Raw genomic sequence first — 120,585 nt, 5'->3', positions numbered from 1 at the left:
CTTTTGTATATTAAGGACAGTTAGCTTTCTATCTAAACAGAAACTGATAAAAAGGTGTTGTTTATGAATCAAAATTATTAGATATCACTTGCCGGAAAGATGAATATACACCGGAGAAGAGACCCCACAAAACCTAATGGGATAAAACGAAAGTTAATAGAAGAAGAATCATTAAACAAGAACTAATATCTATGAAAGGATATTAAAATGAAGATCAAATTATTCAGAGAAGAGACGCTAAAAGGTGTAGAGCAAGAAGTACATTGGAGGGTACCAATGTAACTAATATGATAACAGTTGGTGACAATACATGAGTGTCTGGAAATGGACGAGGAAACACAAAAAAGGCAACCTTGTGGCTTAATATGCATTTGTCCACAAAGGATTTATGTTACTGGTAAAACATTTGTTGAACAATACAACAGTTACTGCAATTTCTTTCCAAAGAATCTGTCAAAACAAAACAAAAAAGAAAACAATTAAAAAAAAACAAACCAAAAATAGCAGACACGTAGCATCGTTTTTGAAAGTTGGGGAGGGGGGTGGCAGACTCATCCAAAAATTTCTGACAAGCAAAAAAAAAAACAACAACAAAAAATGGTAACAATTTACTTGTCACACTTTGTATTTAAATGATTGTATTTAATAGTCTTCAATAAAACTTGCAGTATGCGTGTATATAACAAAAACATATCTTCAGATTATCAATTAGCACATTCATAGGATATTAAACCACAAGAAAAAAATTATAGTCTTACATAATTGACTGGGTCACATGCAGTTTACATACCAGTATTTGTTAAATAATTAATGTGACATTCTGTCTTGAATTACATATTTTACCTGAACAAAAACACAATCTGACCAGGAAGAGAAAACAGCTTGTTTCTATTCAATACAGCAACTCATAATTCAATGCAACACAATATGGTAGATAACATCTTTTGCAGTTGTATTACCGATTGTGGGTTTCGTTTGCTTTTCCGGGTTTAGGTTTTATGCTCTTTGAGTGACCAACGGTCTAAGGAGGTAAACGAGGAGGACTGAATTATCAAGGTATATAATTATTTATAATAATTTCAAGGAAAAACATCAATACATTTTCGTTTATATACGACCAAAAATGAAATGCATATCATTCTCTTTATTTTGTTGTATCATTGTGCAGTATATACCCTGTTTGTGTTGGCTAAATAACAATGGCTTGAGTTGATTGGGGAATAAGTATACTTAAATTACTTTTGTAATATGCCTGGTTGTTTAATATTATTACATTAAAATTTTATTTATCTTTTTTTTTGTTTAAAAACAAAATCCTAAGATGGCCTTAAAAAGTGTTTTTAAAGTATTTGATACCTTTGACCGGGTGATATTAGTGTGTCATATTAACCTCAACAATGAGGAAGTAGGGGCTTTGGTTAATATGAACACGGTCAAATAACCATCTCACCCGTGAACTAATGCACGTTTTTTATTACGTTATTTGTATCCCTTTTCATAAAAAAACGTGCAGATGACATTCATTGTCATTGCAATCTGATGCCTTGAACGTGTTTTTAACTGAATGCATGTAAAACGAGTAAAGTAGAGCAGTAAACCAAGAGGCATTACCTTTGGGGTTTATTTTCTTCCTTTATCTGCTTGAGTGATGTTTTAGGCGTGCACCTTCTTTTGTTACACGGATTGTTCTGTGTAACTTTTTACAAAGTAATGTTAAGTTCATTTATCAACATTGACCATACTCCTTTTTATAATTATATGTTGATTTGAACGTACATGTATATGTATTTGATTATATGTACAAAAAGATAAACGTATCAATTGGATTAGGCAGCTGGCATTGCTTCTCCATAAGAAACTTGTCATCCATGGTCAGTACATTAATGTAATGTTAATACACTGTATAAGTACAATTTTATGTGCTTTTTTTTTTAGACAATGACTACTAGTTTGCAATTTATTTCATTTTCATGTGTTATAATTTCTTACTTTTATGATATATCATAAGTAGAGATAATTGAGATGTATCAACTCGCATTTAGATTTTATGTACCGGTAATATGAAAAAAGTTATAAATTTAGAGTCAACATGTCCGTCTCATTTTAATGGGTTTTTTTCACTATTCCAAAAAAATGTTTTTAATTCATTTGTTTTTCAAATCTATATAATAATCATTGTGCAATATACTATAATTATTCTATTTCAGACCGAATCCAACAGTTGTGATGTACATTTGTGATTATCCACCATCAAAATCAAAAACGATATGCAGGTAAAGTTTATAGTTGTTTTAATTTTAGAACAATAAAATATACCTGTATTCCATGTCAGATGTGAATGAAGTTCGTTGATAATGCACTTGCACGCTTTTTGTTTCAGGTGACATTTACGAATCAAATCGCACTTTTGGTCTTTTTTCATTCCGTAGCAGCTTCGCCGACTATTTGTGAGTAGCTATAAACTACATGTACCAGTAATTATCCGTTAAACTTAACATATAAGAAACGCTCATTAATAAAAAAGAGGAAATCAATGTATTTATTAACTTATATATCTTCAGACTCCTTCGGTAGAACGTGCTCATTGCAACCTCATCAGGTGAATGAAGATTCTGTGTTCTATGTTTCGTTTTATAACGCCAGTAATCCCAGTCAGATCTGGTGTTCGCACATAGCCTTTAGTGGACATGGTTCGAATTCCAAAGACAAATATCAGATCTGTACGACTCCAAAAATGTTTCTGGATCCATCGTGTAATTTGAAACTAACCCTAAGGAACGGTTTAAATGGCACGATTTTCAAGGTAAGTATTTCTGATGAGTTTCATGTAATGATGATGATGATGATGATGATGAAGATGTTGATAAAAATTGCTAGCAAACACCAAAACAATTAAAAGCAGCTCTTAAACAAAACTAAAAAGTAAATAATGGTAATGGATTTAGAAAGTCGCACAACTGTACATCTTCATAGCAGCTACACTTGTCATGTATAATTATACATGAACAATGCAACTACCTGTTAACTGTAGCAGTTATTATTATTATACCTGATATCCCACCAATAAGTCAAGAATTGGCATGTTTTAAAATGACAAAATACTTAGTAATACTTTGATTTACGGTCATGATTTCATTACAACTCATTAACAAGCACTACAGAAACTACAGTTACTATATCTAAAAATATCGTATTTCGAATACATATGATATACTCCAAGTCTTGATTTATTGTTTTCAACTGAACATTTGTCTTCAAGGACTGGATTTTGAATTTTCACTGCTAGTGACCACATATTTCTAAAACAAAGTTTGATTTTTTTTAAAATACTAAACAGTGCATTTATATTAGTTTTATTTTCATGAGGTGCCCACGAGGAGTGTATATTTTTATATTTATTTATTTTTTATTGGGGGGGGGGGGGGGGTTCTAGTAGATCTTCTCGCATATGGTTTTAATTCAAGTTTGTGTTTTTCCATGAATTATTTCAGTTTGGGCTGACAGTGCTTGTAAATCAAATTGATTGTTCTTGCCTTATATAATGTTGTTCTTGTCTGTAGACATTTTCCTGTCACGAGAAACCAATGTCTAAATTCTGTGCTAAGCAAGGAGAGCATCTCTACTTTGTTGCAGAAATCCAAACAACAGAAAAATGGACGCCACCATATTTTTTGTTCCATGTGGAAGCTACAAAGACCTATGACCGTACGTTACAATGCACAAGGATACTAAATACATATTATATAAAATCATACATAAATTGTGGCTCGATTGTCATCAATACCTGTATGAATAAACGTAATTATGATCAATCTTGATGCATGTATATGCATACCAATACCAGATTTTTGTTGGATTATAATCACCAAAACCGGTAAATGATTGGAACAATCGACGCATTCAGATTAATCATTTTTTTCCTAATACATACATGTAGTTTTCTGGACTTAAAGTAGATTTAACTAGTACTTAATATGTCTACTTAATATATAACCTTATACATGTATATCAGATGCAGTTTTGTGCATATTATTAATCTATTAGAATTGCTTTAACTTTCAGTGACGTGCCTACTTTTTGATTGTAATTTAATACCAAGGTTATATTTATCGTTCAAGATGTCATTACTGTTTCTGGAATATGTGGTGGTGTTTTTGGAGTATCCATTATCATCATAATTGCTGTCGCCTTGAAGTGCCGTAAAACGAAAGCGTCCAATCCATTTATGAGGCGCAGATTTGGAAATACTCCAAGTAACATTCATTTGGCATGTTGAAATAATTGTAGTTGCCTTAGTGCACAACATGATTTTAATTGCTGATGTTTATCAACAATACTGACAAAACGCAGCGAGTTATTATTCATATTACAGATCAGACATACTTATCTTATTTAACATAACTAGATGTTGGAAATTTTATTTTCTTTATCATGAATCTGATCGTTAACGTAAAGATTTCTCGTTTTTTACGAAATTTCCATTTTGGTATTAAAAGCCCCTGATCGATAAATTAATTAAAGCACACTAGTTTTCGTTGACTATCGTCATTGTGTTTTTGATCCTTTATAAATACTGAAAATTTATGAATTTGAACTTCCTTGTAGAACTGTGTATTGTTAGCAATGTAGCAATTTTCTGTATTCCAGCAACAACGTACCATGTGATCAAGAAAGTAGGACTTCCTCAATGAACTCAGGGTCAGCGTCTCCAACCGATGACATCCACTCGTCACCCATACATTCCGGACCTGACGTTATTTTGGGTTCACCATTCAACGATTCCATAAACTCTTCTGGACGATCTGTGTTTTCGAGGTCTCCGCCACCATATGTGGAACAAGATCCACCACCGGAATACTCCACGATTTGCACATAATTATCACATTAATGAATGGGAGAGGAGGAAAGTGCTGAACTGTTTATTTTATCTCTGTACATTTATAATTAAAAGAATGAATGGTTTATCACGTACCGAGTCTTCCTTGGTTTTATGAAGTTCCATTGTTTCGCTTAATTTTTATAACTTCTGTTTTACCTCTGACATTTTGTCAACAATTGTAAACCCATTAATGTATGCATGTATACAGCCATGTAAACATGTATATACCTTATGTACTGTCATATTGATGGTGTATCTAATTGAAATAAATTTAATTTGATTTGTAAATCAGACACGAAATAAGAAATAAAATCAATATTATAATTGTAGTGTTTTGCACTAAAATCGCATCAACTCGGTAGATTATATTAACTTTTAATTTGAAGCAGCCATTTTATATTAAGAGTCTGAATTTAAATGGTTTATGGTTTGATTGGTATCTATGACATACATTGTATTATCGTGTTGTTTAAACACAAAAAGCATAAGCCATATGATAATTGATTTTTTTTTCCTTTATCCACTTGCCAAGTATATAATAAATCAATTTGAAAGATAATTTCGTGTTATACTCAACATGATTATTATTAAACTTGTATTTTCAGTTTTAATATGTATAAAGGCCGGTAGAGGTATAATTTATATGTCAATTGGTATGAAATAAATATGCATAAATAGAGGAAAACCTATGTAAAATATCAAAGTAAGATTACATCGGTATGATATTAATCTTGATCTTTGTAAGTATCTTTTGAAAAAAATAATTATAGATGAGAGAAATATCAACTGAATCTGATGAAGAGAAATGTCATCGGCCGATATTAACAATGCCTACTAGTCAAGACCTTAAACGGTCTGGGTTTTTTTCCCGTAATTATTTGATTACATTAACTGTCCTTAATTTTATATTAAGTAAAAGGAGGTATATAATTCATACATTACTAAGCCTTACGTGTATCTGCAAGATTGAAAATGTCATTTTGAAGAGAAAGGACGGGGGGATTCCTAGAAAACTAGATAGATTGTTTTGATTCTGAAATGCGGTGTTTCAAATACTTAATTAACAAACAAAATTTAAGAAAAGATAATAAATCAAAATCTCGTATCATTTCTCATTTATGAGATACATGTGTATGTTTAATGATAATGTTTAGTACATTTTTTTAATTATGTTTGAATAAAACCGAAAAGTTCTTACACTATATTCTGTATTTTGTAAAATAAAAAGAAAATAAATCTATCCAATCATATTAAAACCAAATTACTAAATGTACCAATGATAATGATGGTGAATATCAATTTACATGTACTTTGCTGGTACTAGGTACTACAAAAGTTCGGGATCGGCATACAAATAATTTGTATCGTAAACAAAACACTCCTGACAGTTGTTTATTCTCACGTGTCTTTGACTGTAGTTAGAGCTTCACTTTGAATAATTAGTTTTCTAATGAAGAGCTTTAAATTTGATGGTTAAAAAGAATCGCTGTCGTCCATTGACAAGATGATACGCAAAGATGATCGGCCTTCATCAAGTTTATGTGTATTTTGCGTTGCATTTATCTGTTCTCTACAATGGATAACTGTTGATTCACAGACAATATGTAAGTTTGCAAGGAAGTGGCATGATTTGTGATCGCATAATCATACAAGTTTCTGTGTAGTTTATTTGCACACGTACAGATGTAAAAAAAATTCCACCATAGAAAAAGATGGTGTATACAAAAAGGTCAATGCAGTTTGATATGTACAGTCAAAGCTTATTTAGATGATATAAAGCTTTATTGATTTATAAATTCCTGAAGTTCGTAACCTTACAAGTGATCTAAATATCTTGAAATAAAACGATTATGTTTTTGTAAGAGGTATGCTATATTATGTATCTTGCATATAGTATATCCTTAATATATGTATATTATAATTGATATCCATAAACTAAATTTAATATAATAATGGAATAAACCAAAACATGATTATCATTATTTTCTGATGTCATATTTAAAAAAATATTTTGTATGATAACTGATAGTGCAAGTGTATTAAATTCTAGCTAGTATTATGATTCTGTAGACAGGTTAGGTACCGACTGCGGTACCACTAGTACTATCACAGAAAAGAGCAACACACAGTTAGAATTCGATGGACGCTATGACGGAGATAAAGTAACATCCGGCGATCTAAAGTATCAGCAGTGCGATAGAATCATCTTCCAGACCAAGAACTATGACGAGCCCGATGCCAGATACAACATCTGTATATCTCCCATCTATTTTAACGACAGGGAGTGTGCGGTGACTCTGGACTTTAAAAACAGTTTGTTTACTTCGCCTTTGAAGGTAATTAACATAACTGATTTATATGTTTAAGAATACTAGTACAAGAACCAAAAAAATCAATATATAATGCTTTTGATTTATACCAAATTTCAATCCTTTGCCGTGAGTTTGCGATACAAAAATAGCAACATCTAGCACAAAGACACTTGTTTCCTAAAAACAATCCTTACTGGGGTCAAGTGCATGCTTATGTAGATTACTTATAATCAAGAGCAATGAAGAGGATGACGCCATGATTGCCCACTTATCACCACTCCAGCTGACCATCCCTAACCACATTGTATTTAACGTTATTTTGTGTGTCCATACAAGTACAAACATGTAAAACCTGTATAAGCACTAAGTTTTTTGAAATAAATATAATAATAAAGATATTAATATCATTAAACAGAGAAGGATAATTCTATGTCTGCAGTAACTGTTAAAATGAAATAACTACAGAGAAGAACATTTATTTAATTAACTGAGAAAAACACAGCACAGTTACTGAAAAAATGAAATTATAGTATCATTAAAAGATATCAATTTGAATTGCAATGTGAGTGGCTATTCCTCAGTACTGTGTACATAACATTAGAAGTAGAAGGTGTCCAAGTAGCGTAGTGGACAATGCACTCGCTTGTCACCGCTGCGACCCGAGTTCGATCCTCGTGATCGACAGTGGCTGTATGTGATAGGGTATGGCGGTTGCCCTCTTGGACACATGGGTTCTCTCCAGGTACTCTGGCTTCTTCCCACCCCAATGACCCCCTCGTGCTAACATCCGTGCCAACGAGAGATATATAAGTTGTAGAACTTGCTCATCAATCGTTGTAAAATAAATAAAGTTCAGTTCAGTTCAGTTCAGAAGTTGCTTACAATTTTACTCAAAATTTGACTGCATTTCTGAGGTCTTTAAAGGATAGTTGTGACTTAGTTTTGCTTACATGACCATTCAAACCTCCTTTTACCTATTACTTGTAGATGTTAATTTGTAGCATGATTAGGCTGACCATTATTTATAATAACACATGGTGCAATAGATAATATGAGGTTTTTCATGTTATGTAATGCTGAAATTTATTACCTGTATGTTATCTCACTTGTTTGGAGAGAGTGGGGTGGGTGGGGATGGTGGTAAGATGTTATACATATATATATATTTGATACATGCTCATGTCAAATTTGAAGTGGGTTTTGTTTAATGACTTTAATTAATTTATGTTTTGAGATTTTTTTGTACTTTTTTCTTTGTAGTCCTTTGATTGTCAGAACCGGATGGATTTTAAATTCTGTGTTCCAAACGGCGAGAAGTTATATGTGTTCTTGAACCTAAGTGAGGGAAAATCATTCGCACTGACCACCTTTTTATTCCGCGTTGTGGCAGAGAGAACTGATAGTAAGTCTCATTACAATATATTATATAAATATAAACATGACACTCTGAACTATATCCTTTTCCATCATGGAAAAACTTTAAATTATGTAGTAGCATAAACTACCTGTACATGACTGTCTGAAACTGAGGCTTTATTTAAGGAATAAGAAACCATTCTTTAAGTATTAGAGGTGATAATAATGGTTGGGGTGTGGTCAGGTGCAATAAAGCCTAAAGGGCTTTATAACAGATTTGACCAAACCTCGTCTGAAATTGTCACCTCATAACATTCAGAAAATGATTCCTTATATTTATATTATTTCCAATTTGTACACTTTAAAACAACATTTTATAACCATTATTTTTTCATGTAGCACATGCTATGTATTACTATGTGGCGCAGACAATATCATTTTTTCGTAACCTGAACCAAAAGTTCAAGTGAGCTTTTCTCATCGCCTGTTGTCCGTCATCGTCTGTCTATCCGTCTGTCTAAACTTTGTACAAAGCATCATTATGGTAAGGGGTTCTAAATTGTTACTGTGAAATAAAAGGCCGAACCCTTTTTAAAAGGGAGATAATTATGAAACAGTGAAAATATAGTGGGTGTCTTAAAAAATCTTTAAGAACCACCGCACAAGAAATGCCATTATTTACACCATAGCTTGTATATATAGTGAAGATTATAAGTTGTTAAAATTGTGACCCTCAGATTAATACTGGGGCCCCAAGAGGGGTTCAAAGTTTTAAATAAAAATATACAGGGAAAATGTTTTAAAATCTTCTCCTCAAGAACTACAATGCTTCAATTAGTGAGATTACTATACAATCATTCTTTAAGTTACATAGTGAAGATTCTAAAGTGTTAAAACCATGACCTCCAGATCAATACTTGGGTTCAAAATCTAACATAGAAATATATAGGGAAAATGTAAAAAAAAAAAAAAAGCCAAAAAAACTTCTTCTCAAGAACTACAATGTACACTCAATGCTACAATTTGTAAAATTAATATGCAAACAGCCTCAAATGATGTTCACTCTAAATTGTTAAAACCGTGACCCCTAGACCAACACTTGGGCCCCAAGAGGGGTTCAAAGTTTATCATAGAAATATATAGGGAAAATTATGTTTAAAAAACTTCTTCACAATAATTGTGATCCCTAGTACAATACTGTGTCCGTAGAAGGGGTTTCAAGTTTACATAGAAATATATATGGATAATGTTTGAAAATCTTCTTTTCAAGAACTAGAGCTACAATTTGTGAACTTACTATGCAAGCATCCTCAAAAAGTGAGGATTCTTAATTGCTAAAACCGTTATCCCCAGATCTAAACTGGAACCCAAATAGGTGTTCAAGTTTCAAAATTCAATATATATAGAAATTGTTTGAATTTAATTTATGAGGTTATTATGCATGCATTCTAAGATAATGTACTAGTGGATTCTAAATTGCTAAAACCGTGACCCCCAGACCAGTAGATGGGTTCAAAGTTTATTTATAGAAGTATATTAGAAAATTGTTTGAAAATCTTCATCTAAAAAAAACCCAATACTACATTTAGTGACGGTATTTAAGTATGTATTAGCATTATCATATCTTTATTTTGATGTCACAGTGATCTTCTTTCACCTTTTAATGATTATTGATAGTTCTTTCACATTTTTGCTATCTTTAATACTTCGAGGCATAGTGTAATAGGGTGCATTTTATGATAATTACATTCATGCATATTATTCATATTTCATCATCATCATCTTACATTCCATATTTTACATGTACATATTTAGAAACAGACTAATATCCCTATAACTCCCTGTCTTTTATGCATCTATCAAGTAATCATTACTTAATTACCTTTTCTAGTGGTTTCTAATATTTTATAGCCTTAAGTCATTTCACCTGTATGGTCACTTACATACATGTGGACAGGATCAGGTGGTTTACTTAGCCAATAGTATGTTTTTATGATTTTTTCCCGCTTTAACTGAGTAGCCTTTGTGACAGACCAAGGCTAGTATTCCTAGGAGTAAGACCTAATTTCTTCAAGAGACGATTTCACTTATTCATTTATTTCATCAACACATTTGAAGCAGTCAGTTATAGTAAGTGTTCTATTTTTTTGGTATTCTTGAACTTTAATAAATAATTTAATAGATAATAATGATATTTTCTGTTAATTGGTACATTTGGCTAATTCTACTTTTTGAGGTGATAATACCTTATTTATGAAAGAATGTATTTTATAAATTATCCCAGTAATTCATAGTTTTGATATCTAAGCTATAGTATCTCATTTCTAATATATGTGAAAGGTTAGTTATTGTTACCATTATGATATTTAATACTTGTAGTTAGAGACTACCATTGTCAGAGTAATCTGCAGGATTGTGCATGAAACCTTGTTCCATAAACAGGTGATCGTTGCAAAGTTATATTTTTATATTTATTTTATGTATCTTGATAAAATGTAATCTACAAAGGAGTTACATTGAAAGTATATGTTTTTATTTAATTAAATATATATATAGATATTGATAAAGATGTAGAGCATATTTCTATATTTTTGTAAATTGTGTTCAAGGGCAGTAACTCTTCTTGACACTGATTAAAATGCATCATAAATTCAGAGTTATCCTTCTTTACAAATAGTTTGATTAGTGAACTCTGAGCATTAATGTATTTCATGAATATGTATTTGAATATGATTGTATATTTTTATGCTGATATCTATGAATTATATTACAGGGTTTAAATCCTTTAATCCTAACCATTTATCCGAATAAATGAAGAACCCTTAAAGTGGACTTGTTTATTTCTTGGGACAACCCACTATCACATTTGGCGCCCACGTTGCATTCGGATACCAAGGAGATGGGGACCACACATGAAGCTGACTGATGTCTACAGATTCTTATGGTGGAAAGCCGAGGTCTATACAGATTGAACACTGGACTCATGTTTTGTGACTCTTGAATCCTGACCTGTTCCAGATTCCAGACTCCGGAGCCATTCAACACCTTGAGATAACAGACAACAGACAGTGCAGCCGTTTGATCATGTGAGTGACTAGAACATTAAGAAAGTGATTCATACTTTGATGACTGTTTAACTGTCTGTCTGGGTGTCTGTAGTAACTTTTCATTTAATCATTGACATTGCATTGAGCATTGATTGATCTCTAGATCTATTTGATTATTATCAAATATAGACTTTTGGTATTTCATGTTTCTATGTAGATAGTATTTATTTTCAATATTTGAATTCTGCCAATCATCATCAGTTTTAAAATCATCATTCATTTTTCATTGCCATAAATACTTGCAATTTATTTTGTTATGTAGAGTTATTGCCCTTTATACAGAGCAATTCATTATTGATTTTTGAAATATTTTTTTGAAATAAATTTGTGATTTAATTTTTTGAATTAGCCTTAATGTAGCAATCTAAAAGTAAGACATTTTTCAATAATTTGATAAATTTTTATATTTTTTTCCATTGACAATTTATTTTTGACATTTAATTTTTTTTTTCTCCCTCTGACTGCATTCATTTTTGACAATTGCATTTTGAATTGCATATCCATTTTGCATTTGAGTCCTACATAAATTTTTTTCTTTGGTTTAAATCTGATTAATTATTTTTTCAAACATTTTGATCATTAGGTCAACATTTTTCATTTACACACTCACCCATTCATTCTCCCTTTCATCCACTCATTTTATGCATGTAAAGCACATGCATCAAGGGCAGATAATCTTCAAATGAATACTATATGACTATTAACATTTACTTGAATCATTCATTTGAGTGAACTGTGAACACTATGCTGTGATTTTCAAGGAGACGCTGAAATTCAAGTGATATAACTGTGAAATTTAGTGAAAAACCAGAAAATTTGTGATTTGCATATAAATATTGTGAATTGTGTACCAACTGAAAATTCAGCATGGGAGACAAAATTTCTGAGGAGGAAGGAAAGAAAATTATTGAAGCATTTGAAGCTTTGAAATTAAAACCAAAATGCGATACACCAGAAGATCTCAAGAAATGGCTGGAGGAGAAGTCGCAACTTGGAGCAACAGCGAAAATAAAAACTGAGAAAACTGAACAAACAGATGAGACAACTAAACAATATATGAACTTTCCAAGGATTTCAACATTTTCTGGATCGCCGAGAGGAGAAACAAGTTACGAACTATGGCGCTACGAAATCCAATGTTTACTCAACGAGAAAGTATATAGACATGATCAGATTCTACAAGCCATCCGCAGATCAGTGAAAGGAGAAGCAGCCAACATCCTCATGAGACTCGGACCAGGAGCAACAATAGATAGCATCATTCAGAAAATGAACTCCATCTACGATACTATTGACAGTTGTCAAAGAATACTTGGACAATTCTATAGTGCTCAACAAGAGGAAAATGAAAGTGTTTCTGACTGGGGATGTAGACTTGAACAGATCATAAATAAAGCTGTGATGCATGGTGAAGTTCGACATTCTCAAGTAGACAATATGTTACGTCATGCATTCTGGGATGGACTTAGATCTGACTTGAAGGATATATCTGGATACATCCATGATAAAATTCTGTCATTTGATGAACTTAGATCAGAACTAAGAGCAATTGAACAGGACCATGAGAGAAGAAAAGTAAACAAAGGAAAGAAAACTGGACCAACCGTTATGAGTGTAACTCACGAAGAAAATGAAGCTTCCGGTATGGATGACATCAAAGGGATGCTACTCAAATTAACAGCTGATGTGCAACAACTGAAAGATGATCGTTTACAGCAACCTCAGCCTCCATATCATAGAAACTTCTTCCCTAGAAACAATGGAGCACGCTTTCAGCATCCAGTTGTAGCTCGTCCACAAGTACCCATACATCAACAACAGTTTGGACAACAACAACAAAGTTCATTCAGAGGTCAACAAGGAAATTACTTCCAAGCAAGACAACAAAGACCTGGACAAAGTTCAATGGGACCTAATGGACTACCTATATGTTACAGATGTGGACAGGAAGGTCACGTGCAGTATGGATGTCGAGTGAGAACAGACCATGTCAGCAGACCGTTAAACTACAGAGGACTAGCATCGAGAGGCAGACGCTAGGCCACGGTCAACCAATACAGAGCCTCACTGAATTACAACAACAAATACCAGGACTGATGGGAGAACAGAATATTATATACGTTAACATCAATGGTGTAGATACCGCAGCTTTACTTGACACTGGAGCTACAGTGTGTACCATCAACACTGACTTTTACAATTCTTACCTACAAGATGTTCCACTTCATTCGTTGGACGATATTATTAAAATCAAATGTGCAGACGGAGAGAACATGCCATACTTAGGATATATCAAAGTAACTGTCAGCACTGAAGATATTAGCTCACCAAATACGAATGACTGTCTTATGTTAGTTGTACCGACAACTGATTACAGTAAGAAAGTTCCAGCTATAATTGGTACAAACTTTATTAAGAATATCATGAACTGTGTAAAACAACAAAATGGCGAAAGATTTCTGCAAAATACCCAAATGAAAACACCATGGTACTTAGCATTTAGATGTGTCGCTCTACGAGAGAAAGAACTTAAGCGCAACAGAAACATTCTAGGCATTGTTAAATCAGCAGAGACTTGTAGTATAATCATACCACCAAACAAGGAAGTGACAATATCTGGATTCATAGATAGACAGATACCATACCAACCTGTTTGTGCAGTACTTCAGAAAACTAGTGGATCTGTTATACCAGATGACCTTGACATTTCTCCATCCTTAGTGTCATACAGATACAAAGACAACTATGAAGTAGAAGTCAACATCAGTAACATCACTACAAGAACTGTCAAGATACCGCCTAAAGCGTTGTTGTGTGAGCTACATCCTGTACTTATTGAAGATGTTCAACCACAAACTACCTCAATAGATTCGGAAAATCAAGATGTAATGAATTTAGTGAAAATTTCATCAACCAATCTGACACAAAATCAACAGCAATATGGATACAGAATATTGGAACAAAACAAAGACATTTTCTCGACTAGTGATACAGACATTGGTCACAGTAACAGAGTACAACACAAGATAAACATGAATGATGAAGTTCCTTTCAAGCAAAGACACAGGAGAATCCCGCCATCAATGTTCCAAGAAGTTCGAGACCATCTACAGCAATTATTAACAGCAGGAATCATAAGAAGATCAGAATCACCATTGACTAGTAACATCGTACTGTGTAGAAAGAAAAACGGTGATCTGCGCATGTGTGTCGATTATAGACAGTTAAACGCAAGAACAATTAAAGATGCATATGCACTTCCTAGAATAGAAGAAATATTAGACTCTCTTGGTGGAAACTCATACTTTTCTGTCCTCGATATGAAGAGCGGATATCATCAAGTTGAATTGTTTGAAGATCATAAACAGAGAACAGCATTCACAGTAGGACCTTTGGGATTTTTCGAGTATAATCGCATGCCATTTGGTTTAGCTAACGCCCCCGCAACCTATCAACGACTCATGGAAAACTGTCTAGGAGATCTAAATCTGAACATTTGTTTCATCTACCTTGATGATCTTATAGTATTTTCAAAAACTTTTGAAGAACACGTTAAAAGACTGCAAAGCATATTCCAATGTATCAGAGAGAACAATTTAAAACTTTCACCTAAAAAATGTCAATTTTTCATGGATAAAGTGAAATACGTTGGTCACGTAGTTTCTAAAAATGGAATTGAACCAGATCCAGACAAGATTGAAAAAGTTGTGAACTGGCCTAGACCAACCAAACCAGATGAAGTAAGACAGTTTGTTGGATTCGTTGGTTATTATCGACGTTTCATCAAAGACTTCACAAAGATTGCGAAACCATTAAATCAGTTGATGCCACCCACTTCACAGAAGAGCTGAAAGAATTCCAAAGCACCGCCATCTTGGGAATGGGGAGAAGATCAAGAGAAATCATTTCAACAACTCAAGAAACATTTATCATCACCACCAATATTAGGATTTCCAAATTACAATGAACCATTTGAACTTCATACAGACGCCTCTTTGTTAGGACTTGGCGCAGTTCTCTATCAGCTACAAGACAACACAAAGAGAGTAATAGCTTATGCAAGTCGAGGTTTAAGCAAATCTGAAAAACGCTACCCTGTACATAAACTGGAATTTCTAGCCTTAAAATGGAGCATTTGTGAAAAATTCAAAGACTATCTCTATGGACAAACTTTTAAAGTTTATACAGACAATAATCCTCTAACTTATGTCCTCTCAACAGCCCATCTTGATGCAACAAGTCAACGATGGATAGCAAATTTAGCATCATTTAACTTTGATATTATTTATCGACCAGGAAAATCTAACAATGATGCAGATAGCTTAAGCCGTTTACCTGGACTGACAAACCAAAACCATGAAAAAACTTGCAACATCTCAAGAGAAGCAATCCAATCCATTTGCAAAGCCATTAATGTGTCACCTTACGCAGAATGTCTTGCCATAGATTGTGAATCTATAAAAGAAGATTTGATTCAGCCAGAAATTGATGAAGAAATAGACATCACTACCGCCCAATACAACGATCCAGTTTTGAAATTTTGGTTTCCATACATTAGGAGCAAAGTCAAACCATTCAGAAAAGAGATGCCAACATCTCCAGAACATATGACAATATACAGAAATTTTGAGAAGCTGAAAATCATCAATGAAATCATATACAGAGAAACTCTTGTCCAGAAAAAGAAGAAGTATCAACTACTGTTACCATCATCGTACATACCAACAATTCTGAAATCACTACATGATGATATGGGTCACCCTGGGAGAGATAAAACAACATCATTGATACAAGACCGATTCTTCTGGCATAGAATGACAGTTGACATAGAGGAATACATTAAAAAATGTCAAAGATGTATATTGAGAAAATCACCTGAAAACCACAGAGCACCTCTTGTAAACATCGAAACTTGTCAACCTTTGGAACTTTTGTGCTTAGATTTTCTTACCATAGAAACATCTAAAGGAGGTTACGAAAATGTACTTGTCATCACCGACCATTTTACCAGATATGCACAAGCCATTCCAACAAGAAATCAAACCGCAAAAACAACAGCTGATGTTTTATTTAATAACTTCATCATCCATTATGGAATACCAAAGAAAATCCACACCGACCAAGGAGCAAATTTTGAAAGTAACCTTATCAAAGAACTATGTGAAATTACTGGTGTGATGAAATCAAGAACTACACCTTACCACCCAATGGGAAATGGACTCTGTGAAAGATTCAATCGAACTTTAATCAAGATGTTAGGAACTCTACACCCAGAACAGAAGAAAGACTGGAAGAAACATATTGGTCCGATAGTTCACTGTTACAACTGTATGAAACAATCTTCAACAGGACAGACCCCATTCTATCTTATGTTCGGCAGAGAACCCCGACTACCTATTGACTTAGCTTTTAAAACAAATCCATATGAAGATAAACAGACAATGACTCATTACATAGAGAAACTTAAAGAAAGACTTGAAACATCCTACAATTTGGCACAACAGAATGTAAAACAATCTCAGATAAAACAGAAAGATTTTTATGATAGAAAAGTAAGAGGGGCAACACTCAAAGCAGGAGATAGAATTCTCGTCAAGATAGTGTCTTTCACTGGAAAACACAAAATTGCCGACAAATGGGAGAGTGAACCGTACCTAGTACTTTCACAACCAAATCCTGATATTCCTGTTTATAGAGTTCAGCGAGAAGACAAATCAGGAAAAGTACGAACTTTGCATAGGAATTTATTACTTCCTTTGAATTTTATACCACCAGAAAGAATCGACATATTACCAAAGCCAGTACCAAGAAAGAGGAAATTGAAAAACAAATCAGAAGAGCCAACTCCAACTGAGCCTGTTAAATCAGACACAGACAGTGATGAAGACATGGACTTCCCACATGACGTCATACATGTTCCTCACACTGCTGCTGAGAAGATCTTGGGAGAAGATGTTGGTGATTTGGATGCAGGTGATATTGTGGAACCTGTCCATGAACCACATATTGCAGAAGAGGACTTCTTACATGATGCAGATGCAGACGCAGATGCTGAAAAAGATGAAGAACAACAGCCGGCTGATCGAAACGCTATCCAGCATTTGGATACTAATGATGAGGAGGAAGATGCAGAATCCCAGGAACTGGAAGATTCACCAGAACCTCAAGTTCGTAGATCTTCAAGAGTTAGAAGAAAACCAACATGGATGAACACAGGCCAATTTCTCGTAAATCAACACGTAGCAGAAACAAGTTGGAGAGACAAAGCTGAATTCCTTCTGAAAGTAACTAAAGAACCGGCTTTGAAAGACTATCGTGATAAACTATTGGATGGACTTTTAAAAGTTATTGTGAAATAGACTTTCATATTCTTTTAAACCAGCAAAATGATGGGACATCATTTTCAAGCAGGGGGGAGAGTGTAATAGGGTGCATTTTATGATAATTACATTCATGCATATTATTCATATTTCATCATCATCATCTTACATTCCATATTTTACATGTACATATTTAGAAACAGACTAATATCCCTATAACTCCCTGTCTTTTATGCATCTATCAAGTAATCATTACTTAATTACCTTTTCTAGTGGTTTCTAATATTTTATAGCCTTAAGTCATTTCACCTGTATGGTCACTTACATACATGTGGACAGGATCAGGTGGTTTACTTAGCCAATAGTATGTTTTTATGATTTTTTCCCGCTTTAACTGAGTAGCCTTTGTGACAGACCAAGGCTAGTATTCCTAGGAGTAAGACCTAATTTCTTCAAGAGACGATTTCACTTATTCATTTATTTCATCAACACATTTGAAGCAGTCAGTTATAGTAAGTGTTCTATTTTTTTGGTATTCTTGAACTTTAATAAATAATTTAATAGATAATAATGATATTTTCTGTTAATTGGTACATTTGGCTAATTCTACTTTTTGAGGTGATAATACCTTATTTATGAAAGAATGTATTTTATAAATTATCCCAGTAATTCATAGTTTTGATATCTAAGCTATAGTATCTCATTTCTAATATATGTGAAAGGTTAGTTATTGTTACCATTATGATATTTAATACTTGTAGTTAGAGACTACCATTGTCAGAGTAATCTGCAGGATTGTGCATGAAACCTTGTTCCATAAACAGGTGATCGTTGCAAAGTTATATTTTTATATTTATTTTATGTATCTTGATAAAATGTAATCTACAAAGGAGTTACATTGAAAGTATATGTTTTTATTTAATTAAATATATATATAGATATTGATAAAGATGTAGAGCATATTTCTATATTTTTGTAAATTGTGTTCAAGGGCAGTAACTCTTCTTGACACTGATTAAAATGCATCATAAATTCAGAGTTATCCTTCTTTACAAATAGTTTGATTAGTGAACTCTGAGCATTAATGTATTTCATGAATATGTATTTGAATATGATTGTATATTTTTATGCTGATATCTATGAATTATATTACAGGGTTTAAATCCTTTAATCCTAACCATTTATCCGAATAAATGAAGAACCCTTAAAGTGGACTTGTTTATTTCTTGGGACAACCCACTATCACAATAGGATAATGAGATTGGCAAGTTGATGCATCATAGATATATTAGATATGATGTCCAAAAAAGTAGACTTCTTTTTAGAAGTTCTTTAATATATTGTCAAATCTTGGAATATCGCAAAGAAATATTCTGAATATTATAGGTATAAGATTTTAGAAAAATAAATGCTGTGTATGTTTGGACAGATCGCTTCATCTTAAGGAAATTATTAAAGTATATAATACACCGGTAAATGTAATGAGTATCTGAAATTTTTATTTTGTTTTGAAACACAAATGACAATAAGAAATTGAGACACAAATAACTAGATTATTACAAATGAATATCTATTGACAATTTATTTCTTGGCGTTTACTTAACCATTTGATTTCATTAATTACTTTTTCAGAACCAACACCTGTTTTGGCGATTGTTTTGGGAGTTCTTGGAGGTGTTTTACTTGTCGTGATCGCAGCCATCATTTTCATCGTTTACCGGAGAAGGAACAAACAACGACACTTAGTCACATAAAAGTCATTAAATCATTTTGACATGTACTATATAAGTACTACATCAGCACAGTTCTCAAATTTTGTGCTTTGATTGGTTTTTGATTGTATCATGTTTGAAACTCAGGTCTTTAATTATATTTTAAGGGGTTTTTTTGTATTGTATGTTATATGCATCATTATGCAATGCATGTACATACACTGTTTTATAGATATGCATGTATTGGTCATGTTTTTAAACACTATAAATATTTTCGTAATTTTACATACATGTTTTAAATTTGTTTTTGATTTTTACTTTTAGCATATTTTTTGTATTTGTCTTTAAAATACTGGATCATCAATATCTGAATTTCACGTTCGCAGGTAAAATTACAAAACATAATTATTTTTTTTACATACTTTAATATCTTACAGTAAACAAATGTCTTTTTTGTAGTTTTCAATGCAAAGTTCACGTATAACTTATATTTCTATAAGTATTCAGCCTTCAAAACGAGAGGGAGTTTTTTTTTTATTTTTTGTCTTCAGAACATAACAAACCTTCCATGATTAAGGCGTAAATCCGGTTTGAAATGCATAATACAATATTTGTTTTAAAAAAGTATCAAATTATTTACAGTTGTATTTGGCACACTCGAAAGTTAGTGAGAGTTATCATAGATAAATTTGATAGAGAATAGAGACATGATTGCAAATTGTTGTACAAACAAATATTTTTATTACCGTTTCGGATTCATCAAGTGCATGTTTATCGTTTGTTTAGTTTATCGGTATAGAAAAATGTAAATCACTATTACACAAAAACAGTCGTGTATTTCATCGCATTTATACATTAATGTGTTTTAATTACAATGTCTGCTTGTTTTATTACATGTTCCATTGCTTAAATTGAAAAAAAATGTTTACAATGCAATCTTTGTTAATGAACAATAATATCTGTATCTATAAAACACCGATTTGTCTCTGTAATAGTTTTAGAAGAAAATATGTCTGTTGTAACTGTTTTTCACTTTTGTCTTTTCTAAAGTATACGTTGTGTCCTTAATATTACATGATGTGATGAACCTAGTCAAATAAAGAGTTCAAGCTTTATATAGTTACAGGCTTCGTGTTATGTGTAAACAATGTGCCGATTGAGGCCATCTTAATTATTGATGTATGAAAGCATTGGACCATGCAGTTAAACACTGTGCTTGGTATATGAAGATTGACCAATATCATGAAGGAATTCATGGAGACGATGAATGTGAGATGGACCCAAACAGAACTTACAGTAGACGAGAAATAAAATCCTCAGTAGGTTATTAAGAAATAATCAAAATAATTAAGAACGTTGAGACGCTGCATATACTTAAAGTAGGTCATAGTGAAGTAACGAGGGTCAATAAAGGTGGAGTATATATATAAACTGTGCGTGTTTAATTTTGACGTCATGTTTTGAACGTTACCGTGCGCCGTGGTGACAAAACATGTTGTTTTTAAAAAGGGGTAACAAAAATACCCTTTTATCAAATGGACTAAACCTTCGCATATCAATAACATAAGTGTTGGTGCACAGATTAATCTGTTAAGTATGATTTTCATGAAAAATATACGATAGACAGCCGCATTGTCTTCGTATTTTTTGATTGACCCTCGTAAATGCTGGGATTACATGTATTTCATCGATATTTTGGAGCTAGAGCACTTTAATAGAGGTATTTTAGAAAATTAACACCTAATGATAAATGATTCAAATACAGCATTTGTGTTAACTTTTATGTACTGTTTTCGTAACAAGATTTAACAATTTTGGCCTTAATTTGTATGTACACACTGTCAGGTTTAGGGGTAATGCAGTTTACTTGTCATTTTTTGCAGAAGGCACCATACCGTAACTCGTTTATTTAGCATAAGGACATATTTTTTCTCAAACGAAACTTCTTTTTTTTTATTACGACGTGAATATTCAATACAGATTGTAAATATTAAAGTGAACAACTGTTGCGAATTAACTCTTCATACTTTAACCGTACTTTATTCTTCATATATTAATTTACGTGCAGACAATTTTTATTCCATTTTATTATGCATTATGCATAACTACAAAAAAAGCGTACCTTCTATACTGTATATGTGTGTCAATCTTATAGCTTTCTGTCTTTTGAAAAATTACAAAAACAGGAAGAAAAAATAAGTACTCCAAAATAACGCAACTTAATATGTGATCTAATGTTATATAGCTGAGATAGATTTCAAATGTTTTCCCGGGAAATGATTTGTGGTTTTGCAAAGGACTGAGAAGAAGATTGGTTTTAGTATTATACAGAAAGATCCTGATTTTTTTAAAGGTAGGTATATATTATTTAAAATTTTACTAATGAATTTATCTTAATCAAAATTAAAATGTGTTTTCGATGATATTTTGTAATACGTATGGGTAAAATCTAATTAAAAAATAAAATATTCCTCACTGGCTTAAACAATTTTCAAATAATCAGTTTTTAAAAAGAAATTTAAAAACATCGCGAAATTTTAGCATTTATTTTTCAAATATGAATTTACATTGCATTAACCTATTGTTATTTAAGTTAATCCGAACTAAATTTTGCCAGACCGGTGGTTGTAGTATATTGTTGATTTTAGAATGATTTTCGTCGTAATATGCTTTATATCAGTTGGAATCAGTTCAAACGTCAAAAAAGCGTGTGTGTGTTTTCGATTTTGATTTGTATGCGAGATTTCTATACGTGGTACTTGGAGGAAGCGATAAGGTACCTGTATAAGAAACTCTATGTTTCTCAAACTATTGTGTCCAGGTAGCGTAGTGGACAATGCACTCGCTTTTCACCGCTGCGACCCGAGTTCGATCCCCGTGATCGACAGAGGTAGTATGTGATAGGGTATGGCGGTCGCCCGCTTGGACACGTGGGTTCTCTCCGGGTACTCCGGCTTCTTCCCACACCAATGACCCCCTCGCGCTAACATCCGTGCCAACGAGAGATATTAATATAAGTTGTAGAACTTGTTTATCAATCGTTGTAAAATAAATAAAGTTCAGTTCAACAAACTATTTAAAATGAAATTGTACATTTTTTGCAGTTTCATTCTCCAATAATCATTTCCGCTTTGTTAGTCTATTATTGGATATTACATCATTAGCAAGAACTTAAATATGGAAGGACGCTATATAAACTGATAATCAGATAAGTACACATCTATGGCCATGTTCATGAAACTATCTCCAGATCCACCAAAAACATGTTCTAGGATACCAAAGCAATCTTAAACGTATCGCAAATTAAGATTTCTTATTTTGACAATATTTTCTTTGAAAAATGGAAATCAACAATTTAAAGTTGATTGTGGAAAAGTATTGTAAATGTACAATTAGGTTATATAGGTATCCTACTGAGATTATAAGAAATTTCTTCTTTAAAGATTTCTAATGTGGTATTTCATTTAGCATAGACGATTATTCGTTTTATTTGCTCGATTTTGTATCATCTATTACGTATAATTTATGTGTTTCGTAATATGTGTCACTTAATCATTTAAAAAAGAAAAAAAGAAACATCTACAATTTAAATATCAGCGAGCCCTGGCCACTTTACTTAAAATCGAAATTCTCCCAGACAGATAATCAAACACCCTTACATGTAGTGACAGCTGTTGGGGTGTCTTAAAGTTCAGATTATTTTCAAGAGGTGCCATAAGTTAGGACGGCTTTTAAACACCTTTTGTCCTAAGATAAATCTTAGACATATCTTAGTCTTATGATAGCATCCTGAACACGCCCCGTGGTGCATCTAACTTACATTACTATCTATGCTGAAGGATTTTTGATACAAAAGATTTGTGCTTCTGAAGTTTTATTGTCTTTTCGTTGAATTGTTATATGAACCTAAAGGTGTCATTTCATTGACTGCATGAATAAAATAACTACATGGAAACCAGAACCTCGATTTTTTTAAAGGTGGAATTTTCTTCCGTAATTTTAGTTGACTGTCAGCACGACAAGTGCATAACGTATTAAATGACAATAGGGCGGTCGAGTGGCTAACTGTTGCAGTATGGAGCCATCTCTCTGAGGACATGATTTCATTGTTTGTAAAACATGCAATATACCTTTAATTTATCAAGATTGTCCACTGATTGAACATTATTTTCTCTCGTATTTCAGTTTAAAGAAAAAAGACAAATACATTCCTAACTTTTATATTTCAAAACTTTGTTCAGGCAGAAAAAATATGAATTACAGTTCATACATTTTTACTTATTATCCTTAACACGTTTGATTTGATGTTTACATATATAAACAGAGCACTTTGATCGATTTTTAACATACGACATCAAGTCAATGTGATGTTGGGCTAGCTTTATGTATTTGTCATACACCTCCATTGTTGAAGTAACGGAGTCAAAATTGACCTATTGTGTAAAAGGATAAAATTTAAATTTGAAAACTCATAGGAAAATGCATTGTTTACATCTGCTCAATTTCGGTTTCAGATGAAAACAACAAGTCTACCTTTTGTGGATATTTTTCTCTTTTTTCATTTTGTGGCATCGTCACCAACAATTTGTGAGTAGCGCTGCTGTAGTTATTTATGACCCAATTAACTTCTATCACCCAAAATGAAAGTTGACTGCTAATGACAATCATTATTTTCAGATTCCTTTGGTAAAACATGCTCGATGCAACCTCACCAGATAAACGAGGTCTCTGTGTTTTATGTTTCTTTTTTCAACACCGGTAAGCCCAGGGATATGTGGTGCTCACACATAGCCTTTAGTGGATATGGTTCGAATTCCAAAGACAAATACCAGATCTGTACGACTCTAGAACGATTTTCGGATCCAACATGCAATTTGAGACTAACGCTACGGAACAGTTTAAATGGCACTGTATTCAAGGTTATCATCTAAATATAAGTACTGGTTTGTTTCATATACAGTAAGACCCGTTGGAGGATCTGTTTGTTTGCTCTTAGTGATTTATTCAGTTAGTAGTTTGATTCTTGTGTTACCCAAGTTCTGAAATCGATTTGTTTGCCTTGTAGACATATAACTGTAGGCAGAAATCAACGTCTAAATTTTGTGCAACACAAAGTGACTCACTCTATTTTGTTGCTGAATTCTATACAAAAGAAAGATGGACACAATCAGAATTCCTATTCCAGGTGGAAACTACAAAGACCTACGACCGTAAGTGATTTCACAATTTTAATACACTAATCAGTTTTCTAGCGTACGATCTACAATTGGTAAAGGTACCTGACTTACATGGATGAATTATGACTAACTTGCTTACATATTCTTTAATTTATTTACCTTTTTAGGCAAAGTTAAAAAAAAGTATTATACACAAAATTGTCAGATATGTATTAACTTTAGTCAGATTATGAACGTACATGTATGACATGATGCTCCGTTCGTGTTTTTCCACGAGAGCGCATAAATTATAATGCCAACCAGCAGGCATGTTCACGAAACTTTTCGAAGATATGACCTAAGTGTGTTCCTAGGATATGACTTAAATAGGAACATCCTAAATTTAACATAAAACTTGAATTAAGATGTTATTACAGTAGCTCGAAGGTAACTTAGGAACATCTTAAGTTAGGATATCATAATCATCTAAAATCATTCTACATATTTTTGACATCGATTCATACTGATAAACTTTGAGATACTTTTGCAGGAAAAAATCATCAAACATTTTTCTAGAGAAAATAGTACGTGGTTACAATGCTTCAGAAAGGTATTTTTAAAAGGCAACTAAAATTTGAGTGTCAGTCGTTGAGTGATAAGCAAGTTACAGAGCTTGCAATTCTTTGCTATATAAAAAAAGCTCTTGTTTACATTTTGAATGTTGAAGTGAAAATTCAAATTTTAGACCTAAAGTGAATGTGTTAAATGTTAGGAAACGTTTATTTATGTTTAAAATGAATAAGAAGATAGACAAATCAGCTTGAAAAGGTTTTTTTTACTGGTATATTGAACCTATGTAAACAAAACAGGGCACGAGCCTTGTTTATATGACAAAGAATTGTGGGCCCTGTGTCTTGCTTATAACTTTACGACTGACTCTCAAATTTCATTTGATCATTAGAAATGCTTTCCTAAAGCATTGTAAATAATGAAAACAGAAACATAGAATTTGACCAAATTTGTGACCATGCCCCTTTAAAAATATATCAGCAACCACTTACAATTTAGTTCAAACAAAATACAAAAAAACAAAAATCCAAATAACTGAATTGTGTGTAAAGATAATATCTGGAGAGGTTTTGGCTTAACACCTGCGCATTTTTTGGAATGTAAATTTGCTTTTCCTGCTATTGTCATTCAAGTAATACAAAAGCACACACTTTTTATATAATTTAACGTTAACTGTACGTGTACACACACAACGGTTACCAAGTCTTTTTATAAACAGTGCTTCATTTGTCAATTTTATGATTTTTCTTAAAATTTATTGAGTTAAAATTTACATCATATATCTTAATGAAAATGCATTTGATTTTTTGTTAGATAAATTTAATCAAAAGTTATGCAAAGAGTAAATGATATCAGTTTTTCTGGGACACCTTCTATTAAGAATAGAACAGTTTTTGCTGAAAAATGAATTGTTTAAATAATTGTTGTAAGCTCCGAGGCAGGTATTTAGCAACGGGGAAGTAGGGAAGAGGGAGAGTACGGTGTCCCTCTTGTCCTAATTAGGTTAAAATAAGCGTATATATTAAAATAAATGACTATGCTCCTCACCCGGAGTAGGATTTGAAGTTTGTCAGAAATGCTGGAACTGTAAAAAAGATTGCTTTATTCTACTGGTCTTAAGAAAAAGTTTCTTATCAGTCCCCAACCAAAAAAAAAAAAAAAACAACCCCAAAAAACCAAATAAAATCCCCTGATTTTACAACATTGGAATGGCCTTAAGAGAAGATAAGTGATGTTATAAAGTTAGGACAAAGTTATGGCGGTTCCCAAACACACATAAGACTGAGACTTACTTAAAATGCACCGTATTCCTAAGATTTTTTCGTGTTCGTGTACCTGCACTCTACCAAGTTATTGACTGTGATAAACCAATCATTATCTTCAAAACTAGTTTACCTCAAAAATTCAGAATAACAATAATTGAATTTTTAGTTTCACTTATCTGTAGGAAAAAATATATTTGTAAAGATACAGTGATATTATTAGCACTGAATAAGAACAAAAGTGTACGGCGTTATATATCGTTGACCTTTAGATACTTTAAACAATCAATTCTTTAAAAAAAAAAGATTTTTTTACATATATAATATACATGTAACTTGTTTAGAATAAAGATAAAAACATCGCAAACAAATTGTCTAAATAAGTTAAGAGTATAATTTTCAATGATATATATTTGTTTCATTAAATATTCAGTTTATTTTTGTATCCACAGAACTCAGCATTTATTTAGACTTTATCTTTTAGATGTTATAACTGTATCTGGAATATCTGGTGGTGTGTTTGGAGTTATTTTCATCATCATTGTCGCTGTCTACTTAAAGTGTCGTAAACTGAAATCAAATACATATTTGAGACGCAGATTTAGAGATATTCGAGGTAAAATTTGCTTTAAATTGGTTTATTATCAATTTCATTCTTAATATTGCACTAAAATTGTGCATAATGCCATTGAAAATGGTTATTTTTAATCAATGATTGTTTTATCACTATAACTGTTACAGATATTCCTCAAAATATATAAATAACCTGCACCATTGCCTGTATCAAAATTTACATTAGGTTTTGATGAAAATTATCAGGAATGGAAAATAAGATAGAGTACAGTGAAAACAAACCGTGTTCTTAATTTCATTTACTTGATCCTACATTTGTATTTGAGTTTTGTTTTTTGTTTTCATCTTATTACTTACTTTAACCTCATCTCCAGTCCTTTTACGGAAGCTAAGGTTTATGTTAGATTTTGTTTACATAAGAGAAAAGCGATAAATACTGTTTTTCTATTTTAGTTCACTTTTTCTGTCGCAACGCACCATGTGACCAAGAAAGCAGCATACCCTCGACAACTGGATACATGACCCCAAGGGCAGCACATTTAACCGGCGATCATCATCCGCCATCTAATGACCCTGGTCCATATTTAATTATAGTTGATCCATCCTTATATAATTCCATAATAGCTGGAGATATACCAATGCCTCCTCCCCCATACAATGAACAAGAGCAGGTTACATCAGACCCACCACCGGAATACTTCTCTATTACGGATTGATAATCAACTGTTCACTTAAATGTACTTGGAGTGTTGTACTAGGGTATTAAAAGTTATAATTTAGTACACCAACTCTTTTTGCATGTACATCGGATTCATTAAAACCAGAACCTTGCATTAATTCTGTTAAAAGCATTTTATGTATATGTGTTGTGTGCGTTTGATTGATGGAAAGATGGATTGAGATGAATGGTAGTATTTTTATGATTGAAAGAAATTTTAACTGCTTGTATTATTTTTATAATTCCAATCTGAAATCATGAACTTTGACCCTTTGTAATTATGAAACGGCTCCGGCAAAATCATCTGAATTTTATAAGAAAAAAAGGCTTTTATAGCAAACAATATGATCTGTAACATTGGTACATTCCTAAAATGCAAGCCGCAAACCTTACCTTAAAATATATATGCAGGGAAGTACAATCTTTTTAATTTTCGTTAGGCTGGTCTTTTTCTTCAGTTTTTTAGTTTTAGGCGGTAACTCTAAAATTGCACAACTGTAATTTTATTTTACAATCATTCATTATATAGTTTCAGTTATATAGGAACACCCTAGGTATTTTTTGAAGTCAATGCTGCCATGTAATATGTTTTTGGTTACCACGGCACTCATTGAACACGTTTAACAATAAAATGAATTAAACCAACAATTTAAAAAAAAATATAATAATATACCAACGATGGTTGAAATCTAGTGACCCCAGGTACATGCACAAACTATTGCCCGATTCTTACATAAAGTCATACATACTAATTGGCACTTAAAATATCTTTGCTTTTTTCGCGCATTTAGGGACACATTTAATTTCTCAAATTGTTTAATGTTGAAGGCGTTTTTGTCAGATACGATAATGTACAAAGCAACCAATTTTGGAAATGAATAATTTATTTTATTGGACTCATCTAAAGAAATGTACATTGTATTTATGTTCTCCAGTTAGGGACACAGACAATTTGCTTTCGTACCATTCATTGTACCTGCGTAATATACAGGATTCTTTTCCGTAGCGATGATTCCCACAGAAAAAATAGATCGGACAAGACGCTGTTACGGAACTCATCCTATTAAAAATAACACCGGAATCTGAAGGATATACGTGGCCTTCCCAGAGCCGCTTGAGCTTAGGTACCCGTTTTACACAGAACGATTTAAGTAGGCATTGTGTTGACAACCTTGGTTTAAGTGCACTTATACGTGTGACTTCTCTGATATCAAAATGAAGCTTGTCATGTTCTATTCTATTAATGACGTGATTTTCTTTTAATTCTGGACACTGATTTGAATTGTTGAAGCATCACATACTCGTGAGTGAGCGTCATGATGTCCTTTAGTGAGACTCGAAACCACAACTAACTGATCTCCACAATAATATTTTGTAGAAAGTTCTACATAAAGGTTCCTACTAAAATCGTGGTTATTCAGTATTGAGATGTTTTGAATTTATTAAAATCTGTCAATATCCTTTAAGTAATTTACGAAAAAAAAAAACCAAATTGTTATCAATATAAGTGGCTGTATTTTGGCACGTTTGGGTTAATGATGCTTCCAGACTTTTAACCTTTCTTATATGAAAAGATGGTTCACTATGCTCGATGCTGTCAACTACGATATCTTTTGTTCGATACACAGATCTGATGACGCCATTGCAGACCCGTGAGTGTGCGTCATTTTGCCCTTCCGTATGAGTGGATGCTACAACTAACCAATCCCTCCAGAAATATTTTGAAGAAAGTTCCTGATAGAGATTAAAACTGTAGTTTTGATTACTAAGCCTTAAATTTTTTGAATCCATTGCAAACCGGTTGATATCCTTAAGGGATTGGGGTAGAAAAACGTTCTTTAATTCCAAATCTATCGCCTTCATTTTCTCTTGGACTTGCTCAATGCGAACTTGCCATTGGTGAATGTAGAATGGAATAAGAGAATCATAACCCTTTACTCCAAAATATGCTAACTCTACTTTAGCAGCCCTTATGAGCAATTTTAAAATTCCCAACATAAATGTTCTCATTTTGTCTCTATCGTTTCTCGTGTACTTCATGGCAGGACGGAGAAGTCCCTGGCTTATAACGCCATGATCTTGCATAAATGCTGTAAACAGCCTGGAACCGCTATCGATGTAACTGTTTTTATAGCTGATGACAAACAGTGTCTTCTGGTGATTAATTCCTGATTCTGGAACTTGAAATATTCGGCTGAATTGATCAGAAACTACATATATATTGCTCTCTAACATTCCATAAGAAACTTGAATTGCTGACCAATCAATCAAATTCTTTACGTCATTAAATTGCACGTTTACTTGATCAAATCTTCGGTTGATGCTCTCTGACAGGTTTCGCAGATATTTAAGTTCTGTAGACTCTGTAGAAGAAGCTTGTATTCCAAATATAAGTTTTATTGCCGAGGTGAAGGCATTTAAAAATGGCGCCACTGTTTTAACGACATCTTTGACAACAGCGGTAAACGCCCCGTTGTTAATATTTTCAGCAACCACCTCTCCGGCAAGAAGAGCTGGATCTTGTGCATTTACAAGCTTGGCAAAGAAACATAAAACAAACACTGTGCGTAATCCTTGGCCAATCTTCATTGTACCGTGGACTAAAAATTTAAAATACCGATCAAAATCAGTTCTTTTTAATGATTAAAAAAGATACACATGCATGTACCTCTACATATTATGAGCAATTCTATAGTTTGTTATCAAATAGTTAATAAGTAGTTAATAATTTTCAAAATATTGAATCAAAATGTTGAAACCCGCAAGGAATTCTCGCATAAGTTAATATATCGTGTTTAAAAAATACTTAACAGTAATTAGTGGCATATTAATAATCTGTCTTTCGGAGCATATATAATAATAAATCATCAAAAAAGACGTTTTAATTTTTAAAAAATAATAATCATGTTTATAGCTTATCAAAATGCTAGTGTTTGTTTTGATTATGTCTAGGTTTAGAATTGCTATTCAGACTACCATTAAGAGTTAAACGATGGTCTTTTATACTTAATATTCTCTAGTAAGATTAGTTTGTATTTGAATGCTTACGTAATTTAGTTTTATTTTATTGCTACAAAAAACTCTTTAAAAATCTTGTTCATGGAACCCTTTAATTAGACTGGAATTCTGCTTTTTAAAATTATTTTTTAATAATTATATCTAATATAGATAAAATAAAATAACTGTTCCTGTGTCTATCAAACCAATTAGACATATTTATTTAGACAAAGAATTGATAATATGTATAGTCAGTTTTCTATATCGTTTTTAAACAATGATACATACTGGTGAAATGAGGTGTATCTAGTTTTGGCATCTCTTAAGTAAACAGAAAGTCGTTAATTGTAAATTACTCCTTACCATAGATGATGCGTATTATGTTTCTAGTTTTTCAGAAGGCTTGTAACGTATTTGTTGCAATCATTTTAATATATACAAAAGTTATCTAGGGTAGGTCAAATGGCAATGCTTAGCTGACTGAGATAAGCGCGCAGCATATTGTACATTCACAAGGAAATAACTTAAAGGTTATTGCGTAGTAAGGTACATTTGATTTCATTGAGATAAATATCAACGATATTTAATGAGATCTTTTAAAATTATTAAAATATTTCCCTTTTTTTTATCAGTAATTAATTGAAGACGGCCGATAATGTCATGGAGATACAAAATGAAGAACACAGTACTACATGTAGTCCAGTGATAAACTCGAAACGTTTTTTAACGTTGAACTTATACTTTGGAGCGTAAATAATAAAGTAATTCATTAGTATTGCAAACAACTTACACATAGTAAATAAACTAAAAGGTTGTTTATCGACAAAGCTCTGCCATTTCGCCACCTTTTCCAGAAATTTTATTTTATATTCAATTGACTGAAATGGACATCTTTAAATTGTGATGTAAACAATGATACTTCTATCTCCTTTTTATTGAAATCTGTAGAATCATTAAATTTTGTGGTTGCTAAATTTTCGTCAAATTCGTGGATACCTCTCATCCACGAATGTGCATCCTCCATGCTTTAATAAATAAGGATTATAAAGTCATATTTCCTTTTTAGGTACAATAAAGGAAATTACGTCCCCACGAACCTGTAAAATTTTAGCAATCCACAAAAAATGTACCCCAACTAATTAAAACGATTCCAAAACATTTTAAGCAGGATAATAGCTTGATGCCGTCAGTTTTAACTCGTGTTATATCACGATGGATCAGATATATATTATCCTTTCCCTACTAGGTTTCATTAAAGTAATTTAAAGTTTGATAAAATATCAAATACGCTGTTTTCTTGAAATAAAGAGGAAACACTGAGATGTACTTTAGCAGAAAAAATGTATTTCAGCTTATTAATGCAGTCTTGTGATGTTATATATTATAATTAGGGTCTTCCGTTTTCAACGGAAGACCCTCTTGTTATTCTTCGGTTTCTTTCTATTATTAGGGTCTTCCGTTTCCAACGGAAGACCCTCTTGTTATTCTATTGTTTCTTTTTATTATTATTATTATTCTTTTTCTTTTCTTCTGACTCCTTTTTTGCCTCATAACTCAAAAGGTTTTAAACCGATTTTGATGAAATTTTCAGAGATTTTTGCAAGTTGGCGTCCCTCAAAAATGTAAAAGTTTTAAAGAGAACGTCACCTCCGTTTTGACGTGACGTCATTTTTAAAAATTTCAAAAAGTCATTTTGTCCCGGACTTTTCTCAAAAACGCTTTAAGATAGAGGCTTGAAATTTTGAATGGTTATAATTTGATCGATTTACCTCTGTAATAAGGCTGGAAATGAAAATCTATCACTTCCGGTCGAAACCGGAAGTAAAACAAATTTTTCGAAAAAATGAATTTTCTGATTTAATCAAAAATGTATATGTGTTTTGTAGAGCTTATTAAGCTGAATCTAACACTGAAAGCCGTTTTAAAATCGGACGATGCATTACAGAGATATCGGGGTTCAAAAATTGATTTTTTCGGAAATTTTTATTCCGCGTCCTTGGTTTAAAAAATAGCGTAATGTTCAAAGTAATATTAACTCGTACCAAAAATAATTGTTAAGTCGTACTTGGACACATTCGGATTTTTTTTGTTAAGTCGTTCTTGAAATCAGAAAGGTTTTTGTTAAGTCGTACTTAAAATCATTCGGATTTTGTTAAGTCGTACCAGGAATAATTCGATTTTTTTCATCTTTTTATTTTAGTTACTCTTGTTATTGGTTTAAGAGATGTGCATCTTCCAGGAACTTCCAGCTTTACTTCCGACATTAACGGAAGACCCACTCGTTGCTTTGCAACGAGCTTTGCTCTAGTTATTATTATTCTTTTTATTTTTTTTTCTGACTCCTTTTCATCTTTATAACTCAAAAAGTTTACAACCGATTTTAATGAAACTTTCAGAGATTATGTGCAATTATAATACCTCAAAGTTTATGAAGTTTCTTTGAAAATGTCACTTCCGTTTTAACGTTACGTCATTTTTAAAATTTTAAAAAAGTCATTTTGTCCGCGGCGTTTCTCAAAAACGCTTTAAGATAGAGGCTTGAAATTTTCAATGCTTATGATTTGGTCGATTTACTTCTGTAATAAGGCTCGAAATGAAAATCGGTTACTTCCGGTCGAAACCGGAAGTGAAACAAATTTTTCGAAAAAATGAATTTTCTGATCAAATCAAAAATGAATATGTGTTTTATAGAGCTTATTTAGCTGAATCTAACACTGAAAGCCGTTTTAAAATCAGACGATGCATTACAGAGATATACGAGTTCAAAAAATGATTTTTCCGGAAATTTTGATTCCGCGTTTTTGGTTAAGAAATTAGTATCAAGTTCTTGGTTAAATTAGCTTGTACCTAAAAATTAATTGTTAAGTCGTACTGTAACACATTCGGATTTTTTTTTGTTAAGTCGTTCTTGAAATCGGAAAGGTTTTTGTTAAGTCGTACGTAAATTCATTCGGATTTTGTTAAGTCGTACCAGGAATAATTCGATTTTTTCATCTTTTTATTTAAGGTACTCTTGTTATTGGTTTAAGAGCTTTGCTTCTTACAGGAACTTCCAGCTTTACTTCCGACATTAACGGAAGACCCACTCGTTGCTTTGCAACGAGCTTTGCTCTAGTATTTATATGTATGTTAGATTAAGTTTTAATATTATACAAGCATATTTCACATTGAATATTTATCTGTACCAGGTGACATATGTACTGGTTATATTTGTTGTCTAGCGGCAAATGGTGAGTGAATAATAAGGCTTTGAATAAAGAAGTATTGCACTGATTATTTCAAGCATGATAAGGAAAATGCTACTCATTTATGTGTGTAGGAGTCCATAACGTTTTTTGACATCAAATACAATGCTAAAATTAAAAATAGATATAATAATTACAATCTAGAAGTAAAAAATGAAACAAAAAATAAAGATCTTGAACTTAATCAATTGATATCGTTCAAGTTAATCTACAAAATGTACAAAATATCAAAAAAGTACTAAAACAAATTTCAATAAGTTTAAGAAATTTATTTTCAATTTTTCTTTTAAATAAAATGGTCCGATAGTCCTTCACCACTATCAAATCCAGTCTCATCAATGACGAAACCGCCAGGGGTCGCTGGCGTCTAAGTAAAGTAATTCTCGTCTGTTCCAACATCGGCGGGAGAGACACATTTTTAATGACTTACCTGGTGATCGTAAATTTTCATAATGACTTGAGACGGGTCTGGGTTCACATTGTTCGGTCCACAGAACTGTGGGCCATTTATAAGTGTGTTTAGGGAATGATAAGTTTTTTTTTCTCAATAAAATGTCTCTTGATGGTTTCCGTTTCAGAAACCCCCGACTCTTCCGAAGACTTTGGGACGGAAATTTCTAGTTCAAACTCAGGGATCTGTACACATTCATGTTAAAAAAATATATTTCCCTGTGGTATCCGCATAGGGTCTTCAGGTGGATCCATAAAATTTAAGAAAAAAAAATGTATGTAATTTATATGATGAATTATGTGAAAAATAAAACATATTCAATATATATTTTTTCTTGTTTTTAATTATGTTATTAAATTATATACTTTTGTGAATTTCGGTAATTTGATTGGTCTTTTTATACATTTTTGCAATCTATTCGACCAGACGTTGACATTATCAAGGGTCCGTTATTCCGAGAGTCAAACAAATTTTTCAAAGGTAGGACTTCCGATTTCATAAAATTGATACTATCAGCTTATATTAATTTCACGAATTATCTATTCATTGAGCATATTCGTTTTAATATTTGTTTATGAGATATATTGAGATGATTAAATAAATTATTCATTTGTTAACAACAAATATTGGGATGACATTGGAGTTGAAGATACAGGGAGAGGCTAACAGACCATCACCCTCCAATATCTGATGCTGGCTTGATAAAAATGTACGACTACCTTTCAAGCTCTGACTCAGCCCAGGTGTTGCAACACAAGGTAAGTTTTAAAACTGATAACAGCAAATGGTCATATTACTATTACATGCATTTATTAAATAAATACTTTTTTATATATGATAGGTCTTTGTGGACATCATGATGCACTTTGGCTGAAGGGGCCGTGAAAATATAAGAACTCTCCGAAGAAGAGACCTTTCTTTTAGTACTGATGGAGAGGGATGTATGTATGTGGCTTTATTAAAATTGAAAAAATTGAAAATAAAAAATCTGGTAATAATTAATTCTTTTAGATAGTGACCGCTGTCCCTTGGGGAGCTTTGTGAAACTAATCTGAAGGTTGAACCCAAAGTGCCCTTTTTTATTTCAGCAGCCTAGTGCGGTACTAAATGATAACATACACTGCGATAATGTAGTGTTGGGGCATAACAAGATGGGTAACATGATGAGTTTCATCAGTGAGGCAGCCTCCTTATTGATGCCTTATACCAATCATTTTCTCTGTGCAACCACTGTCCACATTCTAGACGAAGCAACTTTGACGACTTGTAATGATGAAGCAACCTTGAATGATGGTTAAGACAATCTTTATGCAAACACTCTCATGCCAAATTTACCTGTTGTACCAACCATGTACAATTGTTCATATGTAACAATCACCTACAATATGAGTTTTAAGAGTAATCAGTAGACCAAGTATATTGGTGAAATCAGTCAAAGAAATAATTCAGAAATATTTATTTTAGTGTTGTTACTGTTATTAAATTTATTACTGTTATTGTTACACATTGTTATAAGTTGTTTTATGTTGTAAATATTGACACTTTTCATTGCCTAGATAAGATACTCAGTAATACATATATGTGATACCTATTTTTTTAAAATTTGTTATTCATGTTGCGATAGATTTACAATAATTGTTATTGTTGATTGTTATGATTTCTGTTGTACATTGTGAGGACTGTTGCTAAATGAAAAGAAACTAACTCTGGTTGTTAGTTTTGGAAGTAATATTCAATAAATTCTCAAACATTTTCATTAAATTATTTGTGCTTTACAACAACAGCATATCACAATCTCTGTAAACATTAGGAAGATAAATATTGTACTAATAAATTTGGGAAATTATATCATAAAATCAATATGAACTCAATGCACGGCCAGTATGCATTAAAAATGACCAAGGATGACAGATATTGACCTCAGAAACATGGAGGATATCGACCTCGGGCTAGCGTCCTCGGTCGATATCCTCCATGTATCTGAGGTCAATACTGTCATCCTGGGTCATTATAAAATTAATGCATATTGAGCTACCTTGAGTCCATATTTGTATAATAGCCATCTCTCTCTCTCTCTCTCTCTCTCTCTCTCTCTCTCTCTCTCTCTCTCTCTCTCTCTCTCTCTCTCTCTCTCTCTCTCTCTCTCTCTCTCTCTCCTTACATCAGTTTTGTCTACATGGGGATATTGATTATAGCCTTTCTCTGCAGGCTATTTTTTTTCGACAAATTATAAAGCACACACAGACGATAAAAAGGAAAAGTGAAGCAGCTATGACTATCGGAAGTACAATTAATATACAGGTACTGTGGTAATCCGATGGATCCTTCGTCGAACTTATAATGCAACATATAACGACGTTCATTTAGGTGTGTATATTTCTTGAAATCATCTAATTTGCGTACAAATTGCTTGAAAATAAATCATGATGATAACTTTTACTAAACAAAAATAAAAAGAAAATAAATATTTTAAAAAACTGTCATGTACACAAACTAAAATGAACAAGTTAAGGAATTATTTTTTTAATTTATTTTGGTAACGCCTTATTCCCTGTCTAAGCATGCAATTACAAGCAAATCTTAAAATAAGTACTATAGAAACTAGACACAATCAAGTTGCGAGTGTTGGGGTGGTGTATCTTCTTATTATATTTCTAAGAAAACGTGTTAAATTGACAAATAGCTTTTGGAGAATGACAGGATGTAAATTATCTAAAATTAGAAAAAAAGTCTTTATTAACTCGCTATTGTCTCACTTATCTTAATAATCTAGAAAAAAAAACTTACTCGAAAAGGAAGAGTTGGTGTTCAGATATGTTGTATATATTGATAATTTGAAGAAGAAAGATATATTTATAGAGACAAAATTGTTTAAATGTAAACTTGTTTTAAAAATCCCATTTTTTGAATTTTCAATATTACTTTCCATTCTATCAACACAATTTAATGACATTTTAAGAGTGAAGTTACAGATGAAGAGTTTAAATCATTTAAAATTAGGTGTGCATTCAATTAATTATTTTTTTGCTGTAAAGAATGTGTTAAAAACATAAAATGCCTTTATGATAATTAAAGTATAAAAACATAAATTGTTTTGAGAATGGTTCAACTCCAAAATGACCTTCTCTTGTCTGAGTTAATGATATACATATAATATAGATAGTGAGCAAAAACCTGTAGGTACATGTATGTTAACGTGTGTTTCATATCTCAAACATTTGCAATACACTTTACCTGTATTTAGCTTTACTTTTTAAAACGTAGTATTGACTTTTCACAAAAGATATGTAATGGTAATGGAAATGAATTACTTTATTCATGTAATTGTAATGAAATGCATTACTTTATTTTGAAAAAAACGACATCAATCAAACAAACTTGTTGTAATTTTATTTAGACCCGACACTCTAGACCATATTATGAGTACACGTTATACACTGATATTGTTATTATGAGTACACGTTACACACTGATATTGTTAATTATGAGTACACGTTACACACTGATATTGTAAATTATGAGTACACGTTGTACACCGATATTGTTGTTATGAGTACACGTTATACACTGATATTGTTATTATGAGTACACGTTATACAATGATATTGTTGTTATGGATGCATAGAGTGTTTCGACCGCTTTTAATAGAGTCATGGTTTTAACCTTAAGGGCTCACCTCATCAGGAGTCTACCTATTATGATTTTTACGTTACTGGATGCGTGATTGAATTATCATTTCGCCGATATCAGAGTAACCTCTCTTTGATAGTTGTGTCTTAAAATCCGTTATTTTAATCCGGCATTCCTATGTCTCATGCATTTGCCTTTTATAAACCCTTTAAAAACAGGAGACTGTGAGTGCTTTTTCTGTGTGGATATTAAAAAAGTTTTTAAAAAGTTTGTGGGTTATAAATATGAGTTGATATCAAGTATATTTCGTAAACCTCATGCCTTTGTACATATATAGTAGTCTTGAAAAAAAGTCCAAAGTGTCCTCTTAATGACATATATTTCACAAATGGGAATCGTCAAAAAGCAAGTCACATTCTATCAAACCGTTAAAACGATAAATTGACGAATTGAGTTTCAAAACTGTCGTAAAATTTGCCAATGACGACGTGATATTTTTGTACCCAGTTTCGACGCGTGTCTCGAAAAACTCAAATATGTCATATAATATTGCGATTGCTTTAAAGGGGCATGGTCACGATTTTGGTCAAATTCTATTTTTATTATTTACAATGCTGTTGGAATGTATTTTTAATGATCAAATAATATTTGAGAGTCAGTCGTTGAGTTATAAGCAAGATACAGGGCTCACAATTCTTTGTCATGTAAACAAGGCTCGTGCCCTGTTTTTGATTCAATATACCAGTAAATAATCTTTTTCAAGCTGATTGTCTATCTTTTTATTCACTTTAAGCATAAATAAACAGTTCCTAATATTTAACCATTCATTTTAGGTCTAAAACTGGAATTTTCACTCCAACATTCAAAATGTAAACAAAAGCGTTGTTTACATAGCGAAGAATGGTAATATCTATAACTCGCATATAACTGAACAAATGACACTCAAATTTTAGCTGCCTATTAAAAATGCTATAGTGAAATCGAAAAAATAAGTTTTGACAACAATCGTGACCGTGCCCCTTTAAAAGAATATACCGGTATTCGCACATTGTACTTTTTTTTTCAATACATTTTATCTGTTATGTAACATTTTTACTTTTGTAATAATGAATTCTTATGGGAAACACTTGGTAGAGGAAACAATGTTTCCATAAGATATAAAGAATTTTTTATTGGATTTAAATTTTTCATTCATGTAATTACTTCGTTACGTTTGAGAGACACTTCAGCTCGTTTTACGCAAATACAAACAATTGACAATTTTGCCGTAACTTGAAATCATTTCCTTGCAGCGTTAAAAGTACAAGCTTTGCAAACATTACAGTTTTTGAAGTTCATCAGTAAAATTAACAATTTTAGACGGCCCATAACAGTTTAAATTAATAGAGCAGCCTTTGTTCAACAGTGCATTTTCATCGATTGTAACATTTCACTGTGGCTTCCATCAAGAGGGTGAAACAACAAAAAATTGGCTAAAAATCGTGCATATCAAATGTTGTCTAACATTCAACTTTTTTGTAGGAGTTACTGCTGTGAATGAACCGTTTTTTAACGATTGCAAATGTCCGGTTACTTTTGATGGTGATTAACTGTAGATGAAATCGATTAGATAATGATTTTGGAATGTAACATTTTCACGAAGGTCAGAGTGGGGCTCTAGTTTGGCAGTGTGGTAAACTATTAGATAAATCAACACAACTATGATGAATGATGATGTATAGCTGACATAACCAATAGTTTCCGTTTTATGTGTAATCACTTTAATTTTTCAAATCAAAACATGAGAATACAATCAGGTAAAATGGAACAAAAAAGCATACAAAATACATTTTTAAAAACTAATAAAAGAAGTCTTTTAAAAACCATTAAGGTCAAGATCTAGTAAATGAAAGGTGCCTACAGGTTAATGAAATTCAAGATATGCTTTATATCAATATCTTTGTTTCATAGGGTGTACCGGGGCTTAAATTTTTGGTAAACGCAATGAAAAATCATCTTTTAAACAACCATTTTCTATGAAATATGAAGGAATAAAGTAATAAATCTCGGAGTTTTGTCCGTTTTTGACAAATGAAATATATCTAGAATGCTTACACTCTCTCCAAAAACGGCATTAAACAAGCTCTTGATCTCCTCTTTAAAATGATTTCAAATTGAATATAGGTACTGGGATTACTTTTCCCGTGATTAAATATAGAATGTCAAAATATTGTTTTATTTTCTACGAATTCCTTTAAAGCTGTAAAACACGGGAAAAGATTCATCAAATCACATTATGACGTCATGATGGTTCTAGCACCAAAAAGACAGTCTGACAAGGTCCCTGCAATCATTTACTAGATCTTGACCTTAAGTCTACATTTAAAACATTTTGTAGTTGTTAACTAAAACAAAATGTAAGATATAATTACTAAGGCGTTTATGAAGTTAGGTGTCAATTTTCTCTAAAGTAAAATAGTCCGAACGTCCTTCACCGCTATCCAATCCGGGCTCATTGATGACGAAACCGCCAGGGGTCGCTGGCGTCAAAGTAAAGTAATTCTCGTCTGCTCCAACATTCGCGGGAGAGACCGACATATTTGGCGACTGGGTTGGTGATTGTGGATTTTCATGATGATTTAGAGAGGGATTTGGACTTACATCTTTCGGACCAGAGAACTGTGGGCCATTTATAAGTGTGTTTGGGGAAGGAAAAATTTGTTTCTCCATTAAGTAACTACTGCAAGTTTCTGTTTCAGAAAACCCCGACTCTTTCGAAGACTTTGGGACGGAGATTTCGAGTTCATACACAGGAATCTCTACAAATTCATATTCAATTTCTGCCTGTGGTATACGTACAGGATCTGCAGGTGGATCCACAAACTTGAAGTATAAAAATATATGTGTGTATATATAATGAGAGCATACCAAAAAAACCAAAACATTTTCAATACTTTTTTCTGTGTTTGATAATTTATTAAAGATCTCTCTCTCTTTCTCTCTCTCTCTCTCTCTCTCTCTCTCTCTCTCTCTCTCTCTCTCTCTCTCTCTCTCTCTCTCTCTCTCACTTTCCTCTTACGTCTGTTTGGTCCACATGTGAGTATTGGTTATACGTTTCTTTCTGGAGGCTCTTGTTCTTTTTCCGGCAGATTATAAAGCACACAAAGACGATAAGAAGGAAAAGAGAAACAGCTATGACTATCGGAAGTACAATTAACATAGAGGAACTGTTGAAATCCGATGGGTCCTCCGTCGAACCTGCAAAATATAATGCAATATATGACGATTTTTATTTACGTCTCTTGAAAACATTGAATTTTCTTCTTATAAAAGGCTTTAAAATAAATCATAAGTATTATTACCAATCAAAAGTGAAAAAAAAAATAACTATTTAACAAAACTTGGAAGTTGACAAACTAAAACAAAAAAAAAAGGTTGATTTTTTTTTGTAATTCACTCTGGTAACTGTCCTCTCCCCTGTCTAAAAATGCAATTACATGCAACAGTAACTATAAACTAGACACGATCAAGTTGAGAGTATTAAGGTGGTGTTTCTTCGTATTCTATTTCTTAGAAAGTGTGTTAAAGTGACAAACTGCTTTTGGAGAATGACAGGATATATCCAAGTGTCTCGTAATATCGCGGTACTTATTTTTTTCCCTAAAAAATGATATATACGAAGTTGTCATTTTCACATGTCATTAAGTGCTGTTTTAAAAAGCTTGTATTAGACTAGCTTTTCTGAGGAACATCAATTCTTAAACCTACTTCGTTTATTTTGTGTTCTATTTTTTAATCACAAGACTTAGTCTTATTCACCTTCAAAATTAGAGAGTTCCATTGTATCGCGGCATTGAAAATATGGAAGTCTGGTTCAGTTATAACGGACAATTTTATTTTAAAAAAAATAAAATATAAATGTTAATATAAGCTAACTTAAAGTCATTTTAACTGGTTAGGGAATAAAAAGCATTTTATAATCCTTTTTATTTAGTTTTTTTTTTCATCAAATACACTCTGACTTTTGAACTCGCTTTCCCTCCAGAAAAACTTATACTTGTGAGGAAATTTTTATTTTCCGATATATTTGAGACATTCTGAAGTTGGTGTATGAACTGTTTGTGTAAAATCGCGAAAAAAAACGGGAATCCTATTTTTTGGAACATACCGCGATACAACTGAACCCGCGATATAATGAGAAGAGAGTGTAAATTATCTTATATCAAAAAAGGTCTATATTAACTTGCTATTGTCTTAGTGATTTTAATCTAGAAAAAAAAACTTACTTTGCAATGAAGAGGTGGTGTTCAGATATGTTGTATTAACGGAATCGGAAGAGTCTGGGGAAAAAAAATTGGTTAAACTTAAGACACATAAAAAAACATATTTGGTCTGAAGAGTAAACGACTAAAGTTATATTGACGGGTAATTAACGGGTAAATCAAGTTATTTCACTCACACTCATTATAGTGGTACATGAGGTGTATTGATTAAGTCTTAAATTGTTGAAAAAAAAACATTTTAGTGGTAGAGCAATTGAAATAAAAATGCTTAAACATACACTCAATATATTGTTTAAAAAAAAGGGTTATCTAATGTTTTATTGAAATTTCATAAATTGATACTAAAATGCACTTTTGTAAGCAAACATACCTCGTGAAACCAAAATTGACAAGAAATGTTAATTTCTTTTTCAATTATACAAAAAGAACATTAACCGAATCACTTTTAAAATTTAGAAATTTAAAGTTAATGAAAATTCTAAAATTATACAGTTGAAAAGTTTGGTTGTGTTTAAAAATGAATTTGACTTGCATAACAAAAAATACATAAGGAAATATATACTGGTAAACAAAAGCAACACACGAGTCTGGTTACATAAGTTGTCAGCTTCGAATCTCTTTTGTAACTTAAGTGAAGGGTATAACAAAAACAGGTAACATTTTCACCTTCAGGTCCAGCGGTTTATATGTTTGCTTTCATACCCAGTCATTAACTGTACTCATCTTGAAAAGGGTACATAACTCGCGTGTTTTTACTAAATGTACATTAAAACTAGTGTGTATGTTAATTCGATAGATTTCTTCCAAAACATTCGATCCAAAATATAATATATGTAGTTGTTACAAAACAAAATGTCAAAAAATTCATTTGACCCTGTCCACATCGGATCGATATCTCTGCCGTTGCGTGAATGGTAAATCAGGACTTCGCGCCATAATATGTCTCACTCATTCATTCATTGCGCGCCGATTAGTGGACGGGTCCAAATTGGGATCATGAGAATACTCAACAGCACACCGTGTGTAAACATAACTTTTTGCAGCAGACATTTTTCTTAACTTTACATATAAAACATGAAAATATCATGGATTTCCCATATCATGGAATCCCCCCCCCCCCCTCAACTTTTATTGGAGCCTGTAATAAATGAAACTAGAAATTAGGATTTTTAATTGAATTGAAATGAAGTTACAATTAGGTTTTTTCGAACATGATTTTGAGAATTCACCTTTTTTTTTATTAAGTGTCAAAATGTTTTGGATGAAGCTGACCCCCCCCCCCCCCACACACACACACTTTCAAAATAATGCTACGTGCTTGAATATCCTTTCCTATTTTCTATTATTGTAAATTTTAAAAAATGCTTTCAGTTGATTTTGCATATTGATATAACAAACAGATGTTAAAAATTTGACTGTTTTATCTTCCGCTTTACATGCATGCTTCCATTCAATAATTTTGTTTAGTCAGGCAAGCTTTTTGGAAAGCTATTACTTGTATGGCTACATAGCTATCAAAAATCGTAATGGATGTCAACACATGGATGTTAACTGCAAAATTACATTTACAACGGTTACCCTTTCTTATATAATTTGTTTTACAATTTGAGATAGCTTTACCATTGTAGCTGACAGAGAAAAACCTCAATTTTCCCCAAACTGTTTTTCGCCCGTTATAACATGTACATATATGCATGTTGTATGCTGTGTCATTTCAAACCATCCATACAGATTTGTATGACATTTTGTTGGGTCAAATAAGCATGCATACTCTTTATCAAAGCAGTAGCATTATTTATTTCGTTCTTCTTTCTTTCTTTCTTTCTTTCTTTTTTTGTTCTTCTTTCTGTCTTTCTTTTTTCTTTCTTTTTCTATCTCTTTTTTTTTCTTTTTTTCCCTCTCTTATATTTAGCATTGATGTTAATTGAAAAAATACCTGATAAAGTAGATAATATTTCATTCTCTTTAATTGTTGTACTTGGTTGAGTTGAGATCGTGCAATCTGTAATTTATCAAAAGAAAAAAAATAATGGTCATTTTTCTCTTAAATATTTGAGTTGATAAAGATAGATTGTTCTATGTAATACATGTACTACATTGTTTAATTGATTCTGATCTTGAAGTTTGAATATGTGCATATTAATGAGACATATAGCATGTCAAAGTAGACCCAAGTATTGAATGATTTATTTACCTGTTTGGTTCGATTTGGGATGACCTCGACCAGGAGAACCTGCCACGAATATAATAAACGAATTCAATGATAAAGAAATCGTTCTTTCCAAGGATTGTCATTTCTGATAGACAAATCGATCCTTTTTAGATAAGGAACGTAAGGATTAATCCTCGTTGACAGTACTCTATTTTGATACAATCAATGGATAAATCAAGAAATATATAAAATTTAAACATTTTTTTGGAATATAATCTATTGATAGACTATTGCACATTCGTTGTATGGTTACTAATATTGAGTGCATTTCAAATACAAATGTATCTTCTGTTCAATAATTATACACATGTTTACGTGTCTTCGATTCTTAGCTGCATCCTTGACATACATTTCAGCGACAATATCGATCCAACAGGTACACTAAGAAATTGATCATCACATGAACTAAAATATACGTATACAACGAAAACAATTAAACAAATAAATACTTACATCCATTGTCTTCCTTACCAGTAGCCATTGCAAGCGCCTTTCTCCACGCGCTGGTATGTCGTCGCTGTGTCACCTTGTTTACTTCCCATATACAATTGCTTCTTTATGCTCACGGAAGGCCTGCGTATCTTTATCCGAACATCACTTCCTGTTCCGAAATGACTGTTCGACATTTTAAAAGATGACTTGTATAGAAACAAAAGCACTGTGACTTCCGTATAAACTACATGCAGAATGACACATTTTATGTTTATTAGGGAAAACTTAGGGAAGCAAAAATGTATTATGTATTAATTAAGCTATCTGATTATAGTTACAGTACTGTAACAAAATGGCAATCGTTCTAAAGGTCATATGAAAAGATATCCTGACCATATTGAGTTATATACGGGAATGAGTTCATAAGTGCCTATTTAATAAGACTGACATTGTTTTTTGAGTATTCTTTGCAAAATGTGAGAGCCACAGTCGATCAAAATCACTTATTCGCGAAAAGGAACATTGACTTACGCGGCTTACCTCCCTTGCTTAAGACGTCAGTAAGACCCAATAGCCTTATAAAGCTATGTTGTGAATACAAATATCCATGTCATTTTGCAGCATTTTAAACGAAAAAAAAATACTATTTTATATAAAAACTTGTATAATTATACAATAATCAACCACGTCAGTATTTTTTCTCTCAAGAAATGAAATCGTGTGCGTTTATATTTAATAGCGTGTACATATTCAGTTTCGATACTGCATGGAGAATGAATGGTTTTCTTCATAGATCCACATGCAAATATAATATAATTTAATATATGCATGTATATATGTTTTATTTCGACCTTTTTTATGAAATTGACAAATTCAAAAATAACTGATCGTTTTTTCCCATTTGCACGTTCATGCGATTCATTAAGATTTTTTTCTAAACTTATGGGCCTCGTGGTGCCTCATTCGCTTCACGATTATATTGTTCGTTTCGCTTTCAAATTCACAAATATGTTACCATTTAACTATTTTTAGTCTAAGAGAAATTTCTTCAAATGTTTTGTTTTTGAAACGTGTACTTATATTGATATGCGCGGTGTTTTGATTTTTCAACGTGTATCTGCGCAATCTGATTAAAATCAGCCGTTCTGATACGCTACCGCTCTCGAGAGCGGTAGCGTATCAGAACGGCTGATTTTAAAGCAATATGAGCTGCATTTTTCATGTTGAATTTTTTTTTACTAAAATGTTCTGATGTGCTAAAATGACAAAAATATCATGGTTTTTAAATTTCTGTTAGCCATATTTTTGTGGAAAAGGCTCTTAAGAAGCTTTATTTGGAGCAAAACTGAATTATTGTCGTCCTGTACAAAAATTGTTTAGTTATATATTCATTAGAAGAGAAATATTTCCTTTGACAAAAATGATTTTTTCAATTCTTATTTATCATAAAAGTTTAAGTTATACGCAGTCTTGTTGTACTAGCAGGTTTTTGCAGCAAAATAAAATTCTAAGAAATACAGCTCATATTGCTTTAATTAGATTGTGTATGTGCGGTGTTTACTCACAGATCCCTTCTATCTCGCTTCCTTCCGCAATTTTTTCTTTCGTTTTTTATCATTATTGATGCTTGCTCTTAATAAGATCTGTTGATTATCTTCACACTCGTTCACAACTATTTTATCAAACAACCGATTTATTTTACCGATACTTTTCTAAATCTTTAAATGCCATATTTCCGCGATCTGATTTAATAAAACGTTAATACACATGTACACAAAGTATTTTCTAAAGATATTCCTACATGTATATATCAAAAAGTCAGAAATTTATATTATTTCAACATAAAATTCAAAAATAATTTTGCGGCATTTAACAGCAGCTCTTAACTACAAACTATGTACAAAATGCCTCAAACATTTTCATTGACCTGCCTTATACTTTTTTTATGTGACAAAATTAATCAAATCGATTAAAATGCTTTAATTCCATTTAAATGTAGCTCAATCATTATACGTACCGAAGAAGAAAATGATGTTTCTATTTCAAAAGGATAAGGATAATTCATTAATCAGCTGTTAATGTTGGAGCATTTCTTTCGTTAAATTTTCACTGCAGTACGGGATCTTCATCATGAGAAGCTACTACGAAATCAAATTATCTCATTTGAAAAGAAAGACACGTTCATATTTGCAAAAATTACTAAAATGTAATCGATAAGCTACTTTAAAATTACACGAGTTTTGATGCATTGTTTACATCGGCGTGACGTCATAAATCCACAAAATCAAGAACGATAAGCCGGGAAGAGTTTTTTCAGGTGCTCAGTTTTCACGGTTATTTCTCAGTAATGCAAAGGCAAAAAAATCTTACATCACGTATTTTAACATTTGTTTATACCAAGCTTTATATTTATGAAAGAAAATCATGGTGTTACATGTAAAAATCGTTTCATATGACCTTTAAACGTGAATTGACTATTTTAGAGTTTTGGGGCCTGATTTAATTCTACATCATTATTAATATTATAGTCTGTCATCATTATTAATATTATAGTCTGTCCCAAGATATTTATGCAGAACATTTGGACGATTTTTAATAAAAATACACATACCGGTGAAAGAAGTGCAATTGAAATAGTTGAAAGGGATATTTTCCAAGATATTTTCATTAACATATCATCATCTTTCACTCGTAAAGTTCACAGGAACGAAAACAGATTCCTTACGGAGATTTATAATGGGGAATGTTTACATCTTTTCTCCATTCGGAATACACTCGGAATGCATCGCGCAATTTTTCAACGTTATCATCCGAGCTTGCTGCAATACAAACTCTCCGTAGACATCACATTTTTTAGCATTGTATTGAAACCTGATGAGCTAACAGGGGCGTTTTGACTGAGAAATCTTGGAAATTTTTCATACTTTTGAATGAACATCGTTTGAACCCTGAGGTATTTATAAATATCAAGCATTTAAGCAAAATATGAATCCAGGATATCTTTGGACAGAGTATATCAATATTAGCTTATATATTTTTTGAATATATTGATTTTAGATTAGATTAATCAGCAAAGAATGAAGTTTTGAATATACAAGCAAGGGGGTCTTATTCTACAGTTCATTCGAAAAAGTGAGTTATTTACACAGAAGTAAACTGTAAAGAATTTATAATATAAAACTTTGATTTTAACTGTACTATTCCCACAATCACTTAGATAAAACGACAAAGATAAGGAAAAATCTATGTTATACAAATTAGAAAATTACTGTTTGTGATATCATCTCCAGAACCAAGCCCTCGTCATACAAAATCTATACTACTATATTAAAATAATAGACTTGAATTTTTTGGGCTTTAACACCGAGAAATCGGAAGAGTACTGTCTTTTGGTTTATATATTTTAAACATCATTGGTACTTGAAGATTACCAAGTTGTTTCTATTTTTTCTCATCAAGCTTCGCTAATTAATAATCAACGAAAATTCCTTTTTTAAAAAAAATCCGGAAATTATCTGGATTGTTTTGGATTTTACAATCCAAATCACGGAGGCTCTTGAGTTTATGTTTTCACAATATCACATCTGCATGCATTAACTCAGAGACGATAATACAACAATACAGGGCTTTTCGAGTTTACAATATCACATCTGCATGCATTAACTCAGAGACGATAATACAACAATACAGGGCTTTTCGAGTTATAGATATACCCCCCCCCCCCCACACACACACATAGAAAGTCTTAATTAATGCTTTTCGATACATTTTGGACAAATACTTTGATAATCTATTTTTACTTTTACTTTTACTTGTTTTACACAAAGGATCAAGTATAGTTCTCTCAAAAATATTTCTTACCAAAACACAAGCAATAGCGTTTGTAGTCATGGTACTAGAACGGAACATATCCCCTCCACCCAACACAACTCAATTTAAGTGTTATGTATAAGACTTCTCCTGTGTTAATTTGTTTAAAATGTGCATAACATTAGATATCAAACAGACAATGCGGCGCATCTTATTAAATAACTTACTTGAAAAAAAATTCCGATGGGGTTCGGTATTTTTGTACCACTCAAATTACAAATTTTTCTATTAAATCAATTTAATAATTATTTATGGTCCATTAATATACACATTGCAACATGTTGCGGGGTTCAAAATTCTATACTATTACGGATGCGTATTTACTATAAACAAAACACATACAGGTTTGTTAATAGAAATATGTCTTTTCTACTTCTTCCAGGTAATAATTGTTCAAAGGTTTTAAAATAACTAAAATTATTGTTTTGCAAGTATATATTTTACGTTTTCTTTCTTTGATTTTATTCCAGGAAATGCTACAGTGTAAATTTATTTTGTAAGTGAGGCCCCGTGAAGGGTTTTTTTGACATATATATGCATGTTCATGTTAAAATAAACTGAAATTGGTACTCCAATTAGTGTTTATCGAGAAAGGGATGAGGTGTTCCGTTTAAAAAGTCCATTTTACCTCGTACTCCATTATGACTGTAGTCGGGCGAAATTTTTTTAGTTTTCAGCACCTGCCACTGACAATCAAAAAACGTGTGATACAAGTAAACGATATAAGATTAATCAGGTTTAAACGACCCGTCAATTTCTAGAAGCTCATAAATGTGTAAATACATTAATTAGGTATTTGAAAGGGATTTTTAAGTACTTCAACTCTCATAATCAACGTTATTTTCTAACGATACAACGGGTAAATCTGAAGTAAAACATCAAATGAATGTTTTTTTCCAGTTTGGCTGTCTATTTAATTTGATTGATTTGAACATATTTTTATTGTACAAGAATACAGTTGGAATTGGGCACAAGTTTCATAACTTAGACTGCTCTCTTTTTAATGAAATAAATAATGAAAATCTGTATAAAATTGTATTTAATACAGTGTACTAAAAGTTATTGAAGAGCGTATATATTTTCACATGGAATGCACTTTGTGTAATGATTTATAATGGCACCTAGGGAAAAGAATAATAAGTATGATTAAACTGTCCTAGATTCACATTAATCAATCAAATTATTCACCGGTCAAAAATCGCAATTTGTTGAGGCACTCTTACACCAAACACAGCAGCCATCAATGAATAAACCAAGCGTAATAAGCATGTTGATAGATAAAATACTTTTGAATCTTGACCAAACCTCCCACAGAAAGCACTTAATAAGTCACCAATGTTCACCTTTCATTTACATATTTAGGTTCGTTTCCGAGTTCTAACACAAAATATGGCGTACTGTCTAATTTCTCCACAGAAAAATAGTCGTTTGTATAAACATTTGTTGAAAGAGTCATTTCTCTCTGACTCCTTCTTTCACTGTCAGCTTTGGGTTCCTCGTGTCCTTCTAATTGCGGTTTGTGGCTTCTGTTTTGAATGTCCGTTTCATATCTGCCACTCTCCTCTTGGCCGTGTTCGTCATGAAGAGCAAGAACCCCATTCACAGGGCTATTGTCTTGATCCTGGGCATCCAAGACGTCATTAATTTCCTGATACTCCGTTCCGTTCGCCATGACAACACCATGTCCAATGATGGAAGACTGGTTGGCTTGCTTTAAAACATATATATATCAAGACTTAAATTTCATGTTTTGACACTTCATAATTCGATTTTCAGTTCTCTTTAACTTAGTCACACCCAATGCCATTCCAATTAGCATAAGCTATAATTTTCACAGTATTAAAAAAACCATGTGCATTATTATTTTCAATGTTGATAAATAAATAGTTCTTACTATTGACTGATCCACCAGGGAAAATTCATATGTTTCCCCGTAGTAAGCTTCCCGTTTCTTTCTGCACCGGTAACAGACCAGGAGCAAAATGAAGCCTAGCACTACCCCCGAGATCACCAGCGGTATAGCCACTGACAAAAAGCCAACGCTTTGTGGACTGTCCCCGTGTTTGGTCGGATCTAACCTCACTGTACCTGTAAATATATCAAAATCGTAATAAGATATGGGTGGGTTTTTTTTAAATTGATCTTTAAATTTTGGAATATGGGGTTTCAGCTATGCATGTAAATTGCCAGGCTAAAACAAACTTTAGCCCCCCCCCCCCCCCAAAAAAAAATAAGAATAAAAATAAAAATGAAAAAAACCTTATCAAAAACAATAAAAACTTATTTATTATATTCTTTTTATTTAGGACTTCCTGCGTTATCAGCATAATCTTAGTTTATAGGAAAGGAATGCTCGTGACTATGCTGTATATGTATATACATGTATCGCAAGAGTCAGAACTTAGGTCGTGTAACCTATAGCCCAGCATATAAATGTAACAATATGTCGAGCTATGCTTTCTTTATAATTTTGGGTTAAAGTTAAAAAAATTTAGACATAAAAATTTACTTTTATGTTTAATGTACATATTATCAATACATGGATGGCTATTCACATGAATTTTTAAATTTAATCTATAATAGTTCAATATTTTCCCTCAGATCTAGAACAAGAGGCCCATGGGCCACATCGCTCACCTGAACAGCAGTTCCTTGTAACATTACATTTCGTAGCATATGCTTTTTCTATTTTAAACATTGAACCCCTTTCTGGGGACCCAGTTATGGTCCGAGGTTTATGGTTGGCTTGAACAACATAAATAGTAACATAGGAATGAAAATGTGAAGCACTGCGGTGGGACCGCACGTACACAACCTGAAAAACTGAACATAGCAGAGTTCCACTTCAAGAGGAAAAACTCTCAGACTGTACAGAACACAAGAAAGATAACTCTTGGTTCCACTACATAAGAGTTTACACAATTTGAGGATCCTTGCATAGTAATCTCACAAACTGTAGCATTATAGTTCTTGAGAAAAACTTTTTAAAAACATTTTCAATATATCTTTCTATGTTAAACTTTGAACCCCTCTTGGGGCCACAGTATTAGTCCAGTACTAAAGTTTTAATTATTTGGAATCTACATTATTTAAGGATGCTTGCCTAGTTATCTCACAAGCTGAAGCATTATAGTTCCCTAGAAAAAGATTTTTCAACATTTTCCCTCTATATTTCTATGCTAAACTTTGAACACCTCTTGGGGCCCCAGTATTAGATTGAGATCACGGCTTTTATAATTTCGAATCTACACTATTTGAGGGTGCTGACGTAGTTATCTGACAAATTGATGCATTGTAGTTCTCGAAAAGAAGATTTTTAAACATTTTCCATATATACCGGTACTTCTACATTTAACTTTAAACCCATCTTGGGTCTCTAGTATTAGTCCAGGGGTCACTATTTTAAAACTGTCGAACCTTCATTATCCAAGGTTGTATGCATGATAGTAATCTCACAAATTGAAGCATTGTAGTTCTCGAGAAGAAGATTTTTTAACATGTTACCTTTATATTTCTTTAATAAATTTTGACCCCATCTTGGGGCCCCAGTATTGGTCCGGGGGTCACGATTTTACCAATTAGGAATCTACATAAGCGAAGGATGCATGCATAGAAATTCCACAAACTAAAACATTGTAGTTCTTGAGAAGAAAATTTTTAAACTTTTCCTTTATGTTTTTTAAAATGTTTAAATTTTGAACCCCTCTTGGTGCCCATCAATTGTCCGGGAGTTACAATTTTTTCAATCTACATTATTTAAGGATGTACATGTATGCATAGTAATATCCCAAACAGTTGCACTATAGTTCTTGAGAAGAAGATTTTAAAACATTTTCCTACATATGTTAAAATCTAAACCCCTACTGGGGCCCCACTTTTTGTTCGGGGGTCACGATTTTTACAATCTTCACTATGTATACAACCTTTTGTGTATGTATTGGCATTTTTGGTGAAGTGGTTCTTGAGAAGAAAATTTTTAAACATTTTTCATATGTAGTTCTATGTTAAACTTTGAACCCCGCCTGGGGCCCCAGTCTTGGTCCGAGGGTCACGATTTCTACAATTTAGAATCTTCATTATACATACAAGCTTTTGTGTAAATATTGGCATTTCTGGTGCAGTGGTTCTTGAGAAGAAGATTTTTAAACATTTTCCTATGTATTTCTATGTTAAACTTTGAACCCCGCCTGGGGCCCCATTTTGGTCCGAGGGTCACCATTTTTACAATTTAGAATCTTCAATATATATACAAGTTTTTGTGTAAATATTGGCATTTCTGGTGCAGTGGTTCTTGAGAAGAACATTTTTAAAACATTTTCCATATGTTGTTCAATGTTAAACTTTGAACCCCGCCTGGGGCCCCAGTTTTGGTCCAAGGGTCACCATTTTTACAATTTAGAATCTTCACTATATATAAAAGCTTTTGTGTAAATATTGGCATTTCTGGTGCAGTGGTTCTTGAGAAGAAGATTTTTTAAACATTTTCCTATGTATTTCTATGTTAAACTTTGAACCCCGCCTGGGGCCCCAGTTTTGGTCCGAGGGTCACGATTTTTACAATTTAGAATCTTCACTATATATACAAGCTTTTATGTAAATATTGGCATTTCTGGTGCCGTGGTTCTTGAGAAGAAGATTTTTAAAGACATGCACCCTAAACTTACTGTTTCGCAATTATCTCCCTTTTGAAAATGGCTGTGCCCTTTATTTTAACAATTTATAACCCCCTTTCCATAAGGATGCTTTGTACCAAATTTGGTTAAATTTGGCCCAGTGGTTTTTGAGAAGAAGTTGAAAATGTGAAAAGTTTACAGACGGACGGACAGACAGACGGACGGACGGACGGACGACGGACAACGGGTGATCAGAAAAGCTCACTTGAACCTTCGGTTCAGGTGAGCTAAAAATTAAGAAGCAGAAATTATAAAATGCTGAGTAAAATATGAAACAAAAAGAGAAAGAGTTTGCTTCAAATACAAAGGATTGTTTGAGAAAAGATAACCTGGGAAGAAAACATTTTACTCTTTTTTAAATGGAAAATAAAGTAAGGTAGAAATTCGCAAGTAATATGATGAAATGAAGTTCACAGATTACAAACAAAATATATTGTAATCTTTGTCCCTTAATTTTTTCCTGTTTATTATGTTTATGTATATTAATCTAATAGCTAAACTCAACGTAGTGCACATATCAAGTTACCTAACTCTTTTTTGAAATATTTTTAAACAGCAGAATTGATAATAAAAATCAATGTTAAGAGCAATATAAAAAAAACCAACATTAATTTTTGAACAGTACATTATGAAAAAAGCAATTATCTGAAATGTCATACAAACCACTAACTTGTTCTGTAATGTAATAGTTGACCTGTTCATACATGTGCGTTTGTTATGCTGAATCTTTAACAGGAAGTTAAGTTTACAATGAGGGTTTGATGATAATGTCCCGACATGATGCCATATTGGGAGGACTTCAATCATGTTTACCAAAAAATCGCATCATTGTAAGTACTATATTGATTTGGTAATTTTGATAATAAACTAAATCTGTAAACAAAGAAAACAAAGCTTGAAGGGATGAATAGTATAACATTTTGTTCTTAAGAATATCCTTTAAAAATAGGGTAGGGTTAACGAAACTTATAAGTACTTGATTAAAAATGGAAGAAATGTTTAACACATGTAATGTTAAGAAGTGTATCATCGAATTTTAATCAACAGTCATCACAATCTGTCTTTTGAGGATGGGGAAGGGATGGGGGTTTAGGTACTACATGCACTACATGTATGTAGATGTGGGCAATTTATCAATCAATTGAATAATTAATCAGTTATTTGAATATGCCACACTTACAATATTGCATGAGTAAAAGCCTACATTGAATCACTAATCGCAAAGTATGGAATCAAATTTTATGCTTTACAGCTTTAGATTTCTTTGTAACATTTATTTTTTTCAAAATTCACATGCATAATTTCGTTACATGTACAAGTAGATGTGCATAAATCAGTTAAGTAGAACTTTTTGAGAACAGCGCACAATGAAGAGGTATTGAATCGATATGCCCTGCTTGGTTGGTTATAAAAAAAAAACCTCACGTAATTAGGGTCATAAAAGTAACTTACTTGTGTAGTTGACAGATATGTCATTTGAAGTACCATTGCCAGACATTTCCGAGCTTAATACCACTTCCCTGTTTTGTAGATTTGGCACTAGAACAAAATCAGAGAAGAAATCACTCGAATTAAATTCAATACTGAACAAGGACATTAATTTTTTTATTTGTATATCAATCACAGTATACTTCAGAATAATATACTACTTTTTCCTCATATTTCTATTTTCCACACCGAGGATACTGTTCACAGTATACATACACTCTTACATTACACAATGCTTTAAACTACTACAAAACGCATATTGCAACACGAGCACACAATAAACCCAAAATATTACGTAACATGCCTGCCTTTCTTTTCTACTAACACTAAGAGTACTATATTTTTTTATGTTCCTTGTATGAAAAGGTGAAAAGATGGATGAGAAATAATGTAGTCATTTAGTTAAATCAACATCGTAAAAAATGATCAGTTTTCCACCTACCGTTCAAAGGCTGCGAGAGCCCTGAAGCTTTGTAGTCAACACCGGATTTTTCAATCTCAGGGCTACCAAGTCTTTGGAAAGAATAATCTCGTATGTCCATCTTTTGAATTACGTTTAAGTGTGAGGTTTTTAAAGAAACAAAAACAAAACATGTTTTTTTTGTACAGTCCTTGGGTATTATTTCTGTAGCTGATTCATAATACACTAGTCGGCCCTTTCCGGTTTGACTGTGCTTTCGTTGTTCACTTCCTGCTCAGACATATCTACCGAGAATATACTTAAGAGGGTTCATTGTCATGAATAGTGCAGACAGTGTTAAAGTGGCGTTCTTAGGCTCTTCATGAATATAATTTACTTGAAGTTTAGACAAACTTTAGTCTTTGTTTGTGATAGTATACTAGAATGTTTTTATGTATTTGGAAATCGATAAGAAAGATCAAACAAATACCTAGAAAAACGTCAACAATAACAAAAAACACGACTTTAAAAAAGTTTATTGTTACTTAAATAGGACATCAAACATAAATTGTTTGATTATAAGTCTTGTTTAACATTCCGATGACTTCTGTATAAGGCAGGTAAACAAAATTGAACTCTATAAGATCATTTTCATACAGATGGTTACTTAAATTGAAATTTAAGTCGTAGGATCACAAGTATTAGATAGACCATGGTTGGAAAAAACACACGAACACAATTAAAGTAATTTGGAAAAAAAAACAAAGATACAAAATAACAAGCAAAGACAAAACAAACAAGAAAAAAACTAATATGTTGAGGTCTATTTCTGAATTTGATATCAGAAAACTTCCGGGAACTCACTGATGACGTATACGGTTGACAAAGGCGTACATTGTGGTGTGTGATCGTCAGATGATTTTGATGACACAGATAATCTATTTACAGTTTGGGTGTGTAGTACCAACTTGTCATAAGGGTTCTCACTTCCGTTTTCTTCACTATTTATTCTGTTTCCATAGTTTCGTTTTAGACGACTATACTCGGATTGGCTTTTACAATCACTCGATGTGTTGTCTACTACGAAGTTATCTTTTGCAACACCTAGGTTTGCATCGTCAAGAAAAATTGTAGAGTACAGAGTTGCGTCATCTTCATCCCAAAGACCAGGCTGGTCTTCAGGCTCGTCTGGCTGTTTTCTGGCAGACCCAAGCTATGAAATATCATAAGATTGGTCAATTGATTTCCGTTGGTAATATATAAAGATTCAAAAGCAATAAATAACCTGCAAAACACATTTCGTGCATTTGTCAAATATAAAAACTGTTTAAGTATGATATCAAGTATAATGTGTATTGCTTGTTTTGTAAAAATAGAAAATACATTTTAAGTGTAAATGAGAATATATCTTTAAATTTTGTCAAATTAAATTTTTCAAGTATAATTAGAGACGTAAGAAGGCTGGTAAACAAATTCCTATAGATTTAAAATTTAGTTCACTAGCAAATAGCTTTTAAGTAGTGAAGAAGAATTCCATAAATTATAGCTTTTAAATTTGAATACTTTCAGATATCTTTATACCGAGATCTTCTACTTAAACAGATCAATGAAGTCCTAAGCTCTATTAAGATAGCAAGTACAAATAAGAAAATGTCTGAAAGTCTTGTACAATCACAATCCAACTGTATTATGATGAAAGTGCTAAATACCTTAAAAACGTTGCTTGTAAGTGACGATATGTCTTTCTTAAATAAAATGACAGTCATCACAATCGATGCTACTATAAGTCCAGCTAGAATAAGAGATAAAACCAGAATCAAAAGGGAGGAATCCTCTTCTGATGCCTCTGCCAGTGTTAAATCTACAAGAAACAAGATTTATTCTAAACTCCACGAAATCAAAGTACTATTACTTAAATAACACAGGATGAAAATCCGTCACCCATTTATCAGTGGTGTTTAAAAAATAGCTTAGAACTGACTGAATGACATACTAGTACCTTTGCAAATCAGCCACCTTTCTAGACCTTTTAAGTAACAGTTATTTGACTGAATGGGACATGTTCATCTTGCGTAACAAGTACAAACGGCTTGGTAATAGTCCATTATTTTCAGTCTTAAAAAGTGGGAAAAGATAGTATTCACATATATTTGTTATATGTCTCATTTGGTTTCTATGATTTATCCTACTTCGATATCAATATCAAATTAATTTACCAGTCATATTGGACAGAGATATATTGCCAGTATCTATAGATATATTTCCAACATTCCATTGATTCATCATGTAGTTTCTCAATAAACTTTGTACCATAAAATCTACAAAAAGATGATTGAAATATTTAATTCGTAACATCCCATAATATACTTTAGTTTAAAAGATTTTAGGAAAAATTGGGAATGTTTTTCATACAGAATAATATCAATAACAGCTTTTTAATGAAACCAAAAGTTGAAGATTTAAATTGATTTTGTTAACACTTAACAATAAAAAAGTGTTGTTATGTTTCAACAAACATATTGAGAATAAAACGATTTTGAAAAAAAAATATGTTTTTTATTTGACCAAAAAAAAAAAAAACCAAAAATATTCTGTTGAGCCATTTTTATTCTTCCCTAAACAAAGAGCACAAAGTCTTAAACATGTATAGAATAAATATATATTTAAAAAAACAAAAAAACAAATACTCACTATGTAGAGGGGAGGATAGCCCTTGACTGACATGATCAATACCGCTTTGATTTAGGCGATGCCCTTGAGACATGACCCCTAGTGACTGACCCACTATGTCCCTCATGTTTGTAGCTGTCCGGACCGTCCAAACTCTAGGCCGAGTATATATGAATTGTTTAAATTCATTTCAGAAGAGGGACACTTTTGTGGTACTATATATTAAATTCTTGCCGTGAGTAAAGGATCAGGAATGCCAACCTCGCCCGGTTAATAACTATGAGCTTGGTTTGATATATCTACACACGTGAACACGTTTCTATATTTTCTTTATTCTTTTTTTTTTATTTCGTTGCATGTTAAATTTGGTTTTCTTTTATTTTTTTGCAGTTATACATACACCATAAGATTATAATGATTTATTAAATACTTCGTAATAAATACCAGTTTTTTGCATATGTGATACATAAAATACTTAATAAATACTTCGTAATAAATACAAGTTTTTTGTATATGTGATACATACATATGATACATATGTCATACAGATGACATTACAAAACTCGTATTTGCCTCCGGGGCTGATACAGGTTATCAGCCCTAGGGCTGATACGGATCCGTATCCCACCCCTTGCGGAACTCCTTTGCCTTTTTTCGTTTCGGTTTTTATGAAAAAATAAAACATTTGTTAAAGTCAACATTTTTAATGCTGTTGAAAACTTCAAATGCTAGTAAATGTTTTGAGCAGTTGATTTTAAAAGCTGAGGAAATCCCAGTTCTGTAGCTACATGTTTGGTAAAACAATAAGAACCCATATTTTTATTTAATACATGTACTTTTTTTCAAGTTGATGGGTTTTTTAAAATTTTATTACTAAATATTAGGATGAGCCCTCGACCAATATCATCCCTCGGGTCTTCGGCCCTCGGGCTGACACTGGCTGTGATATGGAAAATGGAATTTATTATTCTCTATATAATTTAGTTAGATTTGTAATCATTATACAGTTTTCAATAAAAACCCATAAGAGAAAGATTTTCTTTATTTTCTTATTTCTTTGTTGTTTACCATCAATTTGTTACAACATGCATTATGTTTTTCAAACCCTTTTTTTAAACGTTTATTCATTTAAAAATATCTATCCACGACATACATTTGTAACCCCAATCATTCGTGGGACGAAACCAAACGGTTTCCTTTTCTAAAAATTACCGTGATGCACTTTGGTTTGTTTTTTCGTTTGCCTAAAAAGAAATTATTTTTATTTACTTTGAATATTTCTAACTTTGGAAGGAGACCGATTCTGCTCGTGTAAATAGGAGAAAGTCCAAAAATTTCAAAGATAAATGGAAAACTTTTTGATACTGTAATAACAAAAAAATCGGACCAAGCAGCTTTAAAGTTTATATCTACGTCTGTAAGAAAAGCACGTTTTGTACGAAATACTCCTTACTTTATTAAGATTAAATGTAATTTTCTGGTACAAGTTTCGAGATTTTTTTACCGTATGATGCAACAAAATATTTTTTTATAATATTGTTTTCAGCTTAGATTTTAAGAGAGAAGAAATTGAGGGGTATTTTTGCAAAAATGAAAAGATCTTTCTTTTAAAATTTTAAGGTAAAAAACATTTAAATTATGTAAGTGGTGAATTTGGTCAAATTCAATGTTATTAGTTTACAAGTCATAAGTAAAATGTTTAATGTCGATTACTATTTTTTCTATTTATTCTTAATTATACATTTAATACCTAAAGTATCGTTGAATATACCAAAGATACATCTATGATGAAGAATAAAGAGGGAAAATACAGGTCTGTTACCAATAACAGTTACTGTAACAGAAAATGATGAGTACATGTATAATAATGAACGAATTACTTTTGAAACACCGACAAGTAAATGTATATGTGTATGCCTCTTTCGAATTGAAGAAGTAATTTCAATTGTATTCTTTGCAGTTTGTAGGTATCTTTTTTTATTGAACCATTTTTTTTTAATTGTTTGACATAGCTAAAGTAATAAAATCAAAACTGCCTCACAATGCATCGGTACATTGTAGAGGTAAATGTATATGAATTTTATTAATGTTCGGTAAAAATGTTTGGGTTTCTTCTTTTTTTTCTCTCACAATTTATAAAATATTTCATAACATTCCAAGTACTTCCACGTTATTAGGAAATATCACTTAAGAATTTTTCTATCAAATTCATCCCCTGAGTATTACGTAAAATTTCTCGGTCTTTAGGTTAAACCACGCGCAGAATACTTACAACACCCGCAGTCACTTAAATTTGTTCGATCATATTACGTAAATTGTTACATGCATAAACAAACTTATTACGGAAAACATTTATTTAGTACAGTTCTTCTTTGTCTTTATTTTCGTATTTTTTCATTGTTTCATTATGCGCACACTTTTACTTTTTACAAACAAACAATATGAGGACCGTTTTTCTTGCTTCCTCATTTTAGTTGTAAAAATAGACAATGTTTATCTAAACTATTATTAATTTTTTTCAGAGTTTTCTATTATTTTTTGAAAACATAACTTGATTTCAAAACTAGTAATTATCCACTAATGACATCCATTACAATATTCTCCCTTATGATTTCATTTATATTTTCTTTTATATCTATATTGAGACAACGTTCAATTATTTAACAATCAATCTCTACCTATTATTTTAACCGGGTTTTCCAAAGGAAAGATCCGGTTATTGAAATGGTGAAAATGGGGCGGGTGAGCGGGCAGATGCCCAAAGGGTACCCCTATTTTACGGACAATTCCTCCTACAGTTTTCAAAATAAGTTGTTTTTGTTTTGCATATCAATTGTACATATATCAGAGCTGTGCATATTACTTGGACTTTGATTATTGATTATTTATGAAAAAAACAGCGGTTGAACTTAGTCATTTTTACGCAGAACATTGCATATGGGTTATCCCAATTATACAGATATCTCCTCCTAGTTTTCAGAATTGGAAGATGTTGTTTTGCAGATTAATTGCAGATTAATATATCAGAGATAATCATATGCACAGAACATTGCATATAGGGTACTCTATTTCTCAGGATGGGTTGTGGTTATCAATTCAGGGTTGACAAATGGATTATGGATACTGTTCACACAAAAGATATCCCGGTTTGCTGTCACATTGAAAGCTTTTCTCTTGTTTCTTATCTGTATCTTTCTTGTTTTCAAGAATGAACATTCATTATAATAATTATTTCTGTCGAGTACACCAGCAGTCTTTGAACTTATTTCATAGTGTTGTAATATGTTTTTTTTACTTAACTGTGAAGACAAACTACATGTGAATGTTTATCGCGGAAAGAAACATAACCAGTATATGTACGCTCAAATGAAAGTCCATTTCTTATATACATATTTTATACCAATTGACCAAGAAGCATACTCTTTATACATGTATTTTTTTAAAAAGTTAAAAGTTAATTTTGAATTTCTAATTGCCTTTTTGGCTTTTTAAAGGACTTATCTTTTTGACTACTGGTATATGATTAAATTTTACGTTTTCTTAACACTGTACCTGTTTCTCCCTTAACATTGATGCATCTTTAAAAAAAAAGACACCCCACTCTAGTATAAGCAGTTAAGCAGACCGGCCGTGTGTTTGTTTCCAGACATATTATCTCAAGGTTGGTGAAATCCATGTAAAATGTTTGATCATATATCAAACACATATTATATATATTAAATTATCATACATTATGAATATTTGAAACACGTGTCTTAAATTGTGTTGCCACATTAAAGCGTATTGACCAAAATTTTAATCGATAAATATTATGAACAAAAAAAAACATAGAACATATTATAGCTATGCTAAAACAATTTTAAAACAATGAACTCAATTTTTTATTTTTTATGAATTGTTCGATTATTTGTTCGATTCGCGCCGATTTAAGTAATACTTTAGTATTTAGCGTTATCCTCTCTCTTCACGATTGTCTCCTGGGTAGCCACACTGTAATCATTCTGTCTTTGACCGAAGCTGCTGTAAACATTTCTTTGATTTGCGGTGCTGTAAATAGTACTGTGGTTGGCACTGCTGTAATAACTTGTTTGGTCTTCATTGCTTTTGTCGATTCCTTGTGTTGTCATGCTGTAATCATCATTTTCTTGATTCATTCTGCTGTAAATATCTTGGTTTGCAGCACTGTTAAATTTTGATTGACCTACTCGTGTGTACATGTACATCTTATCCACTTCATTTGCCTTGTCATAAGCACATTCTTGGTCACCTGTATTAAGAACTGGATCGGCAGTGTTATAAAAATTACCACTATAATTCTCTACCGATGACGCTCTCTTTGATTGATTCAAAAGATCATATTCAGAAGTGATGCTATGATTCTTCGCTCGATAATTTTTTGTGTCATTTTCTCTGTTCAAAACACTATAGTTGTTGTCTGAGATGACTGGTGTTTGCTTCGTGGGCACCTCTAGCGGAAGTGAGGACAACACAACTTCTTTGTCGTACCCGGAGTTGTGAACACAAACCCGAATATTTTCTTTGGTGATGTCATCTGTGTTTGATTTAAATTTCCTTCCATTCTTCAACAGACAAAAGAATACATTATATGTAAAACAGTTTCAATCTATTGCCCTATCCCTTTCAAATGAACAAACCAAAGCAAATTAAACGATATCAAAATATATCTTGAGAGAGATTTATCTTTACCTTTAATATAATTTGTTTTAGGCACATACTGAAACCTAAATGATTTCAGTTACATGAATAAACAGAGACAGACTTACTTCTTTATATATATATATATATATATATATATATATATATATATATATATATATATATATATATATATATAAAACGTTTATACTTTGCAAATGATGCTATTATGTTGAGAAAATCAGGTATCATTAATGAAGCTGATACATTCAAATATCAATTGTTACTTGTAAGATCGTTTGCTTCCAGATTGCGTTTATTCTAATTTTGTAGATAAGGCAGAGAATAAAAACTGCCAACAGAAGCAATGAGAATAGAACGGGAACCAGAATCACCGCAACATCGACGTCCTCCTTGTTGGCTTTGTTAGTCAAAACTGAAATCAGCAAAAAAGATAATACGGTAGCTTTGAACAATCAAATAACTGGCATTCTTATATATATGCATGTAAACATTTCTTGCTTTTCTGATTTATAAGTTCGAGTGAGATTTTCAGTTAAAAATTTACGCCATCTGCAGTTGGTGTTATATAATATACTCGTCTTTGACTTCTTTTCTTTTCCAGAAAGGATAGATTCATTTAATTAATTTAGTTTTACAATGTTTTTTTCAGGCAAGTAGATTGTCATATTACAATCATTACTATTTTGTATTGTTGTCCCTTTTGACAAGTGGGGATGACAAAAAAGTTAAATTGTTTATATTCCCACACTCATACCGATGAATTTTTTAATTTCGTTATATATTGTAATACATAAAACATGTATAAACATACATGCTGATCAGTACTATGTCAAACAGTGTACATAATTTCTTCTTTAATTAGCTTTTACCATTCTTCTAGGTGAATTATTTAGCTATAATTTACCTACCTGATGGGGAGACCACAGATATAGCCGTTGTAGAATCCTCTTTGTTTACTGTTGCTGTCGATGTTACCCGCACTGTTATCTGCGGTGTTGTGTTTTTATTGCCCTCATCCGAATCTATATTTTAGGCAACAAAAAAATAAAGGCCACCCAAAGTCATAAATTGATAAACGAACTCGAGACACAGGATACAGATGAGATGTTAACTGTACACCCCTTTAATTAATGACTTTGATTCTCTGGTTAGTGAGAATACCTCATTTATGTAAAATTAATTTAATTTTAATTTTCAAAGAAATTAAGACATGATTTAATTATGTGCAAAAAGTTTATTTGCAGGCTCAAACTATTGGTACAAATAGTTCAAATAGTATAGTAATACGAATAGTGTTCAAAGGATAAAATCTGACGGATCGATCATTTCATTTATTATTCCAGGTAATTTAACATGCTTAAAAAATAGTTGATATGAATCAGGAAAAAAGGGTAACGCAGTGCCAATATTTTTAACATCTCAGCAAATAATATACAATATATATACTCTGCCAATGAATTTGAAAAAAAAACAACTGTCAATTTACTTCATTGTTCATTGTTGGCACAAACAAAATGCTTCCAAATAGCACATATCTAGAAGAGAATATATTTTACACTCCCCTCTCTCTCTCTCTCTCTCTCTCTCTCTCTCTCTCTCTCTCTCTCTCTCTCTCTCTCTCTCTCTCTCTCTCTCTCTCTCTCTCTGTGTGTGTGTGTGTGTGTGTGTGTGTTTGTCTATGTACACTTCCGAGGTATTGTTTCTGTTTACACACCAACGTACTGAGGTATAAGTTAAATACCGAGGTACTTTTCCCGTAACCTCGGAATGTATACCTCATTTTATGCGTGTACAGCATGCAGGGATTACGTGGTTTAAATTAAGCAATAACCTCGGTAGGACGTCAAATGGTTGGTAGGTGTGTGTTCTATCAACATCGGGTCGTATTTTGTCATTTTCAACTTTGAGCACACACTTTGTCAAACAAAGCCTCTGATTGGCTGAAAATTTGATTGGCTGTTTAACATTACTCGGAAATCAAAACACTACATTCGAGAGTCTCGGACATTTTGATTGGATTACATCGTGGCACAAATTCAGATAAATAGGTAAGTACATGTGAAGGATTCTATCTCTTATTCTTTTTCTAACAAGAAACGTATTTAATGTTAAACATGCTTAGGTGCAAAATGCTATAAGATACTTAAAATAAAACAGGAACGATTTTTGAAAATCAACAAACACGCCTATTTCTCTATCATTTCCGTTGTTAAAACTTGGGTAAGATTTAAAACGGATTTCATGTTCTTAATTACGAAAAGGGGTTAAAGCAATATGAATTTATGAAAAATTGGTTCAATTTTAAAGTTTTCAAGATATATAGTTCTATACATTACAAGATATAGTAGTTTTCATGAATTGCACGTATGAGAAAATTCGAATTGCCTCTACATGAAATTGATTTAACTTGCATCATGAAAGCGATTTTTCTTCTCATGATAAATATATAAAATTAATTCTAATAAATCTAAAATGTGTAAATCAAATCATTTAAAATTTATTGGCATGTCATTGTTATAAAAAATATTTATGCTGTTCATTTTTAACATATCAAACCATGTCCAGAATCATGGTTTGGTTTGCACACGCGCCATTTAAACGTGCTTTTTTAACTAATGAACGCAGATGACATTCACAGTACTAAACAGTCATTGCATACAATGAAACAAAAACATTATTAATGAAAATGGACATGGCTGTGAGTTTTTAATTGATTCATCTTGATTTTAAAAAAAATCTTAAGTTTGATAAATTCAACTTAGTTGTGAATAACCAAAATTACTTTACTAGTTCTTCTACAATGCAGAAATGAAGTTTGAATTATTAAGCGAGGATATATATCAGCAGATATTGTGTTAAATTGAAGATAACAACAGCGAAAAACCCAGCAACATAATGATAGGATTTAACAAAATAGCAAGGCAGCTTACTCTCTCTCTCTCTCTCTCTCTCTCTCTCTCTCTCTCTCTCTCTCTCTCTCTCTCTCTCTCTCTCTCATGAGACTCAGATAGTGATCCATGCATGTGATGATTAAGTATAATTATATTGTAAGGAACGATATGAATATAAAAGAAAGAAGTAAGAATTTACATGGATATGATAAGAGTATTTCAACATAGAATATAGTTCGATATATCTTTAGTTTTCCTGGCATTTTAACGATTTTGATATTTTACAAACTCTCTCTCTCTCTCTCTCTCTCTCTCTCTCTCTCTCTCTCTCTCTCTCTCAGTCTCTCTCTCTACCAAATGCAAACAGTGTTCACAAAACTAATTCCATCCTTTTAACTATTAATTTTCAGATTCACAAACAAATGATGTGCATGTTTGGTATATTCGTTTTGCAATCATCGTGTTTTTTGGTTTTAAAGGATTTTGATATTATTGATGGTTGTGATGTTTACAGTTATGATAATGGATTTTTAATCCTTTTCGAAAGTTACGTTTCCTTTATTGTTGCTAAACTGGTTTTAGAAGATATGGGATATTTTTATCAAACGATGAATGCGTGGTAAGTAGAATGTTGGAATGTGAAAAACCTCAAAATCATCCCTGCCAGGTGAATTCAACCAGAGAATATTTTGTCGCAAACAAATAATAGTACATTCCTACATTTGGAAATGCTTCATATTGATCAAATCAAGTTAATGATACATGTAAATAACAATAAACACTTTCATTATTCGGATGATGTATGAAAAAGGCATAAATTTTGTCATTAAGATGTTTTAACCATAGGCGTCGGAACCATAAGGATACATTTTTTTTGCTTGTTAAGATTCCTGGTACTAATCACTTGTAATGCAAATATAAAAGGTGACTGGTTTTCTTTTGTGTGACACTATTTGAAAAATTACAAAAAAGTAACTCAATGTTTTTTGCAAAGTTAGATCCAACCATAATGCACATTGCATCAAGGAGAGGCTAGTCCAACACCTCCCCCACTTTTTTCTCTCAGCAAACATAATTTTTCTTAAAGAAATTACAAGGAAGCTTCCGGTAGAATGTAAGGAATTGAAATGAATATAAGGAAAAATTAATAATTACCGGATTAGGAATTTCATGATCTTGTGAAAATATGTTTTTGTAGGTAAGATTTTTTTGAGTTATTGATATACAACACCCCCCCCCCCACCCCCCTCCCACACGGATTAAGGATTTCAGAATTTTCGGAAATAACTTTTTTTAGCTTGTCAAGATTTCAGATGATAAGTCCCCCCCCCTCCCGATAAATTTCTTTATTTTATTTTGAAACGGGATCGGGATTACAATTATATGTAATAAATCACGGGATAGCCCCAAAATATTGTGGCGGAGTCTGACTTATTGAGAGATACACAGCATAAAATATGTTGCGACTTTACTGATTGCATTCGATCCCTGTAGATTTTAAGCTCCTCCCAACATTTCAAAGCTTTAATAGACGAATGCATTTAGATGCATAAAATGTTTTACGGACCGTTGTGGCGAGCGCAGCTCAGCAAAAGTTACACACAACATGTTACCTTGTCAATTAAGTGATATTTTGACAATTATCAACTAACATCAAAGAATTTTTGAGAGAGAGAGAGAGAGAGAGAGAGAGAGAGAGAGAGAGAGAGAGAGAAAGAAAGAGAGAGAGAGAGAGTTATGTATTTCTAAGTTTAAAAAAATGTCATAACACATATACTAGGCTGTATCTTCCCCCCTAACACGGTCCCTGTTTGTTGACCAGTGTGTTTTCCCATTTTAAAACTTAATGGGGTGACAATATGCAATATCTACAGAGTTTTTTTCCTCATTATTCTTTTCAGATTTTGTTCAAAATAATCAGGCTGTAACTTTTATAACAATAATATATATTTTTAATTTCCTCCCTAAGTTTACTGTACTTGCATGCAAAGTTAGCTTAAACAGGCTGGGCGGACTCCGAAAACACCGTCATGTATTGCGATTTTTTCAACTTCCATTTTGTAGCATATTTTAATTGGCCAGAGAGTGAAAATGCATTGAATTTCAAAGTACTGGTATATTATTTTTTACTTTTACAGTCTTTGGAAATAAACTAAATGCATTGTTAATAAAAAATGCATGTAACATGTATATTGAAATAATACTAAATATAAGAAAGATTAGCCATTAAAAGCCTCTTTGTACCAAAAGTTTTTGGCGTCTTGGGCTAGGATATGAATAGTTTGAGATTCTTCCAACTTCCCGCTCCTTTTTAAGGATTAGGAAATGTTTTTCAAACATCAAAGACTTTTAGAATTCAAAATGAAATTTAACATGCATAAATATTAGACCCTCTGGCAGATCAATCTAAAGACTATGGTGTTCATGTGGCTGTCAAGACCTGTGGGCCTTTTGTTTGTTAAGTACTACATGTAGGTTTGTTGATGGTAGATAGGCAGCAATTTGAAATTTGCCTCTTATTAAAGCCATTTTTATTGAAGAGAAGTGAGCTATGCACCTCACATTTGTAACATTTTATTTGATATATACTTAAATGTTTTAATTGTTATAATATTTAACATTTAACAGATGGTTTAATTTCTTTTTTGTGGATAAAATGATCAAGAGCAACCATGTATAATGAGTACATCTACCTAGCATGGATGATGAATTTCCCATTGGGCTTTTAGCATTTGATTCAAATTTTGAATATTCAGAATTTTGTTCTTTCTGTGCAGATTTTTCTCTTGATGTGTTGGAGCTTTTTATTAATGGAAAAAAATTTCTTTGCTTTTTCTCTGCAGCTGAATTCAATGCATGTATATATTTTTGTAATTTAATGGGATTTCATTTCTCAAAGTATGTACTTATTTACATCCACATTATAGGAGGACACAATAAGAAAAAGGTATTGCCATCTTGTATAAGTTGATGTCATGCAAAATCGCTAATTTTATGGGTCTGTGATGTTTAAGCATATTCTACATTCAAAATCTTAAATCTATTTATAGACTGCCAAATGAAACACTACATATTGCTACATATATGTAGAATGGGAACATTTTTGACTGCATTTGACAATGGATACATTTCTAAATTTAGTGGAAAGTCCTTAGATGAAATTGCCTGTGAATGTAAATATTTTTATTGCAAGTAAACTTGTAATAGGCAATTAAATTAAAAGATAATAGTCAGATAAGAAAATTAGTTGGCTAACATAACAAAGAAATGTTATTTTAAAATTAAAAGTCGCAGATAAGAAAATGAGTTGACTAATAAAGATCAAAAACTGTCATTTAAAAATTCCTTAAGCCTAGTGTCTGTATTTTGTTGATATTATTAACATAACTCCATTTGTTTCTTTTAATTGTAGACATATATTCAAATGATGATGATGATAATGATGATGATGATGATGATGATGTTGGAAAAGAACGAGCCAGAAAAAAGAAAACTGAACCTAAGCCTTCAAAACTCCCAACAGGTAAAAGCACAAGAGTCCTTTTTCAAAGCATATGTCAATACAAACACAATGAATTTGAAGATCCTTATGCTGAAAAACTTTCTACATTTTCAAAGTATGATTTTTGTGATATGAATGGAATGTTTAGAACTGTAGTTTCATTCAAGAACTGTGGTTTTATTCATTGTCATTGGCATCAGTTTTTGTAGAATATTGTAAAACAAAACTTCAAGAACACTTAAATTAAAGATAGTCTGCATGTGTGTCTATAATTGAGAAATATCTGATAATTTGTAGTAAGGTGCCTATGTGTGTATACTAGAAAACACTGAGGCAGTGTCTGCGTATCTATATTTGGAAACGCTGATAATGCATAGTGAGGTATATATGTGTGTTTATATTGGGGAAACACCCATAATGCATAGTAAGGTATCTATGTTTATATTCAACTGGGGGAAACAAACATAATACATCGTGAAGTATATATGTCTATATTAGGGAAACATCCACAATGAGGTATGCGTGTGTCTTTATTGGAGAAATATCCATAATACATACATGTAGTCAGGTATATGTGTGTTAATTTAAGGGAAATACTGATAATGCATAATGAGGTATATGTGTGATTATATTGGGGAAACACCCATAATGCATAGTGAGGTATATGTGTTTTTATTGGGGAAACATAATGCATAGTGAGGTATATATGTGTGTTTATATTGGGGAAGCGCCTATAATACACACTGAGATATATGTCTGTCTATATTAGGGAAACATCCATAATGCATAGTGAGTATATGTGTATCAATATTAGGGAAACACTGAGAATGCATATTGAGGTATATGTGTGTCTATTTTGAGGAATTATTCATAATGCATAGTGAGGTATATGTTTATTTATTTTTAAGAAAAACTAATAATGCTTAGTGGAGTATCAGTTCATTTTGAATAGAAAACAATTATATTTCGTAGCAGTATGTTGTAGACATAGATGTGAGTGATGAACATGATGGCAATGATGATGATAATGATGAAGATGGGGATGATCATGTTGGGAAAGAACGAGCTAGAAAATAGAAAACTGGTCCTAAGCCTTCAAAACTCCCAACAGGTAAAAGCACAAGTGTCCTTTTTCAGAGCATATGTCAATACAAACACCATGAATTTAAAGATTCTAATGCTGATTTTTTTTTTTACATTTTCCAAGTATGACTCTTGCGATATGACTTGAATATTTAGAACTGTAGTTTCATTCAAGAACTGTGGTTTTATTCATTTTCATTGGCATCTAATTTGTAGAGAATTAAAAATAAAACAGTTTCAAGAACACTTAAATTTAAGGTAGTCTACATCTGTGTCTATAATGAGAAATCACTGATAATTTGTAGGAATGTATGCGTGAATACTAGAAAAAACTGATGCAGTGTCTGCGTATCTATATTTGGAAACACTGATAATGCATAGTGAGGTATATGTGTGTTTATATTTGGAAACACCCTGTCCCATAATGCATAGTGAGGTATATGTTTGTCTATATTGGGGAAACATCCATAGTGCATAGTGAGGTATATGTGTGTTTATATTGGAGAGACATCCATAATGCGTAGTGAGGTATATGTGTGTTTAAATTGGGGAAACACTCATAATGCATAGTGAGGTATATATATGTCTATATTGGGGAAACATCCATAATGCATAGTGAGGTATATGTGTGTATATAATGGGGAAACACTGATAATGCATAGTGAGGTATATGTGTCTCTATTTGGGAAATTCCCACAACGCATAGTGAGGTATATGTGTGTGTATATTGGGGAAACACCACTAATGCATAGTGAGGTATATATGTCTATATTGGGGAAACATCCATAATGCATAGTGAGGTATACATGTATGTGTGTATATATTTGGGAAACACTGATAATGCATAGTGAGGTATATGTGTCTCTATTTGGGAAATTCCCTTAATACATAGTGAGGTATATGTGTGTCTATATTTGGGAAACACCCATAATGCATATTGAGGTATATGTGTCTTTATTAAAGAATCGCTGAAAGTGCTAATTTGGGTATCAGTAAAAAAATTTTATTTTGAGAAACACTTTTAAATTGAGATACATGTAAATTCATATATATTGGATTTATTTATGAACTTTTTCACAAGTACCTCACTATTCATTTTTAACTTATACCCTATACTCATTTGTTTTTTAACTGTTGAATGAATAAATGAATTCAAAAATGATTTTGCATTTCATTAAAGGTAAAACTGTATGTCGAGAGGAAGAGGAAGCATATTCAATAAAGAAGCCTTGCAAGAATTGTTGGAACATTTTTTTAGGACTTTTTGCAATTGGTTTTTGTTTGTCGTCATGTGGTGTTCATTTTGTGCTGACAATTAAATAATTTTAATTTCTTTCAAACTACATGGCCTAATTTTTCCAAATTCTTTCGATATGATGTATGATTTGGGTAAGGGTACATAAATGGTAATTTCATTTCTCTTCCACACTGTGTCCTTGGTCAGCAGGGCCAAAATGCTAAAAAGAAAATCTATACTTCCACACATCTGAAAGAAAACTGAATTCAGTTGTAAATTTTGTATTAGTTTTTTTACTTCAGAATGTAGTTTAATTACATGCATATATGATATTCCTTTATTGAGGTCTGTGTCTGGGCTAGTTACTCAGGTGATCGTTAATGCCTGTTGGCCTGTGTGGTTTAAAAACAGTTCAATTTTATACACGAAGAAGTGATTTTGTGTTAGAACTTGAAAAATCACCTTGCTTTTTTAGTGTGTAAACATCACTGTTCAAATTTATTGAAATTTTCAAAAAATTGATTGTCTTTAAACTGGGAATTAATTCCTTTGAAAGATTGTTTATTCATTTAACAAAGCTGTATTTTACTTATTGATAAGTGAAAATACATTGGATAATTTTCTTTTCTTTGCACCGATGTATTTTTTCTAAATAACGACAAAGTAATTTCAATGAATTAATAAAGATTAAAAAAAAACGGGAATTAATTACTTTGAAATATTGTTTATTCATTTAACAAAGCTGTATTTTACTTATTAATAAGTGAAAATATATTGGATGATTTTTTTTTCGTTGCACGTATGTATTTTGTTTATAATGACAAAGTCGTTTTAATGAATTAATAAAGATTAAAAAAGAAAAGAAAAAAGAATTGTTATACTTGCTTCACGACAATTTTTTGACCTTATACTTTTTGCAAGAATTTACAGGGTAAAAAGATTTACTCTTGTCTATCAAAAAGTCCATCAGTCCTGGTTGTTTATTTTACTTTTTAAGGAGTTTGTGTTTAGATCTCTAGAATCATTTTTTTTAATTCGCAGATATGTTTAGTTATTGGGAAGTTAAAATGCATATTCACATGAAATTCTGATTCTGTTATATTTTGAATAATGCACTTTTAATCTAAAAAGAATGACCAGTATTGCAGAAATTAGAGAAAGAGTTCATTAAAGCAACTCTTATGATTATCATATTCCAATTGAGATTTTCCTGAACCTTAGTAATGAAAAAGGACATGTCTACATTTGCAGTTTGACAGGAAATCCTCCATTTATCATCTGGTTGTGTCTCTTTAAAAATATGTACTATTTAGGCTCGCTGGTCAATAAATTACATGTAAACATCTTGCAGTATATATTTACATTCTCCAGTGTCTTTGCCTATTATAACATTACGTATCGAATTTATACTATATAACCCATATAACTTCCAATGACGCCAAATTGAGGCGCCTTTGCTAATTTATATTCACATATTTAATCGTACAATGGCTAAAAATTGTATAAATATAAGCAATAATGATTCATTCTTTGAATATTATGAAGTGATAATTTCAGTCGGGGCGTGATCGAATTTGTCATAATGCCCTTCGGGCATTATTGGATTTGATCACGCCCCGACCGAAATTATTACCTCATAATATTCAAAGAATGATCCCTTATTCATTAAATAAATGAAGTAGGATTAATCAAGTCGTTAAAAACTTAAACTGTTTATTAGCATACATATGATTTCTGTAAGAGATTGAGATTATACATAACCAACCAACCAACCCCCCCCCCCCCCCCCATATTTACATTTTTCGATATTACATTTTGTGTTGATCTCGATGCAAAATATAATAACGCAAAATCTTATGATAGAAAGTGGACTAACTATAGCTTAATTTGTAATTTGTAAATATAACAATATGTTATATATGTTACAGCTTATGTTGATCATAGATACCAATTTATTTGCTGTGCATGTTACATCGCAATTTTGACATGCCATCAAAATAGCTTTTGCTTGCCATTTTCATTCAATCAGCGGTCATTACTATATAATGATGACTAGATCTAATCAGATATATTTTGTTATTTTACAATATCAACACATAATTGCACTCGTGGTTACCTCTAATATACCCATTTCAAAATGGATTCATAAATACATTGCATAGTATTATAAATAGAAAATAGAAAACTAGTATCTCTGGAAAAGAAGCCCAAACTTTATTACATTTTGCGCTTATCTCAACGCAAAATGTAATAATCGGAATTTATTACATTTTTCGTTATTACTTTTCGCGTCGCTACAACCCATTCTGAACAAAACATTAAAATTGCTGCCCTTATAATTCTTCAGTGCTATCAAATTTCAGGTTGTAGGCGTTTTAGAGTATCATGAATGCCGTTTTGTGAATTTTGCGAATATTGCATGCAAAGTAAATAAATCAAAGAATAATTCGCGAGAGTTATATTTGTTGGATTTATATCAGTCGACCATGACTATTAAAACATCAGCATCTTCCTTTTATTTAAAACAACGTTAATAATTTGAGTAAATGTGAAAAAAGTAGAAACAGAATATATACATTCTGAGGTATATACCATATTTGGGCATGACCATTAAAGGAATACCTCGGGTTGTATAGAAAATTTCTATTTGTATTGCAAGGTTATCGTTGAGAATTCTAAAAATTATGGATGATCGATGAAATTTAATGTTTGATTCGAACTAAATCTACTATGGCAGTTATCGGTAACTTCAGTAGAAAGCATATACCTCTGAACGTTTTCATGGAAATCTATACCTCGTTATGTGATATAAACCAGTATGTGTGTGTGTGTGTGTGTGTGTGTGTGTGTGTGTGTGTGTGTGTGTGTGTGTGTGTGTGTGTGTGTGTTTGTGTGTGTGTGTGTGAGAGAGATAGAGAGAGAAAGAGAGATTATTCAACTCACCATCATCGTCACTTTCATCTCTTTTCCATCGCCTATACGAGTGTACTGGAATTTTCCTCATTTCAAATGGTACGTAGTGCCCGACAAAACAAAAATAAAGAGAGAAAGAGGCTAAACTGCTCAACAATAAGAGTTAAACCTGGTCAGTAAATAAACATGGACAAACTTCCTGTGATGACAGTAGTGTATCGGAAGCCGTTACATGTACCTGGTTAATCAAGATGACTGTAGATGTTGTGATTAGTACTACAAGTAGCGTTAGTGGAAACGTTAACCGTGACGTTTTGCGACATTCAGGATGAGTCAGTGGTTACGTTTGTAAAGTTTTTAACCTCTTTATCTATGCCTATTTTATTGTTAACATATTGTAGCATGAACTGGTAATAAAGCAATGTTTGCTTTTAATATTCTATGTTTTTCATTGAAATAGCTGCAAAAATTATGGTTTGAGCATATTTCAATTTGTCGATAAGATAAATAAGAACATTGTAATCTACTGTTAACGAAAAGTGTTCTAAATTATCCGTAAAAATGTTACACAAATTATAGTAAACAACCAATATACCATTCATGTTAAGACTACCACGGTACTGTAACTATGTGTGTTGACTTCATGGAGGTCTGATTACTGTCCGTGCAAGTCCATGGAGTCTGAATGTGCTCTCAATGTTGCTTTCGTTTCGACTGTTTAAGGAAATAAGTCAGATAAAATCAACACCAATCATACAGAGAAGCAAAGAAAACGATTTTTAAACTTTTCTCTTCTTTCAACGTGAAATCAAAGTTCACATAAGATTGTATAATTATGTAGATGTAATGCCATCAGGTTAGCTTATTTTACTACATAAACCGATAAATATTACACTGTTTTATACTCACTTATGTTTGTAGTTATGTTTTTATATTCGAAACATTATGTGTTATTATAAGTTTACTTATATGAAACATGAATAATACTGTATATATAATACTATATATACTAAAGTACTATACGTATTACTTGCATCATGATTTGAATTGAAATTTAAATTTATGTATATGGTTATTGATGACCACAATTATGTAAAATGAAAAAAAATGCATTTAAAATAAAAAAAAGTTGACATTTAAAGATTTGCATTGTATTTTAAAGCAGTGTTTAATACTTAAAGGGATGCGTATAAACATACTCCGACATCTAATCGTTTTACTGGATATATCATGGATTTCAGTCTTATCAGTTCCAGACTGTATGAATTATACTTTATTTTTCTATGAAATAGAGGAAAAATACATCTTGGATCAAAATATTGCATTATTAAGGTTTTCCGCTGCGAGCGGAAAACCTTACTATTATTCTAAAAAAAATTCAAATTTCTTATTATTTTTTTTTCTTCTAGACGCCAACTTTGATTCTTAATATCTCGCTCGTTTGTTCACCGATTGTTTTGAAATTTTCAGGACTGATAACATGCCGCGTGATGTTGTCGTTGCATATTTTAGTTGAGGAAAATCCTTATCCGGTTTTGAGTTATTCCCCTTTTAGTAAAATTTAAAGACTTCTTTTGTCCAGGGGGTTTAGCTTTAACGATGACTGGCAGAGTCTCAAAGATGGGCTGGTTTGGAAGCTAATACATTGAATTGTGCGAGATATATTTTATTTATTATTTAAATGCAAATAAAAGGGGTGGTATAGATGTTGAAATAGAGGTAAGAAAAAAAATATAAAAAATTCGCGTATTTTCCGTGTTAGTTTTCTACCTGATAAAAATTTGTTATTACATGTATTTTAAAAGTTCTTGGTCTTACTCAGACCTTTCATTCGGTATGCCGAAAAAAGGGCTGGCCCTTATAATTAGGGAGTTAGAGGCGTCCAAAGTTTCTTGTCAATAACTTAAAAAGGAATGAAATTTCTAATGCATTATTGAAGCAAAATTGTAAAGATATTAATTTTGAATCCTTCTATAGTATTCAATTTAATGTTTTCGTAATTTATAGTCAGTATTTGCAGAAACAATTGTTGTCAGTTTGGTCCATTTTTGTGGGGGTGCGCACGTTTATGAGGTTATGAAAGGGCTTCTTGTAATGCACTAACGGATACATGTAGTGCGCAAAAATAATTCCACATAAAATTCCCAAATGTTTTTATTCATATGTACAATTTCATTTCATATAGATGAACCTCGTTTACCTTATTTTTGTTGTTTGTTTCATAACTGTGCCCCTGTCTATATTTAGATGCATTACGAGACTCAGGTAACCGATCGATAGGAGAGTCGCTAGCTGTATTCAGGCCGTCGCCTAGACGATAGTGCATGTGCTTGTAGAGCTGGACGTACACGTTTAATGCCCCACTGTGTTACTGTAACAGAGACATTTTAAATTGTTTCAGTACTGGGAGATGTGTTAATAAAATGGTTCCAATGCATGGTAATTAAACTCAACTTTTCTACAATACGTATACACGGCCGTCTTAAAAAGCACAATGTGTATTACTGACATGACAAATGTACGCTGGCAATTTAAACGAACGCGGGATTGCTCCCGATAGAACAATTCTTTTAAAGCAAAAAAAAAAAAATACTGATTTGCGATGGATATAATATAATTTTCATCGTGGAGATGAACTTAATATTCTTATACGATAATATTTAAATCCAAAGCCGCTAGTTTTAAGTTACGGTTATTAGGGATATTAATTATGACTTGCCCCGCGCTTCAGGTTTTTTACTTGCAAAACATCTACAAACGAAAATACCAAACAACCTTCAGCAACTTATAAATTATTTATTCCATACACAATTCTAAAGAGGTAATTCAATGAATTTTATAAATGCTTTATTGCCTGACGTCATGACGTCAGGTATATCTAAGGTTTAAAAGTTGCAATCTCCGAAACAGTGCAGACAATGGGACAAGCAATATCATGATATTTCACAAAAAAGATTTACCGATGCATGTTTAAGATGTCAGCATTTACATTCACAATTGATGAAAATGTTATATGGCATGTTATAACAACAGTGAGCAAGAGTTTTCAAGTGAAAGGGACGTTCACCATGCAGTGCACGTGTGTAATCCTGATTTAAAAATAGATCAGGCATTCCACCATATTTGAACGGTGAAAAAGGGGGAGGGGGTCATCGCAATCAGTTGTAACATATTGTCTATTACGGTACAATGTAAGTAATAATTGGCGTTGGATTATCATTATTGCATGAGAGTCATCAGTTTGGGTTAAAACACATGTATATTTATACAGCTGGAATGTTTACTGGAGGAACTAAATCGCCAAAGCGGGGTGTGACCCGATTTTCGTTCAGTTGGGCGATTTCATTAATCTTGAAAAGGGGTCATAACTCGCCTGTCTTACTAAATGTACATTACTACATTTAACAATTACTAATCAAGCTAGTGTGTTTTTTAATTCGATAGAATTCTTCCAAAACATCCGATCCAAAGTATAATATACATATATGTAGCTGTTACAAAACAAATGTCAAAAAATTCATGTGACCCCTCTGCCAATGGATGAGTTCATTCCTTGCGCGAACGGTAATAGCAGGATTTCGCGCCATAATATCTCATTCATAATTTTTGCGCGCCCAATAGTTGACGAGTCCGTTGGGATCATGCGAATACCCCAGAGCAGACCATGGCACGTAGCATCGGGGGTTGGGGTGAGGGAGGCTGCTTCCCCCTCCCCACTGTTTTGGCAGCTGGCACTTTTCTTAACTTTATAGGATAAATGGAAATATCATGGAACCCCCCCCCCCTCCACTTTTGTAGTAGCATGCAATAAACGAAACTGCAAATAAGGAATTCTAATTGAATTGAAGTTATAGTTAGGGTTTTTTAATGAATTTGAGAATTCAACCTTTTTTAATTGCTTGTCAAGATGATTTTGATGAAGCTGCCCACACACATTCAAAAACAATACGTGTTTGTACACCCTTTCATATTTCATATGGTTGGAAATTTTTAAAAATGCCTTTCATTTGATTTTGCATTTTAATATAATAAATACAATTTAAAAAAACGACTATTTACTCTCCAGCTTTCAAGCTTACATGCACTTATATGATATGTGTACATTCCTAAAAAACTGAATTGATAAAATAAATGAATTTCAAGTGATATATATATATGTACATGTTCTAGATCGAAGAATTTGCACGTTCCGTTTATAAATTTATGATCAGCAACGAAAATTTCTGATAAGATAGCCTAATTAATACATGCATGCTTCCATTGAATAAATTTGTTTAGTCAGGCAAACTTTTTGGAAAGCTATTACTTGTACTTGTATACATTCGCTATCTTCCATGGAAAAAAATGGCATGAAAAAAATGTTGTTCAATGTACATCAAATACGCTGTAGCCTTAGCAATCACATTTTCAACATCTTCTCAAGAACTACTAGGCCAATTTCAACCAAACTTGGCACAAATCATCCTTAGGCAAAGGGGATTCAAAGTTGTGAAAAAAAAGGGCCACACCCGTTTTCAAGGGGAGATAATTAGAAATTAATGAAAAATTTCGAGAAATTTTCAAAAATCTTCTTCTCAAGAACCAGAAAGCCAGGAAAGCTGAAACTTGTGTGGAAGCATCTTCAGGTAGTGTAGAATCAAATTTGTGAAAATCATGATCCCCGGGGGTAGGGTGGGGCCACAATGGGGGGTCGAAGTTTTACATAGGAATATATAGAGTAAATCTTTAAAAATCTTCTTCTCAGAAACTAAACAGCCAGGAAAGCTGAAACTTGTGTGAAAGCATCCTCAGGTAGTGTAGATTCAAAGTTGTGAAATTCATGACCCCCGGGGATAGGGTGGGGCCACAATGGGGGGTCGAAGTTTTACATAGGAATATATAGAGTAAATCTTTGAAAATCTTCTTCTCAGAAACTAAACAGCCAGGAAAGCTGAAACTTGTGTGGAAGCATCCTCAGGTAGTGTAGATTCAAAGTTGTGAAAATCATGATCCCCGGGGTAGGGTGGGGCCACAATGGGGGGGGGGGTTGAAGTTTTACATAGGAATATATAGAGTAAGTCTTTAAAAATCATCTGCTCAGAAACTAAACAGCCAGGAAAGCTGAAACTTGTGTGGAAGCATCCTCAGGTAGTGTAGATTCAAAGTTGTGAAAATCATGATCCCTGGGGGTAGGGTGAGGCCACATTGGGGGGGGGTGTTAAAATTTTACATAGAAATATATAGAGTAAATCTTTGAAAATCTTCTTCTCAGAAACTAATCAGCCAGGAAAGGTGAAACTGTTTTGGAAGCATCCTCAGGTAGTGTAGATTCAAAGTTGAGAAAATCATGATCCCTGGGGGTAGGGTGGGGCACAATGGGGGGTCGAAGTTTTACATAGGAATATATAGAGTAAATCTTTAAAAATCTTCTTCTCAGAAACTAATCAGCCAGGAAAGTTGAAACTTGTGTGGAAGTATCCTCAGGTAGTGTAGATTCAAAGTTGTGAAAATCATGATCCCTGGGGGTAGTGTGAGGCCACATGGGGGGGGGGGGGGGTGATGTTTTTGATGTAGCTAAATATCCCATATGTAAACAATTGTAAAGGATCTTTTTGAGAACTGCAATACTCAACATGTGATATGACTATAAAATTGAAGCAGGCAGCTATTTTTTCATTAGAATCTTTTTGTACTACTGTATTGAGTTATTGCCCTTGATTTATTGATTCTTGATTATTTTAATTAATGCATCCACTGTTAACCAATTATTGTGATGATTATTTTTATACAATAATAAATATTCAATGTATATAAGTTGTTCTGCATAAGAAGTTTTGGGTAAGGCCGGATTATTTTGTTTATTTTTGATTTCCAATTTTTAGATACTATGAATTATTTTAGGTTGGCACATATATAGGGACAGTGTCTATTGTAGTTCGATGAGCGACTGTTTGGGGTTAAACTTGAACAGGTATGGATAGGTTGAGTGTGTGAACATCCTTGCTCTATCTAATTTACGGGTATTCTAACCTTCGATACAAAGTGTGCGGTCATTCCTGCCCTGTATCGCATTAATACAAGTGTGCAGTCATATCTGCTTGTATTGGTGGTGGTAGAGGCAGAGTATGGTCATCCATGCTGGTGTTCAGGCCTTTCTAGCGCAAGTGTGCGGCAATCCCTGCTTGCGTTAGGTTGAGCTGTTGGTGCAAGTGTGCGGTCATCCCTGCTTGCGTAAACGTTGGTACCTGTTGAGTTGCGTAGGTGTGCGGTCATCCCTGCCTGCGTAACTTTGAGTCCCTATATATGTGCAGGAGCGGTGGTTAAAGTCTGCTCTTGTAAATATTGGCAGCAATCAGGGCTATCCGAGTTCCAAGGGGGAAAAATGGATTTTATTTATACAGGATCTACATGTATTATTGTACATTGTCCAGATTGTTTGTTTTATGACTCCATGTAGCTGACTTTATCATACCTATTTTTCCTCAGGTGAGCGATGTGGCCCATGGGCCTCTTGTTTTACAAGTTCTATAAAATGTAGACTCAATGACTGAATTCTTTACCGTTTTCCGTGTTGTTTATTTTGAATCACGTGTGTACGTTATGTGTAGCCATATAGATGAACACTTTAATTGTTTGATTTTTAAAAGAAATTGTGTACATGCAGAGCAATGCAATGCTAGGACAATTAAATTCCAACAATGTATATGCTGAGGCCGGTCAGACTGATACTGGTTCTGCTTGTTCTACAAATAGCGAATGTAAGACGAAGTATTTGGGTGTTATATTTTAAACAAATATAAGTATTGCTTTCTTTAAAGCTTGCATTACTCAACAAAGTATTTTATTGGAATCATTCTTAGTTACCTTAAATGCATATATGTACCGCTCGGTCTGTATCCCGGAAAAATTGACTACCATCCGAAATTTTTCATACAAGGTCTACAGACTTGCAGCTTACATTACCTTTAAAAATACATTTTAGAATTTGCCGCTGTTTATAAATTCATTAAAAAGACGCGCAGAATCAAGTGGTAATATGTCGTTTGATATGGGATTTATGACGTCTATTTTTATTGTTTTCATTAAAATTATTTCAGTATTTCAAGCTTGTGGGTGGAATGAAATAAGTTTCACATGTTATATGACATAAAGATGTCCTCTCCCCACTTTTTCTCGCAGCAACTATTTTTTTAAAATTTACATAAAAAATTGAATTATCATGGAGTTGCCCCCCCCCCTCCCCCATTTTTGTAGCATGTAAAAAAAGGTATAAAAATCATGAAATTATGAGTGAAATTTTGAAAATTTTGGAAAATTCTAAAAAAAAAAAATTCTTTTTTTGCTTGTCAAGATTTGTTGGATGAGTTTGCCCCCCCCCCCCCCACTTTCAAAAACGATGCTACATGCTTGGAAATGACTCATTTCTTTATTCCCCTCTTTAATAAACAAAACAAACTAACAAACATAACCGATCCAGATAAATATAATTACATGTATCAAAAATAAACTTCAAAAACAAACTACACATTCATCCTTCACCCACAATATTGCCTTTTCGATATTTGTCATCGTTGTAGACCCGTGTAACACTCTGTTACATTATATATGTAAGTAGGTGCTTGCACGACAAAGAACCCCTTGCTGATCTACATTTTCATTAACGCATACAAAGAAAAAATATATTTTGATTTATTTTTGAATTTCTTTTGATGTAAAAAAAAAAAGAGAGAAGAAATTGGTTCTCAGTCTCTCTTTATGCCTGTTTGTTAGCAGTTAATCCAAGTTCATTTTGAATATCCTTTTGTAATTTAAAAAATGCAATGTAAATTTTTTTCATGCAATATTTCGGATAAAGCAATGAAGAGTTGTTTCTTGAAATTTTATTAGACCATAAAATTGTAAAATGCTAGCATTGAAAATTGTGCCCGATTTCTTTCTTTTTTTTAAGGTAAAACTTTATTGATTTAAAAAATGATTCTTTGAGACAAACAAATTGACATAATCAATAAGAGTTTGACAATCTCTAACTGCAAATCTGTAGCTTTTAGTCAGAAAAAGAATCGGATGGACGACCTAGGACACAGATCGTCCATCCGAATTTCTTGAAAATTGCCATTATTTTCGTACGCGGACGCAATACTCACCGAGACTAAATGGTTCGTATCTTAAGTTTTAACTGCTTTGAAAGGTAATATTGGTTTTCTGATGATGAACATGAATAATTAAATAAAAATGGTTAAAATTATACTAAAATTACCGGCATCGGTCTTCTTCGTGCGCGGATCTAGAAGGGGAAGGGTTCCAGACCCCCCCCCCCCCCCCCCCCCCCCGCGAAATTTCTTTCAATTACGTGTACATTATAAACTTACCAAATATGCCTCGGACATCCCTTGGCAAACTCAAATAACCGTCTGACTTTTTAACCCCCTCCCCGGAAAAATTTTCTGATCCGCGCATGTTCCCCCTCCTCGAAATACAAAATTATTCTTCAAAACCCCTTGTAAAATTTCCAGGATCTCCGCATATATACTAAGAGATTCATTGGCGCTTGCGTTCGATAAAAATGCGTGTAAAACGTTTGCCAATGGTCTTTTTACCTTCGTACCGGGCATAACCACAGTCCCACTCTGTGAATAAAATGCGGCGAATCAAACTAGAGACAACGTGTTAAGATCTGCATTTGCTTATAAAGATGTAGTATTATCGTGCAAAATGCACAGTTCAATTATAATTTTTTTTTTACTTTACTTGTAAAATTCGTAATTTTTTCTCACAGTTTATTTCTTACAAAGTTACTTTTTTATTTAGTGATTGACACTTTTAATTTTAGACTTAATATGTGATTTCAAAGGGACAGAGTGTCATGTCTCAAGGACTGTTAATCTCTTAAAACAACATTGTGCAATTATCAGATTTTCATTCCTTGGACATCAAAGACTCATTGAGTTTATTTAATTATTTTATATCTGTGAACCTTTCACTCAGCTTACTTATATCATTACATGTCAATTTATACTCATTGTTAAGATTCTTATAAATAGTTATGTACAATTGTCAATGCGCAGTCTGGAATACGGCGGCCAGCCCCGGCCACGTCCGACTCTCCCAGAGTCTTGAGTCCGGAGGCCACTACTGGCCATATCCGAATTGTTTATAACATGTCTGTCTGCTAAATTGTTATAATGTTGCCATCGTTGAGTCTCGTCCAATAATGTGGAATCCTGCATCAATTGCCTGTTTATTTCTCTGGAACTGTATACTGGTGGACCTTCGGGAATACGGCAAACCTACCCTTCGTTTAAGCTTACGGCCCACAGCGCGCCACAACCTTATACCTTATACACTTTACGCCAACATTCCCTCACCCGGTTCGTACTGCACACGACCGATGCAGATCCAGACGAATTCTCTATCACCGTAAAATCTACGCGGTCACAGAAATATAACACTTTGTTCCTCAGTGTTTACACATCTAATATTGTACTATGGTCAGCTATCAATTTTTTGTAATACGTCACAAGTATGACGCAGCTACGACGGAAAACCTAATCGTTGCTTGCAACCAGCTCGTCTCTAGTATTCAATTTATTTTTAATACACTAGCAACTATTAATTTGTCAAAATAAGTTTGGATCAATGCCTGTTAATTTAATGTCGCCTTGAATAATACCATATGGATTTATCACTCGATATCTAGAAGATAATATCACGTGTTTTGAAAATCATTGTTATACATTTGTTCTTAGGGTTTAAGTTTGTATAATCTTTTATTACTTATTATAATAGTATATGCCCTACATATTTCAGTAATTTTCTAATAACGATCATTTTGACCATTAAAAAACCAATTAATCATTTTTTTTAATATAATTCACACGGCTTTTATTCATACTAGGTTGTGATTCAAAGACAAAAATAAATCTTCATTTATGAATATTGTAAAAATATAAAAGCCAAACAAAAATAATATACAGCCTATGTTTCAACATTTACAACTCTTTTCCACAGATCAGGATTTTTTTTATAATTTGTAATTTAATATCAGCATGTTTATTTCCTAGTCTGTGATGAAGTGGATATTTGTAGGATCCAGGATATGGTAATTATCCGTTGAATCTGGTCTGCTGTGGGTTGACACTTGTGTAGCTGTGTTGCAATTGTCATCTCCGTGTTCTGTGCAGCTATGAGCAGTTTCTTGGTTTAAATTGACGCTGCTGTAAACATTCGTTTGATTCACTTCGCTGCTGTTAGCTACTTGGGTGGCCACACTGTAATCGTCGGTACTTTGGTTTGCGCTGCTATTAAAATTTCCTGCATTAGCACAGCTGTAAACATTTGATTGACCTGCTGTGTCGTACGTATTTTCGTGAGTCGATTTGCTGAAAACTGCATCGGCAGTGTGGTATAAATTACCGCTGATATTCTCTACCGATGAAGCTCTCTTTGAATGATTCAACAAATCATATTCAGAAGTGTTTCTAGGATTTTTTGCTGGATCTAGATTATTATGAGTGTTATTTTCTCTGTTCAAAACATTGTAATGGTCGTTTGCTGAGATTGTATTTTGCTGCTCGGTCATGTTTGCCGGAAGTGACGACACGATGACGTCGTGTTCAATGAATGAATAGGCAGAGTTATAGACAGAGTGAGTGACACGTTGACTTGATTCGCCCACTGTATGTGATTTGAATCCTCTGTTTCCCTTTAACTGCTGAAATGTAAAATAATCATCAAATCATTTTACCATCTTCCCGTCTGTGAACGTTAAAATATATCGAAATAAGCATGAATTGTTGAAAATGTTTAATTACTTTGTTAAAGATTTTAAAATATTAATTTAAATGACAGGAACTACATGTACATTGTTCTTTAAGGTCAGACAACACGTTTCTTGAGCATTTTTTGTATCTCCTCATTATAAAGAGTTCCAGTAAAATTATTATTATTTAAAATCATTTTTATTTTGATTGAAATTTTATTTATATATAGATAAATGACTAGATGGCCAAGTGGTTAGAGCAGTGGCCGCTCCCTGCTAGGAGCGCAGGTTTCATAGGTCGTGAGTTCAAGCCTCGGCCCCGGTGAAGCTCCAATATATAATATAGTAAAATTTCCTGCGCTGTCCATTTTCTTTATATCAGCAATTCAAGTGTATTTCCAAAGAGATTATATAGGATATTGCATACTCTAGTATTTTGCATAAATGCCTGGTAAGGAATCCTAATTTTTTGCAAGAAAGCTTGTCAAAATAGTAGTAAATCAATACCAAATTCTTGGAAAAAGTTATATAAAATTGAGGAACATGTCGTCTGACCTTAAATTGTATATGTACTGTTGACCTCCGTTAAGGGTATCATAATTTTATTTTTTACTTTTCATTCATTCATTGTAATAAAATACAAGTTATGTAATAAGCATGAATTGTTGAAAATGTTTGATTACTTTGTTAAAGATTTTAAAATATTCATTTAAATGACTGGAATGTACATTATTCTTTAAGGTCAGACAACACGTTTCTTGAGCATTTCTTTTGTATCTCCTCGTTATAAAGAGTTTCAGTAAAATTATTATTATTTAAAATCATTTTTAATTTGATTGAAATTTTATTTATATATAGATATATGACTAGATGGCCAAGTGGTTAGAGCGGTGGCCACTCCCTGCTAGGAGCTCGAGCGCAGGTATCATAGGTCGTGAGTTCAAGCCCCGACCCCGGTGAAGCTCCAATATATAATATAGTAAATTTTCCTGTGCTGTCCATTGCATACTCTAGTATTTTGCAGATATGCATGGTAAGGTATCCTAATTTTTTGCAAGAAAGCTTGTCAAAGTAGTGGTAAATCAATACCAAATTCTTGGAAAAAGGTATATAAAATTGAGGAACGTGTCGTCTGACCTTGAATTGTATATATGTACTGTTGACCTCCGTTAAGGGTATTATGATTTTATTTTTTACTTTTCATTCATTCATTGTAATAAAATACAAGTTATGTTTATCTTGCAAGTGAGCAAAATGTGGCTACCTGTTTAAATTTTTGTTTCCAGACGTTCTTTATCCTAGTTTTGTAGATAAGACAAAGAAAGACAACTGCCAGAAGGAACACCGAGAATAGCACAGATGCCAAAATAACTGGAGCTCCGATTGCATTCTGACTTGCTCGGTTATTCGGATCTAAAAATCCTGTATGAAAACGTAACGTTGTTATATTATATATGAAAATTTGATAGATGCCCTTAGATATTACCATTCAAATAAAAAATCAATCGCAACCTATCGGATCTTTCCGACAGAGCTCGTTTTCCCGAGCTCCGTCGTCAACTGCACGAGAAGATGCGATTGTTACAGAAACCATTTGAATAGAACTTTGTTGGATTTTCAGACTTAGTCTATTAATTTTTCCTTTGAATGTCTCGTTCAAGGAAATATGTTACATGCGTGCTGCGAGCAATGTTAATTAAAATTAAAAATGACTACGTCAGTGTTTATAAAAGTTTTTGCAATGTAGTTTCTATGACACAATTATATAGACTGTGTTTTCTATTTGCATTGTATAACTGTTCAATTTGTTTTCTGGTTAAACTGTTTTAAACTCTCAAATGTTATTCAAAATCATTGTTCTAGAATAGATGTATATTCTGTTTGTATATTGTAGTTAAATTGTGTTTGTATTTCGTTAGATCTATTTCCTTATTTCAAAAATTAAATTTAACTAATATAAAAAAAAAACTTCAAAATATTCTACGCTTCTATCAAATTCAAATACATGCGCATGTACATTATTAATGGATGAAAAATTGTGTAATCTTTAAAATGACTTTATATAATTTGATTTTAGATTTAACAGGATGCTTTAAATATATATATTTCTAGGTTAGATACGTGACCCCCCCCCCTCCCTTCCGTCTCCAATGTCATGTCAAAATCATCAAATATCACTAGGACCTCTTAATTTGAATAGAATTAAGTATAGTAAGAGTCATCCATGCAATACATGAGTACTGTCATTAGAAGGAAGTTTTGATGACGCATTGATAAGGATACAAGAGCTTGAGGTTGAATTACTCATAAAATGTTTAAGGTACTTCGCATTGAAGAAGAATGGATGTTCGTGGCCATTTTTAGACTACATGTTTATAAATCTCCTTAAAGGGGCACGTAGAAATGCATTTCCCAAAGAAATTGGTTTTCTGATGTATCTTGTAATAAACACATCCCTGGCCATTGCTCCCAGTTGTCCCCCATATTCTTCTTCCCAATTTTTGGCCATGCCTTACCCTTAAACTTGCTTGAGCTTCGAGCCTTCAAAGGATTCTGGGTTGCAAATCGTCTGGTGGATAAATGCCTTAACTAAGCTGTTTTTATTGCGGAATTTGTAATATGACAGGGTTTCTCTGGTAGTGGTATTTGATGTAGGCAACTGTTTCCAGGGCCTGCTCAAAGCTTGGTAATAGGTGGTCAACTGTGCCCAGGGTCTATCTAACCTAGCCATAAACCCGCTATAAGCAAAGAACTATTTATCCGTTATTTGATACATTAATTATTTAATGACTCAATTAATCAACTGACAACAATGATTGATATGAATTGATTGATTGGTTCATCATGGATTGATTTTTTTTTTTGATAATCCTATTGCTAAATATCAATTGTCATTAATTTATATTGATCGATCAAACTATTTGATGGATTGATTGATTGAAGAATCCTGTTGCTGAAGTAATTGATTTTATGCATTGAACATTTATTGCTGACATGATGATTGAATGACTAATTTTTTGGGCAGCCATATATCTTCTCACCAAGTGGGTGGCTGGTCGGTTGTAAATAAGGAATAAGGAATCATTCTTTGAGTATTATGAGGTGATAATTTTGGTCGGGGCGTGATCAAATCCAATAAAGCCCGAAGGGCTTTATGATAGATTTGATCACGCCCCGACCGAAATTATATTCAAAGAATGATTCCTTATTACTTATATAATTTTAAACCATCTTACGATTAAATATTCAAATATAAATAAGCTGGCGCCTCAATTTGGATTTATGAGTTATATAGTACAAAATCGATACGTAGTGTTATCACAGGCAAAGACACAGGAAAATGTAAATATAGATATATAATACATAAAAGTATATGATATATGTACAATTTTTTTAAATAAGCCATGACCAAGAACGTTCAGCAGCTATCTGTAATTATTATCTGATGGAAAAAACGGTTATTTTTGTATAAAAGTCAAGAGGGAAACAGACTTATCTAATATAGAACGTAAGTATTTCGTGTCAATGTAAGTGTCTTCATCCTTCAAAGGAAGAACTCTCATACAAAATCTTCTATCAACTTGAAAGTCTATTTTGGGTATACATTACTGTAGCATGCATGCTCTAAGTACATCTACACGTATATTAACAAACTTTGGATAGAAAACCTTGTTTTATTTTTTTTCCTGGTCATGCCTTAAAAAAATACATGGCATATTTACTAATCTGCTCGGTGAAATACATTCGTTTCAAACACTTTGATTTTACTTTGATGATGTAAAGTCAGCCTCTGTAGATATAAGTATATATTATGTGTGTGCTTGTGTACATTGTATCTCATTTGAATCCCACAGCCAAGCTACACGTCGTTTTTTTATTTTCTTGGTTTTTTTTTTTGGTTTGTTTTTTTTTCTGGGGGTTTTATGTTGCCTGTACAGCAAAATTATTAGCATTTTTCAAACGAATTCGAAAAATAATACAATAACTATTAAAAAAACGAAATAATTTGTCCAAACATTTTTAATATTTTTTTTTTGGTCAAATTCCTTGTAAGTTTAATTAAATCTATTGTAATGCATGTATGTATTTTTTGCCTATGTATATTTTTATACCCTCTTTGCTTACAAACCTGCTTCAGAAGATGTTGACAAAGTTGAAGTAGAGTCCTTCGTATACACCAAAGTTGTGCTCGGAGATACCGAATCTGTTGTCACTTCTCTAGATGTTGTTGTTGGTGTTGTTGATGTTGTCCTCTCTGTTGTGCTCACTGCTGTTCTCGATGTTGACCATTCTGTTGTCTGGGTAGTTGCAATTGTACTGCCGTATCCAGAACCTGTATGGATCAAACCAGTTTTATTTACATGTATTTACATTTTCCGGTGTCTTTGCCTGTGATAACACTACGTATCGATTTTGTACTATAAAACCCAAAACATCAAATTGGGGCGCCAGCGGGGTTTGTTTATTCATATTTAAATATTTAATCGTACAATGGCTTAAAGTATTACCTCATAATACTCAAAGAATGATTCCTTATTCCTTATGTATTGCATTTGAAGAATGTTGATCTTTATCTACTTAGTCTAATTGTTTTGTGCTGAAATAGTTCTTGTGTTATTGATCAAATAAATTAAACAAAGATGTAACTTATATTTCTAGTTTAAATATATTTTATTGAATAAATTCAATAGGGTTGGACCACACGCATAGCATATGTATATCCTCTCCTATACTTGTATTTGTATTCATTTAATAATACAGAACAAAATGAAGTACAATACTCGGATGACACTGCACTAGTACTTGATGATTCAGCAAAATTTCAAAGTAATAAAGTAAATTTTGAAGCAAAAATTTATTTTTAAAGATTTTTTTTTTTTTTTTTTGGGGGGGGGGGGTAAAACTTGAATGAAAATTAGTTGGTGTTTAGGTATCGAAATTGCCTGGAAATTGCGGTTTCGAGCTATTACAATGAAATAAATGCAAAAACAACAATGTTGAATAGTTTGTTGTATTTCATTGTTTTACAGATCATAAACATATTTTTACAAAAAGAAATAAGGCATGCTTGAGAAGCAGTGGCAGTGGCTACGCCCCCCCCCCCCCCCCCAGCCCCCAAGCCCCCTCACTCGGTTCCAATGCCTATGACGAGTGATAACATCTTAAGGATATGTGAACCTGACATAAACAAATCCACTGCGCAACTCGAGCTGCCGAAAATAGGTCGTGGAAGTCGCGCTACATAAATCAAAAGATTTTATCAATAAACATACCAATTGACTAAAATATATAATAATGAAGTCCAATTTTTAATAAATCGGAAATATTAACACTATAAATCGTATAAATATCGAATATTTTCATGAACGACATAGCCGTTCCGAATTACGATAATGTTTTGACAGAGGCAGACGATGACGAAATATCGTAAACAAGGATTTAAGTCGGCAGGGAATGCAGCCAGGTATTCTAAAGTGACATCTGCACAGAATCTGCGCTGGGCCAGACTGAAAAGACCCCCTGATCACGATTATTTCTGCAGTGATCTCGGTAGGTATAATTATAATTTGACATCTATAATATTACATACCTTCCTTCGGAAACCAGAGACGTATACATGTAAATAGGCCTATATTTATATTGTATGTGTACATGTACATCTATGAAAACACGAAGTACAACAGATATTAAAACTTGTTAATATTCTGATATTCATATTCATTGAACCATGCCATCAGTAAGTTTTTCAAATCTATGATGTAGCCGCAAAATTGCAATTCTACGGAAAAATCGGACTGCCGGATCGTACCCAAATTTCTCCGTAGAAATAGTTCTGCAGCTAAATTGACTTGGTCAATATCGATGTGCATTTTAAATACAGATTGTACACGAATTTATAAGTTAGAGGGAATGGTCAATAACTACAGAGATAATAAAGAAAAAAATCTGATTAAAATCAGATCCTTGATCCGCTCCGTAGCGACCATATAAAAACAAGGAGCGGATCGAGGATCTGATTTTAATCAGATTGATAAAGAAAACATATTCAGTTATATTTTTCTCCATTTTTAACACACCAAACTGAACAATGTATGTACATGATCATAAAACCACAATAGCTGTTCAAAGTTTTAGGCATGAAATCTGAAATGTTAATTTTTAAAAAAAAAAATACTTTGAAGTAGTAACTTAAAAAGAGTATATTGTTTAATAGATCTAATTAATAGCTATGTAATTCTCAAATTGAATTTAAATCACTTCTAATTGAAAAAAAAAATGAGCAAGGCTAATATGATGAGTCATTGATTACTTTCGTAGAGCAGATGAAAATGAAACACTTGCATGTGCAGATATTGAATGCAAGATTGATATACATTTTTAAGATCACCAAAATTATCATTGTTTTGTATAGTATGGTATGGTAGATACATACTCAAAGTATGCAGGAATTATAGCACCGAGTTTATGTATTTAAAGCTTTTGAACTTGAGTTGTGGTAATGTACCAGCTGTTTTGTTCATTATATACCTATAGCTGTAACATAATTAGCTTTAATCTACATGTTTAGATTGTTTATAAATTTTTTAAGCTTAAAAAATCAAAATGATTGCTTCACATTCATTAAAGAATTCTTTCAATTGATGTTTTGAAAGCCCTAGGCATTACAATCAAAATTCCTGAGATTTAATTAATTGTTATCATATTTTCTGGTTAATTAATACATATCATTAAATTTGTCTGATATATTGTAGGTCCAGATATATCACATGTAGAAAGAGAGGAAGAAGTTGAGTCTGCTGATACCAAGGAATGCAAAGACTGGAGACTAGGGAGACGGATAATTGAGCTAGATGTGCTAGCTAAAGGACTGAGTGCCTGTGGGAAGTGTGGCTTGCCCCTCAATTTAGACCACACTAAGGAAATCCAGACTTATGGTCTGGGGTCACTTTTAAAAGTGAGTAAAAGTTTATGTGTATTTTTGCACAGTTTACTATAGCATTGAATCATGATTTTTTGAAAGATACATCTCATTACTGCAGCCGTGTGTGCATACAAATTGAGTAACGGGCATTAGCGCATTATGCATACAAATTGAGTAACGCACGTTAGTACATTATGAAAATTTGTATGCACGCATCGCTGCAGTTTTGAGACTGTATATTTAAAAAAAATCATGATTTTAATGCTTAAATTTACAATTTTTTAAACTTCTTGCCATGTCTGCAAATGTGATTTATACCTTTAAATTCCTGTCCTAAGGATAAGTTAATATTAATGGAAGAACCACTGTAACAGCCACAAGCATGAACTTAATTGTTGATTTTCACTTGTGACGTTGCAGTCAGCAGCGTTCAACGTTTGTGACGTCATAATAAAACTCGTCATTTTACCCTTTGACACCATATGTGTGTATTAATATAATCAGTGTTATAACTGCCATAGCTTTCAACACGCTTTACAAGCAAAAAATATGTGGAATGTAAATATACATGCATTTATAACTAAGAAAATTTGTAAGATGCCAGCTCCCATATTTCATTTATTTTTCTCATGATTCAAACACTTTCCAAAATTTTTTGGTTAGGTTTTATATATATATATATATATATATATATATATATATATATATATATATATATATATATATATATATATATATATACACATCTCGTTAAGAGAGAGAGAGAGAGAGAGAGAGAGAGAGAGCTATTGATCAGTATGATCTAGTTGTCTTCATCTCAAATTATGGATTTTTAACAAAATCTTTGAGTCTGGTACATGTAGGTATTATATATTTGCATATATATTTACATTAATCATATTTTGTAGGTACAGTGTTTCAATACCAATTGCATGAACGTCAACCATATTCCAACTGGAAAGAGACATGACCGAATATGGGATGTGAACACAAAACTAGCTGCAGGTGTGTGAGTCACTGTATGTAAAAATATATGTATATACATGCATATATATAAAATTTCCATATTGTCAAAACATTATATTCATTGACTTAGGTATGCCCATTTATGTAGTGTTCCTGTGGTTTTGTTGTAATGACATTTATCACAAGAATAAGGACAATAAACCTATGACACATAACAATGTTGTTTTGACTGAGTCCTCTTCTAGACGGAAATTGATGAGGTCACAGACACACATATACACATCAGGTACACAAATTAACACTGCATGTAAACATCCAGGGGATGCACAGGCATCATGCATACAATGTAACGGCTAGTCTGTACTTTTGACAGTTTCATATCTGCTTACAGTATACATTTATATAGATTGTCTGTGGGTAAATATATATGATAAAGCAATATCACAATTTCATTTCAATAATTTCATATATCATATTTTCTCACAGGTTTAGTTCACTCAGGAATTGCAGTTAGGCAGTTGAATAGCTTACTTGCAGAGCTAAACATTCCAACAGTCCACTACAAGACTATAAATGCTAGATTAAAAGAGACAGGGAAGATGGTGGAAAAGATAGCAATAGATTCTACAGATGAGGCCCTACAGAATGAAATAAAAGCAGTAGAACAGTATGTTGATGCATAATTATAGCATTTCCTTGATCAGATAATCTTGTATTATGGGACCCATAAATATTAAATCCATCTTTTTATAGTATTTCAAATACTTTATGCCAATTAAGAAATAAATTGTATACGAATATATGCAGTATATGAATAGACATATCAATTAATCTTAATTGAAAATCAGATAATTGGTATTCTAGTGTGCCAGTATAACAAATCATTCATCAAATCATTTGTAGTGTTTAAAAATAAGCTTGCATGATCATTATATTATTTTAGGACAAATGGAAAATTTGTAGTTGCTGTTGATGCAGGCTGGCAGAAAAGAGGGAGTGGAAGATCGTATAACAGCCTCTCAGGCAAGTAAAAGAATCTTTACAAAATGGAGCTATTTTAAGTTTTATAGGTCACATGAGTCACTCAGATGACCCATTGCAATGGGTTTTTGTCAGCTGTGCATTAATCGCCAATCTATTAGTTGTCTGTTAACAATTTTAACTTCTTGAAAAAAACCCCCATATATATAAACCCATGAGTGATATATCCACCGCATATTGAAATAAACATGTGATAAAATTATCTTTCCTTCTCGGTAAATAGTATACTATTCATTGTCCATACTTGCAGGGTCTTTTGTATTTTTATAACTTTTATTTTAATTTTTAGGACACTGCTCTATGGTAGGCACACAGACAGGACAGATTATCCACTACGCTGTGCGGTCCAAAGATTGTAGAGTCTGTTCAACAGCAGCTTCTAGAAATGAGCCGCCTAAACCGCATGACTGCTATCAAAACTGGGAAGGCAGTGCTAAAGCAATGGAGGCTGACATGGTCACCCAGATGGTCAAAGATGTTGGGGAGAAGGGTTTTAAAGTTGAGGCAATAGTTGGTGATGAAGATTCTACCACTATAGGACGGCTACGTGCCAATGTTAATGAGAAGATTGAGAAGATATCCGACAAGAATCACATACGTAAGCTGCTGGGAAACTCTCTGTATGCACTTAAAAAACAACACCCAATGCTAACAGTGAAAGTCATCAAATATCTCCAGAGATGTTTTGACTACATCATTGCTCAAGGAAAGGAGAATCCTTCACAGATTTCATCTGACCTTAATGCACTTTCAAAGCATCCATTCGGGGACCATAGTTCTTGTTCATCTCGATGGTGCAGATTTATTGGAAACCCAAACTGCCTTTACAAATCATTCCCTCATGGAAAACCACTTGCCAACCAATGTCTGCAGTCATCTCTGGAGAAAGTTTTTAGCACTTATGCTGGTCATAGTAATAAGCTCTCATCTCTCGGAAGCACACAAGGAAACGAAAGTTTCAATCACATGGTAGCAGCCAAGGCTCCAAAGAACATTCATTTTAGTTCTTCAGGAAACCTTTCTTACAGAGTTGCTGCTTGTGTTGCCCAAAAGAACAGTGGCCATAAGTACCTTGTCAGTGTAAGTTCAAGTTATAAAACATACATGTATTAGAGTTTTAAATATTGCAACTATATCAATTTGTCACTTGGGTAAAGAAAAAGCTATCCTATATGTTTAAACAACAATTAAAATGTACTACTCACGGTATACAGAAAATAAAAATGAAATATTCATTTTGTAGGTGAATCGTTCATTAGGACTCTCCCCAGGTTTCTACACCAACCGTCTTGCCAAACTGAGGGATTCCCAGCGCATTAAGCAGAGAGCTGTTGCAAATTCCCACAAGTTCAAGAGAAAAAGACTAGCAAAGAAATCAATGAAGTAATAATGAGTTATTTAGGTCTTATTTAAATGATTAAGATTTCATTACTTAGTTGCATTATATATTTAGGTAACCAAAGTTAGCATTCTTTATGGTAATTAAAATACTTGAAATATTAAAATCTAATAAGCAGTGGCATCGGAAGTAAATTGAAAGTGGGTGGGGGGGGGGGGGGGGGGCTAGACTAATCTTGACTTCAGAAATCTTGACAAGCAAAAAAACAAACTGAATTCCCAAAATCATGAAAATGTTAATCCTGGGAGGGGGGGGGGGGTATGTATACCTATGACTCCAACTTCTCAATATTATCAAGGTAAATTTAGGAACAATTATAAAGTGGGGGGGGGGGGGGGGGCTGAACTCTCTATGATGCTATGTGTCTAATGGTTAGGTCTAACTTTGCAAAAAAAGTGGGGGGGGGGGGGGCTAAGCCTCCCTAGCCCCCTGGTTCCGACGCCTATGAGATAAGCTAAAAGATGCATTATATATTAAATAGATAATTCTGTTGATTACAGGTACCAAAGAAATGCAAGCTTAGAGGTGAGAGAAGGGACTTCATACCAGTCAGGCTGTACAATAATGGGTCACCTATCCACTGATATTCAGAGTATACCTGCACCTGTTATACAACCCGAATATACACATGTTGAGATAGAGCAACTGAGAGAATGTCATTTGGCCTTCTTTGATGTTGAAACAACTGGACTTGGTATGAAATATTGAACTTTTAAATTAATGAAAATTTAATTAATTTACATGCAATCATTGATCCTCATGGTCACAATGATACATTTTTTAACTTACATAAATTTACTGACCACAAAAAATCCTAGGTTATATCTACAAACCAACTAAAAGCGTCATAATTAAGTACTGTCAATTAAATCTGCATTACATGTTCATGTATTTATTTGTCCAAGGAATGTATGCTGGTTCACTTGCCATGATATATGCTTGCTTCAGATTTAATGAATGAACATTTTAAATCCACTTCCTTAGTTATACAAATTCATTTTTGAACTTTTTTCAGGTCGTGACTCCCATATCATACAGTTGTCAGTTAGTGTAGACTCTAATGAAGAAATTTTCAACTGTTATATTAAGCCTGGAAAGAAAATTTCTCCTGCTGCTTCAATAGTTACAGGTATACAGTTTGAAAACGGGAAAATGTACCACAATAACAGGGAAGTTGAGTACTCCAGAATTCAACCAGCTCTAGAGAAACTTTTCGTGTTTTTGGCAAAGTTCAAGAAAGTGGTTTTAGTTGGACATAACTGTAAATCTTTTGACATTCCAGTATTACTTTCAGCATTAGAAAATAACAATATGTTAGAAAGCTTCATGTCAACTGGAGTAATTGGTGTGATTGATACTCTTCCTCTTTTTAAGGTATGTCTTCCTAACTTGCCATCTTACTCCCAACCTAAAGTATATGAAACAGTGTTTGAGGATCAGTACAATGCTCATGATTCTTTGCAAGATGTTTTTGCTTTATCTAGACTTGTAGAGAAGGTAGAGCCCAGTATAACAGACAAATCCAGCTTTTCTTTTTCATTGGCATCTGTTGTGTCGATTTTTAAGTTCAGAAAAGATGCAAAGCCCCGTTGTGATTCACTGCTTCCTTTGGTTCAATCAAAGACTATTTCAAAATGCATGGCCTCCAAAATAGCTAATAGTGGATTGTCTCTTTCCCATATCATATTAGCCTTTAAAAGAGATGACCAACAGGGTTTGGAAAACCTATTGTCTGAAATTTGTGAAAACTCAAAAGTGAGAGTGACAAAGTCAAAGAGGATTATTCAATCCATATCTCAGTACATGCATTCTTTTGAAGAGTAGAGTAGTTGTGCTTGCTAAAATTCATGTAAAATGTATAATGAAAAGCAACACATTTTTGTACATGCATGGATACATATAATTATTAAGATTTGCAAATACTTTTTTATTAAAGGAACGAAACATTGATAACCATACAGATTGTGGTTTGACTGTTACCCTATTATTATGATTATACAATTCACCCATGTATAATCAGTTCAGATATTTTATTGAAATGATGCTGTCTAATGATTTTTTTACTCATTTTATATAACTGAAAGATTGAATTGCTAATTGTAATGAGCATAATTTCTTAATTGGTTAAACGTTTGGATATAGTAACTTAAGTAGTAATAAACATGTATTGTATAGATTTTGCAACGTATGTAATTTTGTCAAAATTGTTTGCAGATGGAAGATACTCCCTTTACATTTATTTTTTTTCATCTGCATAAACGGATGCATAAATGATTTTTTTATGCAGAATGAGCATTCATGTATATATGTTGTGCTGATATAATCAAAACAAAACTGTGATGATGTTGCAAATTGGATTTCATAACTTGCAATGTTAAAGATGCTGATGTGTAAGCTTGATGTTGTTCATGAATGTATGATAATTATAATTTGGATATAGCATTTACCATCAGATCTTGTGTACAGTTACTGTAATCACTGAAGTTTGAAATATTGCCATGATTTTAAAGTTGGGTGACAGATTGCATTGATTTTTTTTTTAAATTGTTCAGTGAAAAATTCTTGTATTGTGCAGTTATTGTATTAAAAATAATTGTAATTTATATGACAATCATGATTTCTAACCTGCATTTCTATATGTGAATTTGGAAAAATTTTGTATGATCCTCCTACGTAATTTTCACAATATATTTTGAAACAAGCTTAAATAATATTATTCTAGTAAGCCAGAGAAAATTCTAAGCAGATTTTGCTTTGTTATGATTATCTCAAATATATTTTGAAAGACTGATGTTTTAGTTTAATAATCTATAAAAATTTCAATAAATTTCATGTGAATAATGTTAGCAAAGTTTTTCTCTTTTGTTTGCTCTATTGATACAGAATTGAGAGTGGAGTCGCATACACATATAAAACATATTGTTTTGAGGTTGTTGGCACCCTTAAATCAATAAATAAATTCTTCGACTTACCAGTATACCTGGAATACAATAATTATAAATAGTCATATATTCTTATTCATACCTTTATTTTTTTTGAAAATGAAAATACCGGTAATTGTTTGCTAATATAACTATTCTTATGCTCAAAGTGTAATTTTTTAAAGTTAGGACAGAGGAAATTTGGACTTAAAACCTTAATTACTAAATGGTATTCGAAGCACAATTCTATTTCCTTTTCTTTACAAACACTTCAGAATCAGTAGACATTATATTATAAGTTTTTGTTAAAAAATATTCATTCACAGCAAACTTTTACAACTTATATTTCACAATAATAGGTTTATAAACAGTTATTTTAAAAAAGGTCAGAGGAAATTTGGACGTTCATATCTTTTTTTCTAATCCACGAACATATGTTTTTTCCCCCATTTATTTGTTGCTATATGTCATATCTTTAAATAGATGTTTTAAAAAATTGGGTGTAATTATAAGAAATATTATTTTATGACTTATTTCTCTCATAGGATAGGCTAAAAAATGTCACTTTTAGGATGACCAGAGGAAATTCGAACTTAAATTGTGGCTTTATGAGAAGTGATAATAAAAAAAAATTCAGATAAATAAAAATGTTTCAAGCACATTTTCATAATTTACAAAGGGAATGTAATCTTGAAAGTTGGCAGTTTGTTTTTTATTACTTTTTTGAGTTGCGCAGATAATTCCTTTTCCTATTTCATCTTTTTTAATATGCTTATGTTTGAAGGTCGTTACCATGGAAACGAACTCATAAACATATGTTAAAAATAACTTTATTTACACAAGGAACCCCATTACTGTCAGTTCAGACAATATTTTTGACAATTCAATTATTTTCATCTCATGTTCACAAGATTGTGTGTATTAAAGTTTTCATGCTTGTTTTTTTTTTTGTGTACAGAGACTAGAGTTTCTTGATTATATCAGATGCACAACTATGACACTCTGTTAATTACCATTAAAATAAACTCTTTAGGAAGTGAAGAAATTGTTAAATTAAAGAATCATTTTATCTTTATATGATTTGTTTTTAGAAATACAACCATTTATGGCAGTATTGACTTTCATGAAGCGCGCAGAGTGATTTTTTGTAAAAGTCAAATCAGAGGAAATTCGGATTTTCAGCCTTTTTTATTCAATTAATTGTAGTATTTGCAACACAACTCCATTAATTTTGTTCTACAAGAACTTATGCAGGTTCACAGTATAACTAGTTGAAAGAAATTGCCATTTAAAACTGAATTATACGTCTTTTCTAACAGCATGTAGGGTTTGTAGCATCTATTTCATTAGAGGTCAGAGGAAATTCAGACGTTATTATCTTTTTTTCTAATTCACGAACATGCCAATTATTTATTATTAATTTTTTGCTATTTATCATTTCTTCAAAATTACATAAAAAAAATAAGAGTGTAATTATAGGAAGTAGTATTTTTTGCAATTTTTCTAGCTCGGGTCACGTCAAAAAATGTCACTTTTTTAGTGGTCAGAGGAAATTCAAACTAAAATAGCGGATTAAATAAAAGGAATTCTTATAATCCATTTTCAGATAAATAGAGTATTTTATTAACCTTTTTAATATTTTGGTGAGAAAAGTTTTCTAGTTAATTGTAAATATGTCTTTTATGACATTTTAAATTTGCATTTAAGGTTTTTTTTCTCGTTCTAATTATTTGAACATGGGTAAGTTTGAAGGTCGTTGCCATGGAAACGAACTCACGAACATATGCTTAAAATGTCTTTTTTGACAAAAACAAATCGATAAGAGTCTGTTTAAACAATTTTTTCAATTATTCAATTATTTTCATGTCAGGTTCACATATCCTTAACATCTCTCTCTCTGTCTCTCTCTCTCTGTCTCTCTCTCTCTCTCTCTCTCTCTCTCTCTCTCTCTCTCTCTCTCTCTCTCACTCCCTCTCTCTATTCTGTCAAAATCGTTGTACGCCGTATGTAAAGCTTTAAATTGTTTTGTACAATTGTTTAATCTGTTTTTACTTTCGATAAAAAAAAAGAAAATGTGCACGACTAAAATAACTTTACACGTTGTCTTTTGCAAAAAAAAAAAAAAGAATACATGTTAAGGACGTTGGATCCTGCTATCAAAAGTCTTAAAGTTTTTTTCTACAGTATTTTAAAAAAAATCTACAAACATAGCTTAACCAAAATTTAAAAAAAATTTTGGGATCGATATGCTTCATTTGGCGCTACGGTGTATTTAATATGACCTTCCTGCACGGAAAGTGCAGATTGCACATAAATCGCTTTTCCCTCTATATTTTATTATCAGAATGAACCATGGCATCAAATACAAATTTATACTATTTAAAATAAATAAAATTAAAATTACCATTAAGAAAAATTTACAATTTCGTCACCTAATTGATATTTTGACCTTTTTGCACTGATAAAACGCTATTTTTATCCATTACCTATTTAACATGTAATGAAATTATTTAAAAGTCTCAAACTTTTTCTCAAATTATGATAAACTTGTCAGAAGAAGCTTAAAATTTCAGAAAATAAAACAAAACGTATGGGTCTATTATGTAAATTTTGAGATATGGCATGAAATAAGCTGATTTTAGGCAAAAATTGGGATTCATTTTTCCTTGACTTTTATGAAATATAAGTTAAATTTGCATATATATGTCCTTAGAAATATTGAAAAATTGTGAAATTATGGTTTTTATATCAAAATGAAGATATCCTAATGCACAAACTATCTGGAAATTTTGTTTGCACTGAAAATAAGGAAGTTAAAGTGACGGTACTCTAAAGCAACTGAGTTATGAAAAATGTTCATTTTCTTCTTAAAAAACTTCCGCCACAAAATATAGTCCCATACTAATCTCTGTAAATATGTAATTTTTCCTTTACTATTTTATTTAAGATAGTTTAATTGGCATTATAGAATTTGAATTTATGAGTAGAATCAATATATGATGCATAATTTCTAGAATAGAGGTGACCTAAAATGGCTACCCCAAAACAGAGGGTCTAACCCCTTTAATAAATTGTATATTAGCCTATTTCAATGTAATAAATATGTCGTGCGTAACGTGTTGAACATTCACGAAGTTCACGAGAATACATGAGAGAGAGAGAGAGAGAGAGAGAGAGAGAGAGAGAGAGAGAGAGAGAGAGAGAGAGATTTTTAATCTTTCCCGGAAACCATCATTTTCGACTCACCGTCGTCTTCCCCCTCCTCACCTCCACTGGTGCTGCCACCTTTTTTATCTTTTTTATCTTCTCCACCGTTTCCACCTCTTCCTCGATTCCCCATTCTCCTTATTCTCATAACGTTATGTTTTTGTTGATGCATGCTTAAAGGTCAATTCCAATGAAATGCGCAAACAAGCATAGTACATTGTTATAGGAAACTTAAAGTATTTCCGGATCAAAGTTTCATACAAAGTGGTTGCATTGATGAATCGGAAGATGCTACATGCTTAGTAAATATGTATTATATACATCATAAGTGTTAAGAATACTGTTAGTGGGACACGATGTTATAAGTTATGAGTCAAGTACATGTATGACGGACTGAATGCCCTTATTTTTTATCTTGATATGTAAAGCATATCAGGAATATGTTTTTATGCCCGTTTTTTGTTTTTTTTACGGAACATTGATTTATTTTTTAAATTTTCATTGACCTGTTCATTAACTTTAATCAAATGCCTATTCATATAAACGAGTACCTTCAAAGTGGGTTGTTTGCGTAAGGTAGCATGAGACACCTGTTGCTATTGGCATAATAAAAGAAAAAAAAAGAAAAGAATAAGTATAACAGTCCATGGCCAAGCAGACTTCGAACTCATGACTTTCAGAATCGTGCACGTTTAATGTGTAAAATAAGAAAAAAAAATTGCATTGGAATAAATTATATCCAATTCAATAAGTAAATGTCTTCAAATCAGTGGCTATGTAATGAACAGGAACAAAGGGCGAACATCCAATTAAATATGGGGTGGTCCATGCAATTACTCATTCAATATACATGTAAAATAGATATTAAATAATCGCTTGCAGAAAATTTTATTACTGAGAAACATTTAGGAATAACATATTTAGAATCTTCTTTTCTTTAAACAAATGGAGTTAAAGTATTCATTGTACAGTCTGAAAAAAAAACCCATAATGATTTCATTTGACCTAAGAATCCGGAATAAACTAATATTAAGAGAATGCTTCGTATCATTTCCGGGAAAATGTGATTCTTCGCCTTCAGTGCATGCAGACAATGTTAATAATAAGCTTATAAGGAAATTGATAAACACTTGAAGAAAATGTACTCATAGTTAACATTTTGATTACTAGTATTCTTTAATTATTCATAGTAGGAGCAGTCAGAAATAATATGATCTGTTTTTATAAAAAAAAAATTCAGTCACGTTTATTTAGTGAAGTTTATCTTCAGCGACACCCACACTTATCGAATAAAAATAAAATCACTTTCAAAACCCCAACTTGACTCTGCAAATTATATCTTATTTGCCCCCATGGTGAATCTATTTCGGGGGGCAGAGCTACGATGAATATTTTTCTCCAACCACATAAGATATTACCCAGGATCGTCGAGGGTATCCAATGATCGGTTAAGAACAGAAATCATTTTTCAAGTCGACCCACCTACACAAAGCTCTGGTCTCTGGATCCGGAGGTGTCAGGTCTCGTTACAAGCCACAGTAAACTGCTTCATTGATTTTACATGTTAACTTTGTACAGTTTGTTGTTGTTCACGTTTCTTTGTGCTGTATTGGGTACTACGTGCACATGTATATATTTGTATTTATTTATATATGATATGATTTTCAAAAAATGGTTTAATAAAGGTAATTCTTCGCCAATGAAGGTGTAAAATAGATCAGAAATGTGCCATATACATGTATAAAGGTGATTTAATGGGGGAAAAAAGAGTTGAGACCCGGGTGCCCATACTTTGGTGTGAGGGTGGAAGGGGGGGGGGGGGTCCTGAAATGAAATGTAAAAAAATCCTATAGGAAATACATTTTCTATAGGAGAAAAGTATTTCTTGTAAGAATTTGATTCAAACAGGTAGTTCCCATGGAAAATTAAGATATCCTAACAAATTTTGAAATACTATGGGTCAGTTCTTATGGGAAGTACTTTTATTCCAAATATCCTATAGGAAAAAAAATTCCTATGGAAAAAGTTAATTTTCTTTAGGAATTTATTTTTTAAGGTAAATACCACATCTGACAGGTGATCAGGTGATCAGATACATTAATAACAAAAGTGGTTACATACAGCTTGGGCGGGTGCAAAAGTGCCACCTTAGGACTGGCATAATTATCCGGCACAGTGTTCAATGTTTTATCTGTTTTGTAAAGTACTCTTGCAGAGGTAAGAGTTTCCATTTAACTGCACGTAATAATTTATAGACATTATTTTGCAAAGTGAATATAATATTTACTAGATTAGTTTAATTTCAATTGCTTATCTACATAAAAGATAAGAGTGCGTTGCATATATGCAATCCAAAGTCCCATCACTTTCCAGCCGATACGTAAAGAATATACGAATTATTCCATGGACTTGCTATCGCCCAAAACGTCATCAATAATAGAGATAAATACAATATGGTCTTGATCAAACAAGCGTTTACTGTAATGGTGTTGCCTGTGCAATATCTGAGAATTTCGCGTGATGTGAAATCATTAGTTGATATAGAGCATTTGACACAAATTTGCCACTGGGGATGAAATGAAAATAGTTTCTTTTCCCATTTTTCCCGTTTATATGATCTTGCATGATGATTTTTTTTTTCTGCAAAGTTTTCTAAGGTCTGGCGTGTGATGGATCAACCAGAAAAGGTTTTGAATAATTTTGGGATATTACAATTGTTTTCCTTTCTTATTTTGCGCAAAATTCATCAATTCTCTAGAAAGCGGATACTCTCGCGTTGCAATTTTATAACAATATTTTGGAATACAAAAAAGAAATCCTACGCTATTTCTTGCTCCATCTAGGTCTACGGAGGATTTTATGAAATTGTTTAGTTTATATTTTATCATCTGCTTTATGAATTCCATCAAACTTTTAGTCATGGTGTAAATATAAGGCAATCTACATTATTGCTAAAGCCCACTGGTGTTACACAATCATGTAACGCCAGACTCTACTTTACCCGGATTTTTTACTCAGAAATATCATATTGTATGCTATGGAAGCATCCACTAGAATGGGTTCTTGGAACATACAAACATAGCATACATTTAGGTATTTCCGTAATTAATGAAATTATCTTATTTTCAAGTTTTCTGTAATCAAAAGATTTGAAAGCCGGTTCATAAAATATGAATAACAGAAAAGTAAGTTTTGAGGTGGGTTTTTTCATTAATCTTAGCTTTCAAAGGAGCTAGCTCTTTGGGGGGGGGGGGTGAAACGCGTCATATTTTTCCTCAGAGTTTCCCCTTTCGGTCGCTATCTTGAGGGTCTAATTGGTGATTTTTACTCTTTCTTTAAACCAATTTCAAACTAGTTTGACAGAAATGTACGTGGGTATGCACGGATCGAAAGGGGTGGGGACCCTCCCCCTCCTTCCCGATTAAAAATTTCAAATTTCTTAAATTTCAAAGAGAAAATTATCGAAAATATGCCTCGTTCCCCTTCACCCTCCCCGGCAAATTTGAATAAACCTCGGATTTGATTGATTTTTTTAAAGCAGCGAATCGTGCCAAACCAAACAAAATAGTTGAAGGGTGGAACATTTGTTGAACAAGGTTCCGTATGGAAAAATATTCGAGGTTTTCATGCTTGTCATGACTATTGAATCTACATGTATGTACATTGAATAATAATAAGTTAACGATTTTTACATGTGTTGTGTGTTAAGAGGTTTGGTTTCTTTGCGTAAGCAGTTACATTTATCTATAGAAATAGAAACCATGACTTTGTACAGCTGTTGTACACCATCTGTGACAAGGGAACAAGAATATATCTATCATCGTAGAAATATACAATATTGACAACGTGTAAAAGTGTGTGCATCACTTATAGCACAGCATGCATTAAAATGTTATTTTCAAAAAGCAGTTAATGATTTTTTTGTTTCTATGACTGATATATATATATATATATATATATTTTCAATAGTGACTTTGATACTCTGAAAATAAATAAAATTTTTATTAATTTGATCTTGTCTCAGCATGTAGCCCTATTGAATATCACTTACAGTTGGGTTGATAGAATTATTAGACATGTACCTCTGAGAATAATTTCTATAGTCTGTCCCGAGTTATTGCTTCCATCACTTTTTGGTGATTTTTAATAAAAATACAAATACATGGGAAAGCAATACAGTTGAAATCGGTAAAAGGGAAAATATCCAAGATAAGATATCTTCAATTGACACATTATAATTTTTCACACATAAAAGTTCACAAGAACGAAAATAGATCACTTACGGTATTTATAACGGGGAATGTTCACCATTCGGAACTTACTAGGAATGCCTCGCACAATTTTTCAACGTTATCATCCGGGCAACAATGACTGATGCTATGCAAAATCCCCGTAGACTCTCTATTTTGGGTTGTGTATGGAAGCCTTAAGCGATAAAGGGGCGTTACAAAACAGATAATCTGGACATCATATGAGTGGATGAACGAAGTTTGAGTACAAAAATATTTATGATTATCGAAATATCAAGCAAAAAGTGGTGGAAGCAAAAACTAGGGACAAAATAAAAGTAAAATGACAACGAATAAACATGCTATTCTATCTACAAGTAGCTGTGAAATAGTTTTCGTGCTATCTTTGTAGCACATTGATAAAAAAGTTTTCCTGTCAATTTTCCTTTGATACGTCTATCAATAGAAAAATTATTAGATTCATTTCTTGAATCAAATCAACTCAAATGCTTAACTTTTTAAATTTCATATCGAATACGTTAATAAAAAACATTTTTTTAAAAAACCATCGAAATGATTCAGTAGCAACCGTGACGTCACAAATTATGCAACGTCATAATATCTTCTCAGCTGTAAAAAAAAAAAAATAACAAAGCATCTTTATGATTCAGAAGCAATTATGATGTCACGATTTATACGTCATAATATCTTCTCAGCTGTTTCTGAGTAAAGGTGTTGCTTGCCTCCCACTGAGACCCAGGAATAATCTTCGGAAACAAAAATTAGTTTTCAATTATTCCTAAAGCGGAATATTGTTTTTATTGTTCATTAAGAAGTTTACCAAGAAGTCAAGAATTCTGTAAGTAGATATAATTCTGAATATCTGAAAATTAATTTTGAAGATGAATTATTCTAACTTCTTGTTCTCATTCTTCATATCCTTTGTTTAATGTCTCGATTAACGCAATTCTTGTCATGTTTTACGAGTTGGTTTGTTTTAATTCGATGAAATATCTAATTGTTTCCCCTTTCATTGATAGATACCAAGATGATTGGATTCGCCATTTTTGTAATGGTCGTCTTTGAAGGATTCAGGTGGCTAAGAAAAGACGGTAGGTATTTTCCACGTATTTACACAAACGACAATACATTTAATATATACAATCCCATGTATTGGTGTGTTTCAATTTTATTTATCAGTGCTAAAAAGATAAAATTATCGAAAACAATGAACAATGCATTCTGGAATTTTTATATCATTTCAGATGAAGCGGATATGGATCGTGAGATATCCGAGCAGATTGATGCAATGCTAGAGAGCATTCAGAGATCTTTGTAAAAATGTTGAAATAAAACATTTGACCGATCCCATTCTGGCCTTTTGTTTGATTTGATTTTATCTCTTGTAATGTTCATTCAAGAACAAATTTTTCTATGCTTTTACTGGAACGGTTGCAAATTACCAAAAACAAAGGATTACCACATAGGTACAGGGAATGGGTCAGGGGTGAAGTGTGTAAAAGAGAGGAAATGCCAGATTTTCTTTTAAGATGAGAATAAATATCTTATTTTATTATGCTACGTGTTCATTTATAAGCAGGAATGATATATCAAAAAAGTGTACAAGTATGTTATAATCAAAATTAATGATAATGATAAAAAACATCATGATATATATTAATTTGCATCTAGTATGCATGATGAGAACAGAGAGAGAGAGAGAGAGAGAGAGAGAGAGAGAGAGAGAGAGAGAGAGAGAGAGAGAGAGAGAGAGAATTGCGTTCAGATAATGTTCTCCTTTGTTTTAGATTAAAAGTCTCGATATTTTAAAGACTACTCTACTCTGTCACAACGATTAAGGTTATTACAATTATTTACGGAATAAAATGTCCTATTTCCTATTTTAAGATTTCTATCCTGTTACTTTGCGAATTAAAGAGTTTTCGTATCATTATGAATACCTCTTCAGTACCCCATTTCCTCTATTATAAAAAATAACATTAAAAAGAACACAAACAAACAAACACAAACCAATTATTAATCAACAGTTGTACCTAATCAAAACCAAAATTAAACCTTAAAAATCTAAATGACAATCTTTATCCCTACATTTATTTTTTCTTTGTGGTAGTTACATACTTTGCTTTGTTAGCGACTTTTTGCACTAACAGGTACATACTGTTAACGTAATCTATCTTTTATTTATGTATTCACATAAAAAGCTACAATATATGCATCTGGCCTCTTCCCGCCCTCCCCCCCCCCCCTCCATATACATGTACATGTATGGTATTACGGGCTGACCAGATAGGCAGACGAAACACACAACACCCCCTCTCTACCCCCCCCCCCCCCCAAAAAAAAAAAAAAAACAAAAACAAAAACAGAAACAAAACAAAACAAAACAAAACAAAAACAAAAACAACTCTCAATGTTTATACAATTCAATCAAGCCCCCCCCCCCCCCCCCCAAAAAAAAAATTAAAAAAAATTCCAATGTTTATACAATTCAATCAACGTTATAATCAATTATAGTATATTTCTTTCAAATTCACTTCGAAATTCACAAAGAAACATTATTATTAACTTGATTAATCTAATTGAGAATTGATTATTCGCTTTCGACTTATAATGATGATTAAACCACGCCAGTGTTTCGCTAATTTACAAGTGGAGAGATGTTTGTTTACTTTATTTTTGGAGAATAAACCCAATAAGTGCCTAGTAGATAAGACAACGATCCGTTCAAGCTAGGGTCTAGTAACTTATTGCTGGTCCCCCTTAAACTGAAAACTCAATCGATATATATCCAATTATAGGAGAAAAGAGTACGTATTCACATCTAATTTCTCCTCTCTTTAGCACGCGCGTTTCAATTGATTAGGCAAAGCGGTAGCCATTTTACCCTTCTTAAGTATCTATATTCAATAAAATATTAACCTCTCGGAGAAAATTAGGAATTTGGGGGATTCTTTCTCCCTCATCCACGGGTCTCTCTGCAGTCGTAAACTGAGGTAATTGACACTGTTCTACGACTTTTCATGCTTGTAATTATTTTGCTGAGGCTTCAAAATTTTAGCTAATATACTAATCGTCGGAGAGGTTTGACTTTGGCCTATGCACTATTGCTTGTATGTATCCAAAAGACTAGTAACGTTCTGCTACACAGCAATGAGGAATGCTTGTTGCAAACATCAGTTGATTGACCTGATTTTTACCGTCTCTTCCTCAATAACGAAACCCCATTATATGACCAACGGTGTCACTGAAGATCAGAAATTCACACTGAAGCTTTTATAAATGAATATGTTATGATTATACAATTTTAACTAAGCAAGAGATGTAATAGATAGTAAACAGAAGACAGGCAAACAGACGAAAATCCTAGGCAATGTATATATAAATTAAAAAGAAAGGTCATATTTTGTTACCGGGGAAAGGGGTAATAATGGGGGGTTGTTTTAATTAAAAGCTCTATATCTGATATTCAATCATTCAGCAACTCAGCACCTCAGCAGCTAGTCCATCTATAAAAAAGGAATGTTGAGATGCTATTATGACAGACAATCAGCCAAGAATCCATTTTCCATTTTGAACTTGAGCTTGCAACACCGCTTTTGCTGGCAAGTCTATTTTTAACACACATCATGACGGTTTCATTTCCGAAATATTTAATATGTAACAAATACATTCAGTAAATATCTCTATGTACAGTGCATCTCTTGTTCGATTGATCATTGTCCCTTAAGTTATTGTAGATTCCTAATTAAACACGAATAATTAATATCCGCGTAGAATTGCGATTTTATAGCCTCGCGATTTGGTGCAAAATGGGTAAGTCGCAGAATTTAGTACTCACGAAAATTAAATAATCTACAGTTTGCGTGTATAAATATTGGTATAGTTTAATAAAGTGCGTATTTATTCATTATGCCTGTTTTAAATTAAAAAAAATTTGTGTCCCTACCACTATTCGTGTAGATATCTATTTTTCATCAATCAATTATTTATTATTTTCCCCTTTGTTTTTCTCGATATTTTTCTGTACCTTTTCTTCTGTGCTTTTTTTTCTCCTCTTAAACCATAGCAATATTCTAGTGTTTAAACTGTGTTAAAAAAAGATAAAAATTAAAAATGAATGAATAAATAAATAGAAATCATCAAAAGCAAAACGAAGCTGTTTAGAAATGACACTGGTTGTATTTATCTACCATAATTGTCTTTGTGTGAATGCAAACGACATGTTTACCATTCGATAGAACCGCCGGCACAAAAGAGTGCTTAATAAACTGTACAAATATTTGTTTATTGATTTTACGGCAATTCATTCAGATCATTCATAAATCCTGTATTATCCTACCTTTACTGCCTCTTTTATTATTGCTATAGCGGCCTATTATAAGGACTGGCACATACTAACACTGCTGCGTACACGGGGATACTCAGACGAGTGGCTTCGCTTCATTTACCGTTGGTATTCTCATATCACGCTCTGGTTAAATATTGATGTACTGTGTACTATTGACGATAAGCTCACTGTTTATTACTAAGGAGCGGGCGTTAACAAAAGCCGTCCATTCGATGGAAAAACTACAGGGTGTTTTTTTTTCTAACTAGTTTACTGTATTATTTTCGTGTAAAAATACACCAGGTTTGGTTCTATTTGTTCAGGGTTTAATGCGGTTCAATTAGCACTAAACTCCATCATTATCTTTTTAAATACATTGTTCCTGCCTTTTAAAACGAATGTCAACCGACCTGTACCTAAGTTAATACGTTTCGAAATTTCCGTTTACCTATACAGAAAATATTTAACCAAAGGATCTACAGTCCAAAACTTTTATATATGTATGCCGAAACTAGTTTTAGAGCCGGTTCGGTTCAACACTGAACGTACATGGCTTATCGGACGGCAGATCGATCGAATAGACAGCGATTCGCCTGCCTCTGTCAAACCGAGCCTGGGCTTCGCTCCGACAGGTTCTAGGAATCACCGGAGCGGTAAATGCTTCTTCATTATTTCAGTGAATTCTATTTAATCACAAAATTTCCGGATGTTGAGTGAATGGGAAAATTAAATACTTGCCGGAAGCAGATATTCAAAGGATACACATTACGCTGGTGGTGGCGTTAAGGTGTTGCTGTTCAAAAAACACACGACTGAGTGATTCTTCCAATGGCTGGGATGTGCGATTGTGATTTTCGTTGAATGGATTTTTTATTATTACTAGTTTCCACACAAAAGGTATTCATGCAAACTTTACTAGCCGTGCTCTAATGATAAAGAGTTTTACCTTACCAAAAATCAATTATAAAGTACGAGAAAAAAAGAAGAAAGCGCTATGCAGCATCTGTGTATCTCATGATATAGCATGATCCCAAAAAAGAAAAGACATTTCCTTGACTAGATTTCAGGTCGACTAGGATTCTGCATGGAAGAGAAGAGTTCAAGTTGTAAACATGGCGGTGGTGTCTATAATGAACAATCAGTCTCGGTACCGGAGACCCATCAGTCGTCCGGACCGTCTAAACGAGAGTGACGGGGAACTGTGGTTGTTCCAGTCCCCCGATTCCGGTAGGAAGTTCCGGGACAGCGACGGATCCGACAATGAATTAGCCTTGGAAGACCTGGTAACGTGTTGTGTGGATGGTTCCTCTCCTCACAGCTGTTCATTGCAAACTTGTGAACGGGTGACCATCAACGTTAGTGGGCAGTATTACGAAACATGGGCCTCCATACTTAATAAACACCCGACTACCTTACTAGGGAACCCTCGGAAGAGGATACGATTTTTCGATAAGGATAGGGGTGAATATTTCTTTGATCGGCATAGACCTACGTTTGAATCTATATTTAATTATTATCAATATGGCGGGAAGCTTCGACGCCCGGAGCCCGTGCCCGATGATATATTTCTCAGGGAGTTAGATTTTTACCAAATAGAGAAGGAGAAAATCGAATTGTACAAAAAGGAAGAAGGATATGTTTCTGAAAAAATGGTATTACCAGAAAACCCTTGCAAACGTAAGATCTGGCTGCTTATGGAGTATCCGGAGACGTCATTTGCAGCTTACGTCATTGCAATAGTTTCCGTTGTGATAACCGTGCTTTCAATTATATTGTTCTGTGTGGAAACGGTTCCCTGGTTGTCGAGCCACGACTGCGTGAACGGGAAACCGAATTTTGCAGATCCTTACTTCATCCTGGAGACCCTATGCACCGCCTGGTTCACCTACGAAGTATTCATTCGCCTTTTTTCGTGCCCGAGTAAAATCAAATATTTCAAAGATTTTCAGAATCTGGTAGATATTACAGCCGTTATTCCTTATTATGTAACGCTGTCGAATTTGCTTTCTCCAGACGGCTGCGACGGGGGTTCAGCGGGAACGTCTCTAGCCTTTCTAAGGGTGATCCGACTGGTTCGAATCTTTAAGCTGACGAAACACTCCGCCGGCTTGCAAGTTCTAATTCTAACGTTTAAAGCCAGTATAGAGGGTCTTCTCCTGTTTTTGGTCGCCCTCTTTGTTTGCATTCTCTTGTTCTCCAGTGCTATCTATTTCGCCGAACAAAGCCAACCAGATTCGCAAATTACGTCAATTCCGGATGCTTTTTGGTGGGCCGTGATTACCATGACAACCGTTGGTTACGGAGATAAATATCCTGTGGGAATTCTGGGGAAAATCATTGGAAGTATTGCTGCCTTGACAGGGGTCTTAACTTTAGCGATCCCTGTTCCAATCATCACAGAAAACTTCAACAAGTTTTATGCCCACAAAACAGGCAGAGGTAAAGGATAAATCTTCCTTTTTTCACTTAATGAAAAAAAAAACCTTGAAAGTTCTTTAATTTTCAAAATTCTCAATGAAATGATCAATATTGATATAATTATGCAAATTTTTAAGTATGAAAAATATCGTAAACAAAATATATTCATTTCATTATATCCACACTTATACTTTTGTTTATCTGGTGTTGTACCACTTTGCTCAATATTCCATTGACTTCACAGGTAGTTTGTAGAGGGCCACATTTTTCCTCCACTCACATTGTGTTATTTCAAATATTTCATTAATGTCAGTTTGGTACACAACTTAATACCCTTTGCATTATCGAGGGACACTTACCCATGCCCCGTTAGACATTATATTGGTAGAAAATTACCCTGTTTCTGATAATTAGATCGTGTTAATCGTACGAGTAAAATATCATTAACATCTTGGTTTCGTTATAATGTTATTGGGCTTGCACTACGATGGTGCAGTCAGTAAATCGCTTAGTGATATTAGGTGACCATTATTTAAAAAAAAATCCATTACTCTTGTACGAGAATATGAAAGCCGAGACCAGAACTAACATCGAGGGAATTTAATATCGACTATATCATAGTACAGATCATTATCCAAGTGATTAAGATGTCACATACAGACAAGTTACTTGCCAAGTTTAGAGTTTAACTATTTAGACCAAACGCTTGATGCTACAGTTAAAATAGGACGTGCAAATATACTACATATTACAAAAAGCTGCATTTTCTACCTTAAATTATTAGTAATCGATGTATAAGTTGCTCCCCTTGTTAAATAAAATAATTAATCAATATTTTCAGCAAAAGATATTTTTTAATTAATTGGTAATTGTTTGAAGTATCGATTTTAATGTTCATTGGAGAGAGAGAGAGAGAGAGAGAGAGAGAGAGAGAGAGAGAGAGAGAGAGAGAGAGAGAGAGAGAGAGAGAGAGAGAGATTTTCGTCGTACAATTTTAACATATTTGTGTCTAAATTGATTTGATTCTTTTTATTATCCAAACTTTTCATTACAATTTTGTATAGAAGTAGTCTTGAGTGACAGTCATATATTTCGTATAATTGGAGTATGTCATTGGTGATATGGTACATTAGTCGTGCCGACCTTTGTGCTATGAACAAGGTACACTGATTTAACAAACGAGTTGATTAATAATTCAGACTTTTTCTTCGAATTTCAAAAGATTGTAAAAAAAAAATTCATTATGATCAAACGCAAATCTTCCTCAAAGATAGGAACTCTGCTTGGGCTTCGACTAGTGTTTGAATGTTGAGCACTGTAGATGTGTTGTTGTGTTATAATTAATGTATTCATGCGCGGCACTGAACGCGTTGTAGAAAATCAAAGTGTGCAGTATATTACACATGTCTATAATGAGCATAACTAGAAACTGTTTCAGATAGCCTGGCAAATGCAGTAGAGTAGTGTTTCGGTCATAGACTGACTAAAGCAATTGAATATGTTTCTTAGATTTGTTTGTTTTCTTTTCTTTCCTTATCTAGGACGTATTCACACAGCAGTTTGAGACTTTGTACTAGCTCACATCACTTTGCCTGTAGAACAATTCTCACAGTCACAACGAACTTTCTGAAATTGTCTTGATTATTTGAACAATTGGTTTGTAACTATTATTATTATTATTATTATCATTATTATAATTATTATTATTATCATTATTATTATAATCTCTCTTTGTATCTTTTATATCATTTTATGGTTTTTTACAAGTATTCACATTGTTGCCAAAATTTCCTATCGATGAAGAATGAGACTTTGAAATCGAAAGCTTGTACAAAAAGTAAGATAGCTTGGTTAAGAGAAGTGTTGAATTCCCCTTTTTATATGATTCGGACAATCAAAGAATGGCTATAGTATAGATTTTTTAAGACGAGAATTTAAATCGAATGTGAATACTTAGGAGAATTCTTTCACATGGATGAATCTATTGTTTTGTTTTGTTTAACCTCTGTATAATCTGACATTAGATGTTAAAAACTTTTGTTTTACGATTGACTTAACTAAAACACCATGTTTTCCAAAAAGGTTTTTTTATGATGCACTCACAAAAACTCTGTAATTCACAAAAAGAAGACGATCCATTTTGTTTTAAATGTTTGTAAAAATCAATCAAACATCTATTGCACTAATTGAAAAAAAAACAAAACCCAAAACAAATCATTAATAAAAGTCCTTTTTTTCATCTGCAGTTCGAGGATAAATCGTAGGTACATGTACCGGTATACGATGCAATGGAAATGTTCCACATTGAGAACAATATGTAGAGTGCGCCTTATTGCAAAGTGTATGATTTGATACCATAGCAGTTGTGTTATCAGGCAGGACTATGCCTAGCAGAGCGCGAGTTTAACTCTTATAATGGGAGCAAGATAGTACAGTCTGTATTGTATTGTCTTGTTGGATTCAATTACCTCCTAGTAAAGGATTACCAAGCCTTAGCAATCCTTATTTGCCCGTCAAAGATGGACGTGGAGGGTTTATTTTTACCCGCCATTGATTTCTCGCAGATGATTCAATGTTTCTGTTGAAAATTGGCAATTTCAGAATAAAATGTTATTACAATCTTATATGGCCCAGCTTAACTATATCACCTCCAGGATGAGCACAAAAAGATTATTATGAAACATTAATGGTTTAGAGCCCAAGAAGAAAAAAAAGATGTCGTCGTAAAAACATTACAGTAATGGGGGTTTTATTCAAACGTGCTCTGTTGGTAAGACGTCTGATAACAAAACTACTATTAGCAATACAATATATGAACCAACGGTGAAGGCAAAGGCACGATTGAGAAACGTTAATTGTATTGTCTCTTGTTCATTTTTTTCTCTTCCTCTTTCTCTCACTATTTAATTGTAAAATCATTTCATTCAACACCCTTTTCGATGTTTATGTCCTTTTTCTCTTGGAATCGAAAGCTCTATTATTACAATGAAGTATTTTAGCATGATGTAGTTGCATTTTTTACCATTTGAATGTAAAAGTGTATGTAATTATAAGTCGGAAATGGCATACGGGATAATGTATGAACTATGAACAACAATCAAAATCGCATTTATATTACGTTGTTTGACCCAATTAATCGAATTAATCGAATTCACGAGCATTTTATAAAAACAAGAAATGGATAACACCAAATTTCTATACTCAATTTAATCTTAATTCTTTGTGTTGTTGAAAAGATTAATTAAAAGATATATTAGTTGTTTGAATACAAGAACAATTCAATTATGCATTTCAATGCAAAACATGGGGATGTTTTCTATCACTGAACTCCTACTAATTGATACATGTAACATCGTAATATTAATCGAATCCTGACTTTTACAATTATACAGAGTTTTTCGTTTAATTTGGTTAAATTTGCAACACACCATGTGTTGTTGTACCAGTATTTGCAACAGATCCCGTATGCCATGATGCAACGTTTTGATGATCACGTGATTTTGTCTGTGATAATAATATATATACATACATTGTACATGTAGAACCTACATGAAGTATATCTTTGCTCAACTTATTTTAAGCGAGGGCTCGAATAGTTTCACGTATCTATAAATACGCATGTTTTATTTGTATTTCTTGATGTTTTTTGAACAAAAACATTTTCCCTGTAATCTTATAAGTTTTGGGCGACATTGCGTGCATTTTCCATTTGCAATTGATTTCATCTTTTGCAGTTTATTGTTGAAGTGATTCTCATGTTTGCATTTTTGTCCCCAAAGCACATGTACTTTAGAATCATAATGGTTTGTTTGATATATGCACCGGTTGATGTGCAGTTTTACATTTAGATCTAACACACCCGTACCAGATGAACTCCTTCACTTATTACCAGACGACAGTCGTTTTATTCCAGTTCGAAACAACTATCTTTTAGAGTGTAAAAACACCCTTTTGTAAGCAAATAGAGAGGCTTAATTACAATCCAAATAAAATGAGGAAAGAGAGTAAAAAAAAGAAAGCGTCAATAGTATTGGGCCATGTAGTGCGTTAATTCATTCAGTAATCAAATTCAGCTGTCATAGTGAATTTGTTTGATCTAGGAATAATTTAATCATCTATCGGTTAAAAACATCACAGCAGAACCATGCAGGCTCGTAGAATTAAGCATCAGGGAAAATTCAATTCTGATACGAAATATCCCGTGCATCTGAGTCCCGTGTTTAAACTGGGGGAAAATCAATAGTCTACTGTACAGAAAGACTGGTGATGCCTCTTATACATTATTCGGTTTCCGACTGTAAAAAAAAACCTCTCTTATCATTTTTTATTCCATATTATTAGTTTTTCTCAAGAAAGTGTAATAATAAAAGCAGGGAAATGACGTCATTTATAATTTGAGATTCATAGAACAAAATTAATTTGACTCTGAATATTATATTCTGTAAATTTCATAATTTTAATTGAATAAGCCGAATGGTCAACAAATTCACCATCAGATCTTTATCAAAAATGTTGATATGGTGTTTATAGCCATAAGTATTGTTTATCAAAGAACAGTCCATAAACTTTGAATATTTTCCTAATATCTCTATACATGTAAAGAGCTCTTTTAAAAGGAGGTTAATTTTGTCTAAAAACGACCCAGACAATCCATTAACTGGTGTTATATATCCACAATATTCTTTTATATGTAAAATCAATTGTTTCTTAGTTATATCTGAAAATATTACTTAACTGATCCAGAGCATCTAGTTTTGCCCGGTAAAACCAATGCTTTATATAAACTTAATAAAGCAAGGAATACATGTATAAGATTATCAATAACCTCTGAGGCAGATATAGAGATAACCTAAAAATGTTAGCAACAATTCCCCCATGATGTCGTCTTCTTTGAAAAATATAACTTTGTCGTGTCTTTGACAATTCTTGCAGCTAGACAAACACAAAAAAAACTCGCTAAATCCATTAGAGCAGTCTAGCTATATTTCTGAACATAATATTCCTCCGCAATTTTGGAACCAGATCAAAAATGTTACACTATTCTGCTATCTTTGATACATGGGGAGTTGCTACCTTATGGGACCATCTTTCTTACGTACTTCTCACCATCAAAGTCAATAGTACATGTTACAGCGTTACAGTTTTTGTTTCAAGAAGGAATTCGTTTATTGGGCTCTGGATAATGTAATTCTACAAAATTTTCCCTGATCCTTATTCTATTAAAAGCCAAGTCTTATCCCTTTTGGTAAGCCGTATGAGTGTATATTTTTGATGATCCGTTATATGAAGATAACTTTAAAAAGGCTTTTGCACACATTTGAGAGTGAAAGGGGGGGGGGGGGGGGCTTGAGGGAGATGGGCTTGACAACTTCTGTTACCAAAAAATAAACATTTCCCCAGTGTCATTTTCACTTTTTTTACATTCTGTGCTAATAAAGCTAAACCTAGAAAAGACCGTCAATATTATTTTTAATGATGTCAATATCCCCCATGCAGTTTTAAAACAGTAACTGTAGCCATTGCATGTAACAGGTGGTGTGAAGAAAATAAAGATGTATTTGCGTACCTATCGATTATTAATTAAAGGATATACAACTGTCAAAATAAAAAAGAGAATACATCATAATTTATATTTAAAATTTAACTGGCCTGCATTATCTCTCAATTAGTATTAGTCCAACAAAAGTTCTGTTTACTGAAAATTGTTTGAATTATTGATGAATTAAGCTTAAGCCTCCTAATTGTGCCACTATACAGTGCGATTGTGTGACTAAGAACAAAATCAATTTTTAACAAGCAATACTTTTAAGATCTACAAAAAAGGGATATTTTAATCATATACTTTATCACATAAACGAACACTAAATTCCCTTCTACTGACGTATTAGAGAATACAATAGGGAAATGTTTCAAATCAACGAAAGAAAGAGATCAGAAAAGAAAGAAAAAAAAAACCGGAAAAATGAAATGAAAATTTTTTTTTAGTTGAGATTGTGATCTCATGACATGTGAAAATTAGATGTGAGTAACTCATTATCCTTAAACAATGAACCGGCTATCTCTACACATCGGAATCTCTTCAATATTTGATTACTTTAGTAATCGCTCCACTGGAACGCTTGTATGAACTATACTGAAATCAATAGTCTAGGGTCTATAAATGTATTGCTAGGGATAGGTTACAGAAATGTGATTTTTCTTTTTCTCCTTCACTGAGCTTTTTACATGTATATATACTTTAAGCGTTTCTATAAAAAAATTTACGCTTCAGATGAAGTACTTTTTTTCTTTAAAGTATTTATACTGATTTTTGAAGGGTTTATGATGTAAAACATACAATGGCATTTGTGTTCACTGCTTTTGCATTTCTGTATGGTCTGGCGATGGATTTATGGATTAAAATCTATATTCATCTAAAATGTATCTGCGTTATCAGAGATATAAGTATTGAACGACTTGTACATGTAACTCAGCACAGTCTTATATAAGGTCAGAATTACATACATGCAACAAGTCAAATAAGTAGGCTAATCTCTTTTTCTTTTCTAATTTTTCTTAGAATAATTTTTCAATTTACAAAATAAAACCAACACGTTTATCAAAGGTAAGGCAACATGCTTTTTTGAAAATCCTAGTTATACAAACATGTCATTCCAAACTTCAATATTTTTTTTCTTTTATACAAATAAAAATTGCATTCTTACTTAAAATTGACAAAACACACGAACTTCAAAACTCAAAACTGCTTTTTTAAGGTGAATGTTATGGAGCTGTAACAACTGAGTGAATTCTTTACCATCATCTCCTTTTACCTTTTTGCAATTTGTCATTAATCTTTGTTTATCGTTTTATTTTCAGACACATTTGAAAACTGTGGTGTAAAATAAACAAACGCAGTTTGCATTAGATTTTTAGATTTTCCGATAAATGAGTAGATAGGCTTTTACAATATTGTATTTCAACTATACTGAGTCCACCTAAACTTTATATCTTTGTATCGTTCGATTAAGCGTATTGGATGTAAAATCTGTTGGACATTTTTTACTAAAAAAAACACTGCATGTTACAAGAAAAAAACATTTTAAAATACTGTATTACATATACAACTGTATCTTGTTTTTTCTTTTTTTTTCTTTTTACACTTGTTGATCTTTTAAATTATTACACAATGACTTTCATTAATTATACATGTATATATATAGACATATATGTATTCGCGTGTGCCCATCACGGATTGACTTTTTTTGTCTGGCAAACGAGACTGTGGATATTACAAATGGTTTGCGGTGCATTGATTACATGCAATAATTTGATTTTTGTCCCCTGCGACTGCAGTGGATCGGTTTTTGCTAATCTATTGTTACCTATCATGTTACTTAATATTAATGGTTGTTAGAGATTTCATGCACTTTTCTATGCAGTCTTCCCGATAATGGGAGGAATTAAATTATCACGAAAGTGTCTACATGCCTTTGTTATTTCTTGTGCTTGTTTTTTTTTTTTATTACATAGAGTATTCGAAGCATCAAGTGATTTTATGCTACGTTAATTTGAAACTTTCCCCGTTTTGACACAATTCTATTAAAATTACTAGTTCGTGATACCAAACAATAACGTTTGATTTCTTGTCTGTTTGGGTTTTTTGTGCGAGGTTGTTCGAAAGGTTCCGCTTGATTCAGTTCATGTAACTTGATAAAAGGTTTTATTCAAATCATTCAAAGTGAAGCTAAGAAAACTGTTATCGCTATCAAGTTAAGTTTTGTTTCTCTTATTACCGGATTAAATTAAACAATCA

The 120,585-nt window shown here is 32.6% G+C and overlaps 13 protein-coding genes, 3 long non-coding RNA genes and 1 pseudogene across 28 annotated transcripts; 10 read left to right on the top strand and 7 right to left on the bottom strand.

Annotated features, from left to right (window-relative positions):
* Positions 1-845: 845 nt before the first annotated feature.
* On the top strand, positions 846-4,884 carry LOC128159898 (uncharacterized). 3 transcript variants are annotated; one of them, XM_052823117.1, is made up of 8 exons: positions 846-1,056; positions 1,809-1,871; positions 2,208-2,273; positions 2,381-2,447; positions 2,562-2,803; positions 3,561-3,705; positions 4,119-4,253; positions 4,648-4,884. In XM_052823117.1, the coding sequence occupies exons 3-8, from the start codon at positions 2,268-2,270 to the stop codon at positions 4,689-4,691; spliced, it is 639 nt and encodes a 212-aa protein (XP_052679077.1). In that variant the 5' UTR covers positions 846-1,056; positions 1,809-1,871; positions 2,208-2,267; the 3' UTR covers positions 4,692-4,884. The 3 variants fall into 3 exon arrangements, with proteins under 3 accessions (XP_052679077.1, XP_052679075.1, XP_052679076.1); XM_052823115.1 differs by lacking the exon at positions 1,809-1,871 and having other exon boundaries at positions 848-1,056; XM_052823116.1 differs by lacking the exon at positions 846-1,056 and having other exon boundaries at positions 1,719-1,871.
* Positions 4,885-6,255: 1,371 nt separating this feature from the next.
* Positions 6,256-19,747, top strand: LOC128160085 (uncharacterized). Of its 2 annotated transcripts, none has more exons than XM_052823350.1 (4): positions 6,256-6,483; positions 6,950-7,215; positions 8,452-8,593; positions 19,607-19,747. In XM_052823350.1, the coding sequence occupies exons 1-4, from the start codon at positions 6,384-6,386 to the stop codon at positions 19,726-19,728; spliced, it is 630 nt and encodes a 209-aa protein (XP_052679310.1). In that variant the 5' UTR covers positions 6,256-6,383; the 3' UTR covers positions 19,729-19,747. The 2 variants fall into 2 exon arrangements, with proteins under 2 accessions (XP_052679310.1, XP_052679311.1); XM_052823351.1 differs by having other exon boundaries at positions 6,344-6,483; positions 6,954-7,215.
* On the top strand, positions 8,621-19,238 carry LOC128160086 (uncharacterized). The gene is made up of 3 exons (XR_008240235.1): positions 8,621-11,633; positions 18,736-18,798; positions 19,130-19,238. It is a non-coding gene; the product is annotated as an uncharacterized LOC128160086 (long non-coding RNA).
* On the top strand, positions 12,212-13,751 carry LOC128160084 (uncharacterized). Its single transcript, XM_052823349.1, has 2 exons — positions 12,212-13,506; positions 13,592-13,751. Exons 1-2 carry the CDS (start codon positions 12,522-12,524, stop codon positions 13,630-13,632), a joined length of 1,026 nt encoding a protein of 341 aa, XP_052679309.1. The 5' UTR covers positions 12,212-12,521; the 3' UTR covers positions 13,633-13,751.
* A 1,518-nt stretch (positions 19,748-21,265) lies between the features above and the next one.
* Positions 21,266-28,818, top strand: LOC128161597 (uncharacterized). 2 transcript variants are annotated; one of them, XM_052824910.1, is made up of 7 exons: positions 21,266-21,406; positions 21,932-22,039; positions 24,201-24,273; positions 24,364-24,605; positions 24,752-24,896; positions 27,159-27,290; positions 27,701-28,814. In XM_052824910.1, the coding sequence occupies exons 3-7, from the start codon at positions 24,201-24,203 to the stop codon at positions 27,961-27,963; spliced, it is 855 nt and encodes a 284-aa protein (XP_052680870.1). In that variant the 5' UTR covers positions 21,266-21,406; positions 21,932-22,039; the 3' UTR covers positions 27,964-28,814. The 2 variants fall into 2 exon arrangements, with proteins under 2 accessions (XP_052680870.1, XP_052680871.1); XM_052824911.1 differs by lacking the exons at positions 21,266-21,406; positions 21,932-22,039 and adding an exon at positions 23,658-23,664 and having other exon boundaries at positions 27,701-28,818.
* A 52-nt stretch (positions 28,819-28,870) lies between these two features.
* Positions 28,871-31,384, bottom strand: LOC128161596 (SE-cephalotoxin-like). 2 transcript variants are annotated; one of them, XM_052824908.1, is made up of 2 exons: positions 31,251-31,335; positions 28,871-30,565 (listed from the first exon to the last, which is right to left on the bottom strand). In XM_052824908.1, the coding sequence occupies exons 1-2, from the start codon at positions 31,279-31,281 to the stop codon at positions 29,418-29,420; spliced, it is 1,179 nt and encodes a 392-aa protein (XP_052680868.1). In that variant the 5' UTR covers positions 31,282-31,335; the 3' UTR covers positions 28,871-29,417. The 2 variants fall into 2 exon arrangements, with proteins under 2 accessions (XP_052680868.1, XP_052680869.1); XM_052824909.1 differs by having other exon boundaries at positions 28,872-30,565; positions 31,326-31,384.
* A 2,761-nt stretch (positions 31,385-34,145) lies between these two features.
* LOC128160839 (uncharacterized) lies at positions 34,146-37,021 on the bottom strand (annotated as a pseudogene).
* On the top strand, positions 35,202-36,225 carry LOC128161598 (uncharacterized). Its single transcript, XR_008240394.1, has 3 exons — positions 35,202-35,416; positions 35,500-35,603; positions 35,747-36,225. It is a non-coding gene; the product is annotated as an uncharacterized LOC128161598 (long non-coding RNA).
* Positions 37,022-39,886: 2,865 nt separating the features above from the next.
* On the bottom strand, positions 39,887-45,635 carry LOC128157663 (uncharacterized). 4 transcript variants are annotated; one of them, XM_052820236.1, is made up of 6 exons: positions 45,216-45,629; positions 44,745-44,783; positions 44,487-44,552; positions 42,554-42,607; positions 41,347-41,525; positions 39,888-41,150 (listed from the first exon to the last, which is right to left on the bottom strand). In XM_052820236.1, the coding sequence occupies exons 1-6, from the start codon at positions 45,241-45,243 to the stop codon at positions 40,716-40,718; spliced, it is 801 nt and encodes a 266-aa protein (XP_052676196.1). In that variant the 5' UTR covers positions 45,244-45,629; the 3' UTR covers positions 39,888-40,715. The 4 variants fall into 4 exon arrangements, with proteins under 4 accessions (XP_052676199.1, XP_052676198.1, XP_052676196.1 ...); XM_052820237.1 differs by having other exon boundaries at positions 45,234-45,629; XM_052820239.1 differs by lacking the exon at positions 42,554-42,607 and having other exon boundaries at positions 39,887-41,150; positions 45,234-45,635.
* A 4,762-nt stretch (positions 45,636-50,397) lies between these two features.
* LOC128161169 (uncharacterized) lies at positions 50,398-55,905 on the bottom strand. The gene is made up of 4 exons (XM_052824395.1): positions 55,668-55,905; positions 55,190-55,276; positions 50,959-51,152; positions 50,398-50,775 (listed from the first exon to the last, which is right to left on the bottom strand). Exons 1-4 carry the CDS (start codon positions 55,765-55,767, stop codon positions 50,404-50,406), a joined length of 753 nt encoding a protein of 250 aa, XP_052680355.1. The 5' UTR covers positions 55,768-55,905; the 3' UTR covers positions 50,398-50,403.
* Positions 55,906-56,149: 244 nt separating this feature from the next.
* On the bottom strand, positions 56,150-58,466 carry LOC128161171 (uncharacterized). Of its 2 annotated transcripts, none has more exons than XM_052824396.1 (4): positions 58,317-58,466; positions 57,842-57,943; positions 57,335-57,486; positions 56,150-56,838 (listed from the first exon to the last, which is right to left on the bottom strand). In XM_052824396.1, exons 1-4 carry the CDS (start codon positions 58,420-58,422, stop codon positions 56,467-56,469), a joined length of 732 nt encoding a protein of 243 aa, XP_052680356.1. In that variant the 5' UTR covers positions 58,423-58,466; the 3' UTR covers positions 56,150-56,466. The 2 variants fall into 2 exon arrangements, with proteins under 2 accessions (XP_052680356.1, XP_052680357.1); XM_052824397.1 differs by lacking the exon at positions 56,150-56,838 and adding an exon at positions 56,878-56,910.
* A 3,580-nt stretch (positions 58,467-62,046) lies between these two features.
* LOC128158827 (uncharacterized) lies at positions 62,047-75,650 on the bottom strand. Of its 2 annotated transcripts, none has more exons than XM_052821790.1 (4): positions 74,632-75,650; positions 63,884-63,997; positions 63,347-63,387; positions 62,047-62,875 (listed from the first exon to the last, which is right to left on the bottom strand). In XM_052821790.1, exons 1-4 carry the CDS (start codon positions 74,690-74,692, stop codon positions 62,234-62,236), a joined length of 858 nt encoding a protein of 285 aa, XP_052677750.1. In that variant the 5' UTR covers positions 74,693-75,650; the 3' UTR covers positions 62,047-62,233. The 2 variants fall into 2 exon arrangements, with proteins under 2 accessions (XP_052677750.1, XP_052677749.1); XM_052821789.1 differs by having other exon boundaries at positions 63,239-63,387; positions 74,632-75,629.
* On the top strand, positions 68,890-72,381 carry LOC128158835 (prostatic spermine-binding protein-like). The gene is made up of 4 exons (XM_052821802.1): positions 68,890-69,039; positions 69,279-69,389; positions 70,354-70,479; positions 71,632-72,381. The coding sequence occupies exons 1-3, from the start codon at positions 68,925-68,927 to the stop codon at positions 70,443-70,445; spliced, it is 318 nt and encodes a 105-aa protein (XP_052677762.1). The 5' UTR covers positions 68,890-68,924; the 3' UTR covers positions 70,446-70,479; positions 71,632-72,381.
* An 8,845-nt stretch (positions 75,651-84,495) lies between the features above and the next one.
* Positions 84,496-102,027, bottom strand: LOC128158825 (uncharacterized). 2 transcript variants are annotated; one of them, XM_052821787.1, is made up of 4 exons: positions 101,856-102,027; positions 89,469-89,672; positions 86,604-86,761; positions 84,496-85,291 (listed from the first exon to the last, which is right to left on the bottom strand). In XM_052821787.1, exons 1-4 carry the CDS (start codon positions 101,965-101,967, stop codon positions 84,638-84,640), a joined length of 1,128 nt encoding a protein of 375 aa, XP_052677747.1. In that variant the 5' UTR covers positions 101,968-102,027; the 3' UTR covers positions 84,496-84,637. The 2 variants fall into 2 exon arrangements, with proteins under 2 accessions (XP_052677747.1, XP_052677745.1); XM_052821785.1 differs by having other exon boundaries at positions 101,835-102,024.
* On the top strand, positions 90,535-100,435 carry LOC128158812 (uncharacterized). Its single transcript, XM_052821772.1, has 9 exons — positions 90,535-90,889; positions 92,092-92,294; positions 93,170-93,266; positions 93,714-93,894; positions 94,171-94,250; positions 94,558-95,348; positions 95,512-95,651; positions 96,168-96,361; positions 96,683-100,435. Exons 1-9 carry the CDS (start codon positions 90,754-90,756, stop codon positions 97,489-97,491), a joined length of 2,631 nt encoding a protein of 876 aa, XP_052677732.1. The 5' UTR covers positions 90,535-90,753; the 3' UTR covers positions 97,492-100,435.
* Positions 102,028-106,745: 4,718 nt separating the features above from the next.
* Positions 106,746-107,395, top strand: LOC128158837 (uncharacterized). Its single transcript, XR_008240047.1, has 3 exons — positions 106,746-106,883; positions 107,065-107,136; positions 107,290-107,395. It is a non-coding gene; the product is annotated as an uncharacterized LOC128158837 (long non-coding RNA).
* A 3,155-nt stretch (positions 107,396-110,550) lies between these two features.
* Positions 110,551-120,253, top strand: LOC128158821 (potassium voltage-gated channel subfamily A member 1-like). 2 transcript variants are annotated; one of them, XM_052821780.1, is made up of 3 exons: positions 110,553-112,811; positions 114,332-114,446; positions 115,037-120,253. In XM_052821780.1, the coding sequence occupies exons 1-2, from the start codon at positions 111,485-111,487 to the stop codon at positions 114,352-114,354; spliced, it is 1,350 nt and encodes a 449-aa protein (XP_052677740.1). In that variant the 5' UTR covers positions 110,553-111,484; the 3' UTR covers positions 114,355-114,446; positions 115,037-120,253. The 2 variants fall into 2 exon arrangements, with proteins under 2 accessions (XP_052677741.1, XP_052677740.1); XM_052821781.1 differs by lacking the exon at positions 114,332-114,446 and having other exon boundaries at positions 110,551-112,811.
* Positions 120,254-120,585: the final 332 nt, after the last annotated feature.

Source organism: Crassostrea angulata, chromosome 8, assembly GCF_025612915.1.
Source record: "Crassostrea angulata isolate pt1a10 chromosome 8, ASM2561291v2, whole genome shotgun sequence".
Classification (NCBI taxonomy): Eukaryota; Metazoa; Mollusca; class Bivalvia; order Ostreida; family Ostreidae; genus Magallana; species Magallana angulata.
Note: the sequence above shows the minus strand (reverse complement) of the source record. Positions and strands in the feature narration are given on the sequence as shown.

Coding starts and splice junctions, on each gene's coding strand:
- LOC128160084 (XM_052823349.1), top strand. CDS start 12,522: ATGGGAGACAAAATTTCTGAGGAGGAAGGAAAGAAAATTATTGAAGCA. Junction 13,507..13,591: donor ACAACAAAGTTCATTCAGAG/GTCAACAAGGAA, acceptor TATATGTTACAG/ATGTGGACAGGAAGGTCACG.
- LOC128158835 (XM_052821802.1), top strand. CDS start 68,925: ATGAAACACTACATATTGCTACATATATGTAGAATGGGAACATTTTTG. Junction 69,040..69,278: donor AGATGAAATTGCCTGTGAAT/GTAAATATTTTT, acceptor TTTTAATTGTAG/ACATATATTCAAATGATGAT. Junction 69,390..70,353: donor GCCTTCAAAACTCCCAACAG/GTAAAAGCACAA, acceptor AGTATGTTGTAG/ACATAGATGTGAGTGATGAA.
- LOC128161171 (XM_052824396.1), bottom strand. CDS start 58,422: ATGAGGGACATAGTGGGTCAGTCACTAGGGGTCATGTCTCAAGGGCAT. Junction 57,944..58,316: donor GCTATCCTCCCCTCTACATA/GTGAGTATTTGT, acceptor ATCTTTTTGTAG/ATTTTATGGTACAAAGTTTA. Junction 56,839..57,334: donor TTACAAGCAACGTTTTTAAG/GTATTTAGCACT, acceptor GATATTTCATAG/CTTGGGTCTGCCAGAAAACA.
- LOC128158825 (XM_052821785.1), bottom strand. CDS start 101,967: ATGCATCAACAAAAACATAACGTTATGAGAATAAGGAGAATGGGGAAT. Junction 89,673..101,834: donor TGAGGAGGGGGAAGACGACG/GTGAGTCGAAAA, acceptor TGATCCATACAG/GTTCTGGATACGGCAGTACA. Junction 85,292..86,603: donor GGAAACAAAAATTTAAACAG/GTAGCCACATTT, acceptor TTTACATTTCAG/CAGTTAAAGGGAAACAGAGG.
- LOC128157663 (XM_052820236.1), bottom strand. CDS start 45,243: ATGGCTACTGGTAAGGAAGACAATGGAT. Junction 44,784..45,215: donor TGGTAAGGAAGACAATGGAT/GTAAGTATTTAT, acceptor TATTCGTGGCAG/GTTCTCCTGGTCGAGGTCAT. Junction 44,553..44,744: donor TCCCAAATCGAACCAAACAG/GTAAATAAATCA, acceptor GATAAATTACAG/ATTGCACGATCTCAACTCAA.
- LOC128161169 (XM_052824395.1), bottom strand. CDS start 55,767: ATGGACATACGAGATTATTCTTTCCAAAGACTTGGTAGCCCTGAGATT. Junction 55,277..55,667: donor GCTCTCGCAGCCTTTGAACG/GTAGGTGGAAAA, acceptor ATTTTGTTCTAG/TGCCAAATCTACAAAACAGG. Junction 51,153..55,189: donor CATATCTGTCAACTACACAA/GTAAGTTACTTT, acceptor ATATATTTACAG/GTACAGTGAGGTTAGATCCG.
- LOC128161597 (XM_052824911.1), top strand. CDS start 24,201: ATGAAAACAACAAGTCTACCTTTTGTGGATATTTTTCTCTTTTTTCAT. Junction 24,274..24,363: donor GGCATCGTCACCAACAATTT/GTGAGTAGCGCT, acceptor CATTATTTTCAG/ATTCCTTTGGTAAAACATGC. Junction 24,606..24,751: donor TAAATGGCACTGTATTCAAG/GTTATCATCTAA, acceptor TTTGCCTTGTAG/ACATATAACTGTAGGCAGAA.
- LOC128161596 (XM_052824908.1), bottom strand. CDS start 31,281: ATGCCAAAACTAGATACACCTCATTTCACCA. Junction 30,566..31,250: donor AGATACACCTCATTTCACCA/GTATGTATCATT, acceptor TTAAATTTTTAG/TCCACGGTACAATGAAGATT.
- LOC128158821 (XM_052821780.1), top strand. CDS start 111,485: ATGGCGGTGGTGTCTATAATGAACAATCAGTCTCGGTACCGGAGACCC. Junction 112,812..114,331: donor TGCCCACAAAACAGGCAGAG/GTAAAGGATAAA, acceptor TTCCTTATCTAG/GACGTATTCACACAGCAGTT.
- LOC128159898 (XM_052823117.1), top strand. Junction 2,804..3,560: donor TAAATGGCACGATTTTCAAG/GTAAGTATTTCT, acceptor TCTTGTCTGTAG/ACATTTTCCTGTCACGAGAA. Junction 3,706..4,118: donor AGCTACAAAGACCTATGACC/GTACGTTACAAT, acceptor TTATCGTTCAAG/ATGTCATTACTGTTTCTGGA.
- LOC128158812 (XM_052821772.1), top strand. CDS start 90,754: ATGACGAAATATCGTAAACAAGGATTTAAGTCGGCAGGGAATGCAGCC. Junction 93,895..94,170: donor GAAATAAAAGCAGTAGAACA/GTATGTTGATGC, acceptor ATATTATTTTAG/GACAAATGGAAAATTTGTAG. Junction 95,652..96,167: donor CTAGCAAAGAAATCAATGAA/GTAATAATGAGT, acceptor TGTTGATTACAG/GTACCAAAGAAATGCAAGCT.
- LOC128158827 (XM_052821789.1), bottom strand. CDS start 74,692: ATGAGGAAAATTCCAGTACACTCGTATAGGCGATGGAAAAGAGATGAA. Junction 63,998..74,631: donor AGATGAAAGTGACGATGATG/GTGAGTTGAATA, acceptor CCTAAAATATAG/ATTCGGATGAGGGCAATAAA. Junction 62,876..63,238: donor GGAAGCAAACGATCTTACAA/GTAACAATTGAT, acceptor TGTCTGTTGAAG/AATGGAAGGAAATTTAAATC.
- LOC128160085 (XM_052823350.1), top strand. CDS start 6,384: ATGATACGCAAAGATGATCGGCCTTCATCAAGTTTATGTGTATTTTGC. Junction 6,484..6,949: donor TGTTGATTCACAGACAATAT/GTAAGTTTGCAA, acceptor ATGATTCTGTAG/ACAGGTTAGGTACCGACTGC. Junction 8,594..19,606: donor TGTGGCAGAGAGAACTGATA/GTAAGTCTCATT, acceptor TTACTTTTTCAG/AACCAACACCTGTTTTGGCG.